Source organism: Blastomyces dermatitidis (genome assembly GCF_000003525.1).
Source record: "Blastomyces dermatitidis ER-3 genomic scaffold supercont1.5, whole genome shotgun sequence".
In the NCBI taxonomy this organism is placed as follows: Eukaryota; Fungi; Ascomycota; class Eurotiomycetes; order Onygenales; family Ajellomycetaceae; genus Blastomyces; species Blastomyces dermatitidis.
Genome location: NW_025544778.1, coordinates 3,588,606 through 3,726,349, shown reverse-complemented (window position 1 = coordinate 3,726,349; position 137,744 = coordinate 3,588,606). Strand labels below are relative to the sequence as shown.

Sequence of the window (137,744 nt, the reverse complement as noted above, 5' to 3'; positions counted from 1 at the left end):
TCTCTACATTTTATCTTTCTATCATGAATACTTCTAGTAGTTAACAGTATATATCACATCAAGCTGCAAACACCTGAATAATCATCTATAAGCACTTATTCTTATGTTTTAAGCTTAGTCAGTCAGTAACTGTCTGTTATAACTGAAAGAACTAGAAACTTATATACTCTAATCTCTGTGAACTCTACTGCAGATACTCAGAAGCAGTCACTCAAATCATGAATAACTCTTGTAAAAGAAGTCTTAGAGAACTTACTAATTACTCACAGAATATCATTCTCTGCATCTGTGATAGAAAAACTCTTTAAATTCATAAATAAATTAATCTTAGTGAAGAATATTCTTGAGCATCTTCTGTAAGACTAAGTTATTTTTCTATAAGAAATGCTTACTGTCTGTAAACACTCTCAAACTAAGTTTCTAGACATAATCTTCAGAGATATCTGTAAACTGAAAAGAAACTTTCTTAAGCTATAATTACTTAAGATTACTTATTGAATTATAATCTATAAAAGCTTTTACAAGTTTGTATTTGAAATTGACTCATAAGCCTGACTGTGTGATATAAATAATGAAGAAGCTGTTATCTATATAATGATAGATTTCTACTACACTGAAGTCAAGAACTGACTGAATTATTTAGAGAATGATTATAAGAGATTCTGCTGATCTATTCTTAAAATCTATCTAGAGAATAAGTTGAGAGACTCTGTAAGCTGAACAGAGAATATCTGAATCATAATTATCAATATTAGAAAAAGAGATGAGAAATCTGATAAAGACTACTTACAGTGCTTTATAAAATTATAATATAAATTGAGATCTATGAAAACAGAGCTCTGAAATAAGACCTGAATAATAATATTTATAAAGAAACTGAATAAAGATATACAGAATAAGCTTATTAAGTAAGACTCTAAGTTCTTAACTCTGAAGAAACTGATGACTCTTATTCATTACTTATGAATCACTGTGAGAGTCACAGATCTGTGAAGAGTGAATCACTGACTGACTCTGTAAGAACTAGAATAACAGAGAACAGATTTATCAGAAAAAGATAACAAGATATAGAGAGATTCATATCTGACTACTAAGCAGAGAGAAAGAGCTTTATAAGCTCTTATAAACAGAGTATATAATAGAGAGATTAAGAAAAAGAGACTCTGCTTTATCTATTCTAAATCAGAATATCTCTATACAAACTATTCAGATAAATTAAAATAGAAATTTAAGAAGTTATGAACAGAGTCAGTAACAGTCTTCTTAAAAGTCTTAAAGCTGATATCTGAATCTGTTACTTCTCTGATAAAAATACTTACTTATGAGAAGAGACTGTACTACAGTACTGCTGCTCTGTAAGTATGAAAAGTATTAATAAACTCAGAATCTCAGATCACTGTAGTGTTTCTAAAGCTTGTAGAATAAATAAGCTAAATAATGAAAACTGAGAATCTACTCTTATAATAAGCAGAGTATGAGAACTCAGATCTGAAAGCTGAGAGACTTATAAGAGTTATCTTTGAATTACAAGATCTCTCTAAAATCTGAAGAAGATTTATAGAAACTGTGATTATTGTAAACATCACAGATAATATATACTTAAGACTTATATAACTTTAAAGATATAATTTATATATAACTGTTTATAAGTCAGGTTTATACTTCTGATCAGTGTTAACAGACTTACTTACAGAGATAGAATCAGTTAATACTGCAGAGTTAATTGAAGAAGACAAGCTTATCTATATAATAACTTTGTGAATATCTGAGAATCTTACTGTCATGAAAACTGAGCTTCAGATATCAGAGAAATACTGAGATCTTATAGAGATATTTAGCTCAGTAAAGACAGTTGAGCTTTTTTCTCACTGTAAGAAGAATCTGATAATAAATTTAATAGAAGAATAGAAATCTTTCTAAGAATTAATCTATAAACTCTCTTATTATAAGACAGAGATTTTACAGATCTATATAAAGAAGAATCTGAAGAATAACTTTATCTGATCTTCACAGGTCTCTGTGAGAGCCTCTGTGATATTTATAAAGAAGAAGAATAAAGATCTCAGATTATATATAGACTATTATAATCTAAACTTTAAAATAATAAAGAGTCACTATTCTCTATCTCTGATTGAGAATGTGATTAACTGTCTTATGAGAGCTGTCATATTCATATAACTGAATATAATCAATATATATACATGACTGTGAATACAGTCTGAAGATGAATAAAAGACTGTCTTTAGAACTGCACTGAAATTATTTAAATATCTAGTGATATCTTTTAATCTGACTAATATTTCTGCAGTATTTTAGTCTTTTATTAATAAAACATTTCATGCATATCTGAATGTTATTATTATTATTATTATTCTTCTATTATAGATGTATGCAGTCAGAGACTATGACATCTACCTGAGAACTTTTAGTTCTCAGAGTTTTTCCTATATCTGTAAAGTTAACTATTATACATTCATCAATTTCAGATATGCAAAATCAGAAAATTTCAGCTCAGAATACAAAAACTGTTTACAAATTACAGTGTTTTAACATCTTCTTATTATTATTCTTCTTCAATTATAGATGTATGCAGTCAGAGACTATAACATCTACCTGAGAACTTTTAGTTCTCAGGGTTTTTCCTATATCTGTAAAGTTAACTATTATACATTCATCAATTTCAGATATGCAAAATCAGAAAATTCCAGCTCAGAATACAAAAACTGTTTACAAATTACAGTGTTTTAACATCATCTCATACTTTGAAATCATTTGACAATATCATGACAAAGGAAAAGAGAACACAGTCTTAAAGATAGACATATTAAATAGATAGATAGAAAGAAATTGAAAGGAAAAGATAAAATAAAGAAAGACTGTAATAAAACAAATTATTAAAAGATAGTATATATCTGTTTTAACAGACTATATCTGGTTGATTTCCTCCTCTTCATATTCAGATAATTCTGAATTTAGTTATTTTCTTATAGCTGCTTGAGTTTCTGATAGAAAGTCTATTAAGTATTTAATTCCTGTCTCAGTTGAGAATAAGAATCTCATATTTAATTGATTTAGATTATACTTCTCTTTCAATCTGGCTCTGAGACTATTGTATAATGCACAGTGTATTACAATATACTCAGAATTCTCATTTGTATTGCAGAATGAGCATTTTATTGAGTCAAATCTATCATCAAATCTTTGTATATAAGATTTAAAATAGCCATGTCCTAGTTTCAGCTGTATTATAGATGAGAATATTTTCTTTTTACATTTAATTGAACAAGATTTTCACTTAAGTTTTATTTCAAATCTTGAATAATGTATACTCTTCTTTTGTTTCTATCAGCTTTCATTTCACTTGTCTAAACAAGATTCTTTTATTTTTCTCTTTATAAAAGATCAGAACACAATCTTTTGAATAGATCTGCTTAATTCTGCACTCTTTTTTACAGCTGAATCAGTCAATTCATTATCATGAATATTCATATGAGCAGAAACTCAGTGCAGATGAATTATTAGCTTTGATATTCTTCTCTTTTGAATTTTCAAAACAGAGTTTAAGATCAGTTCAAGATTTATTTGATTATTATAAATCTGACTATTTCTAAGTCTTTTTAAAGCAGTTTGACTATCAGAGAATATTTATATCTCTTTCAAACTATTTTCTCCTTTATAAGATTTTATTTCAATGAGTTTGAAAGCTTTCACTATTACAAATAGTTTAGTATTAAAGACTTCAGATTCACAGTCTAAATTTCAGAAATCTGAGATAAAATTAATATTATCTTCAGAATAAGCAATGCCTGTGTCTAATCTATTCAAATTCTCATTTTTTGAGTTATCTGAATAAATCAGAATAGAGTCTTTTATATTAATTGTAGAAATTCTCTTTAAATACTGTTTATATTCTTTCTCTTTAGATAGTTCACTTATTTACAAGTCTATCATAGATTCAAGCTTTTCTCTTCAGAGAGATAACTTCTCATGATTAACTTTTTCAATATTTAAAGAAGAAAATTGATTTTTAATCAGAGAGTATAGTCTGTACAGTTGAGAAGACATTTTCTTTAAAGAATTATTTTCATTTCAATCAAGAAATCTATTTCAATTCAGTTCATTTTCAGAGTTAATTAATGAAAATGAAGAACAGACTCTTTCTCTGATTATATAATTTAAGCTCATCTTTATAACTCTCAGAGCATAGTTCATACAGGCCTTTTCAAATCTAATAGTAGAAGAATAAATTGAAGCTTCAATTTTCATTGCTTTAATAGAAGATAATTTAAATGCTCTTAGAATTCTTCTCAAGACTCTGTTTTACAGACTTTGAAAGAGTTCAGTGAAATTTTCTTAATTATTTCATTAAACTTGAACTTCATAATCAGCTACTGATGTAATACAGACTATATATAACTGTCTCATAGTCTGAAAGAATAGATCTCTCTCTGTATTTAATAGTCTGATTATATTGTTTAATAGTCTTTCTGTCTTGACAGTTCTTTGTTGAATGTGATATTTAAAATTCAACTTAGAGTTTAATCATACTTCTAATTATTTGATATTTACACTGAGTTTAATCTCTCTATTTAAAAGAGTTAGAGATAGTTCTTTCTCATTGAATCTAGAAAAGAAATGAATTAACTCAGTTTTATTCATATTAAATTGAATTTAATTAATATCTGTTTTAATAAAGATTTTCTTTACAGCTTCTTCAATTAATTTCAAATTCTCTTTAATAGTTTTTAAGCTGTAAAGTAGATCAATATCATTCATATAACTTAAAGATTGTACTATTCTCATATTTCTATTTTTAAATAGATATGCAATGTATATTGTAAATAAAATGAGTGAGATTGAAGATTCTTATGATACTTCTATTTTTATCTCAGTCTTGTCTTATTTCATTTTATCAAAGAAAAGTTATATAATTCTTTTAAATATAAAACAGTTAACTCATTTTATTAGAGAAAGTGACAGTTTTAACATCTTCAATATCTGAATTAACTTTGACTTTGAAACATGATTAAATGCTTCTTTTATATCAATAAAAACTGCAGTTGAGACTAGATCTTCATACTTTGCTATTTAAATATTATGAATAACTGAGAGAACAGTGTCAATTGCAGAACACTGTTTTCTATCTCTTATTTATTCACTGAATAAAAGAGAATTACTGATAGAGCTTATAAAAGATAGTTAAGTAACTATTATCTTTTCTAAAATCTTTTCTAGACAGTTCAATAGAGATATTACTCTATATGACTTAAGAATTGAAGTTTTTCTATTAGATTTTATAAGAATCACTTCAGTAGCTTCTCTCCAGTATTCAGAATGATATTCATTTTTCAAGAGATTGAAAAAGAGCTTAAAATATTCATTCTTTAAGTAGAAGTATATATTTTAAATAATTAAGTGATTAATTGAATCAGGCTCTGCAGCAGTTTTAACTGAACTTGAGAAGATAGCTAACTCTAATTTATCTTGAGTAAGATCAGATCATTCTCAGTCATTTTTATTAATATAGTTGAGAAGTGATATATTCTCTTTCTCTGCATCTGAATCTGATTAGTTTTGAAAGAAAGTTCTTATAAAAGCTTAACATTTTTTCTCAAAAGAGTTTACTGTATATGATTCATTCTAAAACTCATATTCTAAGATTGAAAGTTTTGCTACACTTCTTGTTTTAGTATAGTTAAAAGCTTTAAAAACTTTCTTTTCTTATACTTTTTCAAGAAATTTATTTCAGCAGTCTGTTTTAGTTCTTTTAATATCTGAAAAATATTCATTTCTGACAGCTTTGAAGTCTTTATTAAAAATTATATCATTCTTTCAATCTCTTCTAGCAGTAGTCAATTGTTTTCTTTTAGATATGATATTGTAAGGGGCCTACGCCGATTAGATCGGTATAATATTGATAGGTCTTATATAACAAAGATAAAAACGCTAGAGAAGAAAAGAAAGAGAAAGTGTAAGAATCGGCAATCGAGGTGGATATTTATATGTGTATGTGGTGGCGTACGCGGTGGAGCTTCGGGGCGGATGAATATATGCGCGTTCGTAGTAGCCGAGGATCGGTGATCGAGAATGGCCGAGAATCGTAGTGGCGATCGAGAATGGCCGAGGGTCGGCAATCGAGAATGGCCGAGGGTCGGCAATCGAGAATGGCCGAGGATCGGAGCGTACGTGGAATCTGTGGAGTGTAACGGAATAGTCTATATGATTGATCGGGGTGGCGGCCGAGGATCGGAGCGTACGTGGAATCTGTGGAGTGTAACGGAATAGTCTATATGATTGATCGGGGTGGCGGCCGAGGATCGTCAATCGAGAATGGCCGAGGATCGGAGCGTACGTGGAATCTGTGGAGTGTAACGGAATAGTCTATATGATTGATCGGGCGCAGCCCGCCACAGATATTTTCATTTCATCAAGGTTTTGAATACTCAGAAGACTTTCTCTTTGAAATATTATCTTTAATACTTACTAGAATAATAGATGTAATAAGCTTCACTCTATTCTTAAGCATTTCATTTGAGATATCTTGATCAGGATTTCAATATAGCTCACTCTGTCTTTCAGATTTTAACAGTTTTATACTTTCTTCAACTGTCTTTCAGTCAGCTTTATCAAAGTTAAACTGATTAGAGAGAAGAGAGTTTTCACTTATTTATTTCTCACTCAGTTTAATATCAAATTGAATAATCTTATAATCTGATCTTGATATCTCATTTAAATCAATAAATCAGTTTATAAGTCTTTTTTTAATTAGATTTTATAATATAAAGATTAGATCTATAATAGATTTCTATTTCATATCTTTTCTAAAGAATGTTTGTTGATCAGACTTGTTAACTAAATCTATTAAATACTCAAAGATTTATTCAATCAGATTATCAACTCTTACTACTCTTTTATATTCTGAATTTCATCAGAGATGATGTGTATTGAAATCTTTCACAATTATAGAGTTTCTTGATAAAGTTATGTTCAGAAACTCTCTATTAATTATTCAGATATTATTATTTTTCTTCAATGACTTTTCATTATAGATATTTATAAGCAGTATAGTATTAAACTCATTCTCTTTATCTATAATATCACTCATCAGAATATCAGAGTTAGATATAATATCAAATCTTAGATTAAATTAATATCTTAATCTCTTTCTTTCATAGATTACTACTCTTGACTTTATCTCAGACTTTTGAGATATAAAGCAGTAGTAGCTTGAATGAGAAATGATATATTTTTACTCAGTATTAAAATTCAGCTTCTGAAGTAGTATAAAATTAACTTTTTATTTCAATACAATTTAAAGATAAGAATAAATATAATTTAAGTTTCTATTCACATTATTTTGAATAAATGTGATTTTTAAAGAGTTTTTAAACTTTTTTTATTATTTTTGTTGTATATTCATATTAAAAGAGAGTAGAGTAGAATCTAATCACTATCATTAGATAGTAAATTATAACTATTCTGAAAAGTAGAAATCTCAACTGCTTATATTATATCTAGTTTATTATCAGAGTTATTTCTCAATTCTCTAATCTTAACAGAGATTTGAGAATTCAAATTCTATTTATATTTAGCTGAAGAATTGAAGTTTAAAGATTTAAATAGTTGAGAGTTTCTTCTTTTTAAGCTTACAGTTATAACTTTACTAATTTGACTATTCTCTTCAGTTCTAGATTTACTTTGAGCTTCATCTTTTCTTCAGTTCTTTTAAGTTCTTGAAGTAAATACACATTCTTTTGAGCTAGAAGCATGTTTTTCTTTACAATTAGAGTATTTAAGCAGAGTATATTAATATATTTCATCTCTTTTTAAGCATGTTTTATATTTATACTCACTAGTTTTGTGATCTCTGATACAGAATGCACATTTTAAGTCTCTGAAATAGAAGATTACAAAGTATTCATATCTCTGACAGTTTGAACACTGTGTTTAAGCTTTGAGATTTATTCTTAAGTCTTTATATTCATGAACTCTCATTTTTAAATCTGTTACTCTTATTTCAGAGATCTTTATCTATTTAAGTATCTTTATATATATTAGAATAGAGACATTTCTTCTACTTTATCTGAACTTAATTGAATTTAGTTATACAGGCTTCTTTCTTAGTTGAATAGAGTTGTATTCTTTCAATTCATTTTTAAGAAGTAGTATTTCTTCTTCACAGTCAAAAATTTCAACTGAAATATTATAAAGAATGAATTTGCTTCACTTTTCATCTCTTTCAGATAGAATTATTATGTTTAGCAAAGATTCTACTGCTGACTTTCAGAGATTCTTATTCTGAATAAGGAATTCAGCACTGAATTCAGATATTATAGTCAGAATAATGAAGTTTTTAAAGAATAATAACTCAATTGAAGCTATAACTGATTTTTAAACTTCAATATTAGTTATTAACTGAGAAAAGAACTGCTGATTAATCTTATTTCTAATTCTGAAAATAAGATTTGAGTTTAGCTTGTTTCTTTACAGAATATTCTGATTTGAGATTTTGAGAATAAGTCTTCTATTTCTGAAGATTTGAAAGTTTTTCTCTTTTTACATTTTCTTTTTCACTTTTCTATGAATAGAGATATGAGCAGTATTCTTCTCAGTTATCTCAGGATTTTGAGCAGATTTTGAGATAGCAGATTTAGAGATAGCAGATTTCACTATTTAAGTATATATTTTCTTCTGATTTAAAGAAGAAGAAGAAGTAGAAAAAAAAGAAGAAGAGTAAGATAAAAAGTCAGTGATTATACTAGAAATTTTCAATATTCTTTAAACTGTATTTGAGATTTCAAGTTTGAACTTAATCATCTTCTGTAGTTATCTAGTCTGAGTATAAAGAATTAACAGAACTTCTTTATTTATCTCACTCAGATACTACTTTTCAAGAATCTTACTTACTTTTTTAAGTTTCTATATTTCAATAACTTATTATTTCTCTATTTCTTCTTTCTTTCTTCTCTTCAGAATTTCAATCTCAGAAATAGTATTTGAGAAAGCATCTTTTTTCACATTAACTGAGTGTATTTTTGAACTTATTATTCTCACTCAATGAAAAGTTAATCAGACTGTTTCAATTGAGATATTTCTAAGTCTGTTTTCAATTGAAAAGTTGATCAGACTGTTTCAAAAGAAGAATAAAAGACTTTTATATATAAAATATCTGATTTTTTTCACACTAGTTCAGTAACTAGATTAGATTTTTAAAGAGAATTTAATAAACTAAAATTAATTTTTAAGATAAATCAATAAAATCTTTATAATCTCTTTCTTGAGATATAGTGAGAAAGAGTATGATATCAATTAATAATGAATTAGATAATATGACAGTTTTTAAGAGAAAAACTGATAAAAAATAAATTAATTTTTTACAGAGAAATTAATTAAATCTATTCAATTTTATTCTAAATTATTCAATTCTTCTCACACAATAAGTATACAACTCAAATCAGTTAATAAAGAGTGTAAAAAAGAATTAAGTATTAATAAAAGCTCTTCAGTCACTGAAAAAGTAATTCTTACTTAAAAGAATATGAAATTATAATAGAAAACAGCTCTATTTTTAATTCTTTATAAGAATATTATATAAAACTCAGAGAAAAACATCTTATTTTTTCAAGAGAAGTAAAAAATTATTTCTAAGATCTTTTTTTTTTACATTAACTGCTGTAAAAGAATAAGATAGAAACTGCTAAGATATATACTACTGTATACTCTCTATCAAGACATTCTCTCTTCAGAGTCTTAATATTATAGAGAATATAAGTCTGTTTCTATATAATAATATAAATATTATCAGCAGAATGTAGAGAAACTGATTATTTATATCTTAAAATAGAAGACTTTATTAATGATTATATCAATATAGAGTTAATTCTTAAATTCAATAGAAATCTAGTATTACTGTTCTCAATCTCTTACAGAATCTATTGAATATTGAGATATTAAAACTAGATTTAATATATCTCACTGTGCAGAGATCAAAGACTCAGTCAGATCTTGAAATATACTGATTTTATAGTTATTAATATACTGTTGACTTATTATCTGCTGATTATGTATTAAATGCTGTTATCAAGATATCTTTTTATATTATTCTATCAGAGATGAGTCAGATTAAGAGAGATAGTACAAGAGTGAGACTTGATATTGAAGTCTAGATACACTGATAACAGACTGTGAAGATTGCATTTCAGAAGTATTTATTGATTATATACTTGATATTATCACTGAGATATCTTTTTGTATTTTTCTGCTGAGGATGAGCCAGATTGAGAAGAGCAGTACAAGGGTGAGACTTAGCATTGATGTTTTGAAACATCAAAGATGGACAGGGTTTTCACAGAGATCACTTCTCAGATATCTTCACAATTACAGATCAGAGATCTTTCAAAATCAAGAAGATTGATGTATATAGCTATGTCTCTTCATCTTACAATTTGTATAGCACTTTGACCCGGGGTTGTGATGTGATAGAGATGAACAGGGGATAATCCCACACGGGAGTTTCAAACAATGTCTAGTTCATGTTTGGCTGGATATCTCCACCACCACACAGGGTATGCGGTCGGCGATGGGGTCAAAATGCTTGTATGATCGAGGGCTTTTCGATGGATCTATCGGCGGGTTCTTATTCGAAAAATCGAGTGAGTTCGTGGTGGAGCGGTTGATACTGTTGCTCAAATGTGAGTGTATTATGAATCAGATAACAATGATTTAAAGAGAAAATAATAATGAATATGATTCTTGTATCTACTGTGATTGATAACATGTATAATATGAAAGCCATGATAGACAGCAGTCTATATTATTATACAATGATTAAATCTTCAGTTGTAAGATATTACAATCTTCAGTATATTCTCTTATTAAAACTCTGACTTCTCACAGAATTTAATGACTCAAAAGACATTTGTATCTGTTACATGTTAAAGTTAATCATAGATATGAGAGAATATTAATGTGAAGATGTCTATATATATAAAGTTAACAATCTTGATTACAATCTTATATTAGAACTTATCTGACTATCTAAATAAGACATCTTATTGAATGCTTAAAATAGAAGCTTGATATTCTCTAACAATGATAGAATTCATGAAGATGATATTTACAAGATTATGAATCTGACACAGATCTCTGTCAATGTGTATAAAATACTCTGAAAAAGAAGTCACTGATAGTAGAATTATATGATAATCTATTTTATCAGTCTGATCAATATTAAAAAGACTCTAGAAAAGTTATCTTATATTATAGTAACAGATTCTTATACAAAACTCTCTTAATAATATCATGAATATCTAAATATCTTCTGATAAAATAATATTATAAATATATCTCTCTTATAAGATTCTGAAGTGAATCACAGTATCAAGTTAGAGAAGAAGAATGATAAGAACTCTGAACTGTCATGAGACTCTCTTTATAATATGTTCTAAGATGAACTTCTTCTTCTTTAAAAGACACTCAATGATCTATTGAATAAAGAATTTATATATATTAGTAATTCTTTCACTGCAGTTTCTATTCTCTTTGCAAAGAAATCAGATAAAGAACTTCAATTCTGTGTAGACTATTAAGAACTGAACAGAATAATAAAGAAAGATTACTATTTACTATCTCTTATTAATAAAGCTCTAACTTGTATTGAATAAGCTCAATGATTTATAAAACTAGATATTATCACTGTATTTCATAAGATTCATATCACTGAAGAAGATAAGTGACTTACAGTATTCTGAACATAATATAATCTCTTTGAATGAGTAGTTACTCTCTTCAGACTGACTAATACTCTCAGTATATTTTAGAAGTATATTAACTGAGCACTCTGAGATTTTCTTAATGAATTTGTATCTGTATATCTTGATAACATTCTCATCTTCACTAACAGATTCAGAAAAGAATATCAAGAAAATGTATAGAAGATATTATAATAACTATGAGAAGTAGAACTACTGATAGATATTAATAAGTGTGATTTTAAAGTCAAGAGTATTAAATATCTGAGTTTTATTATAGAAGCTGATAAGAGAATTTAAATAAATTCTAAGAAAGTCTCTGCTATTCTTGAATGAGAAGCTTCATATACTGTGAAAGATGTATAAAGCTTCATTGAATTTACTAACTTCTATCAGTAATTTATACAAAACTTCTCAGATATTATGAGATCACTTACAGAACTTATTAAGAAGAACTTAGTATTTCAGTAATTAGCAGATGCTGAAGCTGCATTTATATGAATGAACAAGATGTTTATTAATATCTCTCTATTAATAATATTTAACTCTGATTATGAAATAGTTATTGAAGCTGATTTATCTGACTATATAATAGAAGAAGTAATATTATAATATAATAATAAAGATATTCTACAATTATGTTTCTTTATATCTAAGAAACTGAGTCTCACTTAGACTGACCGTGTGACCGTGTCTGGGACCAGAATCAGATTTTTTGATAGTTCCATTATCAATTCAACTGATTCCATTACACAGTTTTAACATTAGATAGTAGTCTCATACTGTTCAAACCGCTCCACCACGAACTCGCTCGATTTTTCGAATAAGAACCCGCCGATAGATCCATCGAAAAGCCCTCGATCATATGAGCATTTTAACCCCATCGCCGACCGCATACCCCGTGTGGTGGTGGAGTTATCCAGCCAAATGTGAACCGGACATTGTTCAAAGCTCCTGTGTGGGATTATCCCCTGTTCTCCCCTACCACACCACAACCCCGGGCCAGAGTGCCATACAAATTGTAAGGTGAAGTGACCTAGTTATATACACCAATCTTCTTGATTTTGAAAGACCCTCAACCTGTAGTTGTGAAGATATTCAAGAAGCGATCTTCATGAAAACCCTGTTCATCTTTGATGTTTCAAAACATCAATGCCAAGTCTCACCCTCATACCGCCCTTCCCAATCTGGCCCATCCTCAGCAGAAAAATACAAAAAGATATCTCAGTGATAATATCAAGTACATAATCAATGAACTCTTCTGAAGTGCAATCTTCACAGTTCACTGTCAGTGTATCTAGATGTCAACACCAAGTCTCACCTCTGTACTACCTCTCTCAATCTGGCCCATCTTCAGCAGAATGATACAAAAAGATACCTTGATAACAGTATTCAATATATAATCAGTGAACAACAAGTTAACAGTATATTAATAACTATAAAATCAGTATATCTCAAGATCTGACTGAGCCTTTAATCCCTGCACAGTGAGATATATTAAATCTAGTTTTAATATCTCAATATTCAATAGATTCTGCAAGAGATTGAGAACAGTAACACTAGATTTCTATTGAATTTGAGAATTAACTCTATATTAATATAATTATTGACAAAGTCTTCTATTTTGAGATATAAATAATCAGTTCCTCTACATCCTGCTGACAATATTTATATTATTATATAGAAACAGACTTATATTCTCTATAATATCAAGACTCTGAAGAGAGAAAGTCTTGATAGAGAGTATACAGTAGTGTATATTTTAGCAGTTTCTATCTCATTCTTCTGCAGTAGTTAATGCAAAAAAAAAAAGATCTTAGAAATAGTTTTTTACTTCTCTTGAAAAAGTAAGATGTTTTTCTCTGAGTTTTATACAATATTCTTACAAAGAATTAAAAACAGAGTTGTTTTCTGTTATAATTTTATATTCTTTTAAGTAAGAATTACTTTTTCAGTAGCTGAAAAGCTTTTATTAATACTTAATTCTTTTTTACACTCTTTATTAACTGACTTGAGTTACACACTTGTTGTGTGAGAAGAATCAGATGATTTAGAATAAAATTGAATAGTTTTAATCAATTTCTCTGTAAAAAATTAATTTATTTTTTGTCAGTTTTTCTCTCAAAAACTGTCATATTATCTGATTTATTATTAATTGATATCATACTTTTTCTCACTGTATCTCAAGAAAGAGATTGTAAAGATTTTATTAATTTATCTTAAAAATCAATTTTAGTTTATTAGATTCTCTTCAAAAATCTAACCTAGTTACTGAACTAGTGTGAAAAAAATCAGGTGTTTTATACACAAAAGTCTTTTATTCTTCTTTTGAAACAGTCTGATCAACTTTTCAATTGAAAACAGACTTAGAAATATCTCAATTAAAACAGTCTGATCAACTTTTCATTGAGTGAAAACAATGAGTTCAAAAATACACTCAGTTAATATGAAAAAAGATGCTTTCTCAAATACTATTTCTGAGATTGAAATTCTGAAGAGAAGAAAGAAAGAAGAAATAGAGAAATAACAAGTTCTTGAAATACAGAAACTTGAAAAAGCAAGTAAGATTCTTGAAAAGCAGTGTCTGAGTAAGATGAATGAAGAAGTTCTGTTAATTCTTCATACTCAGATCAGATAACTACAGAAGATGATCAAGTTCAAACTTGAAATCTCAAACACAGTTCAAAAAACCTTGAAAATTTCTAGTATAATCACTGACTCTTCATCTTACTCTTCTTCTTTCTTTCTTTCTACTTCTTCTTCTTCTTTGAATTAGAAGAAAATATATGCTCAAGCAGCTGAATCTGCTGTCTCTAAACCTGTTATCTCAAAATCTGCTCAAAATCCTGAGAAAACTGAGAAGAATACTGCTCATATCTCTATTCATAGAAAAGTGAAAAAGAAAATGTAAAAAGAGAAAAACTTTCAAATCTCTAGAAATAGAAGACTCATTCTTAAAGTCTCAAATCAGGACATTCTGCAAAGAAACAAGCTAAACTCAAATCTCATTTTCAGAATCAGAAATGAAATTAATCAGCAGTTCTTTTCTCAGTTGATAACTAATATTGAAGTTCAAAAATCAGTTATAGCTTCAATTAAGTCATCATTCTTTGAAAACTCTATTATTCTGACTACAATGTCTGAATTCAGTGCTGAATTTCTTATTCAGAATGAGAATCTCTGAAAGTCAGCAGTAGAATCATTGCTAAACACAATAATTCTATCTAAAAGAGATGAAAAGTGAGATAAATTCATTCTTCATGATATTTCAGTTGAAATTTTTGACTGTGAAGAAGAAATGCTACTTCTCAAAAATAAATTGAAAGAATACAACTTCATTCAACTGAGAAAGAAGCCTGTATGACTAAATTCAATTGAGTTCAGATAAAGCAGGAGAAATGCCTCTGTTCTAGTATATATAAAAACACTTAAACAGTCAAAGATCTCTGAAGTAAGAGTAGCAGATTTGAAAATGAGAGTTCATGAATACAAAGACTCAAGAATGAATCTCAAAGCTTAAACACAGTGTTCAAACTGTCAAAGATATGAATACTTTGCAATCTCATGTTTTAGAGACTCAAAATGTGTATTCTGTGCCAGAGATCACAAAACTAGTGAGTATAAATGTGAAACATGCTCAAAAAGAGGTGAAATTTGTCAACATACTCTATTTAAGTGCTCTAATTGCAAAGAAAAACATGCATCTAGCTCAAAAGAATGTATATTTACTTCTAGAACTCAAAAGAACTGGAGAAAAGATGAAGCTCAAAGTCAATCTAGAACTGAAGAGAAGAGTCAAGTCAGTAAACTCATAACTGTAAGCTTAAAAAGAAGAAACTCTCAATTATCTAAGTCTTCAAACTTCAATTCTCCAGTGAAATGTAAACAGAATTTGAATTCTCAAACTTCTGTTAAGATTAGAGAATTGAGAAATGACTCTGATGATAAACTAGATATAATACAAGCAGTTGAGATTTCTACTTTTCAGAACAGTTATAATCTACTATCTGATAATAGTGATTAGATTCTTCTCTACTCTCTTTTAGTATGAATATACAACAAAAACAACAAAAAAAGTTTAAAAACTCTTCAAAAATCACATTTATTCAAAATAATGTGAATAGAAACTCAAATTGCATTTATTCTTGTCTTCAAATTGCATTTGAATAAAAAGTTGATTTTATACTGCTTCAGGAGCTGAATTTTGATGCTGAGTAAAGATATGTCATTTCTCATTCAAGCTACTACTGCTTTTTATCTCAAAAGTCTGAGATAAAGTCAAGAGTAGTGATCTATGAAAGAAAGAGATCAAGATATTAATTTAATCTAAGATTTGATATCATGTCTGACCCTGATATTCTGGTGAGTGATATTATAGATAAAGAAAATGAGTTTGATACTATACAGCTCATAAATATCTATAATGAAAAGTCATTGAAGAAAAATAACAATATCTGAACAATTGATAGAGAATTTCTGAACATAACTTCATCAAGAAACTCTATAATTGCAGGAGATTTCAATGCACATCATCTCTGATAAAATTCAGAATGCAAGAGAGTAGTGAGAGCTGATAATCTGATTGAATGAATCTTTGAGCATTCAATAGATTTGGTTAATAAGTCTGATCAATAAACATTCTTTAGAAAAGGCATGAAACAGAAGTCTATTATAGATCTAACATTCATATCACAAAATCTAATGAAAAGAAGACTTGTAAACTGGTTTATTAATTCAAATGAGACATCAGGATCAGATCATGAGATTATTTAATTTGATATTGAACTGAGTGAAAAACAAATGAGTGAAAATCCTCTTCTCTCTAATCAGTATAACTTTGAAAAAGCTGATTGAAAAGCAGTTGAAGAAAGCATAAAACTGTTAAAATCTGAAAGATAGAATGAGCTATATTGAAATTCTGGTCAAGATATCTCAAATGAAATGCTTGAGAATAGAGTGAAGCTTATTACATCTATTATTCTAACAAGTGTTAGAGATAATATTTCAAAAAGAAAATCTTCTGAGTATTCAAAACCTTGATAAAATAAGAATATCTCATCTAAAAGAAAAGAATTAGCTACTGCTAGAAGAGATTGGAAGAATGATGTAATATCTGATGAAGAGTTTAAAACTGTCAGAAATGAATATTTTTCAGATATTAAAAGAGCTAAAACAGACTGCTGGAATAAATTTCTTAAAGAAGCATAAGAGAAGGAAGTTTTTAAAGCTTTTAACTATATTAAAACAAGAAGTGTAGCAAAACTTTCAGCTCTAGAATATGAGTTTCAGAATGAATCATATACAGCAAACTCTTTTGAGAAAAAATGTCAAGCTTTCATGAGAATTCTCTTTCAGAACTCATCAGATTCAGATTCAGATTCAGAGGAAGAGAATATATCACTTCTCAACTACATTAATGAAAATGACTGGGAATGGCCTGATCTTACACAAGATGAATTAGAGTCAGCTATCTTCTCAAGTTCTGTTAAAACTGCTGCAGGTCCTGATTCAATTAATCACTTGATTATTCAAAATACATATTCCTACTTAAAGAATGAATATTTTGAGCTCTTTTTCAATCTCTTGAAAAATGGATATCATTCTGAATGCTGAAGAGAAGTCACTGGAGTGATTCTTGCAAAACCTAATAGAAAAACTTCAATTTCTAAGTCATATAGAGTAATATCTCTATTGAACTGTCTAGGAAAGGTTTTAGAAAAGATAATAGCTACTCAACTATCTTTTATAAGCTCTATAGATGATTCTCTTTTATTCAGTGAATAAATGAGAGATAGAAAACAGTGTTCTGCAATTGACACTGTTCTCTCAGTTATTCATGATATTCAAATAGCAAAGCATGAGGGTCTGGTCTCAACTGCAGTTTTTATTGATATAAAAGAAGCATTTGATCATGTTTTAAAGTCAAAGTTAATTCAGACATTGAAGATATTAAAACTGCCACTTTTTCTAATAAAATGAGTTAACTGTTTTATGTCTAAAAGAATTATACAACTCTTCTTTGATGGAATGAAATAAGACAAGACTGAGATAAAAATAGGAGTATCACAGAGGTCTTCAATCTCACTCATTTTATTTGCAATATACACTGCATATCTATTCAAAAATAGAAATATGAGAATAGTGTGATCTCTGAGTTATATGGATGATATTGATCTAGTCTACAGCTCAAAAACTATCAAAGAGAATTTGAAAGTAATTGAAGAAGCTGCAAAGGAAATCTTTGTTAGAGCAGATATCAATCAAATTTAATTTGATATGAATAAAACTGAGTTAATTCATTTCTTTTCTAGATTCAATGAGAAAGAACTATCTCTAACTCTTTTAAATAGAGAGATTAAACTCAGTGTAAATGTCAAATGATTAGGAGTATGATTAAACTTCAAGTTGAATTTTAAATATCACATTCAACAAAGAACTGTCAAGGCAGAAAGACTATTGAATAACATAATCAGACTATCAAATACAGAGAGAGGTCTATTCTTCCAGACTATGAGACAGTTATATATAGCCTGTATTACATCAGTAGCTGATTATGAAGTTTAAGTTTGATGAAATAATCAAGGGAATTTCACTGAACTCTTTCAAAGTCTGCAAAACAGAGCCTTGAGAAGAATTCTGAAAGCATTTAAATCATCTTCTATTAAAGCAATGGAAATTGAAGCTTCAATTCCTTCTCCTACTATTAGATTTGAAAAGGCCTGTATGAACTATGCTCTGAGAGTTGTAAAGATGAGCTCAAATCATATAATCAGAGAAAGAGTCTCTTCTTCATTTTCATCAATTAACTCTGGAAATGAACTGAATTGAAATAGATTTCTTGATTGAAATGAAAATAATTCTTCAAAGAAAATGCCTTCTCAACTGTACAGACTATGCTCTCTGATTAAAAATTAATTTTCTTCTTTAAATGTTGAAAAAGTTGATCATGAGAAGTTATCTCTCTGGAGAAAAAAGCTTGAATCTCTTATAGACTTATAAATAAGTGAACTATCAAAAGAGAAAGAATATGAACAGCATTTGAAGAGAATTTCTATAATTAATATAAAAGACTCTATTCTGATTTATTCAGATGGCTCAAAAAATGAGAACTTGAATAGATTAGGCGCAGGCATTGCTTATACTGAAGATAATATTAATTTTATCTCAGATTTCTGGAATCTAGGCTCTGAATGTGAAGTCTTTGATGCTGAACTATTTGTAATAGTGAAAGCTTTCAAACTCATTGAAATAAAATCTCATAAAAGAGGAAATTGTTTGAAAGAGGCATGAATATTCTCTGATAGTCAAGCTGCTTTAAAAAGACTTAGAAATAGTCAGATTTATAATGATCAAATGAATCTTGAACTGATCTTAAACTCTGTTTTAAAAATTCAAAAGAGAAGAATATCAAAGCTGAGAATTCATCTGCACTGGGTTTCTGCTCATATGAATATTCATGGCAATGAATTGGCTGATTCAGCTGCAAAAAAGAGTGCAGAATTAAGCAGATCTATTCAAAAAATTATATCCTGGTCTTTTATAAAGAGAAAAATAAAAGAATCTTGTTTAGACAAGTGGAATGAAAGCTGGCAGAAACAAAAGAAGAGTATACATTATTCAAGATTTGAAATAAAACCCAAGTGGAAATCTTGTTCAATTAAATGTAAAAAGAAAATATTCTCATCTATAATACAGCTGAAACTAGGACATGGCTATTTCAAATCTTATATACAAAGATTTGATGATAGATTTGACTCAATAGAATGCTCATTCTGCAATACAAATGAGAATTCTGAGTATATTATAATGCACTGTGCATTATACAATAGTCTCAGAGCCAGATTGAAAGAGAAGTATGATCTAAATCAATTAAATATGAGATTCTTATTCTCAACTGAGACAGAAATTAAATACTTAATAGACTTTCTATCAGAAACTCAAGCAGCTATAAGAAAATGACTAAATTCAGAATTATCTGAATATGAAGAGGAGGAAATCAATCAGATATAGTCTGTTAAAACAGCTATACACTCTCTTTTAAGAATTTGTTTTGTTATAGTCTCTCTTTACTTTTTCTTTTTCTGTATCTTTTTCTTTCAATTTCTTTCTATCTATCTATTTAATGTGTCTATCTTTGAGACTGTGTTCTTTCTCTCTTTTCTTTTGTCATGATATTGTCAAATGGTTTCAAAGTATCAAAAGATGTTAAAACACTGTAATTTGTAAACAGTTTTTGTATTCTGAGCTGGAATTTTCTGATTTTATATATCTGAAATTGATGAATGTACAATAGTTAACTTTACAGACATAGAAAAAACCCTGAGAACTAAAGTTCTCAGGTAGATGTCATAGTCTCTGACTGCATACATCTATAATTGAAGAATAATAATAATAATAAGTCTCATACTGTTTCAGTGAGACTTACTGTCTACTCTTGTCACATTTTTCAAATGAGATCATGATTTTCACTTCTCAATTTAAATTATTTTTATTGCTTTAAATGACTTTAAATCTCATTTGAGTGTTATCAAAAAGTGTTCCTTTTTAAAAAATTAAAAATAGTCTAAAAAAAACCTTAAAATGTCTAAAAATAGTAACTTTATGCCAAGAATCAAACTAAATGGAATCAAATGAAACCACTTTCTCATTTTTTTAAAGTCATGATTTCATTTTAAGATCTGATATATAGTCACTTTACATGTTTTTTTGATAGTCAGTCCCAGCGGGATTCACATCAAAAAATGTATGAGATCAGATTAAATGAGATCAAACATGAAATTCATGATTCCGGTGATCAGTCTAGTCTCACTGAATACAATTATGAGATCTATGATAAGAAACTTCTCACAATTGTATACTATCTAAAAGAATGAGACTCTGAACTCTAAAGTATCTCTGAATTTGAAATAATCACAGATTATAAAAATCTTAAGTATTTTATAATTATCTGTAAACTCACTGAATAATAAATACAATGATCTGAATTCTTAAGCTGCTTTCATTTTATAATACACTATTACCTCAGTCGGAACTTGATAACAGATATTCTCTTATAATGAGAATAAGATATACTGTCTGATATGATAAATATGCACTGAATGAATCAAGAGCATCAGCTCTTAGATTCAAAGATATTAATTAATCAAGATAGAATAACTCATGACACTATATACACTTCTTTAATTAGAATATTCTTTCTTTAAACTGATACTGATATTGATATCTTCATTTCTTCTATACTGAATGAACTATGATATACAGCAGCTCAGGCTGATGAACTTCTTCAGACTCTTATTAAAATAGTATGTTAAGAAGTACTCTGATTTCTCTCAGAACTATGTATAAGAACTGATATCTCAGAATGTTTAATCAATGATAATAACACTTTATAATTCTGTGAATAATACTGAGTCTCTTACTCTGAATTCTTACACACTCAGATAATACAAGAAATACATGATTTATATATAACTAATTATTTAGACTATGAATAACTATATAGAATAATCTTCTGAGAGTTTTACTGATCTGAGATATTAAACAGTATCAGATACTTTATCTGAAACTGTAATTACTATTCTTCTATTATCTTATGAAAGAACTGTAGAAAAGATCTACTGAAATTACTTAATATCTCTGATAAAATCTGATAAGATGCAGTAATTAACTTCACTGTTAATCTATCTGAGAGTAAGAATTATAGAAACATTCTGATTATTATGAATTGATTAAGTAAAGATGTAATATTGAAATCTTGTAATAAGATAAATACTGAACAAGTCACTGAAGCTTTTCTACAGAGTCTGTTCTATCAGATATATGAATTACTAAGATCTATAGTATTGAATTAAAACTGTTAATTTATAAGTACTCTCTGAATAAGAATCTGTCAAGTTCTTAAGATTATATATTATCTGTTAACTGTCTATCACTCTGAGACTGATGATATATTGAAATAGATAATTCAGACTGTGAAGAATTATCTTTATAAGTTCTATAATTATTTATAAGATGATTGATATAATCTTCTTCTATATATAGAGATTACTATCAATGATTAAGATACTATTTTAACAGATATAAGTCTGTTCTTTCTTATATACAGATATTATATAAAAGTGTTGAATCTTCTAGAGATTACATAGTTCATACTGAATTCTTACAGTCTGATTCAGATCACAGATAATATAGTAATAAAGCTCTGAGATATCTGTAACTGAGTAGAGATCTTTATAATAGCTATGAAATAAGATTAAGAGAATTAAATTAATATCTGATGAGATTCTGTAGAGTAGTATAAGATAGAAGATCTTATATAATTCAATCTTAAAAATATACAGATCACATGTTCATTTCATATACTAGATTACTATCATATCAGGTATAAAGTGATAGAAGTTCTAGATAGTTATAACTATCATCTTAATACATTATCAGAGATTTATGATGTCTTTCATACAAGCTTACTCTGTTATACTGCTATCAACTCATTTTCTTTACAACTGATTTCTAACTGACAGCTGTCAGAGATTATAGAAGAAAATAATAAACTTGAGTGAGAAATTGAAGATATTCTTAATAAGAGATTTCACAGCTGCAGCTGATAATATCTTATGAAATAAATTAGCTATAATTATCTGATCTGAACTCTGAGTTCTGTGTTATCTGATACCGCGGCTCTTAATCAATAAAAAGAGAGAGGCTAATGTGACTAGACTGGCCGCTGAGATTATGAATTTCACATTTGGTCTCATTTGGTCTGATCTCATACATTTCTTAGTGTAAGTCTCACCAGAATCAAGCCTCAAAAAAATCTGAAAATGAACCATTTCTGAGAGAAATGACATGAAAAATGACCAGATTTAATTCAAGAACAGTGAAATGAGAGTAATTTTTCAGAATAAACTGTGAAAGATGATTATTCTTTCAAAATCAGAATGAGACTGAGACTGAAGATTAAAATTAGTTTCATTCAGTTCATTCAGTGATTGCTTATATAATCAGAATTTGATAATAATTATTAATAACACTCATGAAACAACTAAATACATTCTTGTGTAAGTTTATTCTTCACTTTCTTATGAAAACTACACTTCTCTGATATACTGTGATCAGAGATATTAAACTGTCTGATAATTTTATGTTTTATAATCATGAGTTTCTTGATTGTTTCTCCTTGTAATTGTTCTCAGTGATAGTGATAAATATCTCAACTTGAGTTGAACTTTCACTTCATTCTCATCTCTGTCAATGAAATTGTCAGAATATTACATATCATCAGTACAACAGTTGAATATGTACTCTCAACAATTTTTCATAACTCTAGAATTGATTTAATGTGTAAATTCATCAGATTATCTTGAAGATAGCAGTCAAATTTAGTTTTACAAGTATATAGTTTTGCCTGATTTTCAGTTGTAATCAATATATGTAAGTTCTGTTTCAAAGTTAGTATTATAGTTCTATATAATATAGAGTGTTATCAAAGATTATTACTTACTAGAGAATTGTATTTTACTATCTTCACATCTTAAACATCTGCTTATTCAAATCTCTGATAGTTGACATTGTAGTAGTCTCAGACTAATTTAATATATAAGTCTCATTTCTTCTCTGTTCAATCTTGAGAAGTGTAGATGTTAACTTGACAGAAGAGATCTAGTAGAGCTGCTATAGTATAGTACTCTGTAAAAGATTGTTCTGTTTTACTGTAGTAATATACCAGTTTATTTCTTACAGTAATAATAGCCTGCACTATAGCATCATCTCAGACTGAATTTCTTTTTAAGTGATTCAACTACTTCTCAAGATAAGTAAATAAACTGTTATACACTCATCAGGCTAACTGCAGCATTGATGTATAAGTGATTGAGACTGTCTTTGTTGTCTTATAAAACTGAAACAGTAAATCAATTATATATTTCAACTGTGTTTACTTCATATTAGAAAGTTTTAATATCTGAATCTTTTTCTGATCAGAGTATTACACTTAATAATTAATCATCTGATATAATTGAAAAGTCTGAACAGTTATCTTATATATTAAACTTCACTGTGTTCTAACATTCTGTATTATATTCAGTGATGTAACTGATTTGTTTATTTATTGAATATCATGAAATTATTATTATTATTTAGAAGAGATACAAATCACATTAGCAATGTTTCAAATCTATGATATTTAAATTATTAGTCAATCTATTCAAAATTAACAGTAGTATTATTAAAAAGTGTTATTAAAAAGCAATATCAAAAAGTATTATTAAAAAATATTATCTTTTACAAAGTGAATATAAAAGTTACTTGAGTAATCACTTTCATCTTATTCTCATCTTAAGAATCAGTCATCTCATTATTCTTCATCTCAATGTTAAGATTCTTTATCAGTGTTTGCATCACAAGTTGAATCACATGAGTAATACAGAGAATATGACCTTGTTTATTATTTCAGAAATACAAAGCCAATTTTTGCTTCAAGCTCTTCATCATAGTGTAGTTATTTGCAGCATTATCAGTTGTAATTGTAAGAAGACTGAGACTAATATCTCAATAGTCATTTTTTTTAATCACAGTTATTAATATCTCTGTCATATAATTCTCAGTATGACTACTGATCAATGATTCAAATTCAATTAATGTCTCTTAATAAGTTCAGTTCTCATCAATGTAATAACATATAACTCTTATAAATGTAAGATTGTTTGTACTAGTTTATACATTCACTGTGAGAGACACTCTTTGATAATTCTTCAACTCTGATTCTAGATGTTGTATATTGACTTTGTAGTGTATCTCAAGGTTAGACTAAAGACAGAATTGATGTGAAATATGAAGATTTGAATTAAGCATTTGAAGAAGTGTTCAGAATTCAGGGTTTTCAATTGATCAAAGAGAAAGATTCAGAGATATATATATACAAAGTAATTGTTCATAAAAGTTATCAGATGAGAGTTATGAAATCAGAGTACTGATATAAGATTATTTTCACATGATTTTCTTCAAATTAGAAAGTTAGTGTTATTAAAAATCATTATCTGATAGAGTAACTTATCAGCTCAGTAGTAATTTTCTGATTATTTTTCTTTTATTGTCTGTATTCTGATAACTTCAGATGTTGAGAAATTTCTTCAGAATTATAATCAGTTTATGATAAATATTTCTGAATGAAGTTGCAGTGATTATAGTAGAGAGATAACTCTTCAGTAATCTATAATACAATCTGTTGATAATTATTTCATAGTTCATCTCAATGTTTGTGTTGAGTTTTTCATAAATTTCATGACCTGAAATCAGATGTGAAGAATGAAGTAATTATTTATCATGATTGAAAGAGAGTATTCTGTGTTGAATTGTAAATAATATAGACTTTATGATTCACAGTGATTTCTTGAAGAGTTTGTGAATCTTCAATAGAAGTAAAAGAAGTGAAAGAAGTGAATTCAGAAAACATGATAATAATTTGAGAAAGATGATAATTTATTTTCAATAACTGATCACTGATATGTGTAAGAAGAATTAATATAAGAGAAAATAATCTTATTTCTTAGCTTAGTTATAATTTTAATACTAACTCAGATTGAATATCATTGATGTATAAAAGTAAATAAACAATCTTGATTAATCTCTATTATATTTCTTAAAATATATTAATATTGTGAAAGAGAGTGTTACTAAATTGCATTATCAGATAATATTATTAAAAATATATTAATATTGTGAATATCAATGTTGAAAAAATGTTGATACTTATACATTATAGTGATTTGTGAATCATGATAGTTAAATATATATATATATATATATATTGTTTCTGACTTGATTACAACTTGTATAATAATTTTTAAAAACTCAAAATTAATTTCAATTATTAATAATTATGAACTTATAACTAACTAATATAAAAAGAAAAAAACTTTTTCTACTTATCATCTTTCTTCTCTTTCTCATTCTTCTTATCATTCTTCATAATTCACTTCTCATTCTTCTTCTTCTTCTTCTCCTCATCTGAGATGATAATCATCTCAAAATCTCTCTTTACTGTCTTCTCAGAGAAGAGTTTCTGCTACTCTCTCTCAGCCAGGTCAATCTGCATCTTAAAATCCTGCATTTTCTAATCTACTGTCTCAGGTTTCATCTCAGCAGTAAGCAGATTGATATACTCAGAGAGCAGAGCTGTCTTCTCAATATTCTGAATTATGAAGTACATTCAAGAGCTGAATAAGATCTCAATTCTCTTCTTCTCTATCAGCTTCTGCTAATCAATTAGAGAACAGAAGTATTATTAAAAATCATTATCTCTTAATAAATAAAAAACTTATCAGTTTTAACTTCTTTGTCTCTCACTTTAATATTCTCTTAATCTTCTTTTACTACTGCTTATTTACAGTAATACTCTTCTTCTCTCTCTCTCTCTTCATCTTGATCTTAAATCATTCTCAGAACTTCTTCTGATTTCATCACTACTGTATAAGACTCTTCACTGTCTTCTTCTTCAATCTCTCATAAGTGATGTCATCTGTATTATTTCTATACTTAGTTCAGTCTAAATCTATCAGAAGTATTACTTAAAATTGTTATCATTCTGCTCTCTTACAGAGTCTCTTCAAGACATTATAATATGTCTTATAATCTGTCTCTTCTTACTTAAACATCTTCTTCTTCTCTTTCTTCAATCTGTGACAGTGCTCACGCGCCTTGATGATCCGCAGGACCGCAGAATATTTAAAGAGGAATGACATAATTAATTTCAGTGAGTATTAAAGAGAGATAAAGATAGAAGAGACAGTTAGAAATGATATGATAATGATAATAATAAGAATAATAATGATGATAATGATGATAATAGTAATAATAGTAGTGATAGTAATGATGATGATGATAATAATGATGATAATAATAATGATGAAAGAGAAAGTGCATTGAAATATATTACTGACTTATTAAATATAAAGAGACTTAAAGAAAATATTAACAGCTTTCAGTGATGTACAGAAACAGCTACAGTGTTACATAGTAACATCATCTTTATTCAATACATACACTGTTAATATTCTTTGTATACAGTTATTATATAATCTGTATCAGAGATATATGCAGAAAACAGATCTTTATTACTAGAATAAATAGTTACAGCAATTCTCTGTTTTTATATTATAAAGATAAGTTATTCTTATTTCTTTCTTCTCTCTTTTCTCTTCTTCAATCAATCAATAATTTCAAGCTAATATGAAAACTATTAAAACACTCTTAGAAATTCTCAAATTAAAGAGTATAAACTAATCAAATTTCAAATGCAGAAGAAATCAAATTACATTCTACAGATTCAATTACTCACTTCTTCTCAAATAAAACAGCAGTCACATTCTCCTCTTCTCTCAATCAAATGAAACATGGCCTGTGAAAAGTGAGTATCATGTCAGATTATAATGATCAACATGGCCTCAGCATGCAGAGCTGCATATACACAGCACATGCTGAACTAAGAGACTGTGTGAGTTGCAAACTAGTAGCAGTATCTCAGAGAGAGCTGTGCAGTGTGAAAAAGCTACAACTCTCAGTCACATGTGCAGAGAGTAAATCACTGCAGTAAGTGCATGTGTAAGTAACACTTTTTAATAACACTCAGTCTCTAATATAATGAAAATAGAGTCTCTCTGTGAGATCTGTTTCTATCAGAAGTCAGAGAATCTTATATTTCTTAAGATTATCTTCACACATCTTATTCATGAAATTGATGAGAGAAATCATTGATTTCAGTGTTCTACTCTTAATGTTATTTAAGTAGCAGCAGAGTTCACCCTGGCCACACTTTTTAAGTGTATATTTTCTAATTATTTATATTTATATAGATATATACTGATTATTTATTAAATGATATTAAGATAATAACTCATCACAGCTGTGTTATTCTCACTGTGAGAGATATACAGTTGATAATGAATATTGCAAAGACTCTGAGAAGTAAGTATTTTAAGAGTACTATAGCTCTGTGATCTTGATTTTTTTTTATTTTTATTTTTTATTTTTTTATTTTTTTTATTTTTCTTTCTCTTTCTATCTCTTTTTTTCTTTCTCTTCTTTTTTTCTTTCTCTTTTTTTTTTTTTTTATTGTGATTTTTTCTTGTTGTTTTATTATTTGTTTTTTTATTATTTTTTGTATTTTACATTTTTTTTTTTTAATTAAAATGATATTGATTATAATCTATGTTTAGAAAAGTAACAATATTTGATAACACTCTCTATTAAATTTTCAACAAATGAGTACTATATTATGATATTATGTAAGTGAGAAATGATTTCATAGTCTTATTTAATGCTATTTTCAATAATGAGATCAGAATGAAAATGTGATTAAGAATTCAAACATATTCTTTATCTAAGACTAGATTTTTATTTAAAAAGTGAATCTGAAATCTTTAATATTTGAAATAACAGAATTTGAGATCAATGTAATGAATACAAATCATGATCAGAAGTAATGCTTTCAGGCAATGTAATAACTGTAAAGTTTGATCCTGATTCTAGACACGATCACACGGTCAGTCTAAATGTGACAGACTGCGTCTGATCAATTATATAGACTATTTCATTACACTTTATAGATTTCTACTACTTTATTCTCAATCACTGACTCTCAGCTGCTTCATTCTTAATCATTAATTCTCAGCTGTTATAAATGTGTATAAATTCTCTCACTCTGAAGCTTCACTGTGTACATTATTATATACATATATAAATATTCACTTCAATCACTGACTTTTATACTTTCTCTTTCTTTTTCTTCTTTAATGTTTTTCTCTTTATTATATAAGATCTATATATTATACTGATCTATTTAGTGTAGACCTCTTACACAGATTAAATAAGATTAAATATAAAATTCATAATCTCAGTGATCAGTCTACTCTAATTATATATATATATAATTGAAAAATAATAATAATAATAATAATAATAATAATAATAATAATAATAATAATAATAATAATAATAATAATAATAATAATAATAACTTTATAAAAGATAATATTTTTTTAATAACACTTTTTAATAATATTTTTTAATAATACTACTATTAATTTTGACTAATAATTTAAATATCACAGATTTAAAATATTGTTAATACAATTTGTATCTTTTTTAAATAATAATAATAATTTCATAATATTTTAATAAATAAATAAATCAGTCACATTACTGAACATAATACAGAATATTAAAACATAGTGAAATTCAATATATAAAATAACTGTTTAAATTCTTCAATTACATCAGATAATTAATTATTAAGTGTAATACTTTAATGTCTCAGTAATTAAATAATTAATGCGGTCATCTGATAGTATCTTAACATAAGAAATTAAAATATGTAAGTTTAAAACCTGTAGAGAATACATTAAATCTGAAATCTAAACATCTCAGATTTCTAATAAATACAGAGATGTACAAATCACTTTAATAAAATCACTCTATATTTCTGAGCTGAGAAGTTATTATTACATGTATCTAATTATTACTTCTTTATATTTTCTCATATTCTTATTATCTTAGCATGATTTCAACACCTGTATTTTCTCCGTATAATCAACACTTGACTAGACTGGCTGCTGAGATCATGAACTTCACATTTAGTCTTATTTAATCTGATCTCATACATTTCTTGACATGAATCCCGCTAGGACTGACTATTAAAAAAATATATAAAGTGACTATATATCAGATCTTAAAATGAAATCATGACTTGAAAAAAATGAGAAAGTGATTTCATTTAATCTCATTTAATCTCATTCTTAATATAAAGTTACTATTTTTAGACATTTTAAGGTTTTTTTTAGACTATTTTTAATTTTTTAAAAAGTAACACTTTTTGATAATACTTAAATGAGATTTAAAGTCATTTAAAGCAATAAAAATAATTTAAATTGAGAAGTGAAAATCATGATCTCATTTGAAAAATGTAATAAGAGTAGACAGTAAGTCTCACTGAGACAGTATGAGACTACTATCTAATGTTAAAACTGTGTAATGAGATCAGTTAAATTGATAATAAGACTATTAAAAAATCTGATTCTGATCTCAGATATAATTACACAGTCAGTCTACACTTGACTATATTTAACATTATATAAGAACTCATTATAAGCTCTGCTTATATATAAGTATAATGAAAGAATAATAATAATAATAATAAAGTAATACGTTAATCAGAAAAAAATTCAGATACTATAAATTTCTAATATAAAATAAACTCAGTTAAAATATATAATTAATTTACTATTTCAGTTTTATGAAAATAATTAAAACAGTTTCAATTACTTATATATTAATACTGTAATTAGTTTAATAAGTATATAACAGTTTATTTACTCATTTAAAAAACAGTTGAATTATTTAAAAGAAATTCAGTCTGAAATAATATTATAACACAGACTATTATTACTATAAAAGATAAATTAATATATTACTATAGTAAAACTAAATAATTTTTTACAGAGTATTATACTATAACAGCTCTATTAAATTTCTTCTATTAAGTTAATATTTACACTTCTCAAGATTGAATAGAGAAGAAATAAAACTTTATTATTATTCTTTTATTATACTTATATACAAGTGAAGCTTATAATGAGTTTTTATATAATATTAAATATAGATTAAGTGTTAATTATACAGAAGAAAATACAAATATTAAAATTATACTAAAATAATAAAAACATAGAAAATACAAAGAAGTGATAATTAAATACATGTAATAATAACTTCTTATCTCAGAAACATAGAGTAATTTATTATAATAATTTATACACATCTGTATTTATTAAAAATCTAAGATGTTTAAATTTTGAATTTAATATATTCTTTGCGGGTTTTGAACTTATATATTTTAATTTCTTATGCTAAGATGCTACTACATAATTACATTAATCATTCAATTATTAAAGTGAAAAAATGAAACTTATATATTAAATTAATTTGAAATTATCACAATATCAACTATCAGAGATATAAATAAGTAGATATTAAAAATATAAAAATAGTGAAATATAATTCTCTGATAAATAATAATTTTTAATAATACTTTATATTATTATATAAAATTATAATATTAATTATAAAACAGAACTTGTATACATTAATTATAACTGAAAATCAGATAAAATTACATACTTATAAAACTGAATTTAATTATTATTTTCAAGATAATTTAATAAATTTACATATTAAATCAATTTTAAAGCTATAAAAAATTGTTAAAAGTATATATTTAATTATTATATTAATAATTAATATTCTGATAATTTTATTAACAGAGATAAAAATGAAGTGAAAGTTCAACTTAAATTAAAATATTTATTACTATTATTAAAAACAATTATAAAAAGAAATAATTATGAAATTTATAATTATAAAATATGAAATTATCAGATAGTTCAATATCTTTGATTACAGTATATCAGAGAAGTATAGTTTTTATAAAAAAGTGAAGAATAAACTTGTATAAAAATGTATTTAACTGTTTTATAAGTGTTATTAATAATTATTATCAAATTCTGATTATTTTTCACACTATTTCTGAAAAAAATAATTCAGTTTCGGATTTTTTTTAATGTTAGATTCTAATAAAACTTATATCAGAAAATGTATGAAATTAGATTAAATAAAATTAAATATGAAATTTATAATTCTGTCAGTTAGTCTAACTATGATAATATATATTAACTAATTTCATATTTTTTAACAGTTTTAGTGTAATTAGAAATCAATTGTATATTTAAATTTTTATTTATTATTTATATAACTACTTTATAATATATGTTATAAGTGTTTTAAAATGAATGAAAAAATGAAAATTAAGCAGATATTAAGTATAAGCAGATGTTAAGTAATTAATTATATTACTTAGTAATTTTTCTTTTATTATATATTTTCTTACAGTTTTACTTAACTTATAATTAACAAGCTTTACATCTTTTATCAAAATTAATATAATAAGAAAACAGAGACAGTCAGACAAAATTAATAATATGTGTGTAATATATGTTAGATGTGTAGTGAATGTGTATTTTAAAGAGAGCAACTTAAGTTGAACATGTGTTCAGAAAAGTGGGTTAAAAGTTGGCACTATGATCACTTTTATTGGCACCACATTCAACTGTAACCCATCAGTGACAAACCTAACACTTTCTTCTGGGTCTCGGCCAACAAAGCTTCATGGCAGAAAGAAGCGTGTTTCAAGAAAAACGTCACAGCGGAAGGCTTCCAAGTTTATACGCGTTTAGAGAGTATGGAGGGCTTGCGGACAGTTCAGCTGTCAATGAAAATAATATCTGAGAGTACCCTTTCGGATGTAGTCTGCAACCAGTGACAAGATAGTTAGTTACATACAACAAATCGAAGGGCGTGACAAGCGAACTCGAATAAAAATATGGAAACGAGGGGCAGAGTTAGGGCTGGTCCGAAATACGGTGACACACATTTGCAAAAAATGACCAGAAGCAATGTGTATACGCTGTACTGAGTTTCAAATACAACGCAAAAAAGAGTTCTTCTTCTTTTTTGCGCAAATACCCACATCATCCTAACCTAAACCGCGGTAAGGTGCTTGGCCAGGGTTCCACGGTAGGATGCTTGGGCTGGGTCCATGATTTCCAGCGCATGGAGCTTTTTTGGCCTTGGAGGGTTTGAGTTCTGCTAACCAGCTTAAGTCCGTGGTGATATAATCAATATGTAAAGGGCCTGCTCTCCCTCGTTTTTGATATGTTTCTGGGAAGGAGGGCACAGCTGGTTTGTTTCGTTGCTGCCATTGTCGATCTTGCTTTGCATATCATATATTTTTGTATACTATATATATATACATTTCTTCCTTCCTATTAACTTTCTCGGCAAGTTGCTGATCGGTTGTCTCTGTCATACTTGTGCTTTGCAACCCTTCTACTTATATCTTAAACCCCCCTGGTTCACTCGCTCCCTATTATTATAGCCAGCTCTCTCGAAATCGAAAAATAATAAATATCTGCGAACTCATTATTATATTGAAGCAAGCTCCCATTCTCCTCCTCGTCTCGTCCCAAGCTTCTCCAAAGTAACTTATAGTACCGCAACCTATATATATATGATCATTTCCGGCACTGTACCTACCGTCCAGTCTGATATATGGGCGGAGCTCTCACTTGCTATTAGTTTCTAGATACATATAATCTAGATAAACGTCGTGTCGCATACGGTCCATAAAGTCCCTCGAACACTAAGTGTTCCCACAAGCGCGAGATCATCAAAGTTCCAAGTTGTGGGTGCGTGGTGTAGATTGGCGCAAGCTCGCGGTGCCCGGCATCGAGATATCTAGTTCCAGCAACCCTGCGCGCTCTGGCGCCATATAGCTTAGCCTCCATTCGCAATGACGGCTCACCAGCCAAGTCCCCCCGTGGATGCTTCGTCTCCGTCAGAAGGCAATGTCCGCAAAAGAGTGTGCAAAGCCTGTGACCGGTGTCGCCTAAAGAAGTCAAAGGTAGGTCCTACCTGTTTCTCAGGGTTGGATGCGCCTGTTATCATCACGTGCTGAAATCTAGAGGGATTTGACTACAGTGTGACGGAGCAAATCCATGCGGGCGATGTAAGACGGATAATGCGATCTGTGTGTTTGGAGAACGGAAAAAGGTGCATGACAAAGTATATCCTAAAGGGTGAGCTTGATTTTCACCCTCCAGTCATATATTTTTTGCATTTTGGAAAAGTTTAGGTGGTTCAATGAGCTAAACATTACTATGCTCTATTTTTATAGATACGTTGAAATGCTAGAACAACAACAGGCACAGCTAGTTGCTGGCCTCCAATCACTCTATAAGATGATGTTGGACGGAGAAGAATGGCCGGGCGACCCCCTCAAGGAATCGGGAAATGGACACCCCCTTACACACGACATTCTAGAACGATTAGGAGCACTTAAGCAAGAGGGTAACTCGGGCGATGAGCCATTCGAAGATGATCTACAATTAGCGCAAAAGAAGCTAATTGCGAATGGTGCTGGATTTATGCAACGGCAGGACTCAACAAGTGGTTCGGAAAGTGAGCATTCGCCAATATTCCCCTCGAGACCGTCCTTGTTTGAAACCCCGTTTTCGATGAATCCCAACCAACTCCCACCTACTCCTCCGAGCCCACGCACTTTTCCTCCCCGAGCACATCAAATATCAGATCAAATAATGGAAGGAATGTCGCAACACCAGCAACACCAGCAATTCATATTGCAGCATCAGAGGCAGCAGCAGCAACAAAATAAGGATAATCTCCAGCAGCGCCAGCAGGCGATGCGGCATCAACGGCAGCAATTCCAGCAAAGACAGCAGATGGAGATCCACCGACAACAGCAAAAACACCTCCCGCAACCGACAATGGCTCCGCAACGGCTCTCACAGGTCCAAGCTACACAAACTCAAATGCAAGTGCTTCTCAGTGCTCCCGGGGCTCCGCCATCTATGAACCCTAGTCTCCTTCAGCGACAGCAGTCATGGTCACAAGGAGGGGGTCTAGATGACAGTATGGACATTTCGCTCGATTCGCCCCTAATGTCATTTGACACGCCGCAACAAACGCAAGCGTTTAGTCGGCCGATTTCACTTACTGGGGGACTTAATTCGTGTTTGCCAATACAGCCAGACTGGATGGAGGATGCTGACTTTAAAGCATTTTTAAATCCAAGTGCTACAATGATATAGGGGGGAAAAAGAAAACCGACAAATACAGGCCTAACTCCATTGACTTGTAATTTTTCCCCCCGTTCCACTTCTTTCGCTTCATAATGGTTTTACATAATTATTATTACCATCTATGTTCGTGCCCGAATAGACCCATTTTGCTTCTCTCTCGCTTTACTTCTTGCATGAGCGATATCCGATCTCATCTCTCAACACTAATGACGACAATGAGCTACATTGATTGTACTACCCTTTTTCGTTCATTTTTCATTTTTGCATGAGACCTTTTCAACCCCTCAACCCATTCCCCTCCCAACCCCCTTTCCAACTATGTAATAATCGACACACTTTCCCCATGCGCAATAATCTCCGTAAGGGCTGGAGGAAGATTGCGGGATCATTTGACTTTGTCTATCTATCTAGCTCTTTTCGAATTCAACAAGAAAAAGAAAAACCTAAGCTTGAATATCACGCTGCACAAGCTCCTTCTCTCCATTGCCTTGCGGGCAGAAACAAAAATGGATATGGATATGTAACTCCTGTCTACCATTCAGTCCGATTCCATTGCGGGGTATGTATCAAGGGAACATTTCAATCAAGACTGATATCACCTCTCGCTTTGTTTTGAAAATCAACCCTTTTGAGCACTCAAAGGTTCCCTGCGCTGTATGGTTTTTTTCTTTTTCTTTCTGTGATTTGAATATTAACTGCCAGCCTTTTTTTTAATTTCCTCTTTGGCAAATCTTCGAAAATTCTTACGCGTTTTCAGTCCTATTTTACAACCCCTGTAATCTACGTGTATATATATCTATATATATCTAACCTAATTAATTAATCAATTGGCGAGTTTATGGACGTGCAAGATCGAGTATAAACAACTGATTGAAGGTGGTAGTAATAAGTAATGACCCAGCCCCCAACTTCCCTATGTACACAGTGACGCTTGCGTATGACACGTGGTATAATTTCAGATATTCTACAACACTTTTTTTTTGAATTTCGACAATTTGGCCTGCTTTCTTTTTCAGATAGTTAGTTACTAAAGTGAGATGCAGCTGATGAGTATGTTGAAAATGAAACAACTATCACTAGGTTACTCTGATGCGGTACTTTGCACCCTTCTATAAGCTAGATAGAGGCTGGGAGAAGTAGCTGTGACAGCATCGCCCATTTTGCACTCTATATATTTCTGTTAAGGGATGCCAGGGTTAGAGAAATGAAGATAGATGATAGATAGGGCTTGCCAAAAAGTTTAGTATGGCGAATGATCAGTCCGCAGGCACAAGTAATAGGCACAATGACAGCTGCTAGACATAATTCCAAGGAAGAATATTATTCTCTAACTGCCTGAAGATGATACTGATTAGCACATACATAGGCCACCTGAGGTACCTACTTTTTCTCTAGGTTCTAAATCAATTCATGTATGTACTGTACATGTGCCTTAGCTTTTCATGAAATCAAATAGTATACTTTCAAAAAGTCAGCAGAAGGGGGTTGGAAAAGTTTTAAAAATTTCGAGCGTGCCATTCAGGTGCCCAACAAGGCAAATGTTGAAAATATATGTGAACTTGCAAGTGGTTGCTCATTGTGACGCACTCAGAAAGCGCTTCTTCATAAACTTGATATGTGCAGAGGAGGAAGTACATGCGGTGCGGCTCAAAATGCAACGAGTCGGAGAGCATGTGATGGAAAAGCCCTAACTCAAGCTTGCAACCCATCATTCATAACGATACGGAGTCGCAGCTTGAACGTCAAAGCTTTTAATAATACTGTTATCTGTAGATTTTTAAGATAGGCTATGAGTCAAACTGAACGCTGTTGAAGCTTTGTTATTTATGCATCATAGTTGCTACAAACTGGGGAAATTCTTGACCTCCATCCCATCGACGGACAACTTAAATAGTTATGCATGAACATTAACTATTAGTTTTACCTGGTCGGACCCCAGGGTAACTAACTAGTTAGTTAAGCCAACAAACGCAGCCAATAACCTACCACCAACGCAGCTTGGCGGGCAAGGTAAGCTGGGGGCATATATGAAAAACACAGGCGGAAGCATAAACTATATGGAAGGAGGCTGTGAAGGAGTTGGATTTCATATCATAAAGGTAAGTTAATAGTATCTTTCTGTATGTGTGCCTACATCATAGTTGGGTTTGCGCTCGTGGCAATCAATCTTTAGGGAACCTTACGACACTTTCGAATATCCTGTTTCCTTCCCGGCAGGGTAACTAAGTTACAGTGCCAGTGGTTCCCTACGTAATAGCAGTTAATTTCAGCAAACCATCATCCCCCGACCTCCCAAGTTCTCCCAACTACCCTAAACTTGCCTGCCCATCAAAAACACAACCTATTAAATATGACATCCTCTTCAGAGGAATCTGCATTCACCTTTATTCCACTGGGTGGCATTCTCCAGGAATTTCGTGTTGCTGGCAAGAACATCGTCCTAGGCTTCCCCACCCAGGAGCATTATGCCAAGTATAACACTGCATACTTCGGCGCCACTATCGGCCGCACAACAAACCGGCTGAAAGACTCAGTCATTAACAATCTCAATGGAGAAACATACACCATTACAACGAAACAGGGCCCGAATTCATTGCACGGGGGGAAGGCTGGCTGGAGTTCCAAGGTCTTTGACGGCCCGCAAGCTGTGTCTAAGAATGGAAAGGAAGGTTTGGAGTTCAAGTACCTAAGCAAGGATGGTGATGAGGGCTATCCGGGCACAGTGGAACTGAGGATATGGTATACAGCTGGCAAGGAGGCAGGGGGGGAGGGGAAGCAGTCCAAAACTGTCCTGGAGATTGAGTACGAGGTTGAGTTCGTGGGAGATGAGTGCGAAGAAACTGTGGTGGGAGTTACGAATCATACGTGAGTGGACAAGTTTCTCTTGATAATTTATTCATCTGACGACACACGTATCGCTTCTTTCATTTGCTTTTTTGAAGAAAATTAATTTGCATTAAATTCATATTTGCGAAGAGGATACCTAACTAATACGACTTTCCGCGCAGTTACTTCAACCTTGGCGATGGGCCGACGATCGAAGGCACAGAAGCAGTTTTGGCCACCGACAATTATCTCCCCATAGATTCCACAGGTATTCCCCTCGGTACAATAGAGCATTACAATTTGACAGAGGTTAAAAAGCCTTTCTTCCTCAACGCAACTTCCCCAGACATTGACGACTGTTTCGTGATGGATACGGACCCGGCCTCAATACCAGTCGACACTCGATCTCGACCACTGCGTCTAAACGGAGCATTCAAACACCTGGTCACAGGTATTAATCTCGAAGTCCATTCCACGGAGCCTGCTTTCCAGTTCTACACTGGAAAGTTCATTAATATCCCCGCCGTTGGAGGGGCACCTCCACGGGGACCCCGGTCAGGCTTTTGTGTGGAACCCAGTCGATATATCAACGCACCGAACGAACCCAATTGGAGAGGGATGAGTGTCTTGAAGAAGGGGCAAATTTGGGGGTCCAAGATTGTGTACAAGGCATGGATGGAGTAAAAAAAGAGAGAGTGATACCCTCAAGGTTTGGCCTGCGAGAATTGAGGTTGAGATGGGCACTTCGCCTAAGTTCTTACGCGACGTGTCACTTTACCGCAGAGTTACTCCAGCTTTGCAAGATTGTATGTGCGTTAGTTACTTAGAGCTTTATGGCTACTTCCTCTTGACTCGGTTTCTATGCCGAGTTCTCACGTCCGCACCTCTCATGTCCAATGAGAAACGGAGAACCTATCCCGTTTTTGGCCTGCGCCAATTGATACCGAAGAAATGATCTTGTTTTGCCTGTAGTGCGATCCTGTTGCTTGGATGCCCAATGCACAGCATCAATATTTTCTTCATTTCCAGACAAATTTGACAGTCCTCCAATCCCGAGACAGCTCTTAAATTTTTTTTCAAAAACTATTATCCTCCCAAGGCAACTTAACTGGCAGCCCGGCAGCAAGTAGACCAATTACTTTTTACCTAACCATTCGCCGTGGTTTCAATTTAAAGCATGTTGAGTTTGTGAAACCTGGCCCGATATGAAATGAAATATACCGCCGTGCATCATTTATCGCCCCAAACTTTGGAGCTTTCAGTTATCATTGCAAATAATAGATGGAGAGCTTGCGTATCGTAATGGATGTCAACTATTGGTCTTACCATGATCTTCTTCCTTTACTAAGTGGCGGTGACCATTGACAATGAGTTTGCAGCGACGTACGCCTTCATGGAAGGGCTTTCCCCAAGGCCCCGCCCACTGCACTGCCATTGGTAAGCGTAATGGGAGGTTAGGTGGAAGGTCAAAAATATCGATGGATGCACCGGAACAAAAGATTTTCCCGCTCCGGCTCCAGGTGACCGACGAAACCCTAATTATTTAACGGAGAACTCTCTTGGATCCTTTTCGATAATATTCAGAGAAATTTCCCTTATATAAAAGGCTTTCGAATATGCTTTCGCCTTTTATTACTATCTCTTACATGGCACTTCTGGCAGCTTGCAAAGTGGAACGAGTTGACAAGAGTGGTTTGCTTCGTTGTCTCAAGATGGCTGGAAGCATTCAAGTTCTTTCTTGGGTCCAGTCGTCTGACTTCGGCTGCAATTCTGAAGGATTAAAGGAAAGGTGAAAAATGGGTGCCCTATCGGATTTCCTGCTCCCTAATGATTATTCTTCAATAATAATATACCAACAGAGAGCAATCCTACACACCCGAAAACCTCACAATATCATTGATATTGCACTTCGCCAATTTTTGTTTCTGTTCCTCAGTAACGCTATTTGTTTAAAATCAGGATATTGTAGCTCGCGCCTAGCAGGCAAAGAAATGAAAATGGCTTCGCGGCTACATTTCATATTATGTCCATTTCCAAAACGGTTTTCTTTAATCTGTTCAGTTAACTACGGCTTGAAAGGGCCATTTCGTTAACTCCTTCATCCCGCTATGGCTTTGTTCATCGTAAACAAGGCCCTCGAACTTTAAATACTTCATCGTCTACCCACAACTCTTTTGTTCAATCCCTTCTCTTTCTTTAAATGATATACGGGTCTCCATCTAGATCCATGAAAAGTCCGTTAAATGGTAGTGTTCAATGAACAAGCCTCCCCCTTGGCTCCTGGACGAACACATCGATGAAAGAAAGACACCTCGAGAGTTCTATTTTGAAACTGACAGCATGATCGCGCCAGCGATGTGTATTAGCATACTTGATTTATTATTAATGGACTGAACCGTGCCCATCGTGGAGTTTCCACAACTGTCCAATTTTGGCTTCTTAATATTAACATTACAAACTGCACATCTCTGGATATAAGCACCTAGATACGTGATTCCCTTTCCAGTCCAACCCTTCCGCCGCGCACGCTGAACGTTGACTTTACATCGCAACTCCATCCTGCATGTACCTTGCACGTTTAATGATTGATATTGAATACGAAAATCCCCTTGGAGAAAACAAAACCCCTCGAGCAATAGGCCCCACTTGCATCGGACGCACTATATCACAAAAAAATAAAACCAAAAAAGAAAACCAGGGATCGAGGACGACGAATCCAAAATCATGTGCTCCCAGTTTTACAACCACCACTCTTGCGGCCACGCAGTATTCGTCCGGACAAAAACCTGCGGATTGAAACAGTTCTGCCCCTTGATCAAAAAGGAACACATCGGCATAAATTACATGTGCGAGCGATGTGCTGCCAATATTCTATTAGCCATGAAGAGAGACTTGACTGCTAGCCGCAGCAGCAGCAAATCAGGTAGTCGGAGCCCCAGACGCGCGGGCAGGTCAACATCGAGATGAAAAAGGGGTTTTGGAATTGTTAGCGGAGGAGATCTGTTTTCATTGCTTACTTAATTGGCTTTCTTTGCTACTCACGAATTTACTGGCATTAAATGGTGTTTTGGATTTGTTCTTTTCATCCTGGGAGGAGGTCGTTTGCTTTGAGGAATTTCTTGATTTAATTACTGAAATGAAGAGTGGTGAGGGATCGAGCCTGGTTGAAAGAATCACAGAGCCATTCCCCCGTGATGAACTCCATTGTCATAACGGTTCTTTTTAGCTTTGCATATACACTGTATGTATGTATGTATGTATGTACATACAATAGTACAAAAATAGAATAAGCCCAGCAAACAATAAAGATTTAAATGTCGATAGATAAAATAGCTGTATCTCTTGCAGGTGTTTCTTCGCCAATAGTTACTTGTCTCAATTAGCCCCCCAAAGAAAGAAATTCACATATTTCTTCAACCAACTTCAATCTGCCCTTGCCAACTTTTCAATCCGATAAATAAATAAGTCTATAGGTGAACTAGCCGCTTCCAACCAAGATAGCCACGATAGATTGGTACAAAATATAGTTAGGGTCAGTTAGCGCATACAATCTCGAGCCCGATGATAATCAATCAGATATATTTAATGTTCTGTGGTGAGTGCTTCGGTGTTCTCGGACTCCATGACCCGAGCCGCCCTCTTGGCTGACATGCAGCAGAGAGCGCTCCAGAAAGAGAGCAGGCTTAGACACCAGTAGATAAGGCTTTCGGTGAATGAACAGCTAGAAATACGCATTGTATTGGCTTTTATTTCAGATATGATATCCACCGTTAAATAGATGCGGTTCTGTCGTATTCAGGATATCCACCCGAGAACTACCTACTTCCATGAAGCGAACTAGCTGAGATTTTACTCCGGGGGCTTCTTTCAATATGAAATTACGTCATGTTCTCTTCCTCTCCTTCCATTGTTCTAGACAAACGGCTTTCATTCGCGCTCGTCTCTTTTCTCCCATCAGTTCCGACAGAACCTACTATGACTTCTAATGGAGCGCGGGAGAGTTTGCTCGATTCCACAATCCAGTAGATATTCAGCCCTAGTAGGGTAGGAGAGCCCATAGCCACAGCCTCCTTTCCGCCCGTCTGTGCGGGTATTTGGCGGACGAGTCCTTCGCTTCTTACTAATTTGAAGGACTGCTATACCCTTCCGCTGCATGGGGCATCTGACTCTCAACTCGCTGCGTTTAGATAGAGGGCGCAGCCTCGCAGCAGCACCAGCGAGAATCATCTCTGTAAGTAGTGGCATTGTGGATGTCCTCGTGATGAAAAAGATGACAGTGGCCCCCGCAACGCGAGGCAAATCCGAGTTCGAAGATTTGAGGACCTTCTAGAAGCTCCGGGGCTTGAGCTTGCTTCGGCTATGTAGGTCAAAATTTCAGAACCACGGCAAGAAACCAGTCTATTTCCGTACTCAAGCGCATGTTGTGAGTTGACGTATACTAAGCTTTGAATGGAGATGCAAAGTTCGACATTGATTTCGCGTTTCTCGGGTTCCAAAATTAGCGTCTACTCTGTTCCCCCAAACGACGATTTACCAAGATGCATACGTCTCCTGTAAGGAAGGGTAACGTCAGGCAGGACACATAGAGAGCTTTTCTCCAGGGCTCTGTTTCGCGATCTTATCCCCTTGCCAACTGAGGGGAGAGCAGGGTATTTCCGCGCAAGAAGGTAAGCATCAGCCACAGCTGAATTGGCGCTTCCCAGCCCCATCTACCTCCAGAACTGCAAGGAAATCAAAGCTGGACAAGATGGAAGAAATCTTAAAACGTAGTTTCGATGACTGAGTGCTGCTGTCATCCATAACGTGTCCAATAGAACCCCTGAACCCTCGAGGCTACGAAGAACGATGCACGTTTTTTTCCCAGAACCCACACTAATAAGTTAAAAGCCGAGACCGCGTTCTTGGAGTTCAGGCAGAAGCATTTTCCATGTACCCCTTTAAATTAATGACCAAAAACGGACTTTGCGCCCGCGTCTTTCATAGGGACAACAACACATTGATCTGGCTGATGGTACGCAAGCAAATGAGGCTTGCTTCTCAGCATATGAGGATGCAATGCAATAATGGAGTACGGAGTAGTTAGTGGTCAAGAGGTGACAGGTTCGGCCGGTCTGCTCGGTCGTATTCGGGGTCGGTGTTCGGCCAAGAGCAGCTTATTGAAAGCAGCATGGATTCGTTCAGTTATGCTCCTTGAGGTTGATGTTGAATATTTTTGTGCGCGGGTATTTTATTTTATTTTATATGATTTTTTCTTTTTTACTAGCGGCGGCGATTTTCGCAAATACAGTGTACGGTACGTACAGTATGTATGGTACTGTACATGTCCCGAAATATATAACGCGTACTTACCGTATTGTATTTATTACGGATAGCGGAAATATATCGCAGCTGGCAGGCACTCTTCAATGATTGCACTTCTTGCTCATTTTGAATGTGCAAGTACGGAGTGCAGTGCATTGTCCACAAAAGTGTTTCAGTCGTCGAGCTGCAGGGATACACTAAGAAAAGAGTGGCTTCTTCCCCGACCCCAAGGGAATTCACTTCCGTTCCTTTTACTAACCTCAAGATATTTAACCCCATGGGGATATATTCTTTGTATCTGAGATACTTATATTTTGTTGAGATTCACATGGTTTCTATCACCATAGATATGAAAGATTGCAACAGTTTGAGGCATCTGTTTTTCAACATGGCACCAGCTCCACTCTTCTCTTCACCTGGAGTTCAGCCGATTCAGCCTCAAGCTGTTCAGAAGCAAGTTTGAAGCATTGTGAGATTTTCAGGCTATATACTTCACCGCATCAGAGCATGCCGCAGAATGGCCGGTCCAACGGCGATGTATCGTTCACCCACCCAACAGCCGTCGCATTCAATCCAAGTGACCCCTAGGGGTAGAACATCTGCTGCATCTCGGTCCGGAAAACGAATAGCTCGAAGCGTTCCCAGGTCAATCTACTCTCACTTGGCGTTGGAGTGCCATCAGTTCCTAATCTCCAGCCAACCGTACCAATCGTCCTTCTCCATCGTCGTCATTGGATGATGTTGCCGTTCAAAGAGAACCTTACCGCGATTAAATTAACTGCGTGGAACAACCCTCAAACCTGCAATAGCAAGTTAATGGAGTTGGAAAGAAAATCGGTGGTATAGAGCCGCGTCCAGCACATCCCATTCCAGACCTGTTTCAGGGCCTGCGATGCTTCATGCTCGCAAGAGCACCCACCTCCGACCCTTGCCCATTCATGGAACATGCATAATCTACCATATTGGTATTTATATACATACCTCGTTCACAGCGGTTTATTGGTCCTGCATCTCAGAAACCGAATCTGTGATGACTTAGAGTGATTCCTTAAAAAAAAAAAAAAAAAAAAAAAAAAAAAAAAAAAAAGGGCCCTACAACTGTTATCATCCCCGACGAGGTGTCATGATATAGCTGCACGGAGCTTACAAGCTTGACAGAGTTAGTTCGCCCTGTCAAAACCTCGGCATGCATGCAAATACAGAAAAGAACAAAAGAGCCGACATTCGTGACTCAGAACTGTTCCGAGAAAAACCGAAGCTCTGTCATTTCTGGTGCCGGTCAACCGTTTGGCACGAAAAGTCGGAAACGTACATAGTACGGAGAGTACTTGAATCTTTTTTTTTGCGAGCAGTGGTGGTGGAATATAGCGCACCCATGTGATCGTCTAAGTTTGTCAAAACTACGGCACACGGCACGCGGCACACGCATGCCGAGAATAATATGGAATAATAATGATCATCTTCAAGGGACACGGATAGTTTGTAGCATATCTGGTTCATCCGGTGGGGGTGGGGCGGTGGCCTCTCTCCGCCAAGTTAATTTTGTGTTTTGCAAAGACATAAAAATAAAGGAGGAATAGGGGGGCAAAAAATTGGGAAAAAAAAAAAAAAAAAAAAAAAAAAAAAGAGTCAAGATATATAAGTAAAGCTCGCATGTGGCGCATATATTAATATTGATATCTCATAGTCTTCCTACCTCGCCCAAGGTCTACTCAGTCGAGCTCGAACAAATCCTTGTCGGTATCTAGAGCCGTCTATCAGAGCCGCACGGTGGTTGCAAAAAAAGTGCAAATCCCAAAAATGGAATTAATGCTGCACTTGTTCCTCCCTCCCGCTGTCTCTGTTACACAATACTGTTTGTTGATCGTCCGTCCTCGGGTCGGCATCCAGCGTGTGATATCCGTAAGTTAATGTAAATGAGCGAGATTCCCTACTGCCTTCGGATCGGAGACGGAAGATCGGGTGCTCAAGATCCCGATACCCGATGACAAATCCCGAGAAAGCCCCGCCCAGCCAGTCCCGTGACCAAGGAGCTGTTTTTGGCCGCTATCCTCAAGACAAAAACGGCTATGAAGCGTCTGCGTTTGATACGATACAGAAAGAAAGAGAGATCGTCGTGTCTGGGTTTCTTTGACAGCTGAATAATCCCCGCCAATCGCCTCAATTGCAACCAGTCCAAATAACTTAATCCTACGGCCTTTAACTAACCAACAGCTGCTGTCCAAGCCATCTGCTATCATGGCGTCATTGCACGGTGACCTCAGCCATCTTTTACCACTCAATTTCAAGCACACGATTACTGCTTGGCTGGAGGAAGATTGCCCCAGCTTCGACTATGGTGGGTTCGTCGTTGGAGAAGCTGAAGGTGAAGCTAAGCTATTGGGAAAGAGCAAGGTATGAAGATGCCTTTGTAGAAGTGGCTTTTTTTTTTTTTTTTTTCCATTTTGACCCGCCCACCCACCTACACCAGGAGCAGAGCAAACTGAATTGGGGGTTCAGATCATAGTGGAAATTTGATTTATCTTTTTTGTTGCAACCTGCGGTAGTAGTTGTTGCATATATGTTTTAAGACATTGATGCCGTATGCATTCGAATGCCATTCCCCTAAATGATGCCCCCAAGGTCTCAGCGCTCAGCCAGCCCCTTCAGAAGTTCTTGCTCCATGAGCAAAATGAATAAATCGACTCTTAAGGTCGAAAAGTGACCATATCTGAAGAAATATGTTCTATCCTTTTGCTCATATTGAATATCCTTGTCTTTCTAAATCGCATCTCTCGTTTGACTCTTTCTCGCATATTACTGATTGGAATTTTATACGATAAATTTTAGGGCGTAGTAGCAGGTGTGCCTTTCTTCAATGAAGTGTTCTCACAGCTAGGTTGCACGTATGAGCCACTTCCTCCATTGTTTTTATACCCTTCAAACCGATACCTATATGCAAACCTGAGGAACCCTATCTAATCACTTTTTCTTTCTGCCCTTTGGTTTACTAGCGTTGAGTGGAAGGTCAAAGAAGGCGAACCGATCGAACCGATCACAGTATGTGCTATCGTTCGTGGCCCAATGCGCAAAATCCTCCTGGGTGAGCGAGTTGCGTTGAACATCCTAGCACGATGCTCTGGAATTGCAACGAAGTAAACCCTTCCCCCAACTTCCCCTTTCACACGGCCAGGACTATGGCCTATTCACAAAGAACCAGAACTAAAAAACTACTAAGGACATCTACCCTCGTCAACATCCTCCGTTCTCACTCCTGGAACGGAATCTTAGCCGGAACCCGCAAAACGACACCCGGCTTCCGCCTCGTGGAGAAATATGGCATTCTTGTCGGCGGGGCCGACCCGCACCGCCACGACCTCAGCTCCATGACCATGCTCAAGGACAACCACATCTGGGCCTGTTACAATAAAGGCCAGGTGCAGTCCGCAACGGCAGCGTCAATAGCCCAAGCCATCCCCACCGCCGTCGAGGCTGCGCGCGCCGCAGCGGGCTTCTCCACCAAAGTCGAAGTCGAGTGTCGCAGCATTGAAGAAGCCCATGCCGCCATCTCTGCAGGTGCAAATATTATCATGCTCGATAACTTCTCCGCATCGGAGGTGGCCGGGGTAGCGAAATTGTTGAAGGATGAGTGGACGGCTAAGGGGAAACCGCGCGGTTCGTTTTTGGTCGAGGTTAGTGGTGGGTTGAATGAGCAGAACGCGGCGTCATTTGCGGCTGAGGATGTGGATATTTTATCCACTAGTAGTATTCATCAGGGGGTGGGAATCGTGGACTTTTCGTTGAAGGTTTCTTTGACGTAGTTGGGCATTGAATATGACATGCTGGAGGAGATAAGATTAGAATCTTGCGGCTTGTACACGATTACATTCTCCTTCCCAGATGTATTGCAGCACATTGTCTCTGTTTGCGTGATATCAGCGATCTAAATACGTATATATTCATAATTGTTAAAAATAAATGTAGCCGAAAGACGTACAATATACAAAGGAAAAGGCTCGCCCTTATATACTTTTATTTTCATCCAAATAGTTGATAGAAGGGATGCTCCTTTTGTGGAAGGTGTAAAGCTTGTGTGATTGAAAGGTTGCTAGCTTTGTGGGAAGTTATATGGTGGAAGGATTAGTAAGCCAGATCATGTGACCTGACATCCCCACTCACCAGAGTAACTATACACAATGCTATATACAAAATTCGCCTTCAAATCAAGTACAGGTACAAAAAATGACTGGAAAATATGAAGTAATGAAAAACCAGTCATGATATACATCATTTTTTATCCCCCTATCTCTCTATCTTCTTTATATTCTCTTTTCAACGCGTATATTTCAACATTTCAAGTGATTTAATAAGCTCATTTGCCGTGTTCTCAGCAGATGAAACATATCAGATAGATATCTCATTCTTGCAGACAAGATTCTGAAGAATGTGAAAACAGACCTCTATATGCTTCAAGCAGCATGAAATTGCTTTGAAAGAGAATAGCTCTATGACAGACTTATTATCAGCATGAATTGTATAAGCCAGTTCATTGACTGTGATGAGAATGAGATGATCATTAGTATTCAGATTATTGAAGTGAGATGAGATGAATTCAGCATCTTCTAGAAGCTCTCAGAGACAGATAAGCTTATATGCAGTCTCAGAGAATGCAATATATTCAGTCTCTGTTGATGACTTGAAGACTTCTGTTTATCAGCAGCTCTGTCATGCAACAGAATCACCTGTCATGTAGATGATATAATCAGTGATTGAATGAAATTCTGAATTTCTATCAGCTTAATTGATATCTGCATATGCTACAGATTCAATTTCAGCACTTCTGTGATAAATTATACTCTCATTGATTGAACTCTGTAGATATCAGAGTGTATACTTGTACATAGCTCAGTTCTTTAATGTAGATCAGAAGCTGAATCATTCAAGAAATTCTGCAGTGAAGCTCATATCAGAATGTGTATTAAATGTCAGATATTACAGAGATCTGATACTGAATTAATAGAATCATAGAATAAATTCTGCTATGTATGCAATCAGTTTCTTATCATTATTCATGAAATCAATATTCTTCTTCATAGAAGTGAATGTAGAATAACAGTCATTTATTGAGAACTTCTTCAGAAGATTTCTTATAAAGAGGAATTGAAACAATATCAATGAAGTTGAATCTCTATCAATCTTCATTTCTAGATAGCAGTTGAAATTCTCTACATTCTTGATCTTATAATTAGCAGTGATTTTGACTTTGACTCAGTTCAGATCTTTGATTTTCAGACTGTAAAGACAGATATTATTTATATAGATAATTATATAGACCTGTCTTCTATCATGAATAAATAGTTCAGCATCATAGAGACTGACATAGAAGTCTGAGTATAATAGCATCTTTCACAGCTCTTCATATCATAAGAGTGCTGCTTGCTTAAGACTGTAGAGTCTCTGTATCAACTCACACACAAGATTATTACAGTTTTCATGAAATTCTGTGAGTTAATTCATATATATCTGTTCATTAGCAGATAGTTGAGTATTTAAAAATGCAGTCATTATATCAATCTGCAGAACATATCATTCTCAGAATACTGAGATCATCATAAGAGCTTATGAGATGAATATAGAGATAACAGATGTAAAGATTCTTGAGTAATTAACTCTCTTCTGTTGAAGATTTTCACAGACAACTCAGCAGGTCTTATAGCAGATAATATTACTTATATTATTAAACTTTTTATCAAATACTCATTGACTGTGAAGAACACTTATTTATAATATTCTCTCAATCAGTTATCAGATCTCTATCTATTTCAAATAGTTGATCTCTTTAACACAGGTCTTATAATAATACTTTCATTTCATGAAAGCTTTGACATGTGTGAGGTTTTTCAGAATTGAAAGTATAGCAATCTCAGAATCAGTGAGTAGATCTTCAAGACTGTCTCTTACTGAAGCTTTTCTCACTGTAGTGATATTTCTTATAGATGTCAGAGAATCATCTGATTCAACTGTGAATTCTGAGAAGTTCAGTGTATTCTGCACTAAAAAGATAGATATTCTTATGAAGATATTATAGTCAATTCATCAATTATTAGTGAGTATAAGAAATAATGAATACTCAGGTTGAATTTTCTCATCAATGAATAGATTATCAATTGATGAATCAGAAATCACTGCAGTCTCTTAACAGACTGTAGTGAGTAGATCTGATATCACTAAAGAAATCATCACAGCTGCTTTACAGACTGTGTTGAGTAGAATCTTCAGATTGTGTGTTATTGATATTGATGAATTGACAAGATGAAGGTTCTTCTGAAAGATGATATCTTTTAATATGTATAAACATCTGTTAAAGAGGTTCATTAATCTATAATTAATAAAATCATCATAACTTACAAAAATCAACTCTTTGAAATGAGAAGCTATCTTATTGATGAGCTTGAGAACTATCTTCAAGAATGTTTTGCAATCTCATCAGCAAATGCTGTGTGCAGAAGATAGAGCTTCAAGTCAGATCTCATACAGTGTAATCAGCTTTGTATTTTCAGAGTTCTTATACAATATTGTTGAGATTGATATAAGATTAAGCAGCTCTGTAACTGTAATAACTGTCTCACTTCACATCTTTTCTGAAGCTGAAGAGTCTATTAATAGTGATCAGAACTTCTTAATAATTAAACTGATTAATTATTCAGATACTTTATCTTACTGTAAAGTATGAGAAGAAGTCAGCTCTCATTTTATATCTTCACTGAGCATGTATGCTGTGACTGCATTTGAATTCAATTCTTCATAATCTGAGTGAATGATTGTAATACCATATCTCAGCAGATTCTTGATAAATTGATTGAAGATTTATAGATATCTCAACATCTTATCTTTGCATTTCAATAGAAATATTCATCTTATACAGATAACATTATCTGTTATCATCATTGCAAGCTTCTTACTAATGTAAGATAATATATTATTCTCAGTTTCAAGAGTCTCACTATCACTGAATATATTCACTCAAATCTTCAAGGCCTTGCAGGTGACATGATGTGGTGTGAAATTCTTGTAGAAAGCATGTTTCTGTTTAGACTTAACACATGTAACACAGAATGATAATTTCTTCAGACTGATAATAATAATATCAAATCACAGATCTCTGATCATTTTTAATATACTATTTTCACTGATATAATCAAGTCAATGATGTTACTCATCTATTGAAAGCTGTTTTAGAAGAACTGCAGATAATCAAGATAAAGATAAGATAATAAAGAAATCAGTATCTGAATTCTTAGAGTTGATTAACTGTTCAATCTTCTTACAGCTGAAAGACTTCAAAGATTCAGTATTTAGATTGTAATCTGTTGAGATTGTCTTTGATTTCAGAACAGTCATATATATCACTACTTTATATATTGAGTTATTTATTATCTCATAAAATGTTGATGAGCTGTTGAATAGAATGTAAATATTATTGTGAGACAGATTGATGTAGAAGATATCACTGTTAATAGATGATAGAAACTCAAAGTAGTTCTCAGCATTAACTTGCATATTACAGTAGATATAGCTCTGATGTTTCATCAGCTCAGCAGAGATCAGATTTGCAGATAGCTCTGATATGTAGTATACATGATTGAATTCTATCAATCTTTCACTCACTGAGATGAATACAGTGCTGACACTCTGAATCTTTATAATGACCTTGTTAATCACTTGAACTGTTAAATCATTGATTGCTATAAGTTCTGAAAATCATAATCTATCACTTGCTATGTGACATTCAGCATCACTATCTCATATAATAAGAGAATTCTTATAAGGTTTCATAAAACAGGCTGATACATTGATAATCTCTACAAGGTTTGTCATCTGATAGGTGTCTGATTCATCTGTAATAAATAGTTGAGTTCTATTCTCATTATTATTCTTTTTCTTCTTTTTCTTGAATTTCTTTATTCTTGCAGTATTATTTATTCTTCAATTATTCAGAGCACTGTCTGAATTGATCAATTAACAGATATCAAAGTGAGATCTCTTATAATTAGAATATGTAGATGAATTTTCTGATATCTGATAATTTCAGAAGCTCTCTTGTATACTGTTACAATCACATTCAGTACAGTCTTCACAGGCTGAATTCAATGTATTATTATTCAAATTAATAGATGTAGTGATTGTTGTATCTGTTATAGCTGTTATAGCTGTGTTGATCACAGAATCTATATTCTACAGATTCTTTTTATCTTTTGAAGAATTAAGCTGTGAACAGATCTTCTTTATGAGAAGATCAATATTCAATATCACAGCTGTGAATTTGAAATCCTGTATCTTCTCTATCTTCTTCTGAACATAATTTCTTTAATTGTTGAGTAGAACTGAGTAGAAGATATCAAATATTTATACATCTGAGAGAGAAGTATTTAACATCTTCAATTTTATAATAGTGAATCAGAACTTATCAAAGAATGTGTGTAGATTGATGATCTGTGTGTCATTAAGAGATATGAATTTCAGAACTGTCTCATAATATAACTGTGTTTTAAGAACAGAGTATTTCTGTTCAATCACATTTCATAGAGTATAAGTAATTCAATTTTCATTATATTTGAAGAAATGTAGTCTGACACCTGCACTCAAGAAGTTTAAGATGAATGTGTAGAGTCACTGATTTCTGATGTCTCAGAATGATGCTTATTTATTATCTCTTTATAGAGAATTCTGAATCTGTTGTTTCTCTATTATATATTAACACTGTGTATCAATCAGTTTCAATTTCATGAAGATGCTTTATATAATGTAATTAAATGTATCAGTTAGACTGTTTAATCTCACAGTATTCTTAATATCTTTCTTGAATTAAGAGATTATCTTATCAACACAGCTATTCAGTTTATAAAGATTGAATTTCAATCTTTCACTGAGATTAGAATTTCATATAACTGTTAATATAATGATAGAATAATTGTTAACATTCTGAGATCAATCTGTAGAGAATCTCTGTTAACAGAGTTTTTTCAGTTATAGTTCAAGTTCTAAGACTCTTTACTTTTTCTTATTCATCTCAAGTATTATCTTGAGATGTTTCATCTGTTGATCTGATATTGCCTCATCTGAACTGTTGAATTTATAAGAATCAGCTTTATCAAGCTATTAAATAGATCAGAAGGCCGGCCTGACTATGTCAAAAGCTGTATTTAAATCAGCTTCAAATCAAGAGAGTGTTACAGAGTGTTTTTTAATGAAGCTTTCAAAGACTTCAGAAGAATGTTCACTGATAGAGTATAAGTGTGAAGAATTATCATTATCAACTGCAACTGATTCAGTGAAAAGAATATGAGATTACAAATATATATATAAGTGTGATTGTATTGAATTCATTATCTTAATATTTGTTTATTGAATTCTTGCTAATATCATTCTCTTTTTTTCTTACTTTTTTGCAAATGTAATGTGTTTTCTGCAAGCCTCTTTTTTAAGTGAGCAGTAGTATTATTGATTATCAAGATCTCAAACACATCAATACTGATAGAATAAGATGATTTTAACTTCTGAAGAGTGTATTGAATGAAGCAGTAGTTCAAATAATGATTATATTGACAAGGAATCCCGAATTGGCAGTGATTTTGCACAAAACAGGTCTCATAACCTGTGGAAGGTGTAAAGCTTGTGTGATTGAAAGGTTGCTAGCTTTGTGGGAAGTTATATGGTGGAAGGATTAGTAAGCCAGATCACGTGACCTGACACCTTTTGCATTCTAAACGAGAGGTCCAAAAAAACTGCGAAGAGATGCAAAGAGAAACATAGAAAAGGGTCGGACGTCAAGTAATGGAAATAGAAGGCAAAAAAGTATATAAAGCAAAAAAGGAACTTATACCCCGGAAATATATAACGAATGAGAATAGAAACTTTGAAAACATGGTTAATTGGGGGGGAAAAGAAAGAAGAAGAAAAGAAAGACAAAAAGGGAACGTGATATGAACATGACAGAGAGAGGAGTGGGGTTCCTTCCATGGACACCAGCGAGGGCGGTAGATGCAGGGGCGCCCGAATTAGCAAGCACTCCGGACTGGCAATCAGGGAAATAAGAAAAGACTTAGGAGCATTAAGCTCGCAAGAACAAATGAAATATAGCAGGTCTTCGCTCGCCAGAGCTTAAACGACAATGAAAGAAAACAAGTAAATCGGATCGTATAGAGAGCGTGCGGACTGGCCGACAAAATAGATCGGCGCCATTAAGGGAATATACCGAACATCGAGGACAAGGGGAATAACAATGAATCATGAACATGCAGTCAGCGCCCAAAAACCGTAGGTAAAAATTGAAGAGGTGATGACGATAGAATACTAAAAATATAACGTAGTAAAATATGCACAAATAAAACGAAAGGGGTGTAAACAAGCGGAATCTGCGAATGGTTGAAACGGGCCTGTGAGAGTCGGCGCGGTTGCCAGGTCAAACCTGGGTTGATACAACCAATTCGCTGGGAATATTCGATATATGTAGGCAGTAGATGATGAAAATAGTTCACTAATTTCGGCAGAAAAGCCACGTCCACCAAATTTTCTTCGACCCTCCAGGCTCATATCTGTCGTTCATATGGCCTTGGGTTTTCATTACTACGACGCCATCATCTCCTTCCTCCCTAGGCTGCGGGGGGTCGTTTGGATCAGGATTTGCCGCTTCAGATATACTCTTTTCGCGGTGGTCAGTGGATGGTGGTGACTTGTGGCTTTGGTCCACGGTATCCCGGGACTTCATGCTCCGGATACGTTTGGAGATTGCGCTCCCCAGGCCCTGCCACTGGTTTGGTTTCTGCAAGGAGCTTTCAGTTGTTTCATTATTGTTATTGTCCGTAATTTCCCTCTCTTTAGCTGTGAGGGCTGGAGTCCTTGAGTGCGAATCGGTCTGCGATGATAAAATAAGGTCAGGAGAAAATAAGCTCTGGGGTAGAGAATGAGCTGCAAGAGAGGAATGACCAGGTGTTCGTGGTCGAACGGGAAATTGTTGGAGATGATGGCGACGCCGCGCTTCGATGACGCGACGAACGATTACTAGGAGCAAGTTAGTCTCAGCCGGCATAGCCATAGGGGCACGGGCGCAATATATATATATATATATACATAATTAAACACTGTCTAACTTTGCTGATCCGATACATGCAAGATCCACTTCCCAGGGGCATTTTTGGAAGAACAGAACTTACAAGCAAATGTCTCCTCGATATTTACCATTTCCCTTGCGCTTGTTTCCATAAAGCCACAACCTCTTCTCCTAGCATATTCCAATCCCTGTCTTGCGCTCACCACCCTTGCGTCTTTCAGGTCGCATTTGTTTCCAGCCATGATCCTCACCGGTGGAGCCATGCCAACAGCAACCAGCTCTCCTGGATGACGCAAGTGGCCCATTTCTTTCATCAATCGCGCATTAGTTTCCAATCGTTGCTCTGCCTCAATGTCAATCATGTCCATGAAGTAGTCTAAAGCCTCCAATGTAGGCGCGTTTGTGATATCGTAGACGAGGAGGAATGCATCGGACTTAAGATTTGAGGAAGCCCAGAGACCACGATATTCCTCTTGGCCAGCCGTATCGGTTAAGGCAAGAAAATATGGCACACCGTCAACAGTCCGGGTGACGGAATATGAATCCTCTAGTACCACGAGCATGTATAAGCATGCTGTAAAGAAGAAATATCTTGTCTTTTGTATTGGTTTCCCTGATCACTTTTGGGCGCGAATCAAAAGAGAGAAATACGCGGTGGGTAGGAGGGATTGATGCATACCAATTGTAGGATCATATCTAAGTTGCTCCAACAGGGTTAGTGGTCATCCTCTAGCACTCAGACTAAATGCAATAATTGGGAATATAAACTCACTCATGCGTCCATTGGCTGCGCACCAATCGCAGCGTGATAGATGACTTTCCTATATCCCGGAACCAAAAAAAGCATTTAGCAATCAACCCCTAACTTATTCGCGACATTTTTCCTATCCCAACAAAAAGAATAACTTTTGATAAAGACCAAGGTCCCGATTCTTCGCCAGACTTTGACCATTTCGGGAAAGGGAAAGGAACCAATTGAGAATTCGAGAAGTAATAGTTTCGCAATTATATTGGGGTATGCAACATACCGCATCCACCATCGCCACAGATCGTAATGGACACCGTCTCCGCCATTGGTTTGCAGAACAGAAACAGAGCAAAACTGAATCTGTGGTTCGCAAACACGGACGACGGCGTCCCCCACACTCCTCGTCACCCACGCAATTCGCGATGTTTTGCAGGTTTCGGGAGCGAAGATATGTCGGATGGAGCGTTTAATAATCGACCTGCTCAATGCAGGAACCCAACGCGACGGTAATTGGCGCAGCGCAGGGTATGACAGGCCACGAATGTTACGTTTAAGTGGGCTAGAGTCTAGACTGGAGTGGAGGTTCTGTCTGGGGTAAACTCAGAACAGCTCAAAGCGGGTATGTATGGTTCATCCAGGCGCAAGTGGAGAGGATTAACAGTAAAAATGAATCATAGCATAAATTTTGAGAAAATAACAGGAGGACTCACATCAGGAATAAAATAACCTCCACGTCCTTGAGCCATAGTAGCTTGGCCAGGTTTTTGTTGGCGTTTGTTCCTTTGCAGAGGTTAAACTCATCACCAACAGGGTTGGCGCGCTTTGCCGTTTGTGGCAATTCGCGATCCTCCCGCGTTTCAATTATTATAGACTTGCACATCCCACATCACATCTACGTGTACCGCTTCTAACAGTTTGCTCCCTTGGAGGTGTGCTCCATCCTGCCTCTGGTGTTCCGAATCTACTGATGAATATCCGGCTGAGAGCGAACTTATATCGGTTGCGAGACTGGCAGGACACACGCTTATTATACCTACGACTGCCTCCATCCTTACGCTTATATAGAAGAATAAATAAAAGGTTTCTCAGACGGTTTCCTGAGTACCGACTTTTTTCAGGGTTTATTTCATTTTATTTTATTTTATGTAACTTTCTTGCCACGCGCATATTGATCCCATGAATCCTGAAACCCACACAGAGCATCATCTTCGGATGCTCTCAAACAACCCCCGGGGAAGTTGTGGCGAAACAGCAAGTAGCTCTGCCGCGTACTGAGTTCCAAGCCAATAGAATACCTATACATATTGCTAAATTCTCATACAGCCACCTATTGCTATACGCTAGGTCATCCTTGTGTCTCCCATCTGGATATGAAGAAACAGTCCACGCCTGCGCAGACATCCGAATGCCGTGGAACAAACCAAACATGGCGAACGCGCAAGGTTGATTCCTTTTTTCTTCTTCTTCTTCTAGCGGCAAACACAATGCCTGCAAGAAGCCGAACGGACTGGCATTTGCTCTTGATTTGATTGAATACCTTAAATCGGTCCCGCCGGGGGGGTGATCTCGACGATCGTCGCCCGCTTGTAGAAAAGAAAGAAAGCTATTTGCTAACCTTATGATATATAGACGCTTTCCCTACCTTGTTGGTTTCTAGCTTTTCTATCTGAGCTGAAGGGATTTAGCGACCTGACCATTACAACTCTCGCATTCGGGGAAATTTCGGTCCACGCAGCCTATTGCTACTTGCTCTTGCAATGCATCTAGTAACCTTTGTATATCAGCTCGTCCCGAATAGGAAATCAAAAGTTCCAGGTCCAGTATGTTCCCGGCTCTCCATAACGATCCAGAGATAAGATTATCTGCTCCTTGTTAGACGATAGGACCTGCGAGGCGTCCCGGTAAACTGGAAATTTTATTACAGAAATAGATGCTAGGAAATAAATGCACAAGGAGGTACGGAAGAGACAGTGAAAATAGGAAGGTAATAAAAGGGGGACAAGAGACGAATGTATATGTATATACATGTACATACATACAAAATCAAACTCTGGGACGGATACGAAGGCCACTGAAGATACCATATTCCACATGGAAACCGTTTAGTCTGTCATTATGTAGCAACGTTGACACCTCATCTCCTAATCCTATCATATGGGTACTCTCATAATGTGTATATACTCCGCATATTCAGCTTTTTAACAGCCAACATCTCAGCTTGAATTGAGTTTTTATTAATTTCAACTTTCAGTCTCTTCAATCGTGCTTGTGCTTTCATTTTAATCATTATCTGTATTATAGTGGTTCCTCATGATCTACATAGCCCAGAGCAAAGTATCCCGTCACACATTAATCATGTCTTATAGTCATCCCAAACGCTATCATGTTATCGTTCATTAGTTAACAAATGAAAAAAGGGTAAAAGAAAGAGAAGCGAAGCGAAAAGAGAAGAATAGAACAGGAAAGGACAGAAGACCAGATATACGAAGAATTGAAGATGAAATTCATTATCCCCCTGGTACGCCTGACTCATTTGTCGACGTATCAGACAGCTTTCGACGCCTCGACAGGTTTTGTTCCACGCAAAGAAGATTTCCGTGGCATTGTGGTTATTCGACCATTCTTGAACTGAAAATATTAGCATTTATCTTCAATATTCGTGTGGTAAGTTCACGATGCATATCACAAGATATAGCTGGCATCTTAACAAATCACATATAACGACACTGGTTACCGTACTCACCTGCTTAGCCCACCTCAATCCGCAGCTATTACACAAATCCCGATTTCCACTTGGGCCCTTCCTCCACTCTGGCGTTGTCTTGGTATGGCATTGTGAACAGTCCTTCTCCGGCACCTCCACATCCCTTTTCCGCTTCCGCCTCCTTTTCAAAGTGGTTAAATAGTGCAACTCCTCGACGAGCAGCCTGTTGCGTCTTTTTAAATGATCTAGCTCCGTGCGCCAGTTTGTGGCGCGGGTCGGGTTTAGTTCCTCGAAGATGTTGCAGCTCTCTCTGATTGCTTTTCCCGCCGTCTCGTGTTCCCACTGTCTACATAGAAGGGAATGGTCAGGGATGTGTCCATTGTGTGTTGCGATATTGGTTAGTTCCGGTTTAAGATATGGACGCATGGTTGTATGTTGCCTTGTGTAGATGGAGGAGGACTGGGAGGTCGTGATATTTCGATTCCCGTGGTTGGGGCGAGTCAAGGCTGGAGAGGGGCGCGGGTGTGAATCTGACGCAATGGATGGCCGCATCGTTGTATTACTGTTGAGCTTCTTCCGTGTCCTCGTCGTCGTCGCATTCGCCTGGAAACTGAATATAGGCCTCCCCAATTTTAGAAGCCGAATTTGAAGAATCAAAAACGTAGGCTTCGAACTTCCGCAAGGAGTTTCACCAGGGTATATCGTGCTCTGGGCTTGTAGCAAGTGGCCTCGACGATGTTGTAATTCATGTTTACAGGTGACTCGTTTCCCACTGCGTGCAATGCCCAATGCATTCTCAAATTCTGCTCGTGAGTCGTCGCTCAGCAGATTCTGGACCCTCTCTCCCACCAAGCCTTCAGAACGCCTATCTAGGAAAGCACTGCCACTGGACGAAATAAAAAGTAAAATTCCTGAAGGTGAGATCTTTGCCCAGATCTCGCCATCGTTGATTCCACCGTTCTTCATCAGCTCGTCTCGGGACATGGCGAAAACCACCCGCAGTTTTCCAAGAAAAGCTATGTGTTTTTGGTTTCGCGTGGACTCGATGTAGACAGATCCCAGGCTTTCGAACCATGTATAGCCGCTCTTTTTCCTTCGAATACGAAAGAGAAGATTGACGACAGAACCGGGCTCACGGTCCCTAAGCTCCCTTATCACAGCAACAACGTCACTAGGATGGCAAATTGAGGAGAGCGTCGAACCATTTAGTTCCTTGGATTCGTATTCTAGAATAGCAGATGTTGAAGGCGTGATGTATATAAATACCCCAGTTGTTGACATTATGTGGAATAGGAACTCCGAACTTCCCAAAATCGCTTCATCCAAGGAGGTTCCTAAAGGAACAGGACTTTGGCCATTAGCTCTATCGGTAGTGGTATTGCTGTGGTTTTGATATTTAAAGGGCGGGTATTTATTTTGCGAACTGGTCATGCCTCCCGGATCGTATATATTTGGTGAAAGTTCCAATCTTCGGTAGTTAACTATATACGAGCCATCTGGCAGATGGATGTTAGGAATGTAGAATGGGGGATAGGAACAAAATTCACTTGGTAAGGCAACTTACCACAATTTTTTCCCGTAACTGCCTGGGGAGAATCTACCAGATCCAGCTGAAACCCGACACAAAAATTATACTCATCCGAAAACCACCGGATCGGGACCACGGAAAGCAGATTCAGAAACGGTTGGCCTCCTTTTCGATAGTTGACCAGGCACTCTTGGACCTCGGATCTAGCATTTATTTTGCGTTTCAAGTGACGGATGGTCCTATCATCGACGGATCTACGCCTCAAAGCAGGTTCGATGATCCCTGTTGGTTCCTGAAGTAAACGACAGTCACGCCCGACTGATTCCTCGAGTGAATAGCCAGTCAATCGGCTGAATGCATCAGAAATATACATAATAGGACAATCATTGGCTGTAATTCGACATATAACAAAAGCGCAGGACATGTCAATGGGCCCAAGGTTGATTTCAGGGTTTGGTCGGGTTGCTATATAGTTCTGCTGGCAAGTACGATTAGCAACAAACCAGGTATTGGTAACACACAATGGGTACGATGACCTACTAAAGTATCTATAGCGCTCGGTTCCCTCGCAGGGTAATTAGTTGAGTATTGGTACGTGACGTTTTCAGGGAGTGGTGCTGGCAGAATACTGGAGCCATCCTGATCCTCGATTGTAAAGGCAATGTCAGGACATACTTTTAAGTCGGATACAATCCTCCCGCCAGGGTTGTTAAAATCATTTGGTATATTTGAACGGGACATCCATATGGAGTCCTGGGGTGGTACCATGTCTGGATGCTTCATCGGTTCGGGTGCACTGAATCCGTTACTAGACTGTAGGATGGGTCTATTTTGTTCGTGAGGATAATAAGGCGGTTGCGGGTTCTTGATATTCTTGCTGGGATCGGGCTGTAACAACCTTTGAGATCGGTACGGAGGTCTGTTGTGAGGTAAGTTGCGGCACCATCGCAGTTCTCTTTGCTGAAATGCCTCGGTCAACGATTTTGAATCAACCATATGAGAGTGGCTAGGGGTTATGGCCGGAAAACCTCCTGTGGCTAATGAAGGCAAGCCCAGGAAGCGGGAAACGCTTGGGTCAGGAAAAGAAAGGGCCGCTGCGTCAGGATATCCAAAGTAGTTACAAGGGTCCTCTGACGAAGGAGTTATACCGGATATGGTAGAGGCGGCGTTCGCGAGCGGATAGAAGGTAGGAGAGGTGCTGTAGAACTGAGGTGCGCCGTTTACCCGAAACCCGCCCATAATATGAGTAGAAGCATGGGATGAATCCAGATGTGTTGCAGAATCACCTGCTGATGCCTGAAAACACTCAAGTTGCATTGGCGGCGCAAATTTTCCGTATTCGAGGGGTGCTGAAGCTGCGATTTCTAACGTCACATTCTGCGGCGTCTCGTAATTCAAAGGCTGTATTGAATTTTCTCTATGCAGACCTTGACTTCTGCTTTCAATTGCGTCTCCCTCCTCCACTGATTGAGCCCTCTCAAAGTTCCAATTCCTCGTGAGATCTGCCGCATTGGAATGTAGACCTGAGAGGGAGTTATCGGTATATTGCTTCGAATAATTGACGTGCTTTTCCGAATGGTCATAGTTAGGCTGCGACCCTTCACTCTGGTCCATTGCGCCAGCGCCGATATGAGGAATCTCGTAGGGTAACCGTGTAGATGCATAAGCGGATGACATGCCGCAATCCTACCAATCCGCCGGACATACCAACTACCAGCTCCAAACGCTCAAGGCCGTTAAGGAAAATTGGCCCTATCAATTCCCAGTCCCCGCGGCAATAGGTCTAATCTGAAGATACGACTGTTAACAGAAGTTCAACGCCCATTCCTTCTCATAGACCAGGAGGTCGATCTATGATAAATTTCATTCCAAGGGAAACAGGGCTTGAAGGCAAGAAAGTGTTCCTTTCTCTGCTGCAAACCTTGGACGAGAGAGAGGCACGCAGGCGGTACTGCGATATAGACATTGAAATCTAGTAAATTGCGCAAAATGAAACATATGCCAATTATGAAAGCAAAAATACTATAAATACGATAGTGAGACATCATTTGCGAGGTTTTGAAATATAAGAGATGAACCTTCAAGCCACGCTGTTGTCACGAAAAGCGGCGCAGGGTCTGAATCCCAACAGGTATAAGATAGTTCCACAAAAGGAAGAAGAAGAGATATAGTGTGTATGGATTTCTAGCAGCCACAGTACCCAGCAACACGGGTCTAAAGGGGATTGTCGGGGGCCGAGTCAGTCATGTGCAGGAGTTCTGAAAGAGAGAATGAAAGCCATCAATTGCTAGCTGTCATGGTAGCGTTAAACAAATGTAGATCATGCCGCTGTGCGCTTACCCATTGATTCTGCAGCAGCAACTACTTCTGACGGATGCAATCCAACCCTCGACGTCTTGCCGTCGTGACCATGTTGAGCTGGCGTGGTGGAGGTCATACCTGCGGGATGTCCTATGCCTGAAGCACCCCGCAAGGACGGCGAAAGCTCGACGACAGGTGCGTGTCATTGCGCTGTATCTGTCGTCGCCTCATGAATTATTCAGGTTGTGCACGAGCTCAACTGGGTGTGTCAGATGCTGAGGTTACACAATATGGCACATACTAGTTTCGAGCCCTCAAACTTACACAGGATGGGGGACGGAAGAAAGGGGCCGTCTTAAGATTCTTGAACAGAAAGGAGGGTGAGAAACACGTCAAGCAGCAGCGCACAGCTTGCGATAATAACTGACAGGATAGACCCAAAGGAAAGAAAAGCTTGTTATGTAGCGCCTATGCAGCAACGCATCCCTAGCCGCAATGTGCACTCCTCAACCAAGCAAATTAACACCCCAGCATATAGTTCCGTCGAAGCAACAAGCTCCGAAGCTTTGGCTCTGCGAGATACTGCTTTTTTAAGCTGCGGAGATCGAATGCAAAGATCATCCCTCTTCCGAAGTCATGTCATTCCACAGCAATCTGAATTTTTCAAAAACATTTTGGGACACAAAGTGTAATGATTTCTTGGCATTTTGGATAATATTCTCCGAAGTGCAACAACATCAGGGCCTTGGTGTACGGAGAAATTGCTAGTTTGAGTTGACCATGCTTTACGATCAAGACCAAAGGAAAAACGGGTACACAAAGGGTCTTCCTCTGTGTAGCACCACACCCGCAGGAATGGGTGGAATAGTAAAAGTTCGACTTCTGGAGCTGTCCTGAAGGAGATGGAAAAGGGTTGGATGGAAACAAAGATTGGCTCCTAAGCGTTGTTGGCAGGTTGCGTCTTGCGTCTTGCGTCTTGCTGCTGCATATAACTAGCGAGTAAGAAAAAAGGCCCAAAGACATTGTGGCGTTGACAGGGTGGCCCACTGCAGCGATCAACTCGATGAATTTGTCCGAGTGTCGTCGCAACCGTGCGGACTTGAGCTCTTGTTTCTCAGCTCCGGATACTGCGATTTGCTTGAGCACTGCTTAATCTGGACTGCCGTAGGTAGTAGATCGGAATTCAACTGCCAACCCGCATTGTTGGCTCTGTTCCAAGGTTTTTGTATCGATGCAGGAAGCAAACAATGCCTCTAGGGCGGTGGGGCCATATCCACATAGGGAATGAAAGCTATCCCTCGCAATTGGATCTCCATTGATTGACGAGGAAGCTTTATTACAATCTCTCCTCAATGGGACGTGCAGCCCAGCATTGAACATCGCCAGAATAAGTATCGCTTCGAGAACGACTCCATTCCTTTCAGGAGGAGGTAACTCTGAGGCAGAGAGGATATTCGTCTTGATTGACGTGTTTCCCTCCGCAGTTTTGCAGTTTGCAGAGGCAAAGAGAGAATGGAAAATCCAACCACATGTTTGCCTCTAGGATTGTCGGCTTGGAGATAAGTTAAATTCCTGACATTCGGCGTAAGCACAGGTTTAATAATAATAATAATAATAACAAAATGGGTTTTGACCATAAGCATAAGTCAGTATACGCTGCGTAGGAGCAGTTTCCAGCCATCAAAGAAGAGTGCGAATTAGTTATGTGTTAGAGACACACAGTAGCCACACCTTGGAAATCTAGCTCTCGTCACTCATTTACTGTCAGAACCGCATATTCAACAAGGAAAAAGCTCTTCTTACCTCTCCGGTTTTGATATCCGACGACACAAACGACCCTCCTTGTAATCTGTAACTAACTGCCAACTACACTGCAAAAATAGAATTTTTATTTAAAATAAATAATAATAATGATAATAATAATAATAATATAATAATAGTATATATGACCCCGAAAAAAGAACATCAGCTGTGTTCACTTCACTCACTTTCGGCCCTTATCATCGCTCAGCCTCATTTTCCACGCCCTTAGTCGAGCGAAAGCAAGCCGACACGAGAAACCCCCCCTAGTCGCCCCTCAAGGAGCCACTCTACATGTAATGATTTACACACCGTAAACGTACATGGCGTTTGGGGGATATACTACTCTTCAGAGAAGGACTGGTTGAGAGAAAATAATGGGGGTGGTGAGCATGGAAGAGAGTGAATGCCCCCTTTCTATCATTGATTGATACAAATACACACATATATACACTTGTATCCTGTTTTCCTTTTTTGTTTTCCTGGCTGAACAACTTGCACAAGTGAACTGAAATATTATAATATTTCTTTGCTTCTATCATTAGAGGACCAGGGGGGTATATTAAAATAACAATCACGAAGTCAAGAAAGTCAAAAGTATCCACAAACAAAAAACAAAAAACAAAACAGCCAGCGCGTGAACAAACCAGGATTTGAAAAACAGGTACAAATGTAATATATGCAGAAAGGTATCTTCTATGTATGGTTCAAGCAATACAAAAGAGTATTCACACAAAACTAGTATGAGAAGGTTAAGAGAGCCAGATAACACACAGCAGGATACGGCGAATAGAAGTTGTGACCGGAGCCGTGAGGTACCATATATTACACGGAAATGGAGACATAACACGGAGACGGGCGGCAAGCAATCATATCGCTACCAATCACGCCTGACGGATTTGATAGTTTAGAATCCAGTGGAGAACGGACGGAAGAGGAGACCATCATCCTTGTGTTTCGAAGGCTTCGGGGTCGATCCAGGAATACATGCTCCTCCACGGAAGGCTCTATCGGCGGCAGCAATCCACAGCTTGGTCATATCAAGGACCATATCGCGCGTCTGCCAGATCCGGCAACCGGCGGCCTCGTAGACGAACTGGAGGGGAACTCGCTTCTCGTCCTTGGGATCAACAGCGTTGCGGTAATTGACGCGGGCACCCTGGCCATCTTGCACAGTTCGGGCCAAGATATATTTCCCGGTTCGGTAAATTTCGCCCAAATCAGAACTCGCCCATTTGCGCCTTTCCTGGGGATAGGCGTAGAGCTCAAAGACCATTGAAATCGTCTCGTAGATTCGCTGGTAGGTAAGGACTTGAGCGCCTTTAACACCACCAACAGCTTGCATAGGTCCCTCGCGGGGACGTCCGCCAACAGCAATGGTTCTAACGCCAGCCCTCTGCATCAGGTTGGCGAATAGGGCGCAGGTTGATCCACAAGTGCCATCAGTGAGGAGGACCATGTCATCCGGTTTGAAAACTTCCCTACCCGCGTTGGCGCGGTCCAAATAACCAGTTACAACAATTCCACCTGACCCTCTTCGGCTAGTGTCTTCGTTGTTCATGTCCCAGCGTGCCGGATGGCTGAATTTATACCCACCCTCCACTTCGTCAGGGCCGTAAAAATCATCCCAGGATTCAAACTTTTTGTTTTCAATATCAACGTAGGAATCAAGGTCGTAAATGCCATCCCTCTCATTCCTGTCGCCGGAGGTCTCCTTCCCGTCGTTGAGCATGGCTTGGACCTTGGTTCCAATGATGTCAAGCTGTTCGTGAGCGCGGATATTAAACGCATCGTCTATTTTGCCGTTTGGAATGAGCTAGAAAGAATAGGTCAGTTATATATCCTAGAATGCACCCCAAAGACCAGAATTATTGCTAACGTACCTGTTTGAACATATCATAGCCCAGTAGAATCGTTCCACCTCCGTTGCCGGTAACGTCAACAATCAGCTTCTTCTTTCCCGCCTTCTTGCATTCAGACAGGAACTTTTCAATAGTATCTTGGAATGCAATACTTCCGCTGGCACCTTGTCCTTCGAAGGAAGAGGCGGACAAAACAGCGACGTCGCCGTATTCGCCGTCAAGGAAGTAGCCTGCAAGATCCCCACCCGCCTTATCGACAACTGGATCGGGATAAAGGGGTCGCGGGTTTTCGGAAGCGCGGGGCGCCACTTCCGGGGTGATGGGGGCGGCCTTCCAAGTATCTTCTCTCTTCGACTTTTTGAATGGCAGTCCAAGTTTAGAGCTGCAGAATTTCTTGTAGAAGCTCTCTCCATCCACGACATCGGTAAACGGAACGGTAAACGATGCCCTGTTCTCATACTCGGTGACAGTGCCATTTTCGAATTTGAAGGTGACAGTGGGCCCTGTGTAGACGCCAGATTGGCCATAGAATCCGCCATATCCTCCATTGGTATCGGTTGGGATGTTCCAGAAAAGATCATTGTAGAGCGCGTCAGGATCTTGGGTTGAGCCCTCGAGGGACAGTTTTTTCAGCCATTCAACAGCATCTTGGCCATCGATCTCTTTAATCGGAGAAGGAGTGAATTTGGGATCAGTAGTGTTGAGGTCGACTGGATTAAGAGCTTAGTATCAAATATTACGAAAGGCGGTTGAATAGACTATATGTATGAGTTGACTCACAGTAAGAGTAGATTTTCGGGAGACTCTTTCCATCGTTCGAGGCCGAGACAAGAGGTCCAGCCCTGCTGCGGCGGAATCGGAAAACGCTGGCGGCGTCGAGTTGCAAGTTGAAGTGGCCATCATGTGTCGTCCTTGCCAGAGCAGCCAACTCACTTTGGAACTCGAATTCATTCTTGTACTTGCCCTTAGAAACCTTATTACGGATCTTTGCCAGCTCACCAACTAGGTCTGACGCCGGTAGCAGATAGCCAGTCGGGGGTTCCTTGAGGAAGTCTATCGTGCTTTGCCATTTCCAGAACGAAGTCAGGCCATCCACTAATCGACGAGCATCGCCTCTATTGATCGGGACGGTTACCAAGCAGTCATGGGCGAGCTTTGCAGATATAAAGAATGGACCTAATGAGCGGCACAGTAGTTAGTGAGTGATTGGCTAGGCGGGGCACACACAGGAGAGCGTATTGAACGGAGGTTGCTCACCGTTGGCATCCTCAGCGAACTGTTTCTCATATGCGTCGGCCACTTGTTTGCAAGGCTCAACTGTTCGTTTCTCTAATGTATTAGCATTGGAGGAAGATTGGCCAAGTCCCACAGAAGCCACTGCCAACAGGGACAGGGACGTGAAGATGTGTCCCAGGCCCCTCATCCTGAGAAGTCGGAGTGGCGTTGAGATATATTACTTCGTTTAAGCACTATTGAGAAAAGAGATTGAACGAAAACAGCAAAACAAATAAGTAAAAAGGAGAGAAGACGCAACAAATGAAAATTATTGAAATCGACAAGAGGGGAAATCTCCTCGAACGAACGAACGAACGAACGGACACACCCCCTAAATAGAGACAGGGGAGAGGGAAGGGTGAGATAAATGAAATGGAAGAAGAATGATTGAAAAAGGAAACGGAGGCTCCCCTCATATAACGCTCTCGTCGCCTGCTGCTGGAGGAATGATGTGCAGCTTGTGGAGCAAACTACGAGCGGTCCACCAGGCTACCAGCTGCACTGGTTGTCCCATCCATCCATGGATGCCACAGCCCTCCCTCCGGTTTCCATGCCAAAATATCTTCGGATCAGCCATAAAGGATCTTTGCCATTGGCGGGCAGCTGAAAGGAGCGGAGCGGGCTAAAAACCCATAACACGCCCTCTTCTGGTCTGCTGGGCGCAGGCCAAACCAGCGCATTATGCGAACAGCCTCCCGAGGTACTAAGGTCGCAAGCGGCTAGCTTCCCCAAACCCCAAACGAGGGGCCAACAATGAGAGAATAAGCTAAGAGATTAAAGTGCGATTGTGATAGGCGCCACTTGGTGAATGAAACGTCGTTGCGGGTCCCCTTGCCTCATGGTTGGAGCTGGGCTCAGTCTGGGTTGTGGGCAGGACCCCCACATGGGCGCAGGCTTTGCCAGCTCGCGCAGCACCATGACAGAGGCTAATTAATTAGCGAGATAGCTAAATGCTTCAGCTGTCTTTGCTGCAACATGAATGGTGGGAGTGGTGGAAGTGGTGGTTTAAAAATAGGAACATGAGTCGGCGTTGTGGCGTCCCCTCACTAACTCAACTGGTCGTTGTGACCGGAGGCTGGGATGGGCGGCGCTCTGAAACTGCGCTTGTCGGTCACTTAACCACCACTCCTCAGCATCGTCTTTGCTTGGAAGAAATATCTGTGAGGAAGAAGAGAATAGCGAAGATCAAAACTACAGTTTTCGGCAAAGAAAAGCTCCATCTAGAGAAAGTTTAGTCGATTGACTGTGCCGAAAGTTTCCAAATGTTTCCTTGCGAAGCCCCTGAATATCTACCGCACGTGACGTATATGTGTCCAGTTCCAAGGTTTCTTACTCCGTACCTAATCTATACATAGTAAAAGCGATGAACATGGGGCAAATATGGGCCAAAAAATACACATATTCCGTTCACAATTGGCATGCCCATCTCCGCATTGTTAGCAACCCTCTCACTTTTGGAAAGAGAAGAAATGGAAGACAGGATATTGTTTTGTTAAGCTGTGGATGTTTAGGCGCCTGGGTTACCTAGCGCTGCCAATCACGAGAAGCACGACACTATCGTAGTTTATCGCAATATTATTTCTTTGTTCTCTTGTTGATCCTGCTCCCACACTGTGAATACGTCTTTCCTCTTCGCTACGGATGTTTGAATGTCGATATCTCTGTCTCCCGTTAAAAAGCATACGGCTTCATACCTGCACGGAGGTGCGTGTTAGCTGGATGTTTAGAAGTCCCGGAAGATGCATAAACCACGCGCCCCTACGGAAATTCCATGTGCTCTAATGCAGTCCACCGACCTGAGCAAACGAGCAATGCTTGTTCCACCTCGCCAGTCAGCTAGCTAGCTAGTTTGTGGATGTTTGCAGATTAACATGCCCCCATGCTGGTCACTCTGCGTACGCTTTTCAGCCCCGAGTGCAAAGGATGTTCTGTACAACGAATGGCTATCTGTTCCCGAATTCTAACATCTTCGGAGAGATAAGTCAGAATACCCAAAAAGCCGCCGGGGATTCCCTCTCATATCATATGTGCACGTCAACCCATCCTCCTACATGCTCCTCTGAACTTAGCGGGAGGACTGTGTAGAAGGCACAAGTACGGAGTTAGTTGCGAATGATGGCTAAATGCCGCTACAGCGGGTCAACCACTACCTACTACGTACAGGAGAGAAATGATATCATCCCTACTGGCTTCTCTTTGTTTTGATGCCCACCGAGTCTTCAACACTTGACGCTGGCGGCCGTCAGAAAGCCGAAAAAAGACGAAAATCGGAACAGGCAACTCAGATCATAGCAGGCATGGCACCTCTACCTGTTTGATATATATATATGTATATATTTGGCGGCAATAAGACAAGTAGAGGCGTGTAGTTTGTATTATTGAGACTCAAAGTGATGTCTAAATTGAGAAACAAACAATATTTGCGGGATGCTCACAGAGAGAGCACTATTAGACACGGGGTGTCTTGTGTCATTCTTGCTAGGTACCCGTCTCATGGCTTCATGTGCAAGTTTCCAGTCGGCATGATGCGGGCTTTTTATGTACAATGCGCCAGAACAAGCTTTATATGCGTATTTCTGTCCGGTGTAGCAAGCGGTCCCAACCCAGGACCACTGGCCCACTCCCATACATTCAACACCCGATTAGAGTCTTGCTCTCCTACCCATGATCGAGTTTTATTCTAGGTATCAAAGAGGGGAGAAAGGGGGAAGAAAAACATGTGCAACTTCGGAGGAACGATGTTATATAACGTGGGCTTCATTCCAACAAGAACCTTTACTATAGGGACAAAAAATTAATAATAATAATAACAATAATAATAATAATAATAATAATAATAATAATAATAGCAGGTAATGACGAGATCCTCCGATTAGCCCGCGAACAATTTAAAACAAAGGAATGCATCGCCACACAAGATCATGCACCTATCCGTAGCTGCAGATTGTAGTTGTAAACCCTTGAGCTTTTCATCAATTAACCCAAAGGCAATGCAATAAATCTTGAAATCATGCCATGGCGAAAATGAAGACAACGAGAGGGGAGAAGATGGGTGCAAGAAATGTTCATTCCACTCTCACCAAGCCAGCTAAAATTGGCCTTCCTTCTCTTCTCGACCCCCCTACCCTATCCCGAACACAGCCTACCTGACATACGGAGTATAGGTAGCTGGATAACGTAGTTTTCCTTTGGCTTCTTTAGTTGATTGATAATTTAATTGGCAGCGACTGTCCCCGGAATGGATTTTTTACGACTTTTATTTTCCATAGCCATCAGGGAACTCCAATGATACAAGTGACCTCAAGCGCGATATGGATGAGCCTCATCCACCTAGGTGCTTCATAAGCACTCCTTCCTGCTATAAATTATATATGGCATAATTAATGCGCTTTTTTTTTTTTTTTTTTTTTTTTTTTTTTTTTTTTTGGCCGGTACAGCTGGATCGGGCCACAGGAAGATCTCCTCGACAGTACATTGCTTCCTTAAGTTGGTGAGTTGGTGGAGCCTAAATGGTGTGCAAGTTGGTAAGTGGGGTAGAGTGTGCTATCAAGAAGAAAAAAAAAAAAAAAAAAAAAGGAAGTCCAATTTATATATATATATACATGTGTTTGTGTGAGTGTGTGTATACATGCCAACTGAAAAACAAAAAATGAAAATGAAACGGACAAAAAGCGTAGGCAGTAAATCGAAAGGAAACAGAAAATGAAATACAGTGCAGTGAGAACTGGGTAGTGGGGTGAACGAAAATTAAAAGAATAAATGGTCTAGAAACGGAGGCAGGAGGAGCGAAAGAAGAGAGACGACGGGTAAGCTAAAAAGGGAAACTTACTAAATGATGTAGCCTAACACTTTGAAAAAACAAAAGGGAAAAATGCAATCGTAGTAGCAGCATGGAGGACGAAGAAGAGAAGAGGATGGAAGCTAAGAAATGCCGTAATTACAAATGGGGTAGAAAAGGGAAGGATAGGGAAACATGCAATTCAATATTCTAAAGGGAAATGTTCTAAGAAATGTTAGTCCCAGTACTTACTAAAAGTGTCACAGGTCAAAATGGAAAATAGAAAAGGTATTAAAACGGGTTTATAAACGCGTGGGAAAAAGAGAGAAGAAGAAAAGAAAATGAATGTTGATTGTCCGAGTATGTGTGGTGGTGACACAGTCGAACGATTAATTGCTACAAGTAATACCACCTGTTAGTATGAATGATATAATAAAACAAGGAAGTGAATAGGAAAGCTTACTATATTTCCAAAGGAGATATCTGGTCGAGAGTGTATAGCCAGTTCCCTCCTTGTTCTTCTCGCTCTAGCCTGTGCCATGAAACTAAGGGTTAGTTCGCTGTTTTCCTAAATGTTTTGTTTTTTACTCGGCTGTGAAAGATCACCACTACTAACCATTCATATGGCCAAACTATGAGATGGCCTTGTACTAGATTCATCAACTCCTCCGCTTCAATTTTCGATATAATATCGTCAGAAGCATGGAATTCCCGCCGCGAACTACGAGTCGTTGCTCTCCGTCTCCGCCTCTGGGACGTTGAGGCGGTTGGTTGTAGGCTACCTTCAACCCGTCTCTGCGGGCTCTTCTCCGCCTCAGGGAACGATGCCGTCGCGCCGTCCAAATTCTGGCTAGACTGCGAAAATTTCGTCTCCACCGTCTTCAATGGGTCTTTTTCTCCCTGGGATGTACCGGTCTCCTGATGAGAAAGTTCGAGCCTATTCCTCTCGATCTGCGCTTTATTTGCTTCTGAGGCCCAGTGTCTCAATTCCTCTTGGGTAGCTAAGGTTTCACTTTTAGCTGGATTCAGGACCTTTTCCTTCAAATCATTTCCCATCTTTTCGGCTTTGGCAAGATGATTAGGGATCTCTGCAGTGCCAGGAGGATCTGTCATTTTGGTAGCTTCCGGGTGAGTTTTGGCTTCGTTGGGTTTGGTTTCATAGCTGCTCTGGCCCTGCATATTAGCGAAGCGTTCCGCATAGGCAATATATTCTTTGTATTCTTTCCATGTTTTGACCTCGTTATCGGGCATGCAGCGGAAAACACTGCGATACAACTTTGTGTTGTTTTCAGCTATGGTTTGCCAAATATCCAAATAAAAGGAATCACTCAGAGGGTCCCTCATGCAGTCTTTGTCAACGATGGGGCGGTTTATTTCAGACGAGAACAAATGCGTTGTGTTAGGATGATCCTGAGCAGCTTGTTGTGAAGGATCATCACCATTGCTTGATGAATCATGAACCGTAGGTTGGGTGGACGGTCTGGAGCCGGAGTCGCTTTGGCCAAGGCCCTGTGCTGTAGGCAGTGGAACGTCCCCATGCTCGTTATGATCTCCAGTCCGAGATGGCGGTTCTTTGCGAGCTCCAGATTGTCCCCTTTGGGTTTGAGTATCTCCAGGTGATCCCGGGACAAGGAATTCCATCCTATCATCCACAATGAACGAGTCACGACCATCACCATGACCAGCCTCCTGAATGATCTTCATTTGGTCAATTCCATGGCCCTCCAGATCCTTCTTGTGGTCCTCATTCCTCATTATTCTCGAGTCCTGGGTGAGCTTTTTGTTACTCTTAAGATTGGGGTTGTTCGCCTGTTCCCAATCAACATCGTGGTTGAAGCTACGCATTTCCTCCGATCTAGCAAGGAATTCATCCTGTATTCGGTGTCTTCGCTCTAATAACTCTCTTTCGCCTTGTTTTTCGGTAGCCTCGTCAAAATCACGATCGAGCATCTCGTCGCTATGGTTATAAGGACCGTTTGGTTCGCTCCGCGCATTCGTTTGGCCAGTTTCAGCTTCGGCTTCTAACGCTTGTTCCATAATTTCATCGACGTCTATACCAATGTGCTCTCTCATAAGCCGCATCCGAAAAGTGTGAGGGAAACGGCCAACAAGGTACGGATTTCCTCCCATGATGGACCACAGCATGTCGGTATCGCGAACGATTGCAGCGCACTCAGAATCTCTCGAGCCAAGCATAGAACGTTCGTTGATATTAGCAGAGCCAATTATCGCAGCTCTATCATCAACAATCATGCACTTGGCATGGATATACAGCTGTTCTGTGACTAAATGTTTCCCGGGCCCGATCTTTCCCCATGACCTCAGGCTGAAGAATTGGATGTAGTCTTCCGGCTCAATACCAGCTGCTCGAAGTCGGCCAAAGATGGATGTCTCTCCGCGACATATGCTTCGATATTGACATTGCATGATTAAACGAACGCTAGTGCCTCCTTCCGTATCAACCTGATTTTGGAAACCAGGCATGAGAGGTATCAGGATCACAGCCCGCCAATCTTCACCTTTGCTAGCTGCTCTAATAATTCGTTCCACGAGAGCATCCCCAATAAGATTTTCAATCTTCTTCCCTTCAATTTCACAACTAGTAATAAAAAACTGGTTTTCTATGTAAACGAAATGATCCGACTGCTCAATCAACTTAACATATGCATTCATAATGCTGTGTTCAGTCACATCAGGCGTTCCGGTTGACCAAGTGCTGCTTGAACGAAGAATCTGAACCTCGCACGTGCCATCGAGACCAAGGGATTCCAAGTCCGCAGGATCAAAATCTGGCGGAGGGAGCAAGAACGGAGTTGGACGAGTTGGCTTTCGTTGCCGTAGAATGTAATTCCACCGTTGAACAAAGTGCCTAGTCAGATCACGAGCCGGCTGTCCTACCACATGCATGGCAACGTCATGCCATGGCATTCTAGGAATGACCTCGCGGTCATACATTTCTTCATACGGTTTGTCGAGATCATAGAAATCCTGAATTCTCGGGTTCGAGTAATCCTTCCCTGGCCAGAGCTGGCAATGATCGGCATCTTTAGGCACATCAGTCAGTTCAAACCCTGTCAATTTATCATCTGTAAGAAGATGCTGTGGAGTATCCCATCTCCCAAAGCAAAGATCAATGCCTCCAATAAATGCGAGGGTATGGTCAACGAGGCATAGCTTTTCATGGTGAGCCCAGAAAAACGTGTTTTGTCTAAACTGGTTGGGGGATCTTTGCACAAAGATATTCGGATGCAAATCTAGCAACGAAAACTTGGAGTACTCCGAGTCAATAGGGATGGCAGAGTTGATGTTTCGATACATTATAACAAAAACCTTGACACCCTCCTGCGCTTTCTTCTGAAGCAATCTATCGAGTCTCCATTTCTGGCTAATAGCAGCTGGTCGCCGCATGTAGAGTTCGGGACTCAACCACCAGTCATGGATGTAAATGACGTCCTTGGCCTGGTTTATGGCGCGAGACACCACCCACATATAGTCACGGCCATCGACCAACCACTGAGCGAAGCAGTTCGGACGTACGGGGGCAAAGCTATCGAATCGATTAGGTTTGGACCAAGGTGTGGTATCCACCATAAATCGAATCGAATCTTCAAACTGATGCAATTGACGCTCATTTCGAGCAAGTAATCTCAGCTTACGTTCAGAGTTTTGAAGTTTCAGCGTATGGTGTTGTGGATGTGCGGCCGACTCCTTCGCGGACCGAGCCAATTGTTTGGGTTTTTGGTCACGCAGCCGTACTTTCTGGGGCTGAATTTGGAAGAAAGGGTCTACCAAAAAGACGTCGTAGATGTTCATTTCTTCAGGCGAATCAACACAAACGACATAGCTATGCCGTACCAAGAACCACTTCGGCGAGTGTCGCGATTTTATCATGGAAGGATTCAGTGCTTTCCGAAAATCTAGTCCTTTAGAAGACTGAATAACGAGGAAACCCTCCTTGCCATGATAGCTCCCCTCCGATGCCAACCGAACACCCAGTGCTGAAAGTTCCAAAAATTTGCAAAGTCTGTTGCTGTCAGGGCGGAAAATAAGGAAACGGATCATTTGTTGGAGATAGATCTCAAGCTTCTTCCGTTGGCGCTCCGGGTACGATTCCTTTTTCACACCCGCGATGGACGCAGCGCGCGTAACGCCTGGCTCCAGGGCTCCTGAGGCAATGCTCTCTGCTGGAGCAGTCAAACTCGACCGTCTCCGGGGGAGTCCTAGTGATGAGCGTCGCTTCTTTTTCTTTGTTGATCTTTCATTCCCACTTGTACCATCCCCTGCAGTTTCATAACCTCCCTCATCTGCTTCCTCTTCCCCTTCACTCTCCAAGCCCCGAACACCGCGCAGGTAAGGGAAAGCGCTTCTCGGGAAATGTGGAAGAGGGTGCGTTGAGTCGTGGGCTTTGAGCTGAATATACCTCCTGGTCCCAATTTGGAGTTTATACTTTATGTGGAGGTTGGCGAAATCCCTGAGAGTTCTGTTAATTACCCACTTCATTCGTGTCATCCCACTGCCATACTCCAGCTCTATTCGGAAGATCAAATGGCGATCACTTGAGTGTGGGTCGAATTTGCTGTCCGTGATATGAACTTTCAGCTGTTCGAGGAGAATAGGGATACGTCGGCTTCCATGCTCATCTCTTTGGAACATACTTGCCAACAAAAGAGCAGCAGGGATGCCAGAGGTAAGCTCCGCAAGCAGCTCGGCAGACTTGACGTGGTCTACTGTGGTTTCAACCTTTTTGCGTTGCCCGATCATTTTTAGTCCTGCTTTGATCTGTCGCCATTTCTGGGCGCTAAGGCTTGAACCACGTTCTCCTTTGTGTCGTCTCCATGTTGCTGTAAGACCCTCACCATGGTCTGACTGGCCCCCAATTCCAGTTAACCGTCGAAAATTACTTAGCCTTTTCTCATCTTGAGAACTTCGACCTTCAGGCCGAGCTGGGCCACTATAACTTAACCCGCGGGCGCTATGTAGCCATCCGTTTCGTCTTCTCCACATATTATCGCGTTTTAGCCTTTCTCGACCTTCGTCTTCAGAAACACCATCACGTGTCGGAGGGGTCATGGCGATTGGGTCAGTCCTGCGAGAGAAATGGCCTCCGAAGAAATTGTCGCCATGTGTATAGGAGGCATTTGGTGGGAAATGCGACCGCGCGCTTGACTTCGGAGTCGCAGGAGCCGTATGAGACCCCGAACCGGGTGGTCTGCGAGTTTTCCGCTTCCTTTTCGGGATACCACTCGCTTGTTCCCCAGAACTGGATTCGGCATCAGCATCCATCTCGCTTCCTTCCTCCTCAAGAGTGTTCGGAAAACGGAATTCCCCTCTTTCAGATCCTGGAGTAGCAGTATCGCCAGGTGGTCTGGGTTCCACGGATTCGTCTCCAAAGGTTAGGCCACTGGCAGTGCGGGTATGCGTAGGGAAGGGAGGGGAGGCGGCGAATGCCTTCAGTTTTGAAAACAGTGACGAATGCAAGCGGCGGTCTTTTGAGAATTGGTCTCCATCTTCTGGCCCTATAGAGGAAGTCCTTGAATGTGATGCTCCCACTCCCTCAGTGTCCGAAGCGGCTCGAGCGAACTGGACGCTCCGACGACCTTGTGGAGTTGAGGAACCTTGTGGCCTCTGCTGTTTTGCCTTCACAGATTTATCTGATGCGTTTCGCGAGGGAACGGAATCAGGCTTAGCCCGAGCGGGTATGTCTCCTTGGCGTCCCGTAACACCCCTATCACCAACAGTGTCAATATCACGGTCGGGCTGCCTGGAGCTGGAAGGCTCAAATCCTGTGCCCAACGCTACTCGTTTGCTGGAGACCCCATGTGTCTCATTGATTCCATTGATAGCATCTTTCTTGGAGACGCTATATTGTGGCGTTTCGTCATCCAAAGGGGGAGTGAAGCTCGCCTCCTCTGTAGAAACATCGTGGGGAACCATAATCATGAGGTTCTGCGGAACGCTCGATCGTCGTAGTGATGATGATTGCTGAAGTCCCTCTGCCATCCATGGAGTTGAGTCCTCCCCCATTGTGACAGACTCTATATAATAGCAAACAAGGGTTATTGTCAGGGTCTCTGATCTTTCTTTAAGTGGCCAAACAACGGGAGAGGGCGATAGACACATACCAGCTAAAAGTAAGAGCTAAAGTAATTCGGAAGGAGTAAAGGCAGTTCATATAGCTAACATTATTCCCTCGAGACCTGAAGCTTAGGCCTTCCAGGTAGAACAGAAACAGAAGATCCAGAGACAGAAAGCTGTCTGGAAGCTTTGATATGATGATAAACCTCCTTACTCTGTACTCAAAAACTTGGATCCCGGCATGACTTGAGACAAGCTTACCTAAGTTATGTGCGTGTGAATTGCAGAAAATATTGTGGCAGAAGTAGGGACCAGCAAGTTGCGCCCGCACTTGTTGCGCTGAAGGTTTAGTACACGCACTTGGGTTAAATCCATCTGGCGAACCATAGGATCGTAAATACAATTCCCCGGTATTGTGTAATGTAACCTCCCTGTAATATACAGAAACATGTACACGTGACCTCCTTCTAACCTCGGACTTCAAAGAGGAGCGTTGCCGGAGACAATATGGTTATAAGAAAGATATCGCCTGGTGAAGATGCAGTTGCTTGACAGCTATGGATTGTTTTCTAACCCTTTTCTCTTGTACACACCTCGCAATATAAGATGGATCCCATGGTGAAAACCTACGCTTCGCCTGCTCCCCAGGTCTCCCAGAAGTTCCTCCCAATCGCCGGCATCCATTGCGCCGTCTATGGCCTGGATGAACTTCCCGCACATGCTAGGGAGGTATCATGTCTATATCTCATGCATCCACGATTGAGCACGGCGGATTCTATGGAAGGGTTTGCGTGCCATGCTATCACAGATTGGAACAACAGACTGCGCGGTGGCCGAGTGTCCGTTAACCAGGGAAACAAGGGCTTAATCGCTGTAGCCTTTGACCAACGGAATCATGGCTCGAGGCTTGTCGATAAGCTGTCAAACAGCGCTTGGAGGGAGGGAAATCCAAAACATGCGCAGGATATGTTTGCTACATTTCGTAAGAGTTTCCCTTATCTTCTTCATCCAGATCTGAACTATAAAATAGCAAATGCACCCCATTATGCTACCCGATCCACTCTAAGACTAACACAAATCTGCAGAGGGCACCGCTCGCGACGTCTCTCTCTTAATAGACTTCATGGACGCCTATGCCTTTCCCGACGCCTCGCGCAAAATCACCACTAACCTCGCCCTCGGTGTCTCTCTCGGCGGCCATGCAGCATGGAGCTGCGTCCTACATGAACCCAGAATCACCAATGCGGTCATTATCATCGGCACCCCAGATTACACAAGCCTAATGACCGAGCGCGCCAAACTCTCCAAACTATCAACTTGGAAAGACTCCACACCACCGGGCTCTCAATTCCTCGGCTCGGAATCTTTTCCTCCGTCTCTCATGGACGCCATCAGGAAATACGACCCTGCTAGATTTTTCCTAAGCCAGATGAACCACCCCGCCGTCGCGGAGTCCATGCTTCATGGCACCCTTCCTGAGCCCACCGACCATGAAAAGAAAACCATCGGCCCGCTTATAACCCGATGCCTCCAGGGGAAAAGAATATTGCTGATTTCTGGTGGTAAGGATAAGTTGGTACCGTACGCGCGGGGCGAGCCTTTCCTAACATGGCTAAAAAAAGCAATTTCCCCAGGAGGCTGGTATGCCGATGGAGCTGTGACATTGGAGGATCTCATATATGAGGAGGCGGGGCATGAAGTTACCCCACCCATGATGGAGCAGGCCATTCGATTCATTGGAGAGAGTCTTGCGGAGGGTGCGGAGAATACGCAACCCAAGGTGCGGACGTCAAAGATTTAGAAGAAACAACGTCAAATGCTTCGTTTTCTGGCCTCTGGGTTAGTTCGCTATTGGCACCCATATAGATATGTCGACGGTGATTGGATTTGAAGTATTCCATGGAACAATATTTATGTCCCTAGCTATGAAGCATCGGTAGATAATGAATTTGCTCGAGTAGGGGAACACTGAGATAGAGATACGTTAGATCAGGATTTCCCCAGGAGCAAAATCCATCAATGTCATGTTATCGAGCTGTCGTATAACTATCGAAATAGTTCCTGGCCCGACGTGGCTAAATACATCGCCTTTAGAACAATAGAAGAAGCTGTTTTTTATTCCGGCTATGGTATTTTATTCGATATCGTTAAAAGAAAACAGAAAGGAATTGAGGTTTAGGTTCTGGGATGCACCATGATGGAACCCCAATGCTCCTGCCCGGTATATTCCTACTTCGGCGTGTAGCAAAATAAAAGCAAATTTGGCCTCTTTTTAGGGGAAGGGGTCCATTCCACAAAGTTTTTAATTCCTTTTTCTTTCATGGAACAGTATCGAACCCGGAACCGCTCTAAGTAACGGGTCTTGACACAAAAAAAAGATAAGAAAAATACATGGATTGAAAGACCACCCTTAACACCCGTTCATTATATTTTGCGTCCAAATCGAATAATTCTCATGCAACACACCCATACACGCATCGCATCTATGCAACGAGCTCAGCAACACCACCAGCCTCCTTGATCTTCCGCTCAGCCTCCTTGCTGAAATATCTCGCCCGGACGACAACGGGGATCTCTGGGAGTCTGCCCTTGCCAAGGACCTTGGAGTAGCCGAGTGGTAGGAGGTCGAGGACGGGGGCGGTATCTGGTTTCTTGTTGTTCACGTACGCATCACGGGTTTCGGCGGGGATAAGGGACCATAACTATACATCAAGAGAAATTCAGTCAGCCTCCGCATTTATATTCCAATTGCCCCAATTTCCGTATAAGTCGCCCGTATCGCGGGTATCGCTTTATCCAATTCATCCATTCTCTGTATTTCCGGCCGTAGGGTCCCATTCGGCTCGTCTTCCTCCCCTACTTCCCCAGCTTCCCACTTCAATCCGCCCAAAGTAAAAAAGAATCGACAACGTACCTTGTCGAGGTTTATGATAGGTTTCCAGAACTGGTTCTGTGTCTTGTGGAAGTATCTCATGCCGACCTTCCCGAAGTAACCTGGATGGTACTTGTCGAGGTTGGTTCGGTGGTGGTGCTGGCCACCAGCCATACCGCGACCACCGGGATGCTTGCGGTGCTTGCCAACGCGACCGTAGCCTGCGGAAACATGACCGCGGCTAAAAAGAAATTAACCAAAACATAGGTACGATATTAGCGATCGATAATTGAAAAGGGTTTGAGAGCGTAACTGCCCGTCCTTGATATTCATTGGAAACATGGGGTCGAAGGACGGTCGATGTTCCTTTTTACTCTCAGGCTCTTAGGTGACGGGGAACTGGAATTACTCACCTTTTTCTCGTCTTCGAAAGGCGGGTAGGCATCTTGTCGACGGTGCTGGATTCGACAAGACTGTATGGGTGTTGGGCGTTGAGATGCGATTTGACGACGGTTGTTGCAGGCTCAGATCGACTCTCTTGCTGTCTCCATGCTCTCGCTTAATGTGTGCCAGGCAGGGTTTTGGCTTGTTTGGGAAATGTTAGGGCCCAGCCCTATTTTCTCTTAGTGGAATTTCCACATTCGAACGAAAGATTCATGTGACATTATCTTCAGATCAGATAAGATCTTTCTCCATACTTGCACTCCCTAAGGTCGAGATGAAAACAAATTCACATGCTAATAGATTGAACTAAGAAGCTTTATATTTCATGACTTCTACATTTTCTATTCCTCAGCCGTATTTTATATTCAATTCTCGCTTCCTTCGAAAAAATCCAGAAATATCCCCGATTGTCCGCTCGACTGGCTGCTCCGACGTCCCTGCCGCCAGGTTCTGTCGAATCCAATTTGGCAGCTTGCTCTGTATACGCGGACTGCCATAGCGTCTATCCATCATCAGGATCGCTGCGTAATCACCCTGGTGCCTGATCGCCCGACCAATGCATTGATTTACAGTCCTCATGCAAGCATTCTCGTAGAAAACTCTCCCAGCAGCTTTCGCCTTTAATTTGCGGCTCTCTTCCGAAAACCCCTGGCCCTTACGATCCTGATCTAACGATGATGACAGCGGCGAAGCCGACTCATAGGCTTTGTGCTCAACGTACTGGATTTTTGCTTGCCATACCGCGCTTCGAATGTTGGGGAACGGCAGCCCAACGACAATCACTCCCCTGCCCAGCTTATCGGAAAAATTGATTCCTTCAGACAACTTCCCACCCATGACTGACAGGAGCAACGCGCCACCGCGGGATCCGCCATTAATTGCGCTGGAATAATCTTGAAGTAGTCCGTCGATATTTGTAGTTTTGTCCTGGGACTCGTGGAACACAACTTTGGATTTTTCGATCGAATCGATGATGTTAGATCGGGTATTTGGGGCTTGCTTCTTCCAGATTACCAATACTTGGTTCAAGTAGTCGTAGCTGGGAAAGAAAACCACGACACCATCTGGAATAACACGGCAAAGCGCTGCGATGGTCCTGCCAAGATCAATTATCTATTTCCGACCAACAATTAGCAAAATGTTCCATTGATGATGTAGGACGGAGGTACATAAGAGAGTGCTCTTCAGCATACCATGTTCTCGTCGTTTCGTTTTCCATAGGTGAAGTCAAACTCGGTATTGAAAGCCCCCTTGCTCACCGGAATGGCGGTTAGATTATCAGGCGGTATAACATGGCCATAGCTAAATGTTTTGAGTCGATCCGCATTCAAATACGGGAACAAATGTTCTACGTAATCATCCATCTACAAAATAAAGGGCTGTCAGCTCAGCACACATCTTTCTCGCCCAGGGATAGAGAATTAACATACAGGTGACATTGTACCTCCTGCAAGAATCACCGCTCTTGCATCCTCCACGATTTCCCGGAAGTGGTTGGTGGGGTCCAATAGCATGTATTTCAAAAGGACATCGTTTTGGCTAATTTCGTAAAAGAGTTTCCCTTCCGATGACGGGTTCATCAATGAGATTAAGAAACTTTGCACCTGAAATAGAACAGGGACTGAAAGTTGAGTAACCTTTTTATCCGTCGTCGCTTGCGACTCCATGGAAGACTTCTCAATAAAGCCGTCGACTTTCCTCGCGAGTCTGCTTTCATGCAGATACCGTGATAGCTTGTGTGGGTTTATTTGATCAACGCCTTTCCCCGTCATGATGTCAGACGGTTGCAGGACGCCCTCTGTAGGCTGCTTTCTTTCCAGAACAGTCTTCAGATAGTCAGAAATGGAATTTACAAGCCGAATCACCTGGGTCACATACACCCTGTTGCGCCCACTCAAGCGGGTTTTATACTTCCGGGCGTATGTGGTGAGCTGGTAAATGGCCAATTGAACTTGGGTTAGTGACAGTGACATTGAATGTATATTGGAAATAGCGTCCATGAGATTGTGCGCTTCATCGATGATTACAACGTGGTTTTTTAAGGAAATGTTTAATGCTTCCCTCGCTGATCTTTGGAGGAGAAGGGGATATGGTAATGTGACGATCTATGTGATATTGTTAATCCAGCAGGGAAGGGATATTGTTTTTGGGAGCAACACATACCTCGCTATACTTGATTATGGACCGCGAAGCATAGTACGGACATACTCCAATTTTGGAGCCTATCTTGCCAATGTCCTCGATATCCCGCACCTTTGCCAGTGTGTGGTCGCGAAAATCGTTGACAAGCGTTTCATTCTCCTTATTGAGGACAAATTGGCATCTCTGCTCCGCTAGTGTTTCAGGACGCTGTATCTCTAGGCAGCGTTCGTTGATGGCCGTTGAGTTACCAAGCGCTCGTACCTTCGGATTGATACAGAGTGTCTTTCTCGATCCTAGAGAGAGATGTTTCATGCTCTCTTCTAAGGTATCATCTGGGTGGGACGCACTATCTGCAGTTGCATCATGGTCATCCACTTCGGGAGGAACACTTGGAGGTAGCTTTACTCGCCGCAGCTCGTGGGCGAATTGAGTTAGCTGGGAATGTGTCCTCGAGCAGTAGAATACCTGAATTTCATCATCCGGTTCGCAGTCGGCACTCCTACTAACAGGGTCCCCGCTCAGCTTCTCGAGTAAAGCAAGTGTATCAGCGGAGAAAATGCTGTCACTTCTCGAAGCTGTATCCACAGCCGCTCGCTCCTCGTCGTCGCTATAGTAGTCCTCCAGTTCGAATTGGCTTTCATCATCTTGTCCAGAACGAGTGTTTTCCGCTGTCAATCTCTGTATAGGCAATAATTAGGAATAGTGATATTTGCGATTAGTGGGATATTAACTTACCTGTCTTTTGGAGGGATACTTGCCGTCCTCAAACTGCTTTCGTTGCCGTTCTTCCTCTGCGCGGACTTTAGCCAAACGGTCTTCCAATTGCTTTCTCTTCTCCCTCGCAGATCTTGCTTTCTCCCGCCGTGAATGTTCTAACATCCATTCCGGTTCCCCATCGGCTAATGTCACAGAACATTAGCTTCATTGCCCCATATTTAGCAGGGTGGGTATGGCTGACAGGGTGCCTGGTCAATTGTATTGAGGAACACTGCGCGTTTATGATCGCGAAGCCACGTTAAGGAGCCACATATTAAGCTGAGTGATTTGCCCTACAGTAATCTACTGCGTTAGATGGTTGAAATATGTGTGTTCTGAGCACGGTCTCAGTTCTTGCAGCGACATTTAGATAATTCTGCCTTAACCAACACTCGATAGAATGTAAAGAGACACAACATTGAAAGAACACATATACAGCATTCCTAAATATTAAAAGAGACCCTAGCCCATGGTGACTTCATGCATGCTCATTGGCAATACTGTACTGTCAGCTGGGGAGGTGGGCATAAACGTACAGTACCTAGAGATTTATCAGAAGAATTATTCAACCTGTCTTAGATTAAGGGCAAAGCACATTACCTGTGGGCGACTCAAAAATACCAACTTTGGCTTCCTCAATACAGTCGTACAATGCTTGCATGAACTGGCTCTGGATATCATAGGGGGTATAGGGGTGGTGGAAGTTTTTCTCGACTGAGCTCATTTTTACAGAGATGGTGCCAGAAAGACAGTCGAGATTCCGCTGAGGGACGGTCACTAGGTATTAGGCATTTGGCCGGCTAACATCCATGGATATTAACTCTGGGGAATTTATATACTATGATCCCAATAATATAAAATCGTCTTCGTGCACAATACGTGGAGACTGATGTTCCAGGCTTCCTAGGAGCCGCGCCAAGACTTCGTCAAATAAATATCCCGCGCGCAGTAGTTCTTGCTCAGGATGAATTGAGTAAAATCATATTCCTATACTACTACGGACTACGGACTAGAGAACTTGAGCCTCTCTCCACCACCTTAGTTACACATGCACACACATACAAAAACAATATGTAGTTACCTCTCCCTCTCTCTTCCCCTTTTGTGCATCTGTATATTTCCCAGTTCTATAGATACTCGGCCCCACTAGGCGTCATTGGTGTTGGAGTACATACCTAAGTAGGTGGTTTTATTCCAATTATTGGGAATTCAAATGATGGCAGATCCTTCAAAGACATGCCAGGTGTGAGGCATACCACGGCATACCATACCAACGGGGAGATGATTTCTTTCCGCCCCTTGCAAATTTTCCGTAACCGCCATCGCGATCGGCTTCTTCACTTATTTAGCGGATGATCGTCATTGTCGCCTTGTACAGTTACTGATCCACATCGCGACTCCAAGCATCATAAAACTCAATATATTGCGTCCATTCCCGTCATATTGCCTGTTGACTAGGCGAGTGGTGAGTGCATTCCATTCTGGTCGCAATCCGAATTGTTTCTTTTCTTTCGCCCTTCACGGAGGCTCGTCAATATACCTATCTCGAGCGTGTACCACACCATTCGCCCCTCCTTACTCTGCTTCTATCTTAGCTTCGCGCTCTGCAACACCAAATAATGCACATTGTTGTTGTGTCACTGCTAGGACGTGCATGCTTTGGTGTTGCGGGGGGGTAGCCAACCGGCACTGCTAGGTCTGCTATGATCTTGTCATTCGCTTTCGCTTTCCCGCCTATCTCAATTCTCCCGGAAGAAACAACAATAGAAATCGAGTATGCTTCTGATTTGGGTGATCTGTAGGTAGAGTATCAACCCTCGTTCATGGAAGAGACAGACTTGGAAGCGGAAATTCAGAGCGGAATAATGAAATATTATCCCCCCTGCCCCTTTGACTAGTCAAACAGACCCTGTCGCCTTCAAAACGCGTTGCCCTTGTTATTATTTTCTGGTTTTCACCAAAATCAATATTCCCTGGTTGCTCTGAATCAGGGGGAGGGGTCAATTCCTGCGATTCCGATTGATTGGTCAGCCACGGTCATCATCGTTGTCGATGTCCCATTTAGCTCCCAACGCTTAAACAAAGTAGTTAATGCGCAGCGAAAAGCAAAAATAACAATTATTCCAGCGCTCTGCCCGCGCAAGGGAGAAACTCATGAAGCAGGTGTCAAGACCGAGAAAACAAAAATAGAATAAAAATAGTTTGTGGTGGTGGTGGCTGATGCTGCCGCTGTGGCTGCTTTTCAGGAACATGGCAGCCAGGCAGTTCCAACCATAGATCAAGAATAACTTACAGTCAGAGTCCCATTTCTTTGTTTGGTTCATGCCATGCTCTATGCTTGCGTTCTCCGGAAAAATTAGCAGGAAATGGTAGTGACTAACCGGCTCACCCCCTAGAAGTCAGTTAGGCTTCTCAATTGGAAACCGCAGGCAGCTGAAGGCGGCCCCATGATGCGGTAATGTGTAACTTGTACAGTAGATCTAACCAACAGAGCAAGCCTGTATGTATACGGAGTATATACTGCGTAGGCTTTTATTGGTTTCGTTTCTCCTCTCTGCTCTTGTTGTTTCAGTTGCTATGATTAACTATTTTTATTATTTTTAGGTTTATTCCTGTTCCTGTTCTTTCTGTTGGCGAAGTCAATCCCAATCCAGGTTGGTGAAGTACCTAATAGCGGGGTTGAGGCCCGGCTGCCACGGACCACGGTATGCAGCTGCAAACGTCTGCAATAATTACCCGCCCCCGTCCGTAACTAACGACACTTCAAACCAACCATCCCCACCACGACTGCCACCGCTGCCACCACTACCACCAACCTCCATCCTTCCTCTCTCCTTCGGCCAGTCTATTATTGATTGTGCATCCCCCCCCATCAGCCTGATGAGTCCAGGGACATAGCGGGCTGGATAGTAGACCATGTCCACCATTCCATTGTCTGACAGATCCCTCTCACCGATAGCAACAATAGTTACGAGAAATAATACAATAATAATAGCCTTTGGCCGTCCGAGCAGGGTTGCTTCGAATTAGCCGTTCCCACGCGAACACAGATACAACCTTCCACAGCCCACGATCGAGAGGATACCCAGCCCATGTCAAAGACCCCAGCCCAGGAGTGGCTAGTAAATCTCACTTCCCGCTACGGCCAGGCAGCGTGACAAGCCAGGGAGGATTCTTCTTATTATTAAACCCCTTGGTCCCCTCCGTCCCTCTTTTGACGCCATGTCTGCCCACCAACAGTCCTCCAATCCTCATATGGGCGCCACGTTCTACCCAGGAAATGTTGATGCTTTCCAAATGCCAGAAGTGATCTCTCCAGCGCCTCAAAGGTAATATGACTTTGTTCCACAAAATAAGAAATCAACAAAAAAGAGAATGAAGAAAAATTCATTCAAAAAACTATTCTTCCCCCCCCCCCAAAAGGCTGAATATCAATCATGCCTTCCAAAACCTAAACGGCCCCTCCTCTTAAAAGCTTCCGCGTCGACTTTTTTTTATCACCCCCCTCCCCTCGAATTTGTACTGACTAAATTTTGTTGCTGCTCTTATTAGGGTGATGCCAGAAGTCCCCGAAAACATGCAAGATAATCTCGCCCACCTTGAACAGGAAGCTTACGGCCCAAGCCGCTTGGCCAGCCAAAACGCTCAGTACGATTACCAACCACCACAACATCAGCAATTTCCAAATCGAACGTCGTCGGTCCCAAATCAAGGCTATGCGCAGGATAGCCAGTCATATTCAGACTCTTATGGCCAGGATGCCTACGGACAACCTCCGCAGTCCTTTAGCGAGACGCCCAATTTCTCTCCTTTCCCGGTTCTACGGAATCCCCCACCCAATGTCCCTCCAACCGATGATCAACGAGAAGCAAATTTGGAGAGTGGTCGCCTTGCAGTCCTCAGCTCAAATGACCCAGAAATGCAGCTCGCCTGGGCTCAGGATGCTCTCTCCTATGTCGAAGTCGCCATGCAAAATGAGATCCGCATGGCGCCTTCCAGCCCCCTCGACCGCAAACACCACAGATTGAGCGCCAATTGAAAACAGACGCCATCAATGTCGTGTCCTTCCTGGCTGAGCAAAGTCACCCTAGAGCGTTGTTTATCAAGGCAATGTGGCTAGAATTTGGCAAATTCGGTTTCCGTGTTGACAAGAAGGAGGCTTTTCTCTGCTATTCTCAAGCTAGTGAGAAAGGGTATGCAAGGGCAGAATACCGCATGGGCATGCAGTTTGAGAATTCAGGCGAGCCTCACAAAGCGATTAAGCACTATGAGCGTGGTGTCAGCCTTGGTGACTCTGCCTCGAACTACGTAAGAATGAACCAATTTGTGGAGTGGAGGGATTTGCAATATGGCGTATACGGAAACTAACGGCTTTCTACAGAGGCTTGGAATGATGATCCTCCTGGGTCAACATGGACAACGCCAGGACTACGCTGTGGGCTTAGACCATATTCGATATGCCGCGCAAACATGCGACGAAAATGCGCCCCAGGGAGCCTACGTAAGTTTTACCTTTTGTTTCTATTCCAAAGCCCTTCCACTAACGGTTCCTTTTGCTTGATTTTTGTTTAGGTATACGGGATGCTACTGGCTCGTGAACTGCCACAGGTCGCTGTTCCAGACGAATATCTCCCGTATGATTTAAATGCTGCGAGGATTAACATCGAAAAAGCAGCGTACCACGGGTTCGCAAAAGCTCAAGTGAAAATGGGAGCTGCGTACGAGCTCTGTCAACTGGGTTGTGACTTCAACCCTGCTTTATCTCTCCATTACAATGCTCTTGCCGCACGGCAAGGCGAACCTGAGGCTGAAATGGCAATCAGCAAATGGTTCCTATGCGGGCATGAGGGGCTTTTTGAGAAAAATGACGAGATGGCGTATACATATGCAAAGCGGGCTGCCCAGAGTGGACTGGGAACCGCAGAATTCGCGCTTGGCTACTTCCATGAAATTGGAATATACGTTCCGGTAAACATCAAGGAAGCGCGGGTCTGGTATGCAAAGGCCGCAGCCAGTGGTAACAAAGATGCCAGCTCCCGGATCGACAGCATATCGCGTTCCAAAACCCTATCGAGAAAAGACCACGAGCGTGTTGCCATTGCGCGTATTAAATCGCAGTATGCTTCCCATGGACGAGCTCAACGCTTTGCGGAACCCCAGACCGCGCAGCCTGTTCAACAAGATACCCTAGAAATGCCAGACCCATCACGCATGACCATTTCTAGCAGAGACTCCATGAACCAGAGACCAGTGTCGGCGGCGCCATATCCAGACGGACCTAATCCCGGCTATGTCAACTCCCCGGGCCAGTACAGCCCGCGATCAAGCTCCGCATTCGGAATCAACCCGAACATCCGCCCCCATTCCGCCAATCACATGCAAAACCGCGTTCCGGCCACCGGGGGATCCCCCTCGTTACACGCGCAAGGCCACCGACCACAGCCAGGCACTCCGAAATTGGATATCGGCTACTCCGCGCCTCCAGAACCCTCCGGTGCCGACCGAAGAAGGCGCCTTCAACGTCCCGACCACCCACATAATAATGGGTCCATGCAGCCCATGGCACCCGGCCACAGTGGTGTTCCACATCCAGACCCTCGGGGAAGTCGTGTGCCGTCATCCTCACACTCCTCATCAGGCGGCCACTATCCTTCTCGTGGTGAATCGAAGCCGCAGATGACTTCCGCCCCTGCCTCATCGGCAGCCCGTCCTGGCCAGAAGCCCGCTCAGTCAGGCCAGCCCGCGCAGAAGCCAGTGGGCGGACTCCCTGGCAAGGGACCTAAAACCTTCGAGGAGATGGGAGTGCCACAAGGCAAGGGTGATAGCGATTGTGTAAGTAGCCTAATCATAAAGAGATTGGTTTTTCTCCAATTGTCCCAGACCCTGAGGACTTAACTGACAATTCTTTTTGCAGATCGTGATGTGATGCTCAGCTCCCTCCCCTCCACTTAACTTAGACTTGATACCTCATTTACTTTTATTTTGACCCATTGTTGTTTCTACTTTCAGTTTCTCATTTCCAAAGCCGGCACAGCGATATGGAGTTTCTCTTTCATTTCGTTTCTTTTTTAAAAAATAATCATTTACCCACCGCCCGATTCCCCCTCTTCTACCTCTTCCACTTCATCCCCCCGCTTTTCTCAGTGGCCTTCCTTCCATAGCGGCGACAAGATTTGTCGTTTAGTTTCCTCGATGGATAAAGGAGGCTACCCAACCTACACGTTTCTTCTGAACCGCTTATAAGGTCCTGCTCGCTAAACCCCGCCGGCAAGACAATCGTAACTATTTGATTCATTTGAATCTAAAATATTCCCCCGCTGCCCGCGCTATCTAAGCCTTGGCCTCTTAGTGCATGTTGCCGGCAAACACCCCTTGTTCCGTATCTTAAGTCTTTCCCCTGCCACCTTCTCTCCCCCACAAAGAAAAAAGAAATTTGACTTCCCTTTCATGTTTTTCTAAGCAAATTGTTTTTAAGACTACCCGGGCCTTTGGTTCTGCTATGGATAATTGACATTCCATTTCAATCACCTTTTTTATTGCTATGCCATCTAGTTCCCGCGTGACTACTTGCGGACAAGCAGGGAAATTATTTCCCATGAACTAACCGTTTTATACCGAGACGCTCTACAAAGAGAGAGAAAACACACGCCACTTCAATTAACTGCGCTGGACTGCTGGATAAATATTTTGGTTATTCTATTCGATGGATAGACCGGTTTGGTATTTTTTTTAACTTTTCCCTGTCTACCCTACAGGCAAATCCCCTTTCTATGTCGTGTGCGCGCCTGTGTTTTGGGACTACTTGAATTTGTTTTCAGACAATGCCTTATCTAGGTATATATATCCATTCCTATAAAACTTAGCAGGTTTCTTTTATTTATTTATTTATATTTCTTTCTTTTCCCTATGGTTTTCATTTCGTTTGCAACCTCTTCCTCATTCTCGTCTTTGAGTATCCAATACTATTTTGCTTGCCTTGCAAGCACAAGTAGCCGTGCTTAATCTAGGTGGTCCTCATATATTTCACTTTCTTTCTTCCTCTATAATATTAATGTAAGGAGAAAGCCAAGCAAACCAATATGTCTTTTCTAACTGTATATGTTCTTCTTTTTTCTACATACCTATATGCGTCAAATGTACGTATGTAGGTTGGTTTCCTTCAGTCCCCATATCCTCACTCATACCCACATTTCAGCAACAAACATCACCTGGCACGTGATACACTCCCTTTTCTTTGCCATTATGGCCATCGAGTAGGAAGAAGTTGGAGAGCGATCTTCATCTACAACTCCCATGTCTCCTTTGTCTTCTCCCCTTCTTCCCTTTACCTCGTGTCTCCCACATGCCAACTTGATATTGCGTGTAGTTCGCAGTGAACCACTGAAAACGAACACGCCCTGAGCAGTCTAAGTCCTCTTTCAGCCCCTGGAGATCGAAACTGGTTAACGTATGTCAATGCAAAACCAATCCCTAACACCTTTGTCCTCTTCTTCCCGCTACCCATTTGATAAATCCCGTGTCTCGCGCGCGTTCATGAGGTTGGGATAATGGGTACTATTTGTAACTCCTGGATATATGTCCTGCGCGCTATATTGCCAACCATCTCCGCATGCTGCTGACGCTCCCCCACGAGGCGGGTGGTTAAGATACGCCACACATATACGTACAGGCTCAGCAATACCGTCTTATCCCATCTCAGAAACATGGCGCCACGCAAAGAGAAAAGTGATAAGGAGAGTAAGGAAAAGGGAGAAGATGGTGAGTAAATCTATGTTGTCCTCTTCTTTCATTCTTCCTAGGTTCATCCTTCATGTATGCCATTAGCGCCTTAATGCTTACCTCCCTTTTCTCCCTTTTTCCTTCACACTATCACACCGAGGATGTACTTGAGATAATTAACGATGTTCAATAGGAGCAACGATGATTTTAGAGTACCTTCGTGAGTTCTTGTCTCTGGAGGCGCGAGGAGCAAGCAAAGATAGCATATTTCCTTTTAATTTGCCTTTCTGCGTGCGCTATTCTATTGCTCTCAGAGCTGGTTACATTTTTACGGCTTTCTATTCGAGGTTGAAGTAAAAGCTAATATTGCTTGATGGTCGGGGTTGCTGTTATTGGATAGGTCAGCAGAAGTAGGTGTACATACATGCCTCCCTTCCCCATTGTCCATTGACCCTTTTACCATTTTCCGCTATGAAAGTAAACAGGCTGACACTCGATCGATAGTCGGCCTTATTCAGTGAGTGGATACGAAACTAGCTGTTATTTGGTCTGCTTTTCTAACCTTGATGGCAACCCTAAGGCGATCGACATCACTGCCAATTTGCACAACAAGGTGAGCAAAGGTATTGTCTAGTCCTATCGGGATAATCCGTGTAATTTTGTATTGGGATAGGGACTTAATTTTGTTAACTGGGAATAATCTTGGTGGGAATAGCATATACCGTCAAGGCATTGAAAGAGATGCACGAGCGGAAGGAAATCGAAGCACGTGTTGCTGGTATGTCCATATATGTAATTCATATGTTGAAAAGAAGACCTTTTGAGTTTTCTTGGAAGTTAATATCCCTTCCCCTTCCAGGCAAACAAATCGTCTACCACGCCCTCCAAGACGGCCCCTCAGACTCCACCCCAGCACAACTTTCCGCACTTGACAGCGAACTAACCAACTTTCGCGCACAAATCGCCTCAACAAAACAATACGAGAAAGCCCTCCGTGCGGAACTGGCAGCCCTCAGCGCACGTGTACCTACAGACGAACTACGAGAAATCGTATGCAGGCTAGACCGGGAAAAGGAAGAGGTATTAGGTCGTCTTGCGCCGTTGAGGGATGGGAGGGTTGCGACGAGAGTGCTTTCAGTGGAAGAGCAAGAGAGAGTAGATGGGGAGTGGAGGATGTGGAAGGGCAGGGCTGTGGGGAGGAAGAGGATTTGTAGGGAGGTGTGGGAGAGGTGTTCGGAGGTGCTGCCAGAAGGGATTAAGAAAAGCGAGGAATTGTGGGAGACTCTGGGACTGGAGGGGAGGTTGTAAAGGACGGGGCGCGTGAATCATAGCAGCGCCAGGTGCTATATATCTACGGTATTGTGGGGAGAGCCGTTCCAGCAGCTTATCTGGCCGAGAGCTGGCTGGCCACATAGCATATATATTCCATGTCAAGTTCAATACGGATGGATTGGGCGGATAACCACACGGCTAGACCCTGTAATAGACTTCATCTTTTAAAGCTACTTCCCATTCCTGGGATTTGGGCTCGTGTGTCTTCAATTGTGTCTAATCGTGTTTTGACGCCATACCACCCACCACCGCAGCTGACTTACACCCGGCGGGATCATGTGCGAGAGAACAGGCAAGGGGAAGAGTGAAGAGCTGATCAGATGGACTGTACTCGTGGCGGAGGGATGACTGGATTGTGCGGTTTGTATGAAGATGCATCTCGCCGTGCCTACATATATCCTCCGTATTTACCGAGTACGCTGCGTACTGTTGGTTAAATAAGTTAATTGTAGTTATGTAGTTCAATAGTTACAGTAAAAGCTCAATTCCACGTCCTCAAATAGCGCAACAACCAGCGCAGCATCATTTGAGTAGTTATATCTCTGCTGCTCTTCCGTTCTGCATACGGGAATGAATTCCCTTCTCCATCCATCTCTGTCTGCTCTAAGACGCTCTACGGGTGTCTTACACACAGCTGGGGGCGTTTGCGTTGGCCATCCACAGCCTAACGAAGTTAACTTATAAGTTAAATAATATATGTACCCCACCATCGCCAATCTCCAACCCAAACCTTGGGCAAAGCCTAAGCAATAAATCTCTGCCTCCAAAACAACCCCCCAAAAAAAGAGAGAGAAAACCTTTCGCCGTTTTCTCGCTTTTTCGCCTTCGTCTGCCACTTCACCGTCCAACTCCTATTTCGACCCCCACGACTGCAGCCTCCTCTTCCCTCCTCGCCTGCCGCTGGTCTTCTGCAGCTCGTCCTCATTCTCCGCCCCATCCGAAGTGCCATGCAGCAGCACCCTCAGCAGCATCAGCATCACCATCAGCATCAGCATCAGCAACCGCCGCAACAACAACAACAACAACAACAACAACAACAACAAAAACAACCTCTACATCCCCACCCACGAGACCAGCTACTATACCCGCTATCTCACCCCCCAGACGGCGGCGCTCCTCCTCCTCGCCCGTCGCAGTCTCGAATGGCAAACGACCTACGAAACCAAGTCCCACTACCCGTACCGTCGGGTCCTCCAGCACATATGCATAACGGCCATGTCCGCAATATGTCAGGTCTCCCGCCTTTCGACCTAGCCCGCAGTCCTCCGAGTGCAACCAGCAAGAGTACATTTCGCCCTATATCATTCCCTTTTTCCCATATTCTATTGTTGGTTTTAGTATTTATGGCCTGGCTAATGCATCTCGCACTCAGATACGAAACATGTCCCTTGCAAATTCTTCCGGCAAGGAGCCTGTCAAGCTGGTCCCGCCTGTCCTTTCCTCCACTCTACAGATTCCACCGTTGATTCCGCCCCATGCAAATATTTCACAAAGGTATTTCCACCTATGCGCCTATCTGCTTTGTACAGTGCAAGATAAAAAAATAACAAAAAAATTCTAATGCGTGGAATATAGGGAAACTGCAAATTTGGTGCAAAGTGCGCACTAGCGCATATCCTGCCCGACGGGCGGCGCGTTAACAGACCAAACCTACCTATGGGAATGAGTGGCGGCCATCTCAATCTAGGTGGCCGTGTCAACCCTACCCCCTACCACACCCAAGACTCAGCCCTTGCAAATTCCCTACTCTCTCAACAACAACGGGTAAATGGTCACCCCTCGCGATACTCCTACCCGTACCCGGGCCAGGAAGAGATATATGGCCAACCACAGCAAGGACCTGGTCAATACGATGGTGGTATCCCAACAATAGATGCAGGCCTCGTGTCTGATACAGGTTCCAAGTACGGCTCCCCCATCGAAGAACCGAGACTCCCAATGTCGCCAATTGGCCGTACAGCTCTCGATGCACCTCTGCCCGCCTCTTTTGATAGCCAGGGGATATCATACATGGCGCGACATGGCCCTGTGGCAGCTTCTCTTCCCTCCAAATTCGGCCTCGATCTATCCTCTCCCCCTTCTCAGCGGGCGGGTCCCCCTTCAGACATCGTTCGCAATCTTCACGATACTGCATTTGGATTGGATTCGCGGAAGCCATCAAACCTCGGCTCCTCGCCACCCGTCTTCCATGACGAGGGATCGGCCCCCCGACTGATGCATTCGCGACGTGTGGCAAGACCCAAGATCCTCTCAGCAAGTCTCCCGCGCCCAACCGCCTTGAGTGACTGGGATGATAGCTTCACTCTGGAAGAGGACTACCTACCGACAAACCTCCATGACGACGTGCTGACCCCGCAGGAGAGGATGAGACGACTGTCACGGACGGAGCAGGACAACAGCAGCAGCAGGGATTTCAGTGGCCTGGGCATGCCCGGAACAGGGTCCAGCAAAGTGGGGTCGCCACTAGCATCCAGTCCATCACGATTCGGTGCAATATTCGCCAAACAGCGACAGAGGAAGGAGGAGGAAGGACAGGCCGTCGGCCTAGGACACGTTGGTTCTCCGCTTCGCGAATCCTCTCTGAATTTCCACGCCGCGAGCCCAAATCCCAATCTACGCCCCATCGGCAGCCGTCCCAGCTCTGGAGACGTCTCTCCCTTCATCGCCAGCCCTTCCCGCCAACCTTCCATGTCCATGATCTCGCAACAACTCAGCAGCACTTCACTACATCCCAGCTCAGCCCGGCATGGCTCTTCAGCTGGTGTTGGTGGCAGCGGCTTTGGCGCTGGCTCTGGGCGTCTCGACCGCACCGTTTCTTCCCCCATCAGCACGAGCAGGATCGACGAAGAACAAAGCGATCTTGTGTTTTCCATGGAAGAAGAGGAAAATAATAAGCGGAATAGCGTCGTTTGGAGTTCGAATACTAATACTAATAATAACAACAATGATAGTAATACCAGCGCCACCGGTGGGAATAATAGTGGTAATATCAATAATAAGCCTTCGACGACTAAGGCGACGGATGATGCCTCAACGGCGCCTGGTGGAACAGGAGTCCAGTCACAACGGCAGCAAAAGGAGAACACGGCCACCGCGACGGCAATACAGGGTCAAAAGGAGAGTGGTGGTGCGAAAGGGAAGACACTTCTAAAGGAAATGGAGTCGCTCTATGGTGGGGGGCGGGCGTAAAAAAAAAAAAAAAAAAAAAAAAAAAAAAAATTGGGTTCCATCTTATGTTTCCTTTCTTAATTTATCACACCTCATTCTCGTCTTGATTTTTGTTTCCTGGTCTTTTATATATCTTATATATCTTATTATTATCATCATTATTATTATTCTAACCTTCGCTGTTTTCCCATTCAATATTTATAATTTCAAACTGTTCTCATTCTTGAAAGTTTGTTTTATATATATATCCACATCTGCCTCCCTCCTTCACTTCCGCTTGATTTCCTTTCCTTGTTTCTCTTACCATTTGTCGTTTTTCTATATATTATATCACACTTATCTATCTCAAGCCTTTACTCCTATTGTACTGCCATTTCATTCCCCATTGTATTTAAAACTGGAAGAAAAAATTGGAAAAATGGGTCAGAAAAACGGAAGCTACATTCAAGATTGACCAGGAGTCATGTCTTCGCAGAAGAGCTCTCTCTTACACTCCCATACAAACTCCCTTTCTTTCAACTTTATACCCTTTATCTCACAATATGTCTCGCCATATATATTCATTCACCACATGCCCCTGAGCACCCCTGAACCTCCCTGAGTATTTATTCGCGAAACCTCTCTCTGCATGTTGTCTTTATTTACAGACATACATGCATATACATGCACACATTGAGCTCTGCATTGATGTACATGTACATGTATGTGTTTAGTTGTTATTCTCAACACTCAATATTTTAGGCACCATCAATCCCCTGGCCATTCAGCTGTTCAAGTGATATATATTCATAGATTCATCAAACCTATGCGAAGCCCTCTTCCCTGTGTTGAGATTTTCATCTTCATGTTTTCCATTATCATTCAGAGAAGGAAACGAATTGGTAACTTGAAGAAGCGGTGGGATGGGGGGTAGGCAACCCTATACAGGTTACACTATGCTTCAACTTAACCCTAGAAGCTAAATTCCTATTCGTTAACTTTCAATCTTGGTTTCCATTTCTATTTCCTTATCTACCTAGATATATTATACAAGAATAAGAAAATAAGCCCCCCGCTCCAAAGCCGAAGCCCAGCTAAAAGCCAAATAGCCGGAAGTTTAGAAAATTCAAATAATAAAAAGATACAAATAGAAGAAATATAGTTAGAAAGATAAAACAACCGGGGTGCGAAATCACTAAGACAAGAACCATATGACATCGTACACATACGAGCCCTTCCCTTTCAAAGAGAGAGCTGACATCATAAATCACACGTCTAAACCACCCCCTCCAGCCCTAAGACTAACTATGGGCACTACGCTTACAGGCTCCTCAATATCTAACTTCCCCGTCGCCGCATCCGCCTTCGCTTTCTCCTTCAAGATGCTCATATACCTCTCATCATCTGCCTCTTTAATCTTCACAACATCCTCCTCTCCGTAACGCATTCGATACCAATCCCGATCAGCCTGCTTCATTTGCGCAACAGTTGCCATTAGCGCGAGCTCGGAGAGCGTTTTCCAATCGGCTGTCGCGAGGCTTTCGTTATTATCAGTACTACATGCGTCGGTACCGGTAGTGGTTGTGGAGGTGGTCATCTTCAACCGCTTTGCTTCTCTCTCCTGCTCCATTTTCTCCCTCTCCGCCCTCCTCTTCTCAATGAGCTTCGCCCTCTCCTTCTTCGCTGCCAGATAGCGCAGTGAATGTCCTAACCCCGTCTGCTCCGCTGGCGGGACGACGTCTAGCGGTGGGGTCGTGAAAAATAGTACGCGCCCTTTCTCATCGCAGTGAAATTGTCGTCGGATTTCTTCCGGGATAGCCGCGTTGGCATTATCGCTTAATATGAACGTTTCAACTGGTCGGGGTGCGTTTGGGGTTGTAAACGTTGGCTGGGATGACGGGATGCGGCTGAGATTGCGGCTGGGGTAGTAGTTGTGATTGTTGCTGGAAGTGGGGTTGAGGGATGGGCTGGGGATGGGGATGATAGCGGCTGGCTTGGTATGAAGGGAAGTTGTGCGGGGCTGAGTAGGGTTGTGGTGGCAGGGGTTGTTGGTAGATTGGGGTGGATTGTGGGGCCTGGGTTGCAAACGGGGGTCCTGGGCGGTGATTAAGGTTGCCTGCCGGGTAGACCGGGGCGGCAGCTGTTGGGGCTGCAGATTGAGGGGGGAATGGTTGTTGCATGCGCGTTAGTGTGATGGGCGGTTGGGGACTCAGGGCGGCTGGCGGGGCATGGGGAGTTGGTTGGCCGGGTGAGCGAGAGGGTAGGGAGGGTAAGGGACTGGCGCTCATGCGGTAATCGCCTGTGCTGTCCATACTCTGGCGGGTCGGAGCACGATTTATAGATATTTGACGCTGGGGTGCGACGGGTGCGACCGGGGGCGCAGGAAGTTGTGGAGGCGGTGATGGGGTGGGCTCTGGAGGTGGGGATTCCTAAATTATAGAAATATGTGTCAGTCAATGTTGCTGTTTACTTACGTACGGCTGATACGTGAGAAAGATGTAAAGTGATGGCTTACGTTCTCCTCTCTTGGTCGGCGGTGTACTGCACCCACAATCGGTGGCGCATTCTCTGCACCCCAAGTCGGTTTAGGTACATCATCTGTTTCCTTCGCATCCTCCTTGAGCAAGTGCTTTATCGGGCTAGGTATCTTTTTGATCTTCCGAGGCGCGTCGAAAAGATCCATCTCGTAATCCTTTTCTCTAACTTCGTCTGGCAGACAACTAGCCCAGGTCTTGATCTTGTTGAGTTTATGTTTCTCCTCATTGTATCGTGCTTCACAAACATAAACTTGTTTGTCTGGCGCCAGCCCTCGTGGCCTCCCACGGTTGTAACGGGTGAAGAACATGACGAAACATCGATCAACAACTTCCCCGATTCGGTGATCTCGGTATTGGCCAGTTTTCACGACTTCGTTAGGGTAAAAGTGCTTCTCATACTGGTGAACTGTCTGTTCAGGACGGTAGTACCAGCAGGCATTAACCCATTTCTGACCCTCCGCATCTTGCCACGTTCGGTAAATCTGGGCAACTATCGGCTTTGTTACATCGTTCGGGTTTTGAATATGGACCCAGTCCCCAACCTTCCAAAGTTCGCCCTTATGTAAGATACCATTAGGCAAAGGCAGTCGTCCATCCTCCATCAGATACTCGCTGTCCGGCTTTTTCTTCTCCTGGTCAGCTAACTTACGTGCCTCCGACTGCAAAGCAGCAGCATCCCTGTATATTTGGCTATCCACCTGGTTATACGCCTTGGCGTTGTTAAACATGAGGTCCATATCCTTCATAAAGTGGTCAACCGAATTGTACTTCTTCCTCTTAGATTTCCTTTTAATGAGATCGATCGCCATGGGGTCCTTGATCTCCGAGAAATAATCAGGATAGGCAGCCTTGTCAGGTAACCGCTCGAAATGGCGAACCTTTAGCTGGCCCGAGGAATCCTTGAACTTGCGTATCCCCTTCAAAACAGCCTTGATTCGCGCTTCCATCGGCGTATCAACGCGAGGCGGGCGACCACGCTTTTTTCGTAGCTCGGGGTCGTTAATTTTGTTTGGGTCATCTTTAGCACCACTTTCTCGTTTGGAGGATCCACGTGTTGGTCGTTTCCGTCTGCGGCGGCCGGCTTCATCATCTGAATCCTCAGCCTCATCATCTTCCTCGTCCTCATCCTCTTCTTCCTCCTCATCTTCCTCGACTGGAAGAGGGTCTGCGTCGGGGATTTCTCCCAGGTCTGGAAATTCGGCTGTCTCTGAAGAAATTATCCCTTGCTCGACGAGTTTGCCGAACTCAGAAATAAACACATCCTAATTTTTTGTAAAGAAAACACATTATTAGACTTTTGCTAATACTCAATGTTTATGCACAGATAGTTGGGTATAATGAAGTGACAAACCTTGATGACTAGCGCATCTTCGTATGCTTGGGATTTAGGGCGATTATATGTCTGCGCGTTGTGGGGAATCTAGATAGAAAGCGCGCCGGAATATAAGGACAGTCTGTTCCTGGAACTCTAGCAGTAAAAGTAGACGGGAAGTCATGGCACAGAATACTTACCAATGCACAATCTCTTACAAACTCGGCAAAATCAGTGTAGGATTTATTCTTGATTTTTTGCTTTAGTACGCTCAGTGCCATAGGTTCTTTGATGACATCGTAGTAGTCCGGGACATTACGTTTGTTGACGCTGCGATGGAAAAGGCGCGAGGGGTCGTATCCACTATTTAATATTTTTAGTTTAGTATTCGACGACTAAAACCATGATAGGAACGGAGCGGGCGCATATCATACTCCGGTTCGCGATAGTCATAGATCGCTAGGACAATATCGAACATAGCTCTCCATTGTTCATCGGTTACCCGGTTCTCAGGGTTACTGCCTTCATTTTGTTTAGAATCTTCTGGCGTTGCCTTCGACGGTTGTGGTGTCTCAGGAAGCTCGGGGGTTTGAGAAGGTTGTGGCGGTTGTTCCGGCTGCTCGGTGGGTTGGTTGGCCTGTTCTGAGAGTTGCTGGATGAGACTACCGCCCTGCTGGGTTTCAGTCTCAGTTCCAGTCCTAGTCTCAGGCGCGGGGACCGGGGTGGAGGCGGAGGTAGAGGCGGGCTGAAGCTCTGGTCCGGCGCTCTCCTCTGTCATGGCGAGAAGTGACGATCAATCAATTTTGGCTGAGTGCAAGGGAGACGTGAATTGTAGAAAGCGGGTGGTATAATCGCTGGAGGAGTAGTGATGCTCCTGTCCAAGCCCAGAAAGAATACTAATCGGAGGATAAATGTTCTTCCGCTATAGCATAGCTTCAGCCGTGACAAAGTAACTATAGGCGACAGACGCCAAGCGCCAAGCGCCAAGCGCCAGGTCCCGCCGCGCTATTGCGGGACATCAGGAAACCGAAGCAAGGCCTCTCTCTTTGTTCGTTTCCTTCACTCCATTGCCACGACAGGCTCTTTTTTCTGTGTCTCCCACTTAAGCTACCTACTGCGCTCACTGAGACATCCGGAAGTCACTCTCTAATTTCATTGTACTGACCCCGTCTCCGTCTACGGGTGGATCATTATAATTCTATATTATTGAAGCCGCGGAGTCCGGGTAACTACGAAGTTTCCTAAGGTTGTTGTTTAATAGGATACATATTTATATTACATATCCCTATTTAAGGGCGTTCTCGTTCTCAGATATTTCCTAAAGCGCTATCATAACTTAATTCTCTTTGATCCAAACGATGAAGATTCGCATACGTGGCCCTGGAGGCCAGTCTACAATTTCCCTTGATGAAAGCGCCACCATCCATGACCTACAGGCCCAGATCAGCGAGAAAACAGCATTGACATCGTATGATATCAAGTACGGCTACCCTCCTAAGCCGCTCGACCTCTCCCAGCTGGACCCCGCTCGGTCCATCACCGAAATTGGAACGAATCTTAGTGGAGAGCAGCTCATTATTAGCAAGAAGGGGGGATCTACGACGGGCACTTCAGTCAGTTCGGGCCAGCAACAGCAGCAACAATCTGTTATGACGAACACTGCTTGTCAGATAGATTCGAATAGAGCCGCGCAGAAAATTCAGCCAGCAGCGAGAAATATCTCGAAACCGCTATCACTGTCCCGCAAGGGCAACACCGCCGTTGAAAATGACCCTCCCGAGATCCCATCGCCGGAACACGGTGGTACGGTTGTCCTCCGCATAATGCCCGATGATAATTCCTGTCTATTCCGAGCGGTTAGCAGCGCAGTGATGGGCGCAATGGACGCAATGACCGAGCTGCGGTCGGTAGTTGCGCAAACAATCCAAGAACAGCCAGATGTGTATTCAGCAGCGGTACTAGAAAAAGCCCCAGATGACTACTGCCGATGGATCCAGACGGAGGACTCGTGGGGCGGCGGGATCGAATTAAGCATCCTGAGCAAACGCTTTGACATCGAAATCTGTTCCATAGATGTACAGTCGCTACGCGTTGATCGCTTCAACGAGGGCCCGCCGACAAGGTGCATCGTGGTGTATTCGGGCATCCACTACGACGTCATCGCGCTCTCCCCGTCCGATGAGCCGTATACGCATGCATATGCGCCACCAGAATTCGACACGAAGATATTCGATTCAGAGGACCCTATTATCTTGGAACGGGCTCTGGCGCTATGCAAGATCCTGCAGGGTAGGCACTATTATACGGACACTGCGTCGTTTCGGATTCAATGTAATACCTGCGGAGGCCGGTTTGTGGGCGAGAGGGGGGCTACCATACATGCTACGGAAACTGGGCATTATGATTTTGGTGAAGCGCCTTAAAAGACATGATTGCGATTTAATTGGAACATATGCTGTGCTATCTGTCGGCAAAATCATTATAAAATATATAGAGATTATATCTGCAATGCAGCATAGAGACTTATTACTGAAAATGAGAGAAGCTCTACCCCTTTGCCTGATGCTATTACTCAAATCGAACATAGCAGAAATAACTTTTATCTTCGTTGCAGAAAGCATCATACTTAAAAGAGCTGACTAAATCTCTAACAGCGCTTTAATCTCATAGCTAATAAATCTAAAAGTTGCATTGCCGTCAGAACCTGACAAGCCTTTTACTAAAAACAGAATCTATGAGATATTTTCTCTCCAAATTCAATTTTCATTGGCCGACAAGGTTCCAAGAATTTTTGAATGTCGAGAACTTTTAGCATACCCAATGTAAGCTCAATATAAATAAGCCTCATTAATGACAGGGCTTTGCATTTTTCTCCGCATGCACTTGTCTGCATGCGCGAGCCGGCGGAAATTATTGCTTGGGTGATGAGCATCGGCCATTCAACCCGGCGTTGATTGTTTCGCTCCTGGCGCTTAAAGACCGCTGAAGTCTCAAGTTTTCCTGTTCAAGGACCATTGATTGGAATAGCGGTATCAATGTTTCCCAATAATATCATACCATTGGGCCCTCTTCTCCATGGTTGACTGCCATCTTTGAGACTTGCGTCGTATGCATAATCTGAAATTTTGAATAGCGTGCTACTTCCAACGCAGCAACCCAGTAGCTCTATCAAAGAGCCGTCTCACCGTGACCCAATTATTTGTCTTATATCCAGATACTTCCACTCCTACCCGCAAAGGTGAGGCTGACTGTCCAACCAGTGATTCCTGTAGAAGATACCATACTCTAACAGGAGGTCTTTCGATATTTCAGATGTCTATAGCCGAGCAGCTCCCCTCGACTAAGGACTCCACGGTCGAGTTATCACAACAAGGAAGCTGAGAAGCATGAAGAGAAATATCGAGGGAAATATGCCGACTTTCAAAAGACTGAGGATCGACCTGTCAGTATTGTGCTTTCCCTCGAAACATTTCCGCAAGCAGAACTAACCATGGCTATGCCCGACGTGAGATGTTCCAACACTTGGCAAAAGCAGGAGAAAACAAGAAAGCTGCTGAAACCTGGAAAAAGTGGAAACGAATACTTCTTCGTCGTAGGGAGTACGAAGAAGCTTTGCTCAATCCCTTATCTGATACGCAAACTTGCTACTGTCCCGGCCGCATCATTCGGCCATTATGGGGACAGAAGCGACCGGCTGGCTTTCGCGACACATCCAATGTAATGCGCGCTATATTCGACGGCCGGAAATGTTCAGTAGTTGGTTGCTGAAATTGTTTCATTATATGCTTTTGTGTTTGCTTTTCTCACGTCCCTGTTTCGTTTTCGTTTCCAAATCGCTCTGTGCATGTATGTAATCGATCCTAGCAATAGTAAGAGTGGACAGACCGCACGTTTTCCCACCGTCGTCATTTTTACCTCTTTCATTTAATAGTTGTATCTTCTGTAAAATCCTTCGTCCAAAGAGGGGGGGTTATTCAGGCAATTCCGTAGGATAGTTCAAAAGCCATACCCACGTTGAAATCTGCCCAGTACAAATATTAATCGTAGCTGCTGCAAGTCTAGCGATGGATCGGGTGCGTTTTATAGATTGCTCGTACCTTAAGAGGATAAAATGGAAATAGAAGTACCCTCATACGCCAATTGTTGAAGTCGTGTTCAATCTTTTGCTCAAAAATAATAAATAAGGAATCAACAACCCGTTGAGAGCCTCCATCACATATTATTCTTATTCTTCTTCTTCCATTATACTCATATGCAAGCAGAGCTTATGATGAGTCCTTGCATGATGTTAAATACAGGCCAAGTGTTGAGACCGCGCCAAGATAACATAAGAACATAGGAAATACAAATGAGTGACAACTGTTGAAAGGTAACTAAGTTAGTTAACTGGTTGTAGAATAGTTGAAGGTTGTATTGATAGATCTATCTACAAAGTGTCAGGTCAAGTTTTCTGCTTCCTGGGAACAAGGCGGTCGAAAGGTTTGGGTGTGGATGAGTCAGCCGGCGCTAACCCCGAAGCAGCGCCCGGCCCGGCTATGATGATGATGCTTTGCCGGTGATCTCACCTTGGTTACAAGCATCAGGTAACTTAACTACTAACTACCCTGACTGGTTTCTCCTCGTCTTCCGCGGAAGAGATCTCACCAACAATCGACCTGTAGTACACTTCATGGCATCCTCGTTCTCGGGTGCCTCCTCCGTGTTCGACACCCTAAAACCCCGGTCCTCTCTTGGCTCCGCCATGTCAAACAACCTCGACGACGGAGTAGTAGCGTCACTTGGCACCACCACCACGACGGCTAACACCATTGCTTCCGCCGTTCCCGAGAAAGCTCCAGATGATTCGTCAAAGTTAAAGACGTTCTTAGGGATCCTGAGACAGTAAGTTGGAGCTGTTATGAGCAATTTTGCGTGGTGTCGAGCCAGAACTGCAAGCGGAACCAGAAGCTCAGAAGAGAACAGCGGATAGTTGATCCCACAAGAATGATTTCCCAAGACAATCTATTGACAAGTCAGATGGGCTGATTGGATATACTTCTCGTTTTTGAAAAATGCAAACAGGTTCATCGGTGTCTCGGATATCGCGACCGTTCGTTTCTCTCTCCCAGCCCAACTCCTCGAGCCAACTCCGAATCTAGGTGCGCTAGACACTTTTCTAGGTCTCTTGGATATATTTTTTGTCTTTTTCGAGAACCCTGCTCCTGTCCCCCTTTTTGCCAGCTCCAGAACATGCCCAACTGACTGACCGCTTGGCCGCTTGGCCTATTTATAAAAAAAGAATATTGGAATTACTTGGATAGACCGGAAACATTTGTTAGGTTCGGGCTCCGGAACTGCTTCAAAGATATGAAGCTGGAAGCTAACTGGCTACTGTAGCATTGGAAAATCTGACGACCATCTCGGCCGGATGCTGGAAGTCCTGCGGTTTTGGTTTACAAAGGATCTCGTGAGTCGTCCTAATGGAAGTTAAGCGCTACGATCTTTCCGCTGGGAAGGCCCCTTCTGAAAGTGAGCCATAGAAATATATCAAAGGAAAGCCCTGCAAACCGTATAACTCAGCTTTGGGCGAATTTTTCCGGGTGCGCATTTCGACAATTTTGTTTAAACCCTCTTGATTCCACCTTCCGGAAGATTAAATAGTGCTAATCACATTTTCAGTGTAACTGGGAAATAGAAGATACTGAAAACCCGATCGCCACCACCGCTCACACCTCCGCCGCCTCCACCACTTCGGCAGCTATCAGTGGCGGTTCAGAGCGAGTGAAAATATCTTACTTAACCGAACAAACCTCGCACCACCCACCGGTCTCCGCCTTCTATGTCGACTGCCCCCAGCGGGGCATCACTGCCCGCGGCTTTGATCAGATTAGCGCCAAGTTCACTGGGACCAGCATCCGCGTGACCCCTGGACAGCATAACCTAGGTATATTCATAACCCTGCGGGACCGGGGCAATGAAGAATACCAACTCACGCATCCAGCGGCACACTTGGGCGGCCTGCTGCGCGGCTCACTTTCCATCACAGTTTCAGACACATGCTTCATTACCTGCGCGGAGACACGCATAAAAGCCATCCTACAGTACCTTGATGAAGGCTGGATAGGTAAAGCACAGAATAGGGTTGTTGGTATCATCTTCCGCTATGATCCGGAGAATGATAACCAATTTAAAATTAAGGACGTACCTGAGTCGGATGTGCTGGCCCGCATTGAAGGTTGCTGGCATGAGAAGATCTATTATACCCTAACCCCCACGGAATCCAATATATGCAATGCGCGCAAAGGGAAAGACACGGATGGGGGTAAAGAGAAAGACAAGGACAGAGAGAAACACCTCCTTATCGACATCGCTCCCCTCTTTCCAGTCTCAAAACTCATACCACCAGATGACCAACAGCTACCCAACGAATCGCGCAAGTTTTGGTCTCGCGTTACCGCTGCCATTGGTGAGAAGCAGTATAGCCTTGCAACGAAGTTGAAGCAAGAGTTGGAGGAGAAGCAGAGACAGCTGGCTTCTGCAAGAAAGGAGAGGAATGAGGAGTGGAAGCCGCGCTTTTTTACCGTACCCGTTGCATCGTCGGGGAAGCCCGAACTTACGGCGGATGGGGAGAGGCTGCTTAAGGGTTTGCACGAGGGAAATTTCATGCTTGAGTGGATTGGGCCAACTGGGAATGCAGATACGGCCGGGAGTATTTAGTACTATGGCATGGATAGGTGTTAGGCGCCATTTTGCTTCGTCTGGGGTTTATTGGTCTGGTTTGCTACATTCATTGCACGTTGCATTACACCGGCACTGTACAGACTACAGATCGAATGAGGGTTGTAGAAGTTGATTTGAGTCGAAAGAGTAGCAGGATTTCAGAAGCCCTTTCTTTTCTTTTTCTTTTTCTTTTTCTTTTTCTTTTTATTTTTTTACTATTTTTTCAGTTAACTTTTTGCCTTTTTTTTTACCACTAATATTCGTGAATGCATCATCACATACGTATCAGTGCATGTCCTTTGCTTTAGATTCCCTTCATTCCCTCCATTCCCTTTTCCTATTGCTAATGCTACTCTCTATCTTGCTTGGTTTCATTTCCTCATCCTCGCGCCATCTTTTCCCCGAAAAAGGTTTCCAACCTAGGAGGGAACGTTTCCCCCGAAGTTTCTTTATCTCTAGCAAGCTTGATATAGAAGTCACCATTTTCATATATTTCCACTTGATAGACTACTTGTGTATGTCCGCGTCATTTTATCCATTCCCTACCACGTGCACTTTTCTTACTTGAAATATCAGAAACATGTATTCCTTGCTTACACACTATGCCCTTTACTCTCTGTACTCTTCCTCCTTTGCTATCCAACTCTAGTCTGTCTCCTTCATAGTGGCTATATGTCATGAGAATATGCAACGTGGCTCGGAAATTATCCTTTGGTTAGTGAATATTTCGCCGCTCGAGTCCTTTCCTTCCAAGGTAACTTGCATTGGATAAAAGCAGCAGTCTGCGAAAAGTGAGGTTAGGGAAGGACATAACAACCTTGGAAAGATACCATTATGAACAATTCGCCATTATAGACCTGCATTATTATTGACCAAGTAGGAAATAAGAACACGAATTTATCCAGCATGAGCCCAGTCAATGTCAAGTCACCCTTTCATACATTCATCCCACCAACCCATGCCAATCTGCAATCAAGTAAAAACCTCCCTATGCTTTCAGACGCCAATTGCTACACACAAGCTGGACCCTAGGTCCTATTGAAGCCTCTCCCAACAAAACAACGCTGATACATACAAATCAAAAGCGAAAGGTTATAAGAACACCCATCCTGAAACCGAAAACACCCAACTCAGGCATTCGACTTGACAACCCTAAAGCCGGCCGTGACGGTCTTGGTGATTTCCTCATTTTTGTGCGCCAGGAGTGACAGGGCATAGACAACATCATTCCATTGCCTTTCACTTTCACACCGGGCTAATCTGGCCGCAAGCTTCTCGGCCAGCTGCTTAGCATGTTTATCCTAGGAATAAAGTCAATACAAAGGCGCACGGCAGTCGAATCACTAGTTGATGGGTGGAAGACCATACCTTCTCTACAAACCCAGCCAGAAATTTGATAATTCTCCGCAGTGCATCCTCCTCCAAGCCCTTCTCCGTACTCAACAAGCTAAACATATCCACGAAGTGATTGTAGACTGCATTATCCTTCGAGGCCAGCTCGGTGAAGAACATCCGCGCCAGATCAGCAATACGTTTATCATCATCCTCGAGGCATTTTGCCATCTCGCCCAGCTGGCCTTTGACTTTCACTTGGCCAGCAAGGATGAGGAATGTTAGAGTCATTAAACAAGTCCGTTTGACTGAAACGTCACTGTCATTGAGCCGTCGATAGAGGAAATCGGTGTTCTCATCGATGAGGTGGTTAAAGCAAACGGCCATGTCGCCGAGAGCAATGACAGCGTTGCTTCGAACGATTGGGTCTTCCGATCGCTCCATTATGGTGATGAGAAGAGGCAGGTTCTTCTCGCAATATTCACCGGATACGCACATAAGTTTGGCCATGCACAGAGTTGCAGCAGACTGGAGATTGCGATCAGGGTATGTATTATTATTAGCGCAAATCTCAGCAACTAGTGGGCCGAAATTGGTGAGCAATGACGTCGGCCCATATAGGAGCTCACGTTCACGAATATGAGCCATTGCCTCTGTAAAGTCGTCTTCTGTAGTACCGCCAATAAGATCAAGCTCATCATCCTCGGACGGCTGATTCGGTTTTTGGGGGGCTGGGTCTGTACTTCTGTTCTTTTCCTGTTCGGCTTTTCGACGTTTGAAATCAAGTTCGCAAAGTTCGAGATGGACTATTTGTTTGATAGCGATGTGACCGACTATAAAAAGTAATTGTGACAGCGGAACAGAGCTCGTTTTCCGTCTAGGGGTTTGGGGCTCCTCCAAGCCGCCTGAAGCCATACTGGTATTATCCTGGGATGAACGGGGTCGCATGTGTGGCTGGAATACGAACTTCGTTTTCCGGCGAAGGATTTCGGAGCAAAGCACATCGGGGTGTTTCGAGAGCGCATATATTGCTCCAATCGCATGTTCCGCAACACCATACCACTCCTTGCTATCCGAGTCAATCTCGATCATAGCAGCCAGTTTGCTGAGTACTGCGTGGTCATTCGACAGTTTAGGAGAGACGACATCCTTGGACTTTGCTTGCCGACCGGGCTTCATTCTTTTCAACGCGATGCAGGTGTATTTGGCAAGTACAAGGTCTGCCCTCCCAAGGCTTCCCAAGCCGACACGAAGCATTGCTTCTATCTCTCGCACCACAACCTCAGGGTCGGCTAGGGCAATCATTCCAAGAACTATAATTGCCCCTCTCCTTTGAGTCTTCGAGATTTCTTTCTTTTGGACGCTGTACACCTGCCATAATTTGGCAATAACTAGATCCGAAATATGACCAATTTTCATCATTGTACTGAGCAGTTGTTCTAGAGAAGTGAGTTCAGCTGGCGTGGCGCCAAAAGTGAGACTGATCATGTTCCGGGCGATATAGTTGGCGGCATCATTAGAACTGAAGGAGTCTGGGGCGTCAAAAAATAAGCCTTTGTAGCAGTCAATCAAATGGCTTTGAACTCCCTTTCCCTCGTCACTATTTCCTTTAGTCCATATTAGGCGGAGCATTCGTCGAATACCAGCACGGGCAGTCTCAACTTTGTAGGCGTCAATCATAACAAAGAAGTCCATTGCTTCGATCACTTCGCTCTTATTTCGAGACGACAATAACTGTGAAACGATCTGGGAAGCATGGTGAAGGACTTCGATAAATCGAATTGCTTCAAGGTAATATTTTCTCGTCAGCTGGAGCCTTGTGAGCAGTTCAGATGTTGCTGCCTCCTCTGCGGCCTTCCTCATAGCCTCTTGTTTCTGTTCCTCGGTCAATCTAGGAGCCTTCGAAGGAGACTCGTCGGGCATCTGCGTAGCATCGTCAAGCAGTTCACTGTCGATGTTGGTGGCATCCACATCCTCGCCTAGACCAGGTGTCTCGGGGGGAGGCCTTAGCGAATTTAATTCCGCCTCTACAGCCTGGAGTCTTGCATCCCATTCCTTAAACGAGAGCTGACCGCCGTGCATGACACTGAACGGGTGGGTAGAGACCAATTTGCCGAGCAATTTAATTGCATTCCTGCGAACATTACTGCTCTTGTCTTCGAGACTTCTAGCTGCGAGCTCTGCTGCCATTTGTCGCCGTTTCGGGAATTTTTGATCTAGTTCGGCAAGTTTCATATAAACCTGAATGGCACGGCATCGGCAGTATGGATTGATGTCTAAAAATCGTTCCTCTAGCACGTCAAAGAAAGAGTTGATTTGCGTTGTATAGTTGTCACCTCTTTCTTCCTGCTTGCTTAAATCTGATATCAGGTTCCCGCACACTTCGATTACAGCGCATCGCAGCGTATAAGCCTAAATCAACGTCAGCCATTTGATACGTTTGCGAATCCAAAAGAACACAGGTGGTGAATCACCTCGCTATCAAGTTGTTTTGCCAAAAGAGTCATTTGCTTAATGATCAGTCTCGGTGCAAGTTCTGAAAGTCTAATAATGAATGCAGACACTGATTTTGGGCCTTTAGTGTCGTTTGAATTGAATTCCTTGTTTCCAAGTTCCCTATTAAAATTCATAAGTAACAATTGATTTTTTTAAGCTAGTGAATTATTCGTCATATACCTTAGTATTTCATCTGACAACTGCGGATAATCGTACTGTTCCGCGAGGATATGTAGAAACTCCGCCATGGGCTCTGAAAGGTGCTCAAAATATGTGAGGCTTTGGACAATTGAGGTTTGCGCTCCTAATGTGCTGGTTAGATGAGATAAGGAAGCAGAGAAGTCGGCAAAACTAGATCATACCAAAAGCATGACCATGATGCTTAACAGCAATGCATAGGACTTTAAATGCATGCATTCGAATTGACATGCTCTTCACTCGTTGCTCGCTTTCTAAAATCAAGTATATTGTCTTGGTAAACAGGCTCACAAACGTGTCACGATCGGAGGTGGTCATGAATATCTTCCCAAGTTTTAGCTTCAATACTTTACACATGACATCCATGGCAATCTGGATTTGAGCGGAAGAGTCCCAGTGCTCATCGTTTGTGGCAGGCTTTGGTCTTGATTTTCCGGTTCCGCGCCGCGCGGGGGCCGCTATAGCGGGCTTTTCTGCCAGTTTTGTCTCTACTACAGACAATGTCCAGTGTAGCAGGAATGCGTACATTTCCAAAAGTCGTTTGTGATGCTGAACGGCATCAGTTTCATCGGACTCGATGTCATGGTGGCTAATATCGGCTTCGACCGCAAGACCCGAGACAACAAGATCCAGAATCTTGCTGAGAGACTTTGTCGGGAGTAGGGAAGAGAATCTAGATAGTTTAAATAGTTCAGATTTTGGTTCTAGCTGGTGGAAACTTTGCTGTTGAGAGAGTACAGGAGTTGGGGCACACTTGAGGAGAAATTGCAACGAGTCGAAGAAGCTGCTTCTTGCCAGGCCTTCTGGGTTCTCGGCTACAGCGTCGACTATGGGGTTCAGCACCGCATTTATCAGGGGACTGGTTAGCGATTCGGGGTCATTTTCGCAGTCCAGCAGCTCCGGGTCTGCTTCCGGGGTGGGAACAGAGGCGGGGTCGCTCAAATAATATTTAAGAGATTCATTGATATCGAAATCCATGGTTTCATCAGACCATATAAAGGGCGTTGTACGCACAGGATGGAACCGGGGGGAATTACGGGATATAGAAAATACAGATGATGGTGAAGGGGAAAGCTCCTGGCCCTGTTCCAGTTCCTGTTCCTGGTGTTGACCGTGATATGGCTGAAGTCCAAGACGACCGTGGCGGTTAACGGTGATGTTTTGTTTGGCTTTTTCCTTTTTGGGATAACCCAGGCGGCGCTGTTTTCTTCCCGGCATGGTTAGTGTGCCGTAATGGTGGTACATGTAGTTACCCCCCCCTGTATGTTGAGTAGTAGTGCACTCCTGTAAAGCCAATTCTATTGTTTGGGGTAAGGCGATGAGAATCTAATTGAGGTGTAGGCCTCCGAAAGGCATAACTGTGGAATAGCATTTGTTTGGCTATTTTCTTCTATTTTGGTGCAGGAATGATCTATATTGGCTCTGGTGCGCGGCAACTGCGCGCTTGTTGTTGCGGGACCGAAAATACGTGTAATACTTTACAACCATTTCCCAACTGAGATATACTACATGCCACTTTTACTCCTCGGCCTTCTTCCAACATTGAACAAGAAAAACGGTATCAGTGTTAGAGACGCGACGGGTGTCGCGATTGTGAGAATTTATTTGCCCGGATCAAGCTGTTATAAATCGCAGCCACCCGTGAACACATTGGGATATCCTTTAATACGTTCTAATAACAAATCATAAAAGGGCATCAGTTAAATACTTCTGCTGTTTTACTGAAGTGGTCAAACCTAAGCCTCCAGTGGCTTTGAGGGCAGCTCAGGCCATTTCTCGAACTCTATCACTCACGCCTCAATATGACCACCACTAATTATACTGCGGAATCTTTCTCCCCCGTTGAAGTACTCAACATTTCCGAAGAGGGAGAAGAAGAAGAAGGCCGTTGTTCCTTTGACACAGATACCGGTGAAAGAGTTGGCCCCACGGATGAAGGCTCCCATAGCGTTGAAAGCGAGGGCCAGGAACTTTCAGAAGAAAGTGAGCCAGAAGAAGTGGATGAGTCTGTAGCGGAAGACATGAGGAAACTCGAGAGCACATTTAAGGGTATTTCTAGCAGATATCGATTAATCAATCGCATTGGAGAAGGTTCGTTCAATTGGCCGATATATGAGCCCACTATTAATTATTAGGCGTTTAATGTTTCCCTTCACGTACTAACTGTTCAATAAAGGCACATTTTCCACCGTCTATAAAGCTGAAGATCTTTATTATGATGAATATGAGAACGACTGGGACTGGGAATACAAGTCCTATGATCGGGATCATGAGAGAGGCAACGATCTGCAGCCATCTGATAGAGGCCCATCTAAATCCAAACGGAAGGGTAATAAATCAAGGATTCCATATGTAGCGTTGAAAAAGATATATGTTACAAGTAGCCCCAGCAGAATCCAAAATGAACTTGAGCTGCTGAATGACCTCCGCGGCAGTCGTTCTGTCTGTCCTCTCATCACCGCGTTCCGACACCAAGACCAAGTCGTGGCAGTACTTCCGTACTTCCCTCATACCGACTTCCGGGTCCAATATCGCACGTTCCTTGTCTCCGATATGAGGCACTACTTCCGTTCTCTCTTTACCGCCCTCCATGCAGTTCATAAAGCCGATATCATCCACCGAGATATCAAACCCACGTCAGTTCTTTGCCCCTTAAACATACCACTAGTTCAATCATAGCTTACAACGCTACAGCAACTTCTTATATAACCCAAAACTTCGACGAGGTGTGCTTGTTGACTTCGGCCTAGCAGAGGTAAGCTACTTCCTAGATTCCCACCCCTCCCTGCCCTCATTCCCCTACAACCGGAAATACTTGGGTGGAACTAAATGCCCGATTATCAAATAGCGCGAATACCTTGGAGGGGAACTCTGCCACTGCGCCCAGAATTCCACAGCAAGTAGATATCGCGCCATGTGGTTACAAACGAATATCCATTCGAATACGCTGTCTACAGGATATCCAAAAAACGACTCGCGGCCTTCACGACGTGCGAACCGTGCGGGAACAAGGGGTTTCCGTGCACCAGAAGTGCTGTTCAAATGCACGTCGCAAACAACCAAAATCGACATCTGGTCCGCTGGAGTTATCTTATTGACTCTCCTCGGTCGGCGTTTCCCCTTCTTCAATTCCGCAGATGATGTAGATGCCATGATTGAGATTGCAAGCATATTTGGGTCACGCCGCATGAAGGCCGCAGCCGCATTGCATGGACAAGTCTTCGAAACGAACCTGCCCACCATTGGTGAGAAGGGATATTCCTGGGAAAAGATAGTACTGTGGTCCAGCTGCGTGGAGCAGCTCACGGAGAGCGAAAAGCAGGCTACCCGTTTCCTTTCCCTGCTCCTGGAATTAAATCCAAGCAAACGCCCTACGGCCAAAGAGGCCTTACGGCATGAATTCTTCACTCATCCAGAAGCGGAGGATTTGGCCTGGGAAAACATTGGGGACAAGAAAGACGGTGATAAGACTGAGACGCAGGTGGCAGAAGAGCAACAACAGCGGGAGGAGACGCTTGAACCAGCTGATGAAATGCACCTTGTGTGAAATGTTGCATATATAACTCTTTTTTTTTTTTTTTTTTTTTTTTTTTTTTTTTGGGATTCTGGCGTTAAGGGAGGCGCGCCCCGCCGGGGGGGGGGGGGGGTGGCTACTGTCATTTCAGAGTACTCTTCTTCAGTCCAATGTGACTACACCAACATGTCATTTTAAATTGAAGCATTTTTGCGCTAACTATTCGTTTACTCGTTTCCTTGCAAATTCTTTCTCTTCCGAGGTTAGCATGGACTATCTATAGCTAAACTAAGGTATAAACTAATTATTGGATGTTTGTTTGCTGACAAAGACATTGGGTTGGAAGCTTCAAGTTTCAGGTAGGTTCGACGTCATTGTTGCACCTACCAGGAAAGATCTGGGACAACCAATCTCATAACAAACTCAAGACCGCAACATCTCAACATCACAGCATCACAGCGTCACATTCTATGCCACAGCTGTACACCTCTTTGCGGTGGATGCTTGTTGTCAAGCCAAAAGCTCTCTGCTAGTGCTTCTTGTTATCGTTATCTTCATCTTCACCATCAACCCCGCCTTTAAGGAGCTTTCCAGGTAAACAACGCTCTACCAGGACTTCTCTCAAGGTGTCTCGCCGCGATATTTACATCCTCCTTGCTCTCTGCATAGGCCTAATTTCAGATCTCTACGGAACCGTTTTCCATCAGATCCATCTAAGCCGACAAATTTCTTCCCTCACTGACGACGTCTTCTCCTACTTTCAACGAGCAGAACCGTTCGCAATCATAAATCACGCTACTACGAACCACTTAATCAAAAGATATATCAATATGGCCTGGCAGAGTTCGGGAAAGTCAAATTCCCAGTTGATCAATAACCTGTTTAAGAATGGTCTTATTAAGCATGAGAGGGTAAAGAATGCAATGCTTGCTGTAAGTAATGGATGGATCCTGTTCTTCTTGCCGATTGTTTGTCCATTGGCAGCACCTCGAAACGCCGTGTCAACGGGCTCTCCCTTTTCTTCTAACCACTCTGCACCTTCACAGCTCTCACGAAACTAAGAATAATAAACTTAACTTAATAAAACCCAGGTCGACCGCGCCAACTACTGTCCTTCGAACCCATATGAGGACTCCCCACAAGCAATCGGTCACGCAGCCACAATCTCCGCTCCACACATGCACGTGCACGCTTGCGAGTTACTCCTCCCTTATCTGAACCCAGATTCTCGCGTGCTAGACATCGGTTCGGGATCAGGTTATCTAACCCATGTCTTCTCCAACCTCATCACAGACAATGGCCTTACCTCGTCCAAGGGCACTGTCATCGGCATCGATCACATCAAAAGCCTAGTCGACATGTGCAATACCAACATGGCCAAATCTGACTCGGGCCGCCAGCTGCTCGAATCTGGCAAAGCTCGTTTCGTCCTTGGTGATGGAAGGCTAGGATATCCAGAGGGCGGGCCATATGATGCCATCCATGTCGGTGCGGCAGCAGAGTTGATGCATCCCACCCTGATTGAGCAGCTGCGAGCGCCTGGCCGCATGTTTATTCCTGTCGAGGCTGGTGGAGAAAATGGAGTGAGGTCATTTGGCCTGGGAGGCACTCAGCATGTGTGGGTCGTGGATAAGAAGGAAGATGGGACTGTGGTAAAGGAGAAGATATTTGGAGTTAGTTATGTGCCATTGACGGATGCGCCAAAGGAGAGGGTGTGATGGTTGCTTGCGATGTGAGAGATGGATAATTCAGTTTCAAGTTTCGCCCTTAGGCTCTGCTTTTTCTGTGGGTTCTCTTTCTTCTTTCATTCATTTCGTATTATTAATCCAAATTGAAGGTGATGGGCAATTGTTTCATTTTCCGTTGTTTTTCTTGCTATTGTTTGCTACTCCCAGGACGAAGGTGTGGAAAAGGGAAACCCAGCGCATGTACTTGGGATTTGGCTGGCCCAGAGCGAGAACGAGTTAGTTAGCCTGCAAAAATTTGCTTCGTGTACGATGTATTAATAACAATAAATAATAATTACCTAGCTTTTCAACACAAGAAAACCTTGATTTCCAAACGTTCATTTCTTCATTTCCGAGAAGTCGACCGAATCCAACGTTTTCACTCACAATGAGGAACACAATGAGAAAAGGGGCTGTTGGACCAGTAGAGCTCCAAAGGGAAATTGTCATAAATCTACGTTACGCAGGCAGCTGTAATTCAGAGCCATACCCTTGTATTTTGTCTGCTGTAGTTTGTAGTTTGACAAAACGCCCTTCCCTAATTCCAAGGAAAGGAAATTAAAAAAACAAAAACAATCTATATCCTATACAGTACGTCATGTTAAGACGAGAAATTTGGTCACTAAAAAGGAAGACTTGATGGTGACATGTGAGGTTGCTGCTCAATTGTCTTGAAAATCTTCTTCGGAGGAGTGTATCGAGGCTGCCTGTTGTAATGACCGGAAAGATAGGAGGTAAAACACGAGCGGAAGAGGAAAGCGGAAACAAAATGACATGCTATTAAAAACAATGACAAAGTAGAGGAATGCAAAGTACGAAACCAACATAAAAGAAGAAAATGGATATATGTTAACCAAACGGAAATCCTCCAGGGAAATTGAAGCCTCCGCCCGAGAACTTAAAATGCGGGCCACCGCCTCCCTGCTGGAAAAAGAATTGTTGCCCATGACCACCATGATGTCCGAACGGACTGCCCTGGAACGGGTTGCCCTGGCCCTCTTGGCTATTAGGGTCATCGCCACGATCGAAACGGGCGCGCAACTCAGGGTCTGAAAGAACTTCATACGCCTCGTTAATGGCGGCCATCTTCTTCTCCGCATCCTCTTTGGAGACGCCCTGTGACATCGCTTTATCAGGATGGAATTGTTTGGTCATCTTGCGATAAGCGCGCTTGATAGTCCTATCGTCTGCGTCGCGGTCGACGCCGAGAACCTTGTAGTAGTCCTTTTGTTTCGAGCGTTTGAGGAGGGTGTGTGCTTTTTGGTAGAGGGATTGGATATCTTGGGAATTGTCGTGGTGCTCTCGCGCAAACTTGAGGGTTTGGATGGCGGCTTCAAAGTCATCCGTGTCAATCTGGGCTTCTGCTTTGGAAAGGAGGCCGTGGAGAGAATTGGGGATCAGTTTCAAGGCTTCTGTGCAATATGATTGCGCTTTCTTCTTCATCTTCATCTGCTCAATGGATGTCATGTTAGTTCCATGATCTTTTTGAATTGGGCGGAGTCTGGGTAGTAGCCCGAACCTGTCTATATGTTTCGCAAGTCTTCTCGAGTAAATTGGTATAGAGTGCATCCGGTGCTTTCGGATGAATATGGCCAGCTTCGCGACTCGCCCTCACATCATCCTTTATCTCTTCGAGAAGACCTGCATCCTCCTTGTTCCCGACCAAGATCTCAGCAACCTTGCTGAGCTTCCGTCCTTCACGAAGACTCTCGAGGCTAGCCAGTTGTTTTGCAATTTTCTTTTCCTTTTTAAATAGGCGACTACACGCTTTGGAGTCGGGATCTGAATGGAGGCATTTCCGAACTTGGGTGATGCCCCGCTCCGTGTCCGCTAGCGAGTAGAAAAGCATCGAAGACATTTTTAGATGAGGCTCTACTGAGCCAGGAGCCATTTGCAAAACGTGCGCTAGGTCATTTATACCTTCTTGGATGTCTCCCCGTTCAAAACGGCAGCGTGCCCGCAACTGTCGTAGTGGCAACGACTGACTCGCCTTCATAATAGCAACTCCGGATTGCAATACGCAGGTATCCCAGTCGCCTTTCTTATCTGCAGCCTCAGCCAAGCGCGATGCTTCTCGGGCTTCATTGAGCTCCCCAATTTCAGCGGCAGTATTCTTCCCCGCAGCTGCCAGATCTCTCTTTGCGGCATCCCAATCTGCCGACTTCATCTTAATGCGCGCTCGCTGTATCAAAGCACCCTCAAAGTCTGGCTTGATTTTCAATACGTCATTGAAATCCAGTAATGCCTTCGCATTTTTCCCAAGAGAAAGGTAGGTGGCTCCGCGTTGGAAGATTGTCAGATAGTTTGTGGGGTCTCGAGAAATCGCGACATCGAAATAGGGTAGAGCATCTTGAGGGGCACCATTTTTGAGATATGATTTAGCAGTAGAGATAAGAGATGAAAGCGGCGTATCTGAGGGAATATCTGACGGCTGAAGGCCATTGACTGCCGAAAGGAGAGCAAGTAGAATAGCAAGACTCTGTAACCGGAGTATCATGGTGAAGAGTGGAGCGCAGTCATCGAAGGCGCCCTAGAAAGGTCTCGTCAGGACAAGTATAAGGTGTGTAGATGTAAATTAAATGTGAATAATAAAGGCGGGGAGAAGAATAGAAAGGAGCAATGCATCAGAGATGAATTGGAGAGTTGTTGAAGTTGAAGTTGCTCTCCAGCGGATATCATCATAAGCACAGCGATAAGGGAAAGTCTGGCCTTTACGGAAAACCAGTACATTACCGGAACATCATTATTCCAGTATTATATTTTCGGATGCGTCTAGCGGCTTCAACTAATCTTAACTAGGTAAGAAACACCGGTCCGGTATTGAAAAGGTAAAACATAAAAAAAGCGGCTTGGAAATTCACACCTGCAAGCATAGAGATAGATATCTAGATATAACCATTTACTCTCGTGGATGCCGGGCGGTCCGGGTTACTACAACCTCGAGTATGTTCCAGGCTCCGTGGATATGCTCTAGATGTCTTTCAAGGTCTGTAGCCCTGATACAGTGTAAACAATGGCCTCGACAGCTCCGGTTTAATTCCACAGGTAACGGCATAACTGTTTTTCTCTAGGCAATCATACGCTTAATTTATATAGACTAACAATTTTGTAAATTTAGTCCCGACACCGGAAGTGTCCATATCTCCTGTTCTTCTCAACCGGGCACGGTCAATCGCCAATGAGCATGCAACCCTCACTTCCAAACTGGCAGAAACATTCGATCCGAAAACTGCAAAGCGAGCAGGAGAGCTGGCTACCACGGCCAGAGCATTGAAGAAATGGGAAGACGCAAATGAGGTCAGATCTTGTCTTATTTGGCTAAATACCCGAAACAAAATCCGTCGAGAAAACACGGACATGACCTAACTCAATCTCCTAATATATGTAGACCATCGCTGAGCTCAACAATCTCCTTAAAGACCCATCCACAGATTCCGAACTCCATTCCCTCGCTCTTGAGGATCTCCAGTCAACAACAACCTCCCTCGCCATTCTCTCTACCAACCTTAAGCAAGCCCTTATCCCGCGCCACCCGTTCGCAGATCTACCTTGCCTCCTCGAGCTCCGCCCAGGCGCTGGGGGCGAAGAAGCCGGCATCTTCGCCAATGAACTCCTGCGCATGTATACTATGTTCTGCTCCAACCGGGGCCTGCACGTCACTCTCTTGAAGAAGGAAAGCGAAAACGCCGGTGCGAGTGGTGGGTCCGAAGATCGATTGGTCGAAGCTGTGATGGAAATCGAGACACCGGGTAGCTATGAGACGCTTCGGACAGAAGCGGGCGTACATCGCGTGCAGAGGGTTCCTGCTACTGAAAGCAAAGGCAGGACGCATACCAGTGCTGTCAGCGTGGTGATTCTGCCTTCCTTCCCAAACAATGGCGAGGAAGGGGACAGTGAGATGAATTTTGACGATCCCAACTCTGACTACTACATTGATCCGCAGGAGGTAAATGTGGAGAAAATGCGGGCGGGTGGTGCAGGTGGGCAGCACGTTAATAAGACTGAATCCGCAATCCGGTTGACGCATATCCCCACCGGTATTGTGGTGGGCATGCAGGATTCGCGGTCACAACATGAGAATCGGCGCAAAGCGTGGCACCTCCTTAGGGCTAGGATTGCGCAGCAGCGACGTGAAGCGAGAGAGGAGGAGATGGTGAAGTTGCGGCGAGGTGCTATGGGCGGTGTGGGGAAGATGGGGAGGGGGGATAAGATACGCACATACAATTTTGGGCAGAACCGATGCACGGATCATAGGAGTGGGTTCACGGTGCATAACCTGGGGAGTATCATGGAGGGCGGTGATGGGCTTGAGAAGATTATGGATAGTGTGAGGGGGTGGCTTGTTGATCAAGAGGTTGATAATGTCTTTGCAGAGGAGCAAATGAAGCTAGCGCAAGCAGCAGTTAAAACGAAGGGGAAATCTTAAAGTGTTGGCATGATTATGGCTTGCTTTTATATTATTCTCTGTTACTTGGATTTAGACATGTATTCTTGATACTTTTCTTCGGAAAATGGCCGAGTTGTGTATTGAGGTCTATCTGCCCGTGAAAGCGTTTTTAATATTAACCTGTTTTGTTTCAATTATGATGAGTCTATTAGTCTATATGCAACCAGCTTCCCAAGGCCTGAAATAACCGGAACTAGTTATACAATCAAATAAGTGGGGAAGGACATCTATATATATTTCCTCTCAGGGTCCAAAGCGTCCAGGCCCTCCATCGTCTTCTCATACCTGTTTTAACGAGAATTAGCGATGGATTCTGGTCCTACAAATAATTCAACATGTCCTCCTGGGTGTTATGGAAAGGAATATGTTGGACAGAATAAATTAGATACGGGATAAATGGGGGCTTACATTGTAAAAACAACACCACCACTTATAACTAGACGTGCCAGACGCGGAAGAGCTCCAGACCAGAACGTAAGTACTCCCTCTTTTTTGAAAATGGTTGCCGCGCAAACGAAACTATTCCTATAGTTCTTTCGAGCTTCGATAGATTGCATTCTGAAAACACACATCAACCTCGGGCCTTCTTTCTCCTTTTTATTTCTTCACAACCTCTACCCCACCGGGAAGAGAGAAAACATACCGAGTCTTAATAGTATCCAGCGGCTGCGTCACATATCTACCCCAATCCACAGAAAGTTAGCATTCTTAGACAGACATCATCTTCACACAAGCTACAACACAGGGGGAAAAAAAACCGAGGCATACACGGTAATGAACCCAGCCAATCCTCCAATGGCGAAAGTACTCGCAGCCCCCAACTTTTCCCCTGGCGCCACATACCCTTGCGCAAACTGGCGGATGGTCGTATAACTGCCAAAACGAGTTGCAGAGTTAGCTGCTTGTCGCGCAGTTGTCGGCAAAAATCCTTGGAAGAATGCGCGGATGCCTCGTTCGCGGAAGATTACTCCGGTGCCGTGGAGAAAACCGCGCATGCGTGGGTTGGAGGATTTGCGATCATCAATCCTATATGTGAAGGCAAGGAGGTAGGTTAGTTAATCTATAATAGATGTAAACCGCTACCAACCAAACGCACATCGGGATAAAAGAGCGAAAAGAAAAAAGAAAGAAAGGCCTACAACTGGGTCTTGATACTCTCAAACGGCGTAACGGCTAAGAGTGATTCTGTAAACCCGGCACCAAACCCGGCGATTACAGTCCGTGGTCCGGATATCTTGCCGTTCTCATCTTGTAACATAGATTTGAAAAAATCAAATGCGACGAATCCTACCAACCCAATCCCAAGCGAAGAAATTAGCTCCATATCCGCACACCCTACACACGTGCATATGCATAACATATTATACCTTACGCAAATCATCAAAGAGAAAAGAAAATGAAAAATGACTTACGGATCCCTGCCTTGAGCGAATTGCCAATAATCAAAGTAGTGCATCCCGCGTACCATGCCTTGCCGAATGGAGGCCATGGGAGCTTTTTCGAGTCAGGTAACCGACGGTTGAGCTGCGTTCTTGTCTTCGCGACTGTTTGCGATCGTCAGCTTCAGAGCTGTTTTAGCGCAGAAGCAAGGGGTGGAGGGAAAGAATTTCGGAGGGGTTCATGTCGGAGGAAGATAGTTTGAATCTCGCACATTCCGCAGGATATGTAATTGCTATGTTTCAAGAGTTGGGGAACGTTCCGGTTAGTTTAATTAAAATATCTTTCAGATCCTCAAAATGTAATGGAGTGTGTGAAAATATCCAACGTACAAATCTCAATGGCCCCAGCCGTCGAACCTGCAATAATCGACCGCAGACTACTGGGCTATTAGCAAGGTGAACACAATGTAAGTTAGCCATTTCCGAATATCTTAAAAAGAGGCTAGAGTGGGAAGGGGTGATCATTTAAGCGAACCTTTGGCCTTTGATCACCCTCTGATGTAGCCATGGCAGACAGCTATGTATGCACCTAGATAAATAACAATATGACCTGTTGTTTGGTGGTGAGCGGATGCGCACTCGCCCTGTCCTTGTTCGAGAGTATAAAATCGACGTCGCTTGGGGCGGAAAAGCCTAATCTGGCGGGCGGCTAGTTGATGCTTGGCGCCTACAGCGTGCCAAGCATGGCTAGAAATCGTCAACTCTCTCTGAAGTACAGAATCAAGTATGGTACAAAATGCATTTAACTACTCCGTACACTGCTACAGATCAGACAAGAAACGGAGGTTTTTTGGCAGAGGAGAGACAAAATTTGTCATTTGTGTGTTTTCGCTACCTACATAGGTCATGTAACATATCAGGTTTTATACATAATATATAGTAACTGGAGTGTTTTTTCTTTGTTTCTTGCGTGCAAAACACCCAAATGGTAAATTCCCCTAATATGTATCCACACCTAGTTATCTCTCCGCTACCCTATTTTTATTTTTATTTTTTCAACTTTTTTCAGTTTTTTTTTGGTTCATTTTTAATATATTCTGTTTGTTCTTTCTTTCTTGCTTTGATTTGTGTTTCTTTTGTTGGATTCCGCGAGCGTCTCTACACGGATTCCGCGGATAGTCGATTACGACGTCATTCGCACTGATTGAAGTTAAGTAAGCGACTTATTGGGCCGTGAAAGAAAAGTCGTCCAAGAGGAGTGGAGTCGGGATAGCGTGGGTTGTTCCACTAACACGGGGAATAAAGGGCCGAAAAGGGATGATTGACTGAGATGTCCTGAGGGCTGCAGTGGCGTTTATGTTCCTCGGGAGACGTAATTGCAAGGAGATATGTTATGAGAAGGCGAGGGCGGAAGTACAAAGACGTGAAAAGTAAGGGGATATCGTTCGTAAAGGAATCCCACTTCGATAGTTCGTTTATTTTTTTGAGGTCGTTGGCGCCGTGCTTGTGTAACGCCTGCCGGACAGGATTGAAAATCTTCCAATCAAGGATGCTAGTCGATGTGTTGGGAAAAGCGCCGAAAGAAAGTAATGACACCAGACATCCTGTAAACCTTAGACCAAAACACCTCCGTTACAACTTGCGCTGATTAAGGCGAAGATATCTCCTTCAGCATCCCTTTTGCAAATCATGAATAATGAGATATATCGCAGGATACAAAGGGCAGGTAGTGTCGAGGAAGCATAATTCCATCTAAGCAGGGCAACATCAAAACCAAGAGAAATAAACCGGATAGGTCGAACCGAGGACGGAAAACCGCCAAGGGGGGCAAAAAAGAGCAAAGGGAGGGAAAATATGATACATATCCCGTAGCAGTGCCATAACTCGTGCAAATACAGGAATCTCGTCATGCGAGCAACAAGAATTTATAGGAAAAGTTAAGGGCGCTGGGCGGGAAATTTCAAGAACCGCAAAGGCAACATGATGATGATAATGTGATCATCGACGTGGAAGGTTATTCGAGAAGCGATTCATGGAGAAGTAACGAAACGAAGGTATACCGTTAAGATTCGAATGGCTGTGAAGAATGGATGGGAAGGAAGCAATCAACTTGAATGGAGAAATTATGTTATAATCGATGGACAACCAGATGCTGGAAAACACGCCAAGTCGGGTTATGATGCGGGTGCAGACGCTGCGGCGTTTGGCCGCGGTGCAGTTCCATTCTGGCGGTGGTTTTCTCCATGACCACCTCGGTGTCCTTGGCCACGACCTCCACGGTAGGATCCACGACCCCTGTTAGAAGAATACTGATGTTGGCCTTGTCGACGATTATGGCCTTCTGGGCTGTTGGGACGTTGAGCAATTGCAGAGGCAGGCTGCTGGCTGTGGTGCTGGGGAGCGTTAGAAATAGGTCGGGGTATGGTGTCAGGTGTGTCATAAACATAGAGTTTCTTGTCAATAGATTGAGGGATAGGCTGGATTTCGGTGCCCAACTCCTGCTCAATCTTGTACAGGTTATATCGATCCTCCCAGTTGATCAGGTTAATAGCCAAACCCAGGTGCCCAAACCGACCCGAACGGCCAATTCTATGGAGATAGGTTTCGGCATTCTTGGGGAAATCAAAGTTGATCACGACGTTCACAGCCTGAATGTCGATGCCACGTGTCAACAGGTCTGAGCAGACCAGGTTTCGGCAAACCCCGTTGCGGAAGTCATGGAAGACACGATTTCGGTTATGTTGCAGCATTTTAGCATGAGAATAAAAACACGAGTATCCCAGTTCGGTGATCTTCTTAGCTAGAAGTTCGACGCGATTGGTAGAATTGCAGAAAATGATAGACTGGTTGATTTGGAGTTTGGAGAAGAGAGTGTTCAGGCAGTGAACTTTTTGCTTTTCTTCCACAAAGGCATAGTACTGGGTGATGCCCCGAAGTGTAAGCTCGTCCATAAGGTTGATCTCGTAAGGGTTTCTCATATGTTTGTCCTATGATTGTTTTTGGAACAAAAATTATTAGCCAATGGTGTGGGAGAGCACGATAGGGCACTAAGAGCAATTACCTTGAAAGACTTGACGATCATTGGGAATGTGGCACTGAAAAGCATTACTTGGCGGTCCTTAGGATGGAATGACAAAAGTTGCTCAATGACCGGGGTGAATTCAGGCGAGAGAAGCTTGTCCGCCTCGTCCATAACAAAAGTTGAGCACTCTGACAGATCTGCCACCCCTTTGCTAGCAAGATCCAGAATTCTCCCAGGTGTGCCGACGATGATGTGAACAGCTTCATTCAACCGTATAATATCATCTTGGAGTCCCGTTCCGCCGGTCGTGACCATAACATTGATACCTAGGTGTTTCCCGAGTGTCTTGCAGACTTGCGATGTTTGAAGGGCTAGTTCCCGCGTGGGAACGAGGATGAGGGCTTGTGTTTTCGAATTTTTAGGATTGGTACGTTCTAAGGTCGGTATAACAAAAGCAGCAGTCTTCCCTGTTCCGTTTTTCGCGCGTGCAAGGATATCCCGACCGGTAAGGGCCACGGGTATAGTTTCTTCTTGGATGGGAGAAGGTTTTTCAAAGCCGGCCTCAAAAATCCCCATCATTAATTCGCGCTTAATATAGAAGTCCTCGAACTCCAGGCCTTTTGTTGCAGTGACATCCTAGAATCCCGATTCACCGTCAGCAAGATGCCCCAGGAAAATTAAATGAAAATTAAGCAGTTTTCTAGGCATATCTCACTTCAGTTTGAGTTCGTGTGTCTTTTGGGGGCGCCTTTAAATTTTCTCTCCATTTCTCTGAGTGGTTATCTCTGTAACATTTGCATCAGCCAAAAGCTCATATTATCATATTACATATTTTCATGAGATGAGCCGGTAGGGAGAATGTAATAGGCAACACACCCTAGCTTTGTGCTATTCAATTGCGAAGCAAGCGCATCGGCCATGACGAGTTAGCAGGCTTGAAGCCAACTGAGGAATACTAGGGGAGGGTAGTTTGGGAAGAGTAAGGTATGTATATCCTTCCAGCTTAAAAGCGGATACCACCTTGAAGCCAGGCTGACAGCCGTGACGATGTGGAGAGGTAGTATGTTGTGGAAATAACAGCGTGTAAAGGAGTGTATAGGTCCTTTGGGCGTGGCAAGGTGAGAGCGAGGGATTGGATTTTCCGTTCTCGCAGGATAGATACAATGGTGCAGCAGAGGGGTTCAAAACGAGCGACAGCGCGGGCCAAACAACTGAGAAGGAAGATCTTTGGTGTTTTGATTTATGTTTTCGGAGGGGATTTAGAGAAAAGAGAGAGGATGTCTGTGTAGGTTTTGGGACTTGGTGTCTTGGTGTCTTGCTGAAAAGGGTCTGACCAGACAGGCGGATCAACAAGGATAGCGACTTGGTCAGAGATGCTGAGAAGAAGATGTGGTTTTTTGGCTGGTAAGAAAGCAGGTGAGAAGTAAACAGCGGGATATTGTAGATCTCTTGAACTGTGGGTAGTAGTGTGAGCAAAAAGCCGCTTAAAATTTGAGCACTGAGAGTAAAGAGAAGAAAGAGGAGGAAGTGTTGAGTTGGTTTGGAAAAGACAGGCATGGGTCACTGGACCTGGCCGCTGAGTAGAAACTTTCTCCTAGCAAAGTGCGAGAGCGCTGGGCTGCCTAGTACGGACTAGCGCCGGGCACATATGCCCATCGACTGGGAGCGAGGCCACACAATTAGCGTCGTCCCTTACCGCCTTGATATGGCCAATAGGCAAGCTGGACTTGCCACTTTCAGCCAATAAAAAGTCATGAATTAAGGTGGCAGAAAAATATGGCCCCGCTCCCAGACAATGAGTATACACAGCCTCTAACTGATACAATTACTCAGATATATCAAATGCAAGAGAATGTAATGCAGATTAACATCTGCTTTCACTCAATATCTATCTCTATAAACCTATTTCAATCAACTTCAATTATTAATACAAGCATCAAATGCTCGCTTACGCTCGCTTTGCTGCTTGCGCAGCCCTCTCTATCACTTTTCACCCTCTACTTCTACCCCCCCCGACCACCGCTTCCACCGCTTCCACCCCCTACCACCACCACCGCCTCTACTGCCCCGCAGCCCCCCCCATCACTTTCATCCCCTATCTCTACTGCCCTTCTTACTACCTCTACTACCCCTTCCACTTCTACTCTTCTCTTATCATCTCTACTCTCTCTACTATCATCATCACCTCTACCGTCTCACAGCTCTCTCTATCAGCTTCACTCTTTGCCTCTATCTCTCTCTACCCCCTCTCTTACCACTCTCTACTGTCTCTATCATCATCATCACCTCTACCTCTCACAGCCTTCTCTATCACTTTCACTCTCTATGTCTACTTCTTTCTTACTATCTCTTTCACTTCTTTCACTCTCTACTTTCTCTATCATCATCATCTTCTTCACCGCCTCGCAGCTCTCTATTACTTCTACTCTCTATCTCTATCTCTCTCTCTTATCATCTCTTCTACTCTTTTCACTCTCTATCTTCTCTATCATCATTATCATCTTCATCACTTCGCAGCTCTCTCTATTACTTTCACTCTCTATCTCTACTCTTCTCTTATCATCTCTACTTTCTCTACTATTATCATCATGTTTACTGTCTCTACTACTCTCTTTCACTTTGTATCATCTCTATCATTATTATCAGATTAATCAGAGCTGTACAGACTAGACTGACCGTGTGACCGTGTCTGAGACCAGAATCAGAATATTTGATAGTCTTATTATTAATTTGATTGATCTCATTACATGATATTAAGATTAGATAGTAGTCTTATACTATCTCAGTGAGACTTACTGTCTACTCTTATGTAAGAAATCTCACTTCTCGCGGATTCTTTACCTCTATTTCTATCTCTTGTGTAATTAATAGACTGATCATGTGACCGTGTCTGAGATCAGAATCAGAATTTTTGATAGTCTTATTATTAATTTAACAGATTTCATTACACAGTTCTAATATTAGATAGTAGTCTTATACTGTTTCAGTGAGACTTACTGTCTACTCTTATCATATTTTTTAAATAAGATCATGATTTTCACTTCTCAATTTAAATTATTTTTATTACTTTAAATGACTTTAAATCTCATTTAAGTGTTATCAAAAAGTGTTACTTTTTAAAAAATTAAAAATTGTATAAAAAAACCTTAAAATGTCTAAAAATAGTAACTTTATATTAAGAATGAGATTAAATAAAATTAAATGAAATCACTTTCTTATTTTTTTCAAGTTATAATTTCATTTTAAGATCTGATATATAGTTACTTTATATATTTATTTAATAATTAGTCTCAGTGAGATTTATATCAAGAAATGTATAAGATTAGATTAAATGAAATTAAATATAAAATTTATAATTTCAGTAGCTAGTCTAGTAATTAATAGAGCTAGCAGCTCTTGACTATATATAACTATATAGACTGAAGTTTGTGAATACTATTTATAACTCAGTTTAAATACTATTATATATTTAATTTCTATATTTATCTTTCTACTGTAAATACTTTTAGTAGTTATTAACTTATTAGTATATATTATATCAAGCTGTAAATATCTGAATAATCATCTATAAGTAGTTATTCTTATATTTCAAGCTCTGTTAGTTATTATTATTATTATTATTCTTTTATTATACTTATATACAAGTGAAGCTTATGATGAGTTCTTGTGTGATGTTAAATACAGATCAAGTGTTGATTATACAGAAGAAAATACAGATGTTAAGATTATATCAAGATAATAAGAATATAGAAAATACAAAGAAGTGTCAATTAAATACATATAATAATAACTTCTCAGCTCAGAAATATAGAGTAATTTATTAAAGTAATTTATACATCTCTGTATTTATTAGAAATCTGAGATACTTAAGTTCTGAATTTAATGTATTCTCTGCAGGTTTCAAATCTACACATCTTGATTTCTTATGTTAAGACACTATCAGATGACCGTATTAATTATTCAGTTATCAGAGCAGCTCTGTCAGTAGACTGATTATATAACTGTATCTGAGATCAGAATCAAACTTTACAGTTATTATATTATCTAAAAGTATTACTTCTGATCATGATTTATATTCATTATATTAATCTCAAATCATGTTATTTCAAATATTAAAGATCTCAGATTCACTTTTCAAATAAAAATCTAGTTCTGAATAAAGAATATGTTTAAATTCTTAGTCACATTTTTATTCTGATCTCATTATTGAGAATGATATTAAATGAGATTATAAAATCACTTCTCACTTACATAATATTATAACATAGTACTCATTTGTTAAAAATTCAATAGAGAGTATTACTAAATATTATTACTTTTCTGAACACAGATTATAATTCATATAATTTTAATTATGAAAAAAACATAAAATACAAAAAAAAATAAAAAATAAAAAACAAAACAAACATAAGAAAAAATCACATTAAAAAAAAAAAGAAAAGAAAAAGAAAAAAATAAAAAATAAAAATAAAAAAAATCAAGATCACAGAGCTGTAGTACTCTTAAAATACTTACTTCTCAGAGTTTTTATAATATTCATCATTAATTATGTATCTTTCATAGTGAGAATAATACAGCTGTGATGAGTTATTGTCTTAATATTATCTAATAAATAATCAGTATATATCTGTATAAATGTGAATAATTAGAAAATATACACTTAAAAAGTGTGATCAGAGTGAACTCTGCTGTCACTTAAATAACATTAAGAGCAGAACACTGAAATTGATGATTTTTCTTATTAATTTCACAGATAAGACATATGAAGATAATCTTAGAAAATATAAGATTTCTCAACTTCTAGTAAAAATGAATCTCATGAAGAGACTCTATTTTCATAATATCAGAGACTGAGTATTATTAAAAAGTATTACTTTTATACAATGTATATACACTTACTGCAGCAATTCACTCTCTGTGTATATGACTGAAAGTTATAGCTTTTTCATGCTGCACAGCTCTCTCTGAAATGCTGCTATCAGTTTGTAACTCACACAGTCTCTCAGTTCAGTATGTACTGTATGTATACAGTTCTATGTGCTGAGACTGTGTTGATCATTATAGTCTGATATGATACTTACTTTTCATAAGTCATGTTTTATTTGAGAAGAGAAAGAGAAGATGTGACTATTATTTTATTAAGAAAGAGATGAATAATTAGTATTATTAAATTAATTTAATTCATCTACATTTAAAATTTAATTAGTTTATACTCTTCAATTTGAGGATTTCTATGAGTGTTTTAATAGTTTTCATACCAGCTTGAACTTAGTAATGAATTGAAGAAGAAGAGAAAAGAGAGAAGAAAGAAATGAGAATAACTTATCTTTATAATATGAAAACAGAGAATCACTGTAATTATTCTTTCTAATAACAAAGATCTGTTTTCTGCATGTATCTCTGATATAGATTATATGATAAATGCATACAAAGAATATCAATAGTGTATACATTGAATGAAGATAATATTACTATGTAATATTATAGTTATTTCTATACATCTCTGAAAGCTATTAATAGTTTCTTTATCTCTTTATATTTGATAAGTTAATAATATATTTCAATACACTCTCTCTTTCATTATTATCATCATCATCATTATCATTATCATTATTATTATTATTATCATCATTATTATTATTATTATTATCATTATTATATCATTGCCTGTCTTCACTCTCTCTCTTAACACTTATTAAAATCAATTATGTTATTTCTCTTCAAATATTCTGCAGTTCTGTGAATTATCAAGGCGCATGAGCACTGTCACAGATTAAAGAGAGAGAAGAAGAAGATGTTCAAGTATGAGAAGACAGATTACAAGGTATATTATAATGTCTTAAAGAGACTCTGTAAGAGAGTAGAATAATAATGATTTTAAGTAACACTTCTGATAGATTTAGACTGAACTAAGTATAGAAATAATATGAATAACATCATCTGTGAGAGATTGAAAAAGAAGATAGTGAAGAGTCTTATACAGTAGCAGTGAGATCAGAAGAAGTTCTGAGAATAATTTAAAATCAAGATAAAGAGAGAGAGAAAGAAGAAGAGTGTTACTGTTATTATTATTATTATTATTCTTCCATTATACTCATATGCAAGCGGAGCTTATGATGAGTCCTTGCGTGATGTTAAATACAGGTCAAGTGTTGGTTATATAGGAGGAAATACAGGTGTTGAGACCATGCCAAGATAACAAGAACATAGGAAAATACAAAGAAGTGACAATTAAATACATGCGATAATAACTTCCCAGCCCAGGAACATAGAGCAATTTTATTGGAGCAATTTGTACACCTCTGTATTTATTAGAAACCTGAGGTGCTTGGGTTCCGGATTTAATGTATCTCCTGCGGGTTTCGAACCCACGCGCCTTGGTTTCCCACGCCAAGGCGCTACCGGGTGGCCGCATTAACCATTCGGCCACTGAAGCAGAGTGTTACTGTAAATAAGTAGTGACAGAAGAAGATTGAGAAGGTATTAAAGTGAGAGATAAAGAAGTCAAAACTGATAAGTTTTTTATTAAGAGATAATAATTTTTGATAACACTTCTGTTCTCTAATTGATTAGCAGAAGCTGACAGAGAAGAAGAGAATTGAGATCTTATTCAGATCTTGAATGCACTTCATAATTCAGAATATTGAGAAGACAGCTCTGCTCTCTGAGCATGTCAATCTGCTTACTACTGAGATAAAACCTGAGACAGCAGATCAGAAAATGCAGGATTTTGAGATACAGATTAATCTGACTGAGAGAGAGCAGTGAAAACCCTCTTCTAAGAAGGCAGCAGAGAGAGATTTTGAGATGATTATCATCTCAGATAAGAAGAAGAAGAAGAAGAAGAAGAAGAAGAAGAAGAAGAAGAATGAGAAGTGAATTATAAAGAATGATAAGAAGAATAAGAAAGAGAAAAAGTAGATTTTTTTCTTTTTATATTAGTTAGTTGTAAGTTTAAGTTTTTAATTATTAATAATTAAAATTGATTTTAAGTTTTTAAAAATTATTGTACAAGTTGTAATCAAGTCAGAAATGATATATATATATATATATATTTAACTATCATGATTCACAAATCACTATAATGTATAAGTATCAACATTTTTTCAATATTAATATTCATAATATTAATATATTTTTAATAATATTATCTGATAATATAATTTAGTAACACTCTCTTTCATAATATTAATATATTTCAAGAAATATGACAGAGATTAATCAAGATTGTTTATTTACTTTTATATATTAATGATATTCAATCTGAGTTAATACTAAAATTATAACTAAGCTAAGAAACAAGATTATTTTCTCTTATATTAATTCTTCTTATACACATCAGTGATCAGTTATTGAAAATAAATTATCATCTTTCTTAAATTATTATTATATCTTCTGAATTCACTTCTTTTACTTCTTTTACTTCTATTGAAGATTCATAAACTCTTCAAGAAATCACTGTAAAGTATAAAGTCTATATTATTTATAATTCAATACAGAATGCTCTCTTTCAATTATAATGAATAATTACTTCATTCTTCATATCTGATTTCAGATCATAAAATTTATGAAAAACTTAACATAAACATTGAGATGAACTATGAAATAATTATTAATAGATTATATTATAGATTACTGAAGAGTTATCTCTTTACTGCAATTACTATAACTTTATTCAGAAATATTCATTATAAACTGATCATAACTCTGAAGAAATTTTCTAACATCTGAAGTTATCAGAATGCAGATAATAAAAGAAAAATAATCAGAAAATTACTACTGAGCTGATAAGTTACTCTATCAGATAATGATTTTTGATAATACTAACTTTCTAATTTGAAGAAAATTATATGAAAATGACTCTGTATCAGTACTCTGATTTTATAACTCTCATCTAATAACTTTCATGAATAATTACTTTATATATGTATATCTCTGAATCTTTCTCTTTAATTAATTGAAAACTCTAAATTCTGAACACTTCTTCAAATACTTAATTCAAATCTTCATATTTCACATTGATTCTGTCTTTGATTCAATCTTGAGATATACTATAAAGTCAATATACAACATCTAGAATCAGAGTTGAAGAATTATCAAAGAGTGTCTATCACAGTGAATGCATGAACTAGTACAAACAATCTTACATTTATAAGAGTTATATGTTATTACATTAATGAGAACTGAACTTATTAAGAGACATTAATTGAATTTGAATCATTAATCAGTAGTCATACTAAGAATTATATAACAGAGATATTAATAACTGTGATTAAAAATAACTATTGAGATATTAGTCTCAGTCTTCTTACAATTATAACTGATAATGCTGTGAATAACTACACTATGATGAAGAGCTTGAAGTAAAAATTGACTTTATATTTCTGAAATGATAAACAAGGTCATATTCTCTGTATTACTTATGTAATTCAACTTGTGATATAAACACTGATAAAGAATCTTAATATTGAGATGAAGAATAATGAGATGACTGATTCTTGAGATGAGAATAAGATGAAAGTGATTACTTAAGTAACTTTTACATTCACTTTATAAAAGATAATGTTTTTTAACAACACTTTTTGATATTACTTTTTGATAATGCTTTTTGATAATACTACTATTAATTTTGAATAGATTGACTAATAATTTAAATATTATAGATTCAAAACATTATTAATACAATTTGTACCTCTTCTAAATAATAACAATAATTTCATGATATTTAATAAATAAACAAATCAGTCACATCACTGAATATGATACAGAATATTAGAACACAGTGAAGTTTAATATATAAGATGACTATTCAGACTCTTTGATTATGTCAGATAATTAATCATTGAGTGCAACACTCTGATTGAGAAAAGATTCAGATATTAAAACTTTCTAATATGAAGTGAACTCAGTTGAAATATGTGATTGATTTACTGTTTCAGTTTTATAAGATAATAAAGACAGTCTTAATCACTTGTATATCAATGCTGCAGTCAGTCTGATGAGTGTATAATAGTTTATTTACTCATCTTAAGAAGTAGTTGAATCACTTAAAAAGAAATTCAGTCTGAGATAATACTATAGTACAGACTATTGTTGCTGTAAGAAATAAACTGGTATATTACTACAGTAAAATAGAACAATCTTTTACAGAGTACTATACTATAGCAGCTCTACTAAATTTCTTCTGTCAAGTTAATATCTACACTTCTCAAGATTAAACAGAGAAGAAATGAAACTCATATATTAAATTAGTCTGAGACTACTACAATGTCAACTATCAGAGATTTGAATGAGCAGATATTCAAGATATGAAGACAGTGAAATACAATTCTCTAGTAAGTAATGATCTTTGATAATACTTTATATTATATAGAACTATAATACTAACTTTGAAACAGAACTTATATACATTAATTGTAACTGAAAATCAGACAAAACTACATGCTTATAAAACTGAATTTAACTGCTATCTTCAAGATAATCTGATGAATTTACACATTAAATCAATTCTAGAGTTATGAAAAATTGTTAAGAGTACATATTCAACTGTTACACTGATGATATGTGATATTCTAATAATTTCATTAATAGAGGTGAGAATGAAGTGAAAGTTCAACTCAAGTTAAGATATTTATCACTATCACTGAGAACAATTACAAGGAGAAATAATCAAGAAACTCATGATTGTAAAACATGAAATTATCAAACAGTTTAATATCTCTGATCACAGTATATCAGAGAAGTGTAGTTTTCATGAGAAAGTGAAGAATAAACTTGCACAAGAATGTATTTAGTTATTTCATGAGTGTTATCAATAATTGTTATCAAATTCTGATTATATAAGTAATCACTGAATGAACTAAATGAGACTGATTTTGATCTTCAGTCTCAGTCTCATTCTGATTTTGAAAGAATGATTATCTTTCACAGTTTATTCTGAAAAATTACTCTTATTTCACTGTTCTTGAATTAAATCTGGTCATTTTTCACACCATTTCTCTCAGAAATGGTCTATTTTCAGATTTTTTTGAGGCTTGGTTCTGGTGGGACTCACGCCAAGAAATGTATAAGACCAGATCAAATGAAATCAAATGTGAAATTCATGGTCCCGCCGGCCAGTCTATCTGTCAGTCAGTAATCACTTATTATAACTAAAAGAACTAGAAACTTATATACTTTAATCTCTATAAATATGACAGGCTGCGTCTGATTAATTATATAGACTATTTCATTACACTTCACAGATTTCAACTACTTCATTCTTAAATATATACACTCTGATTCTCAGCTGTTCTCAATCACTGATTCTTAACTGTTATAAATATATACACTCTGATTCTCAGTTATTCTCAATTATCAATTCTCAGCTGTTATTAATATGTATAGTATAGTTTCTTTCACTCTAAACTGCATACATCATTATATATATATATAAATATTCACTTTAATTACTGATTCTCATACTTTCTCTTTCTTTTTCTTCTCTAATGTTTTTCTCTTTGTTATATAAGATCTATTAATATAATACTGATCTATTCAGTGTAGGTCTCTTATACTAGAAAAATATTCATTATCTTCTTATTAGAAATGATTATTTATGCATTATCTTCTCATTAGAAATAATTACTCACTGAGATATCTGAACATGTAATAATGTGTAAGAAATAGAGAAACAGTTAAATAGTTAAGTAAATACTAAGTCTTCAGATAGAAGCTTACTTATCAGTCACTCTGACTCTGTAATAAAATCTTACAAAGAGAATATCAGTGAAAGACCTGAGAGTTCTGATACTTAGATATATAAGAATATAATTACACTTCTTCAGATTTCACAGATATTATACATCTGATAAAATGATATAATTATATCTAATAATAATATGAAAAAACTCTTAAATATGAGTATAGAAGTGATATCACAGTGACTCTAAACAATGTTAAAATTATAATAATAATAGATAGCAGATATTCAAAATCTTGATAAAATAAGAATATTAGATCTAAAAGAAAACAATTAACTACTGCTAGAAGAGATTGAAAGAATGATATAATTTCTAATAGAGAGTTCAAAGCTGTCAGAAATGAATATTTTTCAGATATTAAAAGAGCTAAAACAGACTGCTGAAATAAATTTCTTGAAGAAGTATAAGAAAAGAAAGTTTTTAAAGCTTTTAACTATACTAAAACAAGAAGTGTAGCAAAACTTTCAATCTTAGAATATGAGTTTCAGAATGAATTATATACAGCAAACTCTTTTAAGAAAAAATATCAAGCTTTTATAAGAACTCTCTTTCAAAACTCATCAGATTCAGATTCAGAGAAAGAGAATATATCACTTCTTAACTATATTAATGAAAATGACTGAGAATGATCTGATCTGTAAGAAATCCCGCTTCTCGCGAATTCTTTACCTCTATTTCTATCTCTTATATAATCAATAGAGTTAGCGGCTCTTGACTACACACAACTATATAGACTGAAGTTCATGAATACTATTTATAACTCAGCTTAAATACTATTATACATTTAATTTCTATATTTTATCTTTCTACTGTGAATACTTCTAGTAGTTAACAGTATATATCATGTCAAGCTGCAAATACCTGAATAATCATCTGTGAGCATTTATTCTTACATTTCAAGCTCAGTCAGTCAGCAACTGTCTATTATAACTGAAAGAACTAGAAACTTATATACTTCAATCTCTGTGAACTCTACTGTAGACACTCAGAAGCAGTCACTTAAATTATGAATAATCTTTATAAAAGAAGTCTCAGAGAACTTATTAACTACTTATAGAATATCACTCTTTATATCTATGACAGAGAAACTTTCTGAACTTATAAATAAATCAATCTCAGTGTAAGAATAAGTGCTCGCAGGCGATTATTCAGGTGTTTGCAGCTTGGTGTGATATGTACTGTTAACTACTAGAAGTATTCACAGTAGAAAGATAAAATGTAGAGATTAATATATAATAGCATTTAAGCTGAGTTATGAATAGTATTTGTAAACTCCAGTCTATATAGTTGTGTGTAGTCAAGAGCTGCTAGCTCTATTAATTATATAAGAGATAGAAATAGAGATAAAGAATCTGTGAGAAGTGAGATTTCTTACATATTTTTTCCTCTCTAAGACTTCATTCATGAAGCCTTTCACTGAGTAACTTCATAGAATCAGCTCAGCACTGCAGTGATATTCACTAAAAACTCTTCACATCTATAAAAAATCTCAGTGAGGAAAAATCCCTTGTTACTGTAAAGAGAAAAGAGTCTGTTACTCAGTTTCTTATTCTGTGAGATTCTTTATAATCTACAGATTCTTCTCTAACTATCATGCAGATTTATCTTATATCTTTCATACAGAAGAGTTTCAGTTAACTCTCAATCATTTTCATAAGATTCTTATATAATCATTACATAGATTCATCTCACAGATGAATCACTCTCTGTGAGATTATTCTTATCAAAGAGAAGTATTTATAAGTTGATCTTTCACTCATTCTTATAAATCATTATTCTTTAACTCTGTAGAATTGTAGAATCAAGATTGTGGCGGGCTGCGCCCGATCAATTATATAGACTATTCCATTACACTTCATAGATTCTTCCATTCCCAATCACTGATCCGCGGCCGCTACAAACGCGCGTAGCATACGCTCCGATTCTCGGCCATTCCTGATCACCAATCCTCGGCCGCTACAGACATACGTAGCATACACTCCGATTCTCAGCCATTCCCAATTGCCAATTCTCAGCTGCTATGAACACACATATATTCTTCCGCCCCGAAGCTCCACCACATACATCACTACATACATGTATAAATATTCATCTCAATCACTGATTCTCACACTTTCTCTTTCTTTTCTTCTCTAACATTTTTATCTTTGTTATATAAGACCTATCAATATTATACTGATCTATTCAGTGTAGGCCTCTTACACTATAAAAATGTTCATTATCTTCTTATTAGAAAACAATTATTCACACATTGTCTTCTCATCAGAAACAATTATTCATTGAGAGATATCTGAACATGTAATAACATGTAAGAAAGAGAAAATATAGATAAGCAGATACTGAGTTCTCAGATAGTTCTCAGATAGAAGCTTACTTATCAGTCACTCTGACCCTGTAACAAGATCTTATAAAGAGAATAAGATCTTATAAAAGAGAATGTCAGTGAAAGATCTGAGAGTTCTGACACTCAGACATATGAGAATATAATTACACTTCTTCAGATTTCATAGATATTATATATCTGACAATCAATATAATCATGTCTAATGATAATATGAAACTCTTGAATATAAGTATAGACACAGTGCTACAGTGACTCTGAGCAATGTTGAAACTATAATAATAATAAATAGCTGATATGCATGCAACTTAACAATACTAATATAAAGAGATTCAATGATTATCATAATAAGAAACTCATGCAATTTCAACATCTACAGAATTGAATATAAAAGTACTGAAAGAACACTTAGATGCTTCTGTATATTTTAATACTTCTAATCTCACTCTCTACTTATCATGAAGAATGAAAATGCTTATGAAACTAAGTGTAGATGAAGATTTCATCAGTTCATTAATCAATCAAGATTGATATATCAATAAATGATTGAAGAATTGTATGAAACAGAAGTTTCATTCATGAATAAAAGCATATGAATCAGCATTGTAAACATCTGATAATATCATGAAATATCTTGATATTCTGTTCTGAGACACTGTCATGCAACAGAAAGCATTAGATTGATTACAGAGTATTTAACAGAGAAACACTTCTCTTATAATATTCATTTCTGACTTCAACATCAAGATTCTAGAAGCAGATGATCAGTCTTAAAAGAATTGAATAAAGATTAGCATGCTTAAGAAGATATTGACTTTCAAACTCTTACAGATTCTTATAAGTGCAGATGAAGACTTAATTTATAAAGACTTCTGCACACAGCTCTGAACAATAAATGACTGTCTTATCAAGCTTAAGAATATACAGAATAGTGGCAGAAGATGTTACATCTCAGTGACTTATACACCTGTGCTGAGAAATAATAATAATGCAGATGTCATAAATTGAGTAGACTTAAATATCTATACATAAGCAAGAGTCTCTGCTGTCTGAACAGACTTCTGAGCCTCTGAAATCACTTCTGAAGAAGTCACTGATCAATGTCAATGTAGAGTATGCATTAACTGTAACTGATCAGAACACATTGCTTTCAACTGTTAATTAATCTATGTGTCTTCATATTCAAGAGAAAGATCAGTGTCTTCTCATTTAAAAAATGAATCAGTGTCTGTTCATGTCAACCATGTTGCATTAGAGAAAGATTCAGAGAATAACTATAAGAATGTCTCAGTGAAACAGAGAAAAGATTAGCTTCTATTCAAATTTATAAACAGAAGCTTGAAGAGATTGAATAACAACAATTTGAAGAGAAAATGATAATAAATGCAATTCTTGTATCTACTGTGATTAATAACATGTATAATATGAAGACTATGATAGATAGTGATCTATGTTACTATACAATGATAAAATCTTCAGTTGTAAGATGTCATAACCTTCAGTATATTTCTTTATCAAAACTCTGACTTCTCACAGAATTTGATAATCTGAAAGATGTTTGTATCTGTTACATAATGAAGCTGATCATAGATGTGAGAGAACATCAATATGAGAATGTCTATATATATGAAGTTGATAATCTTGATTACAATCTTATATTAGAACTTGTCTGACTATCTGAATAAAGTATCTTGTTAAACACTTAAAATAGAAGCTTGATATTCCCTAACAATGATAGAATTCATGAAGATGATATTTACAAGATTATGAATCTAACACAGATCTCTGTCAATACATATGAAATACTTTAAAAAAGAAGTCATTATCAAAATCACTGACAGAGTCA

General features: G+C 39.7%; 26 protein-coding genes across 30 annotated transcripts; 14 read left to right on the top strand and 12 right to left on the bottom strand.

Moving 5' to 3' along the window:
• Positions 1-32,443: 32,443 nt before the first annotated feature.
• Positions 32,444-35,902, top strand: BDCG_05377 (C6 transcription factor). The gene is made up of 3 exons (XM_045421046.1): positions 32,444-33,255; positions 33,333-33,430; positions 33,529-35,902. The coding sequence occupies exons 1-3, from the start codon at positions 33,145-33,147 to the stop codon at positions 34,460-34,462; spliced, it is 1,143 nt and encodes a 380-aa protein (XP_045277019.1). The 5' UTR covers positions 32,444-33,144; the 3' UTR covers positions 34,463-35,902.
• Positions 35,903-36,243: 341 nt separating this feature from the next.
• Positions 36,244-40,771, top strand: BDCG_05376 (aldose 1-epimerase). The gene is made up of 2 exons (XM_045421045.1): positions 36,244-37,318; positions 37,462-40,771. The coding sequence occupies exons 1-2, from the start codon at positions 36,804-36,806 to the stop codon at positions 37,961-37,963; spliced, it is 1,017 nt and encodes a 338-aa protein (XP_045277018.1). The 5' UTR covers positions 36,244-36,803; the 3' UTR covers positions 37,964-40,771.
• A 386-nt stretch (positions 40,772-41,157) lies between these two features.
• Positions 41,158-41,524, bottom strand: BDCG_05375 (uncharacterized protein; the record flags this gene model as incomplete). The annotated part of the gene is made up of 2 exons (XM_045421044.1): positions 41,158-41,399; positions 41,422-41,524. The coding sequence occupies 2 exons, from the start codon at positions 41,522-41,524 to the stop codon at positions 41,158-41,160; spliced, it is 345 nt and encodes a 114-aa protein (XP_045277017.1).
• A 1,171-nt stretch (positions 41,525-42,695) lies between these two features.
• On the top strand, positions 42,696-46,616 carry BDCG_05373 (nicotinate-nucleotide diphosphorylase (carboxylating)). The gene is made up of 4 exons (XM_045421043.1): positions 42,696-44,974; positions 45,410-45,465; positions 45,574-45,714; positions 45,798-46,616. The coding sequence occupies exons 1-4, from the start codon at positions 44,819-44,821 to the stop codon at positions 46,378-46,380; spliced, it is 936 nt and encodes a 311-aa protein (XP_045277016.1). The 5' UTR covers positions 42,696-44,818; the 3' UTR covers positions 46,381-46,616.
• Positions 46,617-53,096: 6,480 nt separating this feature from the next.
• BDCG_05372 (Ras small monomeric GTPase) lies at positions 53,097-54,743 on the bottom strand (the record flags this gene model as incomplete). The annotated part of the gene is made up of 4 exons (XM_045421042.1): positions 54,698-54,743; positions 54,442-54,490; positions 53,773-54,216; positions 53,097-53,620 (listed from the first exon to the last, which is right to left on the bottom strand). The coding sequence occupies exons 1-4, from the start codon at positions 54,707-54,709 to the stop codon at positions 53,097-53,099; spliced, it is 1,029 nt and encodes a 342-aa protein (XP_045277015.1). The 5' UTR covers positions 54,710-54,743.
• A 1,849-nt stretch (positions 54,744-56,592) lies between these two features.
• On the bottom strand, positions 56,593-62,724 carry BDCG_05371 (white collar 1). Of its 3 annotated transcripts, none has more exons than XM_045421041.1 (5): positions 61,275-62,556; positions 59,190-61,209; positions 58,686-59,124; positions 57,161-58,617; positions 56,595-57,039 (listed from the first exon to the last, which is right to left on the bottom strand). In XM_045421041.1, exons 2-5 carry the CDS (start codon positions 60,324-60,326, stop codon positions 56,962-56,964), a joined length of 3,111 nt encoding a protein of 1,036 aa, XP_045281234.1. In that variant the 5' UTR covers positions 60,327-61,209; positions 61,275-62,556; the 3' UTR covers positions 56,595-56,961. The 3 variants fall into 3 exon arrangements, with proteins under 3 accessions (XP_045281233.1, XP_045281234.1, XP_045281232.1); XM_045421039.1 differs by having other exon boundaries at positions 56,595-57,045; positions 58,686-59,127; positions 61,275-62,534; XM_045421040.1 differs by having other exon boundaries at positions 56,593-57,039; positions 59,190-62,724.
• Positions 60,972-61,642, top strand: BDCG_05370 (uncharacterized protein; the record flags this gene model as incomplete). Its single annotated transcript, XM_045421038.1, has 2 exons — positions 60,972-61,213; positions 61,489-61,642. The coding sequence occupies 2 exons, from the start codon at positions 60,972-60,974 to the stop codon at positions 61,640-61,642; spliced, it is 396 nt and encodes a 131-aa protein (XP_045277014.1).
• A 933-nt stretch (positions 62,725-63,657) lies between the features above and the next one.
• BDCG_05369 (uncharacterized protein) lies at positions 63,658-66,035 on the bottom strand (the record flags this gene model as incomplete). Its single annotated transcript, XM_045421037.1, has 4 exons — positions 63,658-64,566; positions 64,634-65,322; positions 65,393-65,788; positions 65,870-66,035. The coding sequence occupies 4 exons, from the start codon at positions 66,033-66,035 to the stop codon at positions 63,658-63,660; spliced, it is 2,160 nt and encodes a 719-aa protein (XP_045277013.1).
• A 4,019-nt stretch (positions 66,036-70,054) lies between these two features.
• On the bottom strand, positions 70,055-75,689 carry BDCG_05368 (phospholipase D; the record flags this gene model as incomplete). The annotated part of the gene is made up of 3 exons (XM_045421036.1): positions 70,055-70,061; positions 70,129-70,197; positions 70,282-75,689. 3 exons carry the CDS (start codon positions 75,687-75,689, stop codon positions 70,055-70,057), a joined length of 5,484 nt encoding a protein of 1,827 aa, XP_045277012.1.
• A 452-nt stretch (positions 75,690-76,141) lies between these two features.
• BDCG_05366 (60S ribosomal protein L27a) lies at positions 76,142-79,216 on the bottom strand. Its single transcript, XM_045421034.1, has 3 exons — positions 79,026-79,216; positions 78,655-78,853; positions 76,142-78,442 (listed from the first exon to the last, which is right to left on the bottom strand). The coding sequence occupies exons 1-3, from the start codon at positions 79,055-79,057 to the stop codon at positions 78,224-78,226; spliced, it is 450 nt and encodes a 149-aa protein (XP_045277010.1). The 5' UTR covers positions 79,058-79,216; the 3' UTR covers positions 76,142-78,223.
• BDCG_05367 (uncharacterized protein) lies at positions 76,236-78,517 on the top strand. Its single transcript, XM_045421035.1, has 2 exons — positions 76,236-76,722; positions 76,826-78,517. The coding sequence occupies exons 1-2, from the start codon at positions 76,347-76,349 to the stop codon at positions 77,539-77,541; spliced, it is 1,092 nt and encodes a 363-aa protein (XP_045277011.1). The 5' UTR covers positions 76,236-76,346; the 3' UTR covers positions 77,542-78,517.
• A 95-nt stretch (positions 79,217-79,311) lies between the features above and the next one.
• On the bottom strand, positions 79,312-84,421 carry BDCG_05365 (chromosome transmission fidelity protein 1). The gene is made up of 9 exons (XM_045421033.1): positions 84,248-84,421; positions 82,555-83,961; positions 82,491-82,495; positions 82,157-82,247; positions 81,934-82,097; positions 81,220-81,876; positions 80,487-81,161; positions 80,250-80,420; positions 79,312-80,169 (listed from the first exon to the last, which is right to left on the bottom strand). Exons 2-9 carry the CDS (start codon positions 82,676-82,678, stop codon positions 79,405-79,407), a joined length of 2,652 nt encoding a protein of 883 aa, XP_045277009.1. The 5' UTR covers positions 82,679-83,961; positions 84,248-84,421; the 3' UTR covers positions 79,312-79,404.
• Positions 84,422-85,176: 755 nt separating this feature from the next.
• Positions 85,177-87,880, top strand: BDCG_05364 (chitin synthase activator; the record flags this gene model as incomplete). Its single annotated transcript, XM_045421032.1, has 6 exons — positions 85,177-85,283; positions 85,507-85,915; positions 85,954-86,262; positions 86,336-86,455; positions 86,527-87,786; positions 87,869-87,880. The coding sequence occupies 6 exons, from the start codon at positions 85,177-85,179 to the stop codon at positions 87,878-87,880; spliced, it is 2,217 nt and encodes a 738-aa protein (XP_045277008.1).
• A 1,777-nt stretch (positions 87,881-89,657) lies between these two features.
• On the top strand, positions 89,658-90,981 carry BDCG_05363 (uncharacterized protein; the record flags this gene model as incomplete). The annotated part of the gene is made up of 7 exons (XM_045421031.1): positions 89,658-89,712; positions 89,867-89,893; positions 90,074-90,083; positions 90,178-90,190; positions 90,254-90,296; positions 90,389-90,451; positions 90,533-90,981. 7 exons carry the CDS (start codon positions 89,658-89,660, stop codon positions 90,979-90,981), a joined length of 660 nt encoding a protein of 219 aa, XP_045277007.1.
• A 753-nt stretch (positions 90,982-91,734) lies between these two features.
• BDCG_05362 (spindle poison sensitivity protein Scp3) lies at positions 91,735-95,091 on the top strand. The gene is made up of 3 exons (XM_045421030.1): positions 91,735-92,289; positions 92,378-92,499; positions 92,581-95,091. The coding sequence occupies exons 1-3, from the start codon at positions 91,953-91,955 to the stop codon at positions 94,192-94,194; spliced, it is 2,073 nt and encodes a 690-aa protein (XP_045277006.1). The 5' UTR covers positions 91,735-91,952; the 3' UTR covers positions 94,195-95,091.
• Positions 95,092-95,095: 4 nt separating this feature from the next.
• On the bottom strand, positions 95,096-98,867 carry BDCG_05361 (RSC complex subunit RSC1). Its single transcript, XM_045421029.1, has 5 exons — positions 98,436-98,867; positions 98,202-98,364; positions 98,041-98,109; positions 96,668-97,951; positions 95,096-96,581 (listed from the first exon to the last, which is right to left on the bottom strand). The coding sequence occupies exons 1-5, from the start codon at positions 98,777-98,779 to the stop codon at positions 96,003-96,005; spliced, it is 2,439 nt and encodes an 812-aa protein (XP_045277005.1). The 5' UTR covers positions 98,780-98,867; the 3' UTR covers positions 95,096-96,002.
• Positions 98,868-99,001: 134 nt separating this feature from the next.
• BDCG_05360 (OTU-like cysteine protease) lies at positions 99,002-100,908 on the top strand. The gene has a single exon (XM_045421028.1). It carries the CDS (start codon positions 99,360-99,362, stop codon positions 100,422-100,424), a length of 1,065 nt encoding a protein of 354 aa, XP_045277004.1. The 5' UTR covers positions 99,002-99,359; the 3' UTR covers positions 100,425-100,908.
• A 537-nt stretch (positions 100,909-101,445) lies between these two features.
• On the top strand, positions 101,446-101,722 carry BDCG_17114 (uncharacterized protein; the record flags this gene model as incomplete). The annotated part of the gene is made up of 1 exon (XM_045426272.1): positions 101,446-101,722. Exon 1 carries the CDS (start codon positions 101,492-101,494, stop codon positions 101,720-101,722), a length of 231 nt encoding a protein of 76 aa, XP_045281231.1. The 5' UTR covers positions 101,446-101,491.
• Positions 101,723-102,670: 948 nt separating this feature from the next.
• On the top strand, positions 102,671-104,697 carry BDCG_05359 (oxysterol-binding protein; the record flags this gene model as incomplete). The annotated part of the gene is made up of 5 exons (XM_045421027.1): positions 102,671-102,882; positions 103,063-103,139; positions 103,280-103,319; positions 103,378-103,447; positions 103,660-104,697. 5 exons carry the CDS (start codon positions 102,671-102,673, stop codon positions 104,695-104,697), a joined length of 1,437 nt encoding a protein of 478 aa, XP_045277003.1.
• A 187-nt stretch (positions 104,698-104,884) lies between these two features.
• BDCG_05358 (condensin complex subunit 1) lies at positions 104,885-110,124 on the bottom strand. The gene is made up of 6 exons (XM_045421026.1): positions 109,481-110,124; positions 108,891-109,399; positions 108,709-108,832; positions 108,507-108,648; positions 106,069-108,444; positions 104,885-106,001 (listed from the first exon to the last, which is right to left on the bottom strand). Exons 1-6 carry the CDS (start codon positions 109,969-109,971, stop codon positions 105,831-105,833), a joined length of 3,813 nt encoding a protein of 1,270 aa, XP_045277002.1. The 5' UTR covers positions 109,972-110,124; the 3' UTR covers positions 104,885-105,830.
• A 158-nt stretch (positions 110,125-110,282) lies between these two features.
• Positions 110,283-112,568, top strand: BDCG_05357 (CDC7 protein kinase). Its single transcript, XM_045421025.1, has 4 exons — positions 110,283-110,817; positions 110,903-111,362; positions 111,421-111,481; positions 111,575-112,568. Exons 1-4 carry the CDS (start codon positions 110,529-110,531, stop codon positions 112,271-112,273), a joined length of 1,509 nt encoding a protein of 502 aa, XP_045277001.1. The 5' UTR covers positions 110,283-110,528; the 3' UTR covers positions 112,274-112,568.
• Positions 112,569-112,603: 35 nt separating this feature from the next.
• On the top strand, positions 112,604-114,581 carry BDCG_05356. Of its 2 annotated transcripts, XM_045421024.1 has the most exons (3): positions 112,604-112,834; positions 112,910-113,172; positions 113,332-114,541. In XM_045421024.1, exons 2-3 carry the CDS (start codon positions 113,071-113,073, stop codon positions 113,956-113,958), a joined length of 729 nt encoding a protein of 242 aa, XP_045281230.1. In that variant the 5' UTR covers positions 112,604-112,834; positions 112,910-113,070; the 3' UTR covers positions 113,959-114,541. The 2 variants fall into 2 exon arrangements, with proteins under 2 accessions (XP_045281230.1, XP_045277000.1); XM_045421023.1 differs by having other exon boundaries at positions 112,604-113,172; positions 113,332-114,581.
• Positions 112,966-116,795, bottom strand: BDCG_05355. 2 transcript variants are annotated; one of them, XM_045421022.1, is made up of 3 exons: positions 115,487-116,795; positions 114,267-115,416; positions 113,066-114,183 (listed from the first exon to the last, which is right to left on the bottom strand). In XM_045421022.1, exons 1-2 carry the CDS (start codon positions 116,462-116,464, stop codon positions 114,817-114,819), a joined length of 1,578 nt encoding a protein of 525 aa, XP_045281229.1. In that variant the 5' UTR covers positions 116,465-116,795; the 3' UTR covers positions 113,066-114,183; positions 114,267-114,816. The 2 variants fall into 2 exon arrangements, with proteins under 2 accessions (XP_045276999.1, XP_045281229.1); XM_045421021.1 differs by having other exon boundaries at positions 112,966-115,416.
• A 39-nt stretch (positions 116,796-116,834) lies between these two features.
• BDCG_05354 (peptide chain release factor 1) lies at positions 116,835-118,698 on the top strand. The gene is made up of 3 exons (XM_045421020.1): positions 116,835-117,012; positions 117,086-117,264; positions 117,356-118,698. The coding sequence occupies exons 1-3, from the start codon at positions 116,913-116,915 to the stop codon at positions 118,391-118,393; spliced, it is 1,317 nt and encodes a 438-aa protein (XP_045276998.1). The 5' UTR covers positions 116,835-116,912; the 3' UTR covers positions 118,394-118,698.
• On the bottom strand, positions 118,642-120,361 carry BDCG_05353 (mitochondrial tricarboxylate transporter; the record flags this gene model as incomplete). The annotated part of the gene is made up of 9 exons (XM_045421019.1): positions 118,642-118,699; positions 118,823-118,972; positions 119,058-119,093; positions 119,183-119,440; positions 119,554-119,701; positions 119,827-119,958; positions 120,066-120,086; positions 120,184-120,238; positions 120,329-120,361. The coding sequence occupies 9 exons, from the start codon at positions 120,359-120,361 to the stop codon at positions 118,642-118,644; spliced, it is 891 nt and encodes a 296-aa protein (XP_045276997.1).
• Positions 120,362-121,967: 1,606 nt separating this feature from the next.
• BDCG_05352 (ATP-dependent RNA helicase DHH1) lies at positions 121,968-123,735 on the bottom strand (the record flags this gene model as incomplete). The annotated part of the gene is made up of 4 exons (XM_045421018.1): positions 121,968-122,780; positions 122,855-123,451; positions 123,531-123,600; positions 123,692-123,735. The coding sequence occupies 4 exons, from the start codon at positions 123,733-123,735 to the stop codon at positions 121,968-121,970; spliced, it is 1,524 nt and encodes a 507-aa protein (XP_045276996.1).
• Positions 123,736-137,744: the final 14,009 nt, after the last annotated feature.

What these genes read in the sequence shown, in the direction of transcription:
- BDCG_05367 (XM_045421035.1), top strand. Translation starts at nt 76,347, where the DNA reads ATGGATCCCATGGTGAAAACCTACGCTTCGCCTGCTCCCCAGGTCTCC. An exon ending in GGATATGTTTGCTACATTTC is followed by an intron (nt 76,723 to 76,825) that starts GTAAGAGTTTCC and finishes ACAAATCTGCAG; the next exon opens with AGGGCACCGCTCGCGACGTC.
- BDCG_05365 (XM_045421033.1), bottom strand. Translation starts at nt 82,678, where the DNA reads ATGAGCTCAGTCGAGAAAAACTTCCACCACCCCTATACCCCCTATGAT. An exon ending in TACAATTGACCAGGCACCCT is followed by an intron (nt 82,098 to 82,156) that starts GTCAGCCATACC and finishes CTGTGACATTAG; the next exon opens with CCGATGGGGAACCGGAATGG. An exon ending in AACGAAACGACGAGAACATG is followed by an intron (nt 80,170 to 80,249) that starts GTATGCTGAAGA and finishes GGTCGGAAATAG; the next exon opens with ATAATTGATCTTGGCAGGAC.
- BDCG_05358 (XM_045421026.1), bottom strand. Translation starts at nt 109,971, where the DNA reads ATGTACCACCATTACGGCACACTAACCATGCCGGGAAGAAAACAGCGC. An exon ending in GCATCATGGTCATGCTTTTG is followed by an intron (nt 108,833 to 108,890) that starts GTATGATCTAGT and finishes CCAGCACATTAG; the next exon opens with GAGCGCAAACCTCAATTGTC. An exon ending in CAAAACAACTTGATAGCGAG is followed by an intron (nt 108,445 to 108,506) that starts GTGATTCACCAC and finishes ACGTTGATTTAG; the next exon opens with GCTTATACGCTGCGATGCGC.
- BDCG_05355 (XM_045421021.1), bottom strand. Translation starts at nt 116,464, where the DNA reads ATGATACTCCGGTTACAGAGTCTTGCTATTCTACTTGCTCTCCTTTCG. An exon ending in CTTGCGAAACATATAGACAG is followed by an intron (nt 115,417 to 115,486) that starts GTTCGGGCTACT and finishes TCCATTGAGCAG; the next exon opens with ATGAAGATGAAGAAGAAAGC.
- BDCG_05371 (XM_045421039.1), bottom strand. Translation starts at nt 60,326, where the DNA reads ATGTCATCCGCTTATGCATCTACACGGTTACCCTACGAGATTCCTCAT. An exon ending in CGAGCGCTATAGATACTTTA is followed by an intron (nt 59,128 to 59,189) that starts GTAGGTCATCGT and finishes CGTACTTGCCAG; the next exon opens with CAGAACTATATAGCAACCCG. An exon ending in GATTGAGGTGGGCTAAGCAG is followed by an intron (nt 57,046 to 57,160) that starts GTGAGTACGGTA and finishes TAATATTTTCAG; the next exon opens with TTCAAGAATGGTCGAATAAC.
- BDCG_05360 (XM_045421028.1), top strand. Translation starts at nt 99,360, where the DNA reads ATGAAGATTCGCATACGTGGCCCTGGAGGCCAGTCTACAATTTCCCTT.
- BDCG_05357 (XM_045421025.1), top strand. Translation starts at nt 110,529, where the DNA reads ATGACCACCACTAATTATACTGCGGAATCTTTCTCCCCCGTTGAAGTA. An exon ending in AATCAATCGCATTGGAGAAG is followed by an intron (nt 110,818 to 110,902) that starts GTTCGTTCAATT and finishes TGTTCAATAAAG; the next exon opens with GCACATTTTCCACCGTCTAT. An exon ending in CACCGAGATATCAAACCCAC is followed by an intron (nt 111,363 to 111,420) that starts GTCAGTTCTTTG and finishes ACAACGCTACAG; the next exon opens with CAACTTCTTATATAACCCAA.
- BDCG_05376 (XM_045421045.1), top strand. Translation starts at nt 36,804, where the DNA reads ATGACATCCTCTTCAGAGGAATCTGCATTCACCTTTATTCCACTGGGT. An exon ending in GTGGGAGTTACGAATCATAC is followed by an intron (nt 37,319 to 37,461) that starts GTGAGTGGACAA and finishes CTTTCCGCGCAG; the next exon opens with TTACTTCAACCTTGGCGATG.
- BDCG_05361 (XM_045421029.1), bottom strand. Translation starts at nt 98,779, where the DNA reads ATGACAGAGGAGAGCGCCGGACCAGAGCTTCAGCCCGCCTCTACCTCC. An exon ending in TATGACTATCGCGAACCGGA is followed by an intron (nt 98,365 to 98,435) that starts GTATGATATGCG and finishes AATATTAAATAG; the next exon opens with TGGATACGACCCCTCGCGCC. An exon ending in AAGATGCGCTAGTCATCAAG is followed by an intron (nt 97,952 to 98,040) that starts GTTTGTCACTTC and finishes ACAAAAAATTAG; the next exon opens with GATGTGTTTATTTCTGAGTT.
- BDCG_05377 (XM_045421046.1), top strand. Translation starts at nt 33,145, where the DNA reads ATGACGGCTCACCAGCCAAGTCCCCCCGTGGATGCTTCGTCTCCGTCA. An exon ending in GTCGCCTAAAGAAGTCAAAG is followed by an intron (nt 33,256 to 33,332) that starts GTAGGTCCTACC and finishes ATTTGACTACAG; the next exon opens with TGTGACGGAGCAAATCCATG. An exon ending in GACAAAGTATATCCTAAAGG is followed by an intron (nt 33,431 to 33,528) that starts GTGAGCTTGATT and finishes CTATTTTTATAG; the next exon opens with ATACGTTGAAATGCTAGAAC.
- BDCG_05366 (XM_045421034.1), bottom strand. Translation starts at nt 79,057, where the DNA reads ATGCCTACCCGCCTTTCGAAGACGAGAAAAAG. An exon ending in CTTTCGAAGACGAGAAAAAG is followed by an intron (nt 78,854 to 79,025) that starts GTGAGTAATTCC and finishes ATTTCTTTTTAG; the next exon opens with CCGCGGTCATGTTTCCGCAG. An exon ending in CTATCATAAACCTCGACAAG is followed by an intron (nt 78,443 to 78,654) that starts GTACGTTGTCGA and finishes CTTGATGTATAG; the next exon opens with TTATGGTCCCTTATCCCCGC.
- BDCG_05373 (XM_045421043.1), top strand. Translation starts at nt 44,819, where the DNA reads ATGGCGTCATTGCACGGTGACCTCAGCCATCTTTTACCACTCAATTTC. An exon ending in AGCTATTGGGAAAGAGCAAG is followed by an intron (nt 44,975 to 45,409) that starts GTATGAAGATGC and finishes GATAAATTTTAG; the next exon opens with GGCGTAGTAGCAGGTGTGCC. An exon ending in TGCTCTGGAATTGCAACGAA is followed by an intron (nt 45,715 to 45,797) that starts GTAAACCCTTCC and finishes AAAACTACTAAG; the next exon opens with GACATCTACCCTCGTCAACA.
- BDCG_05354 (XM_045421020.1), top strand. Translation starts at nt 116,913, where the DNA reads ATGTTCCAGGCTCCGTGGATATGCTCTAGATGTCTTTCAAGGTCTGTA. An exon ending in GCTCCGGTTTAATTCCACAG is followed by an intron (nt 117,013 to 117,085) that starts GTAACGGCATAA and finishes TTGTAAATTTAG; the next exon opens with TCCCGACACCGGAAGTGTCC. An exon ending in AATGGGAAGACGCAAATGAG is followed by an intron (nt 117,265 to 117,355) that starts GTCAGATCTTGT and finishes TAATATATGTAG; the next exon opens with ACCATCGCTGAGCTCAACAA.
- BDCG_05362 (XM_045421030.1), top strand. Translation starts at nt 91,953, where the DNA reads ATGCAGCAGCACCCTCAGCAGCATCAGCATCACCATCAGCATCAGCAT. An exon ending in TCCGAGTGCAACCAGCAAGA is followed by an intron (nt 92,290 to 92,377) that starts GTACATTTCGCC and finishes TCTCGCACTCAG; the next exon opens with ATACGAAACATGTCCCTTGC. An exon ending in CATGCAAATATTTCACAAAG is followed by an intron (nt 92,500 to 92,580) that starts GTATTTCCACCT and finishes CGTGGAATATAG; the next exon opens with GGAAACTGCAAATTTGGTGC.
- BDCG_05356 (XM_045421023.1), top strand. Translation starts at nt 113,071, where the DNA reads ATGGCCTGGCAGAGTTCGGGAAAGTCAAATTCCCAGTTGATCAATAAC. An exon ending in TAAAGAATGCAATGCTTGCT is followed by an intron (nt 113,173 to 113,331) that starts GTAAGTAATGGA and finishes AATAAAACCCAG; the next exon opens with GTCGACCGCGCCAACTACTG.